Source organism: Rhinatrema bivittatum, chromosome 2 (assembly GCF_901001135.1).
Source record: "Rhinatrema bivittatum chromosome 2, aRhiBiv1.1, whole genome shotgun sequence".
Classification (NCBI taxonomy): domain Eukaryota; kingdom Metazoa; phylum Chordata; class Amphibia; order Gymnophiona; family Rhinatrematidae; genus Rhinatrema; species Rhinatrema bivittatum.
Window position 1 is genome coordinate 797,796,963 of NC_042616.1, and position 144,179 is coordinate 797,941,141.

Consider the following 144,179-nt stretch of genomic DNA (forward strand, 5'->3'; position numbering starts at 1 on the left):
GTGTATTTGTGTGAGAGAGAGGAAGCATGTGAGAATGAGAGCCTGGGTGTGTGTGTGTGTGTGTGAGGAGAGACAGCATGTGAAAATGAGAGCCTGAATGTGTGTGTGTGAGAGAGAGAGACAGCATGTGAAAATGAGAGCCTGAATGTGTGTGTGTGTGAGAGAGAGACAGCATATGAGAATGAGAGCCTGAGTGTGTGTGTGAGAGAGAGTGACAGCATGTGAGAATGAGAGCCTGAGTGTGTGTGTGTGAGAGAGAGACAGCATATGAGAATGAGAGCTTGAGTGTGTGTGTGTGTGAAAGGGAGACAGCATGTGAAAATGAGAGTCTGAGTGTGTGTGTGTGTGTGAGAGGGAGACAGCATGTGAGAATAAGAGCCTGAGTGTGTGTGAGAGAGACAGCATGTGAGAATGAGAGCCTGAGTGTGTGTGTGTGTGTGAGAGAAACAGCATATGAGAATGAGAGTTGAGTGTGTGTGTGTGAGAGAGACAGCATGTGAGAATGAGAACGAGTGTGTGTTTGAGGTTAGAAGAGAAGAAGGCAGGTGGATAGAGAAGAAACAGAAAAATAGAGACTCTGTAAAAGGAATTGGCAAAAAGACCAAGAAAGGGAAGATGAAAAAAAAAATAGCCTGTGACCAACCGATTTGAAAACTAAGGGGTGGATTTATCAAAATGTGGTAAGTACCGCATGCGATAGCAAAAGGGGTGTGTTTTATGCTAATACAAGTCGTTAAGCCCGTTAAAACGGGCTACATTACATTTTGATTTCAGTCCATTTTCTAACACAGCACCCTTCTACACTTTTCTCCCTCTCTCCCCCTTCCCCTTCGTTCACTCCTCCCCTTTCCTCCACTCAGTCTTACTCACCCTCTGTCTCCCACTGCCTTCTTCCCCTCACTCTCACCTCCCTCCCCTTCCCTCAGTCACTCCCACCTCTCTCCCCTTCCCTCAGTCACTCCCCACCCTCTCTCAATCCCATCCCCTCCCCCTCAGCCCTCCTCCACTCCCTTTTTCTCTGCTCCACAACTTCTTACCTTTCCACTTACTCACATCCCTGTCTCTCACCTCTCCCTCATTCTCCCTCTCCCCCTTCCACTTACTCACATCCCTGTCTCTCACCTCTCCCTCATTCTCCCTCTCCCCCTTCCACTTACATCCCTGACTCTCACCTCTCCCTCATTCTCCCTCTCCCCTCCCTCTTCCCCACCCCCTCCCACACACTCACCCACTCCTCCCTCCCTCTCACTCACCCCACTCCTCCCTCCCTCTCACTCAGTCCCTCCCCCCCAGTCCCTCCCCCTCACTCAGTCCCTCCCTCTCACTCAGTCACTCCCTCCCACTCTCTCTCTCCGTCCCTCCCACTCCCTCCCTCCCTCCCTCCCACTCAGTCCGTCCCTCCCTCTCTCTCTCTCCTCCCTCCCTCGCTACTGGCTGCTGCCACCCGCCGCTACCGCCGCCGCCTGTCGCCGCCCGCTGCCGCTACCGCTGCCGCCCGCCGCCATGTTTTTTTTTTCCTGACGCTGCCTAAGACCGACGTGCTCGCCCGCACATGCGCAGCAGAGCTGCTCTCTACTGCGCATTTGTGGCACGTCGGTCAAGCGTCGTTTATCTAGTTAGATAGCATTTATCACAATTTGCGCTAATTACCTGTGTGAAGAGCTAAGTTAGCACAAATTGCGATACCATTTTCAGATTCTGTGATAAGTGCCACACCTGTTGTATTTCCTTCATTCAACCACCAGGGGACCATTGTTAATGGCCCTAGACACACCGGGGGGGGGGGGAAGAGAGAGAGAAAGAGAGAGAGAGACTGGCCATAATGTCATGGCCCATAGGTAGGTATTTTTTTATCCCTATGGTAGGCCCACCTAGTAACTCGAGGTGGGGTTTAGGTAAGAGTGTAGGGGTTAGGGGCCACTTTGACATTCTACGTGACACCTACGAACAGAACAGTGGTCTCATGAAGATTTGATGACCTTTGGAGTGAAGAAACTCACTCCAAGATGAGATTTGGGCAAATTTCTCTCAACCTAGCTTGAGGGACTCTCTACCTGGGTAACATCAAGCTAGGTTGAGAGAACCTTGCCCAAATCTCATCTTGGAGTGAATTTCCTCACTCCGAAGGCCAGCAAATCTTCACAAGAGACCACTGTTCTGTTCGTAGGTGTCATGTAGAATGTCAAAGTGGCCCCTAACCCCCTACAGCCTACACTCTTACCTAAACCCCACCTCGAGTTATTAGGTGGGCCTGCCATAGGGATACAAATACCTACCTATGGGCCATGACATTATGGCCAGTCTCTCTCTCTCTCTCTCTCTCTCTGTGCACCAATTCACCTGAAATAGGACCTACAGGAGACATCACAAATAAAATTGGTGTTACAGCTGTGCAATAGCTCTTCACAGACAGGCCCACCCCTAACTCCTCCTATTTTCTGAATTTGCATCACACCATACGATAACGGAGCTTTTTCGCATGCGAAAACCCCTTATCGCATTTTGATAAATGACCCCCTAAGATCAGACAGCATAGGTAAAGAAAAACATTTTTTTTTAATTTTTAGTGATTGGCATATGTTATCTTTGGGAATGTGCAAGAGTAACACTTTCTGTGTGCCAGTCTCACAATATATAAAATCAGCATGGAGGAACTAGAAGCTCCGCAAATTTTTAATACCGTGGGGCCTGCACGGAGGAGGCAGCAGAATGGGCTTCAGTGCCAGTAGCAGTGATCGGTGCCTCCCCAATAGCCATGCAGCAGCAGTGCCAGCAGCAGCAGAGGAATGAGAGAGGATTTGAGGTTGCTGGCAAATGAAAGAGAGGGGGTCTGCCTTCCTTGTGTGCACGTGTATGAATGGGAGGGTGTGTGTGTGTGTATATGGGTGCTGCAGGTGGATTCCAAACTTCCAGCAGCTGAAATGAAGATGAGAACATGACTCTGCTGGTAGATCCCAACCAAAGAAAAGCTGGAGACACCTGCAGGTTTGTCTGAGAGGGAGATTATGTCTGTATGAGCTTGTATGTGTGTGTGTAAATAAGAAAGAGAGGAGAAAGTTTGTACATCCCTCTTCCACTAATCCATGACAATCTTGAGGTGACTGGAAACAAAGTTTCCAGGTATAGAGAGCATGACTTTTTAAAATCCTTTTTAGTTTTATTTTTCAGGTGTTATTTGCTGTTTCTGCTGCTTTGAAATATTTTATTGGTGTTTGGGACATTAAAAAAAAACTTGTAATGAGTTTTTAATTATTTGATCTTTTATTCATCATTTTTAAAAAATAGTATTAGCATATTTTTAGTATTATGTTTATGTATTTATTTTATTTCTTGATTTTATTGTTTGATGTTTGAGGAATGGTGATGGTTCTGTTTTCTCATTGTTGCACTACATACAGAGTCTGGCTTCTTGTGGTTTCCTGTTCAGTTTTATGTCTGCGCGTTTGTATTTCTACTTTACGGTTGCTCTATTCTGTATTTGGTGAGGGTCTGTTTATGCTCTGCATGTGTGACTGAGGTGAGGCATTCTCCTAATAGGAAGTGTATTAGTGTTTTAGGGCTTTCAGAGGGTCAAGCCCATACCCAACAAACAATACCATTAAGCCTAATACCATATGGGTTCCAAGTGACTTTTTTTTGCAGGGATTTCTGGTTGGCATCACAGCAGTGCATGTAAATATAATGTAAGTGATATTTTTACCTCAGAATACTGTAGTTTGATATTTTTCATGTAAAATATAAAAGCAGGGGTGTTGTGCAAGGCTATAAGGTTTGCCTAGGGCATCTAATAGCCTTGCACCAGCCATGGATTTGGGGAGGGGGGGGTGGTGTCAGTTTTTAAAGTTTGTATCACTGAAGAGAAAGTTGAGGTTTTGTTTTTTTTGTGGGCCTGGGACAGAAAATGAATGAAAGGGGTGTGTGTGTGTGTGTGTGTAGCACAGTAATTGTTCGCACAGGGCAGCAAAAAAGCTAGCACTGGCCCTGTGGACAGACAGATTTTCTTTTCTTTTGTTAAAGGTTATCCATGTCCCTTCAAATATCTCTTGTTTTTCCCATCTGTATTTTCAAATGAATGATCAGACTGAACCACCAGACCCCAGTTTTCATCAGCAGAACCACCTGGTCACATACTTTCTGTGGTGTGCAGTGCTTCAGCTGAATATATGAAAAGCAATAGCTGAAATGCGATTATGACACCTTTGCCACGGAGGTTTTTTTTAATGTATTTATTTCAGGATTATATCCTTCTCTGAACTAGGGCACTATGTAATAATTTGTTCTATTGTGGCAACACAAAAGTTAAACTTTATGTAAACTCAACCTCTTTTTGCCAAGCCAGATCATAATCTCGAAAAAAGACAGAGATAGGATAGAAGTGATCTAGAGAAAGGCAACCAGAATAGTGTGGGATCTTCGCCAAAAGCCATCTGAGTTGAGATTGGAGGACCTGAACATTTATACCCCGGAGAAGAAGAGAGACAGGGGAGATATGATACAGATTTCTAAATACGTTAAAAGGTATTAATGATGCACAAAAATCAAACCTTTGCAATTGGAAAGAAAGCTGTAGAACTAGGGGTCATGATAATGAAACTCGAAGAGGTTGAAGTCAAGGAAAGATCTCTTCATGGAAAGACTGGTGAGTGCATGGAATGCCCTACTCGAAGAGGGAGTGAAGACAAGAACGGAAATGGGATTGAAAAGGACACGGAATAAACACTGGGGACCCCTAGTGGTTAAAGGATGGAAATGACGAAAAGGGGGTAACCTGTATTATTAACAGGTATTAACTGCAGTTTCTATCTTTAACAGAAGGCATGGGTGTAACCTGCACGAAGAGGCAGTTACTAAAAAAAAAAAAAAAAAAGAGATCTTGCTCGGTAGACTGAATAGACCACCTGGTACTTCTGCTGCCAGCATTCACTATATTACTGTGCTCATCATAGGAAATACTTCAGTCCTGCATAACACACGAAGCACAGAATACGACAACAGATAAAGCCCATCTAGTTGTGTGTGTAACAGCTTAAACACACTGCATACTTACAAGCAGATTTCCCTATCTGGTTGCAGTTATTTTAAAATGTTAATCTTATGCATTAGGAGTTCAAAGCTGAAGAAAGCCCTAGGATGCATTATATCAGCATTTCATATGCTTGGGGATATAAAAGAGAGTTATCTTGATGAATAAGTGATACTCCAGGACGTGGTCCAACTACTTGAATTTCACAGACTGATCTGACATACTGATGTTCTCCACAGGATATTGCAAATATTTCCATCTGAGTTTTAATAGAATCATGTCTCATTTTTCGGAGTTCCGTTGATGCCTTGCATTTTGATTGACTTGGAATTGAAGTTGCAGGCTAGGAGGCAGCAATATGGAAAGTCATTTTAATGAATTCATTTTAAATATTAAAAGAAAGCGAGATGCTCTCATTCACAGGGCATTCTTAGAACAGTGTTCAGGAAGTGGAGATTTCACGGTCAGTGATGGGGGCCTTCAGGATGAAGTGACAGAATCTTAATCTATATACTGAAGGATTTTAAACCACAGTGGCTGTGTCCTCTATAGAAGCCATCTCTCTGTCTATGTCAAAGGGAGCACTACCTATATGAGTGGATGAAGGACATTCATTGAATGTGATATGCTTTATGCATAAATGATAACTGGCCCTGGATATGTTGCACAGGAATAAAAAATGACTGGATAATATTGGAGAATGAAAAGATTTCAGGTTATTATTATTAAACGTATTAATGGCCTTCCAACACATCTCAAAGTGATTTACAATATAAGTTTAAAATTATAATTTAAAATGAGCGATATAAAAATAACACGGCAATGATTTAAAAAAATCACAATTAATAATATTCATAAAATACAGCTCCTGATATTAGCAATTAAAAAATACCCACTTAATCTGAGATCAAATTACGTGAAAGCTTGAGAAAATAACCAGGTTTCCAACTTTTTGAAAAGACAAAAGATCATCAATTGATCTCAACTCTGGTGGCAAAGAATTGCACATTTTTGGAGCAACCATCAAATATATCTTGACTGATGTCTCTCCAGCTTGATCTCGTTAATAGTTGGAATCATAAGGAGATCAAGTTAGGAAGAGCGAATCAGTCTTTTTGATACATACAGAACCTCTCAACTTTACTTAAAAGATAAGGTGATACCTGATTATGGACAGTCTTAAAAAGCAACACCAAATGGATGTGATATAAAATCGGAAGTCAATTAAGGTCTTGAAGCACTGGTGTAACATGATAACTCATTTTAAAGCCCTTAGTCTAGCCACTGTATTGTGAATCAGCTGCAGCTAGGCTCATAACTTTTTTGGAAACCCAAGTGTGGTGGAAATCCTGGTGTCCCTACCCAGCTACTGGGGCAAAGGCAGAGGGCTAGACAGAGACTGAGAAAACCTAGGCATCTGATACAATCCTGCGGTACTAGATGTCCCAGGTTCCCCTTTGCTAGGGCAGGTGTTATGCCTGTAGGTCACAGACGGCTGCGACCTCTCATGCTCAGCTCTTTTTCCCCACTCCATCTAGTCTAGGAAGAATGGCCGTGTTTGCCAGCTCACGCCGACCTCTCCGGTGTTACCAGCACAGCGTGGGTGCTGCCGGTCGCCATCTTGGACCTGGAGTTACCTAAGGCGCGCGTGCAAGGGCCTTATTTGAATACATCATAGCGGGAACCTCAGGGGAGTCCCCACCTGATGACGTCAACCCATTAACGTATTTAATCAAACCAGCCCTTGCCTTCATCGAGTTAGCAAGGAGTTCCGTCTTGCTGTACTCTGCTCATTCAAGGACTTCCTGTTCCTGTTTCAGCTTTGGCAATTGGACACTCTGAGTACCCGCTCCTCAGGGGCTCCCCAGCATTCCCGGCTATCTGGTCCTCGGAGGGCCTTCCTGCCTGTCTGCTGCTGGATCTGCTTCTCAGATCTTACCCTGCTTCAGGAACCATCCCTTGTGAGTACCTCTACAGACATCTTCATTTCTGTACTACACTGAAGACCCTACAAGTCCTACCCCGATCCTCGGGTTACTACCACCTTTCTTCGGTAAGAACATTTCATCTTTCCTGCTCTACAGTATTCCTGCTCATCATCTGCACAGAATCACTTCCAGGTTTGGCATCACTATCTATCACTATCACTATCATCACTATCACTAATGAACACTCAATGATCATTTCTTGTTTTGTTTTTAAAAGATTTATTAATCGCTTAACACAATTGGCCTAAGTGATGTACATAATTACACACACAAAATTAAATTAAAAGTTTCACAGAAACTAAACAGAACACAAATTTAAACCAACAAATATTTTAAACAGTAAAATCATCGAAAATAAGGTCAACAAACAAATCAATGTCACAATTATATATGAAGTCAGATGGCATTAGCTTCATTGCAGTACATCTCAAATATACTATTAAGAAAAAATTCTTAATCAGTTAGATCACATTAACTTCATTACATTATGTCTGAAAAACACGGGTGAGAAGAAAATCTTTGTAAGATGTTTTAAATTTCTTAAGATCATCCAGGGATCTTAAATCCAGAGGAATCAAATTCCATTGGGAGGGCGCCACAACTGAGAAAGAAGTCTCTCTAGTACAGAACAAGCGAGCTTGACGAATAGAAGGAACTTCAAGAAAGTTCAACTGTGAAGATCTCAGACATCTAGCTGGTTTGTGAATTCTCAAAAGAGCATTAAACCAATAAGGAGAATCACTCATACGAAGTTTAAAGACAATCAATCCTATTTTAAACAAAATCCTTTCAGAAACTGGTAACCAGTTAAGATTGCATAAAACTGGTGATATCCTATCATAACGTTTTAGGTTAGAAACCATCCTAGCAGCGGAATTCAATAATAACTGAATTGGCTGAATGCAGCATTTCGGTAACCCAATATACAGTCCATTGCAATAATCAATGTGTGGAAAAATGATCGCTCGAACCACTGTCAAGAAATCTTTTTCATGAAGCAAGTGGCGTAAACCAACCAGTAATCGTAGTTTGAAAAAACCAGTTTTAATTAACGTTCTAATTTGGGGTTTAAAAGATAAGGTAGAGTCTAACAAAAAACCCAGACTCTTGATTGGGTTAATAAGAGAAAATGACATGTTATCAATTGTCAAAGAGTTCTGAATTGGAATAGTTAATGATCGATGGACTAGCAGCATTGTAGTCTTGTTAGTATTAAGCAATAACTTATTATGTTTCTTTTGCTGAAATGCCAGTTTCCTGTACCTGTATTTCTCTGATCCAATAACACTCACCCACTTATTCTTTCCCTCGCTACTAAAGTCTTACAGGATCGGACTCTTACCCCCCTTTTATTAAGATTACCATTAACTATGGAATATGATTATCATTAGTTTAATTGTTAGATATACTTAATATTTGTACTTAATGTTGTTCTTAATTTATTGTTAATAGATTTATTATGTACACATTATTTCTTTTTGACTGTAAAGCTTGTTGCTGGTTTATTGTTTACTGTAAACCGAGGTGATGTTATTAACGTGCCGCGGTATATAAAAAACTTCGAAATAAATAAATAAATAAATAAATAAATACCTACATCAACTGTACAGACTTCCTTGGCGACCCCACTTTGCGGGTCAATAACGGATCTGTATCCTGAGGTGCCACTCTCGCCAGAGGAGATCCATGGCGTACCCCGCTCCAAGGGCCACTACAGGATCTTTTCCATTGTGTCTCATTCTGGGTAATTCCCATTGCCCAGGACTGTACTTCCACATTGCTAATACTGTGGACATTACTTTCTTCTTCCATACAAAAAAGTCTCCTTCTTTAGCATGTGCCACGCCACTGAGACAACGCCTGCTGATGGTGAGGTTCATAGGGCTCCTCCCTGTGGGCGGAGACATTGCTCATCTCAGCCCAGGGGGTTCACATTCTTCCCTGAATATAACAGCAGGGAGATGTGAAGGTGGGAGGGGTCAAGTCCAAAGGCTCTGGGTTCCTAGGGAACCAGCGGGGAAGGGGCGAGTGTGACCTAGATTGGGAAGTAGCTGAATTGAGGGGGGAGGGGGATTACGGGGAGGAAACAGAACCAGAACCAATGAAAGTACAAGAGAAGGAGTCTTCCAGTGGGACAGGCAGGGAGGAGGAGGTGACCAGGGATTTTCCTGGGGGAAATGAGGAACTAATGGATAGGTCAGAGTAGACTACAGGGAGGTAGGACCAACAGGTTTTTTTTCTCCAAGAGTTGTTGAGTCTGAGGTTTGGAGACCGCCCTTGGAAGGGGTTTCTGAGGGTGGTGGGGGAGGTGGAAACCCCAAAAGTTTCAAACTGCGAAAAAAAAAAAAAGGGTGGTGTTGTCAGATACTGAGCTGAATGTTAAACGCCTGCTGACTTTTTCCCAGGGTCTGCAATCAAAGGTTGGTGCTGGGGAAACCTTTGTGTGTGTGTGTGTGTGTGTGTGTGTGGGGGGGGGGGGGTTGTCACTCTTTCTTTCCCTCTGGTGGAAGGGACTGAATTACCAGGGAATGGACTAAAGTATTCAAAATTGCTTCTGCGCATGCTTTACACATACAACCAGCAGGGTAATTTTCAAAAGGCCTATCTACACGTGTAAAACTGTGTGTTATGTGCAGATATGCTTTAAAAAAATGTCTTCCTGGTATTGTAAACTCTCTGCAGACAGATACCTGAACGCCATCTGCTTGGAAGTGGAAGACCGGTCAGGAAAGTTGGAGTATAAATCAGAAATGAAATGAAATTAAAATGCTAAGCCATACCTCTGAAGAACCCTGACTAGGCCAGCTGAGGGAAATGCCCTGATTGGATGCTGACTGTAAGTCCGACCGTTGCAAGGGCCTTTCTGTGGCACAAACAGCATCCTGGGAGTTCCTTCTGAGACTTTGCCTGTTTTCTCAGACTCTTGGTCCTAAGCCTTATGCTTGGAATTCTTATCTGGTAGTCTCCTGGTCACTTATATGCTTTGGACTTTGGCCTTAGATTATGTACATTTTGTCCGGACATCTTGCATGGGAACTCCACGGATTTCCAGCTATCACCTACAACAGTGGTTCTCAACCCAGTTCTCGGGACATATTTTCTAGCCACTTTTGTTTTCCACATATTCACAGTGAATAAGCATGAGATGGATTTGCATGCATTGCTTTCCAAATGTATCTCATGCATATTCATTGTGTACATCCTGAAATCTTAACTTTTTAGTTGTGTTCAAGGACTGTGTTGAAAACCCCTGACCTGTGTTTTGTCTTCAGGCTTTATCCTGAATAACTAAGGCTCCACCCTGAACAGGAAATGTCGGAGGACTTAACGGGTCTGGAACCTCACTATCGAGCCGATTCAGTAAAGTCCGCGGGAGAGCGGACGGACGCCCACTCTCCTGGCGCGCGCACAGGCCACTTGCCTGTGCGCGCGATTCAGTATTTAAATGAGGCCCGGCGGTAGAAACGGGCAAAAGGAGGCACTAGGAACACTAGCGCATCCCTAATGCCTCCTTTTAGCCCGGAGTGGCGGCTGTCAGCGGGTTTGACAGCCGACACTCAATTTTGCCGGCTTCAGTTCTCAAGCCCGCTGACAGCCACGGGCTCAGAAACCGGACGCCGGCAAAATTGAGCTTCCGGTTTTCGGCCTGACAGCCGCCGGCCCATTTTAAATTTTTTTTTCTTTTTTGTTTTACTTTTTTTACCCTTCGGGACCTCCGACTTAATATCGCCATGATATTAAGTCGGAGGGTGCACAGAAAAGCACAGGGTACCCACACCCCTGTGCAGCCTTCTCTGCACAGGGGTGTGCATTGATAAAACGTTTGTTTTCCACCCTTTTTTGTTTTTTTTTTGTGTTGTCTTAGGTTTTATTTTACTTTAAATGTTTTTTTTTAGTTCACACTATTTTGATTTAGTGCTCACTATTTGAGTTATATTTGTGCACACTAAGGAGGGCATTTTTAAAATGCACAAGCGCACGTCCATGTGCGCGTGGTTCCAGGCGCACGCACATGGACGTGGCTATTTTATAACATGCGTGCATCGACGTGCTCATGTTATAAAATAGGATTCCCGCGCACACATGTGCGCCGGCTTTTAATATCCGCCTGCGCATGTGCTGGTGGGTAGCCTTCTCTGCGCGGCGGGGGGCGGGGGGTGTGTGTGTGTGTGATTTTTTTAATTATGCGCAGCGACGGAATAAAGGCTTCCCCAGTTCCCTCCCAGTCCACGCCAATTAAAAAGTGGACTGGGAGGGAACTGCCCTACCCCTTACCCTATCCTTTCTCCCTCTTCCCCTCTCCTCCCCAATCCCTAAACTAACCTACCTACCATTCACTGAGGATGGCAGGAAATGGAGAAAATGAGAACCCTGGATGGAGGGGGGAGTCTAGGAAGATAATGTAGACAGGGAAAAGGAATGGAGGAGATAGTGCAGGAGAAAAAGTAGGAGAGACGGGGAAGAAGAAGAAAAAAAAAGCAAGAGAAAAGAACAGAAAAGGTTTTAAAATATCTGCTGCTGAAGAAAAGAGTTGAAGACGGAAAAGAGAGAACTGAAACAGGAAAGGTGGGAGGACAGAGAGAAACAGAAAAGGGGATTAGAGACAAGGGAAGAGAATGAGAAAAGAGAGATGCTGAGCCAGAAAATCAAGCCAGAAACACCAGAGGATGGAAACTATTTATCTGATAAAGAATATTTAGTTAAGAAGAAATTAATTTCCAGGGTGGAGGGAGAAAGAGGAGGAAGAGAAAGTCCTCTCTGTGAAAACCTGTTCCCCTCCCACCCCGCTGTGCTAATCTCAGGAAGGGCAGAACTCAAAGCTTCTTATCCAGGCTTTCGCACCCACCTGCAGCTGGTGTTAAAGAAACAGATATTATTTCCTGTGCGATGTAACCCTTAGAATTTCATAGTTTTGATAAATATCACCTGGATGGGAGAGGGAGTAATAATCAAAGCATTTCACACCAGGTAAATGAGGATTTATTCACATAAAATTGCCTTTTAATGGTTACCCTCCTCCCCTCAAGCGTGGCTAAAAATCTGAGTGTTGCTCCCATGCAGGTGTAACATATGCGAGGGGACTCTGGACCCATGTGGTGTGCACTAGGGATGTGCATTCGGATTGACCGCATATGGAAAACGCAACTCAAATTTTTTTTTTTACTTAAAAAAAAGATGGGGCGTATACGAGCAGATTTCCGACATAAATGAACATAGATATGTCGGATACGGCGAATCGCCATGCGCGCGCTTTCTCGCCGCCATTACCTGCGACTCGAGCTCGGAGCCCCGGATTACCTGAAAATGGCGGCGCCCCTGCGGTAACCATGCCAACCTGTCTGACCCTGTCCTGTGAGTTTCAGTGACTCACAGGAAAGGGTGGGACAGGTCGGCATGGATACCGGAACGCAGCGAATCTGCGTTCACCTTTTCAGAGAAGCACTGAATGCAGCGAATCGCGCTGTCATTCCGTGCTTCTCTGAGGATTTCCTGACGAGCCAGCAGCACTATAAAAGCAGCAGCAGCACGAGGACTGACGGACATTTTCAGCGATTCAGTGGGGAGGTGGGATCGGGATCGTGCAGGGTGGGCTTAGGCAGGCTGAGGCAGAGAAGATAGCAGAACCCGATTTGATAGACAACACAGAACAGAACCAGATTTGATAGACAACACAGAACAGATTCTTTGTTAGGGAAAAAAAAAAAAGAACATTCTTATTGAGTGAGTCTGTACATTTTATCCTGGGCAGTGCCAGGCAGGGCTGGCAGTACTCTGCCTCATATTTGCTATTTTTAAACAGACTTAAAATCATTCTCCTTGAGTGGTTCAGTGCTGGCTGGGCAGCAGTTCCAGGGCTGGGAGTACTCTGCCTCATATCTACTTTAGTTCTATGTGCACTGCAGTGCACACAGACAGACACATTCCGTGCATTGCCAGGCAGACAGTGAGGCAGTGGGCATTGTAAACAGAGTGAACATTGCCCTTCAGCAAGTCTGTTACATTTGCTATTTTTAAACAGACTTAAAAGCATTCTCCTTGAGTGGTTCAGTGCTGGGTGGGCACTGGGCAGCAGTTCCAAGGCTGGGAATACCCTGCCTCATATCTACTTTAGTTCTATGTGCACTGCAGTGCACACAGACAGACACATTCCGTGCATTGCCAGGCAGACAGTGAGGCAGTGGGCATTGTAAACAGAGTGAACATTGCCCTTCAGCGAGTCTGTTACATTTGCTATTTTTAAACAGACTTAAAAGCATTCTCCTTGAGTGGTTCAGTGCTGGGTGGGCACTGGGCAGCAGTTCCAGGGCTGGGAATACCCTGCCTCATATATACTTTAGTTCTATGTGCACTGCAGTGCACACAGACAGACACATTCCGTGCATTGCCAGGCAGGCAGTGAGGCAGTGGGCATTGTAAACAGAGTGAACATTGCCCTTCAGCGAGTCTGTTACATTTGCTATTTTTAAACAGACTTAAAAGCATTCTCCTTGAGTGGTTCAGTGCTGGCTGGGCAGCAGTTCCAGGGCTGGGAGTACTCTGCCTCATATCTACTGAAAAGGAAGCTTGTTCTCTGTGCACTCACTGCACACACACAGACACATTCCGTGCATTGCCAGGCAGGCAGTGAGGCAGTGGGCATTGTAAACAGAGTGAACACATTCTCCTTCAGTGGTTCAGTGCTGGGTGGGCAGCAGTTCCAGTGCTGGGAGTACCCTGCCTCATATCTACTTTAGTTCTATGTGCACTGCAGTGCACACAGACAGACACATTCCGTGCATTGCCAGGCAGGCAGTGAGGCAGTGGGCATTGTAAACAGAGTGAACATTGCCCTTCAGCGAGTCTGTTACATTTGCTATTTTTAAACAGACTTAAAAGCATTCTCCTTGAGTGGTTCAGTGCTGGGTGGGCAGTGCCAGGGCTGGCACTGGCAGTACTCTGCCTCATATCTACTGAAAAGGAAGCTTGTTCTCTGTGCACTCACTGCACACACACAGACACATTCCGTGCATTGCCAGGCAGGCAGTGAGGCAGTGGGCATTGTAAACAGAGTGAACATTGCCCTTCAGCGAGTCTGTTACATTTGCTATTTTTAAACAGACTTAAAAGCATTCTCCTTGAGTGGTTCAGTGCTGGCTGGGCAGCAGTTCCAGGGCTGGGAGTACCCTGCCTCATATCTACTGAAAAGGAAGCTTGTTCTCTGTGCACTCACTGCACACACACAGACAGACACATTCCGTGCATTGCCAGGCAGGCAGTGAGGCAGTGGGCATTGTAAACAGAGTGAACATTGCCCTTCAGCGAGTCTGTTACATTTGCTATTTTTAAACAGACTTAAAAGCATTCTCCTTGAGTGGTTCAGTGCTGGGTGGGCAGCAGTTCCAGGGCTGGGAGTACCCTGCCTCATATCTACTGAAAAGGAAGCTTGTTCTCTGTGCACTCACTGCACACAAACAGACAGACACATTCCGTGCATTGCCAGGCAGGCAGTGAGGCAGTGGGCATTGTAAACAGAGTGAACATTGCCCTTCAGCGAGTCTGTTACATTTGCTATTTTTAAACAGACTTAACCGCATTGTCCTTGAGTGGTTCAGTGCTGGGTGGGCAGCAGTTCCAGGGCTGGGAGTACCCTGCCTCATATCTACTGAAAAGGAAGCTTGTTCTCTGTGCACTCACTGCACACACACAGACAGACACATTCCGTGCATTGCCAGGCAGGCAGTGAGGCAGTGGGCATTGTAAACAGAGTGAACATTGCCCTTCAGCGAGTCTGTTACATTTGCTATTTTTAAACAGACTTAACCGCATTCTCCTTGAGTGGTTCAGTGCTGGGTGGGCAGCAGTTCCAGGGCTGGGAGTACCCTGCCTCATATCTACTGAAAAGGAAGCTTGTTCTCTGTGCACTCACTGCACACACACAGACAGACACATTCCGTGCATTGCCAGGCAGGCAGTGAGGCAGTGGGCATTGTAAACAGAGTGAACATTGCCCTTCAGCGAGTCTGTTACATTTGCTATTTTTAAACAGACTTAACCGCATTGTCCTTGAGTGGTTCAGTGCTGGGTGGGCAGCAGTTCCAGGGCTGGGAGTACCCTGCCTCATATCTACTGAAAAGGAAGCTTGTTCTCTGTGCACTCACTGCACACACACAGACAGACACATTCCGTGCATTGCCAGGCAGGCAGTGCGGCAGTGGGCATTGTAAACAGAGTGAACATTGCCCTTCAGCGAGTCTGTTACATTTGCTATTTTTAAACAGACTTAACCGCATTGTCCTTGAGTGGTTCAGTGCTGGGTGGGCAGCAGTTCCAGGGCTGGGAGTACCCTGCCTCATATCTACTGAAAAGGAAGCTTGTTCTCTGTGCACTCACTGCACACACACAGACAGACACATTCCGTGCATTGCCAGGCAGGCAGTGAGGCAGTGGGCATTGTAAACAGAGTGAACATTGGCCTTCAGCGAGTCTGTTCAATCTGCTATTTTTAAACAGACTTAACCGCATTGTCCTTGACTTGGTCCGTTCATTTTGTTATTTTAAACAGACTGAGCATTCTTCTTGAGTGGGTCTGTTAATTTAGTTATTTTAAACTGACCGAACATTATTATTGTGGGACAGTGGGCAGTGTTACCACTAGTACTCATTGACATTAAATCCATAATGTCAGGGAAAGGGAGATGCAAGCGACTTAGTGGGAATGGCAGCGGAGGCACCGCAAAAGACACCAGCGCAACACCACCAGTACAGGTAAAAAGGCAACTGTCGCAATCAAACGTCTTTGTAGGGGATGGCAGTTCCATGGCAAAAAAAAAGAAATCAGACCATGAAACTTTGCAATCGCCAGCACCTGTTTCTGGCACTGTAGTTTTGGAGGAGAGTGAAGAGGAGGCAGAGTCTAGCCAGACAAAAGTTACACACCCAAGAGCAGCCAGGGGACAGAAGTGTCCTGCAAAACTTTGCGGTGACAAGGTAGCGCTGGCACTGTTAGCTTCTGATTCAGAAGAAGAATCTTCTTGGATGGGATTCTCATCAGAAACGGAAGATGTTATACCTGAGCAATCTTCGGTAGAATTGTCAGTTAGTCCTGTTTTAGCCTCCACCTCCAGAAATCTGCGGCAGGGGAGACATTCCACTGATATCGAGGAGGAGGAAGAGCTGTCAGAAGGGAGACAGAGGGTGACTGTTGCCCCCGCTGGCATTGCTTCGCCGGGTGCAGTGGGTGCACCACCCACACCCAGTAGTACCTCAACTCCAGTGCCACCATCCACCCCCAGGGCGGGAAAGAGAGGAGGATCACAAAAGAAATCTGCGATCTGGGCACATTTTAAAGTGACAGAAGACCCGCGTTATGCTCGGTGTAATTACTGTGCCAGGGATATTAGCAGAGGCAAGCAACTGGGACATCTGTCAAATTTTGGCATGGAGTATCATGTTAAGAGGCAACACCCAACAAGATTACTGCCATCTGGGGATGGTAGCATTTTCCGTCAGGGGACCCCTTCCCCTTCCAACCAGGGTGCAGTGGTAGGAAAGCAGCAGAGTCAGCCCACGCCCTCATACCCTTCTAGCAGTCAGGCGGCAGGCCAGAAACCCACTGACATGTGGGAGAAGCGACAATGCACCATGGAGGAAATGGGGTGGAGTGCGGTAACGCTATCCCGGGGTAGGAGGCAGGCAGCCGCAAAAGTAGTAACCAGGAGCATTGGGGAAATGATTGCCCTTGATGACCAGCCCCTGCAGTTAGTTGAGAATGTGGGTTTCAAACGTTTCTTGAAGGTCGTACTTCCAAATTACAAAGTCCCCTCCAGAACCACATTTAGTAGAAAGGTCATCCCCAGCCTGTACAAGCACTGTGTCAGTCGCGTGCAAGCACTGCTAGGTAAGGCAGACGGAAGAGTGCATTTCACCTGCGATATCTGGACCGCCATGAATGCTGCACACTCTTACCTCTCTCTGACAGCACACTGGTGGGACATGGCAGAGGCAGGGGCAGCCAGCAGCTCTATTACTGAACAAGCATCAGGGTGGAGGTGGGCTTTACTGAACACCCACCTGACGGACCATGCCCATACCGCTGCCAATATTCTAGCATGCATCAGAAAGATGCTGGCGAGCTGGAAAGTACACCAGCGAGACAGTAAAACGCGGGCAGGCTTTTTTGTCACAGACAACGGTGCAAACATGGTTAAGGCAATAAGCGATGGGCGGTTTAAGAACATCCGATGTTTTGCACACACTCTGCATCTGGTAGTGAAGTCAGGTTTGGGCTTGGAGTCCAAGGACAAGGAGACTGAATACCTGCGTAGGTTAATACAGAAGTGCAGGAACATAGCAGCACACTTCCACAGAAGTGTCAGGGCGGGGCAGGTTCTCCGAGAAAATCAGACTGCTTTGGATATGCCCGAGAAGCGTCTCATTCAAGACGTTCCCACCCGGTGGAATTCCACCTTTATGATGCTGGAGAGGTTATTGGAGCTGCAGACACCCCTTCATGAACTTTCTGGTACAATAGACATAGGTGTACAGAATCCCCTAGGGCATCACGATTGGTTAGTCATGAGTCAGCTGGTAAAAATCCTGCAGCCCTTCAAGGACGTCACGGAGGAGCTGAGTTCCAGAAGTTCCACCTTGGCTGACATCATCCCTATAGTGAAATTCCTGGATGACCATTTGGAAGGCATTAAACGGCAAGAGGGAATGACTGCTGAGGTGCTGCAGTGTGTGGACGTTTTGCAGCAGCAGGTGAAAGACAGATTAAGGCCTTTAACAGAGGACAGCACATACATGCTCGCCTCTGTCTGTGATCCCCGTGTGAAAGGTAAAATCGCCCTACAGACCAATTGTCTGTCATTTGTGAAGGAGCTGTTGTTAGCACAGGTCCGTGAACAGGAGCACCATAGGCGGAGACAGATTAGGCTTGAAGCACAGGTGGAAACAGCAGGCACGTCACAGAGTTGTGCTGCTGCTATCCCTGGCAGGAGAAGGACTGTGTCAGTGACAGATACTATTACTAGTGCCTCCACCTCAACGTCAGAACGCCCAAGGCATGTTGGCCATAAAGATACATCAGTAGTGCAACAGGCGAGAGAGAAAGTAACTGGATTGAGTGACTCTCAGCCCTCCCAAGCACAGGAGGAGACAGCAGCAGAGCTGTCAGTGAAACGGTATCTCTCAGAGCCGATAGAGAATACGCAGACAGATCCGCTGGCATATTGGGCACACAAGTCCACTGTCTGGCCACACCTAGCCAAAGTGGCTGAAGGATATCTGTCATGTCCACCAACAAGTGTGCCCAGTGAACGTGTTTTTTCAATGACAGGGGATATCATGAGCCCTCACCGCTCAAGGCTTTCACCGGTCTTGATGGAAATGCTAGTGTTTTTGAAAGTAAACCTGCCAGTGCTTGGCTTTCCCGATTTTCCTTGTGAATGGCAAGATGAATAAAAGCTATTGAAAGGAGCCTTGCAGCAGTTCCAATTGCCTCCTATGCTCAAGATAATGTAAGCAGTAAGCACTGCAGCACATGTTCTTGACATGAATCGCTGTGTCTGACCGGCATCTACTGTGCAGCCCTAGTGTTCCCACAAGTGTTTTAACTCCGTTGCTGTTCCTGCCTGTACCTCCAGGCCTTGTGTCCCTAGCTGGGCAGTTCCATTTTGTTATTTTAAACAGACTGAGCATTGTCCTTCAGAGTGGGTCTGTTGATATTGCTATTTTAAACAGACTGAGCATTGACCTTCAGAGTGGGTCCGTTAATTTTCTTATTTTAAACAGACTGAGCTTTCTTCTTCAAGGCCGAAGTGGAGAAGGGTTCCATGTGAACAGCAGTTCAACATGGGTCAGCCGGTCCTAACAGATAGGCGAGCGCCGTTCGGAAGGGACGGGCGATGGCCTCCGTCGTCCTCGGCCGATCGAAAGGGAGTCGGGTTCAGATCCACGAACCCGGAGTGGTGGAGAATCGGCGCTGGGCTCTTCCCTCTTCACTCGCCGTTACTGAGGGAATCCTGGTCAGTTTCTTTTCCTATGCGACTTGTGTCCCTAGCTGGGATTGACCTCTGTCCTCCAATGATGTGCCTGTTCCTCCAGGCCTTGTGTTCCCACAAGTGTTTTAACTCCGTTGCTGTTCCTGCCTGTACCTCCAGCCATTGTGTTTCTACTGGTGTTTTAACTCCATTGCTGTGCCTGCCTGTCCCTCCAGGCCTTGTGTCCCTAGCCGGGATTGACCTCTGTCCACCAATGATGTGCCTGTTCCTCCAGGCCTTGTGTTCCCACAAGTGTTTTAACTCCGTTGCTGTTCCTGCCTGTACCTCCAGCCATTGTGTTTCTACTGGTGTTTTAACTCCATTGCTGTGCCTGCCTGTCCCTCCAGGCCTTGTGTCCCTAGCCGGGATTGACCTCTGTCCACCAATGATGTGCCTGTTCCTCCAGGCCTTGTGTCCCTAGCTGGGCAGTTCCATTTTGTTATTTTAAACAGACTGAGCATTGTCCTTCAGAGTGGGTCTGTTGATATTGCTATTTTAAACAGACTGAGCATTGACCTTCAGAGTGGGTCCGTTAATTGTGTTCTTTTAAACAGACTGAGCATAGTCCTTGAGTGGGTCCGTTAATTTTGTTCTTTTAAACAGACTGAGCATTGACCTTCAGAGTGGGTCCGTTAATTTTCTTATTTTAAACAGACTGAGCATATTCCTTGAGTGGGTCCGTTAATTTTGTTCTTTTAAACAGACTGAGCATTCTTCTTCAAGGCCGAAGTGGAGAAGGGTTCCATGTGAACAGCAGTTCAACATGGGTCAGCCGGTCCTAACAGATAGGCGAGCGCCGTTCGGAAGGGACGGGCGATGGCCTCCGTCGTCCTCGGCCGATCGAAAGGGAGTCGGGTTCAGATCCCCGAACCCGGAGTGGCGGAGATTCGGCGCTGGGCTCTTCCCTCTTCACTCGCCGTTACTGAGGGAATCCTGGTTAGTTTCTTTTCCTACGCTGCTTGTGTCCCTAGCTGGGATTGACATCTGTCCTCAAATGATGTGCCTGTTCATCCAGACCTTGTGTTCCCACGCGTATTCTTATTTCTGAGAGATTTTCCGATTCCTTTGTCATCAGCTAAAGTGCATAAGATGCGTTGATGAATAGTTTTGAAGATGACACATATGGCTTTATAGATGATACGGAAGTGGACGGGTAGCCAATGTAACTCTTTCAGAATGGGAGATATGTGGTCTCTCTTTCTTGCGCGTTAGTAATCGGGCTGCTGAATTTTGAACCATCTGTAGTGGTTTGGAATAGGATGAGGGCAGACCTAGCAATAGGGAACTGCAGTAGTCTAATTTCGCAAAAATGACTGCTTGGATGATCGTTCTGAAGTCTTGAGCATGGAAAAGAGGTCTTATCCTCTTCCGAACCTGGAGTTTATAGAAGCAGTCTTTGGTTGTTTTGTTGATATGTGCCTTGAAGTTTAGCCGGTTGTCTATTATCACTCCTAAGTCTGTAACTTGTGTGGTAGGTAGGTTGGTGGGAAGAGTAGTGTTGGAGATATTGTTTTCAGGAGAGATGAGTAGGATTTCTGTCTTGGATGAGTTTAAGATGAGGTGTAGGTTGTTTACTACTTGTTTGATTTTCTGGTGGCATGTTTCCCAGTAGTCAAGAGTTTTAGAGTATGTGTCTTTGATATGGATGATGATTTCAATATCATCTGCGTAAAGGAAGTACTTTAGATTGAGGTCGGTAAGAAGTTGGCAGAGAGGAAGAAGATAGATATTAAATAGGGTCGGAGATAATCAAGAACCTTGAGGGACTCCTAAGAGTCAAATCTTGAGGATTCCTTGTTTTGGAGTTTAACTTTGTAACCTCTGTTATCGAGAAACGTTTTGAACCAGGATCGGACGGTGCCGCTGATTCCTATGGACGAAAGCTGGTTTAGGAGGATGGCGTGGTTGACCGTGTCGAACGCTGCGGAAAGGTCTAACAAGATCAATAGGAAAGAGTTTCCTTTGTCGAGGCCCATTAAGATATAATATTATATCTTACAGTTGTGGTTTGGATCATATTCTTTAGGTCAAGACGGTTGTCTATAATTACTCCCAGGTCTCTCACATGGTTGTGGGTGAGAAGGTGTTTGTGATGGATCTGAGATGGGAGGTTTTCTTGCTTGTAGGAAATGAAGAGGAGTTTAGTTTTAGAGGCATTGAGGACCAGGTTTAGACTGTTGAGGAGATTAGTGGTGGCTTCGGCTTGTAAGCTGTTGTTCCAAAGTGCGATGGCTTTCTTAATAGATTCTGTTATGGGAATAAGAATCTGAACATCGTCTGCATAGATGTAGTGAATGAGGTTAAGACTACTTAACAGTTGGCAAAGGGGAAGGAGGAAACGGCGGGGGTAACGGCAAAGCTGCTGCCAGGGGGGGCTATAACACGCGCCGCCGGAGCGGCGGGCCACCTGCCCCCCCTGGGCCTTCCCAGCCGACACGGAGCCGGTTGCGGCGCTCCGCCGCGGAGGAAATGCGCCCTGCGGCCGTCCGGGAGGCGTTCCCCGCCCCCCCCGCGAAAGGGGTGGGGGATGCGCCGAAAGCCCCCCCGGTCCCACCGAACCCGCCGCCGGGTTGAATCCTCCAGGCGGACTGCACGCACCCCACCCGTTTACCTCTTAACGGTTTCCCGCCCTTTTGAACTCGCTCTTGAAAGTTGTTTTCAACTTTCCCTTACGTACTTATTGATTTTACTGCTTTACTTTATTTTTTTTATTCCTGGACGGGGCCGGGGCCGTCCGGGAGGCGTTCCCCGCCCCCCCGCGAAAGGGGTGGGGGATGCGCTGAAACCACCCCCGGTCCCACCGAACCCGCCGGGTTGAATCCTCCAGGCGGACTGCACGCACCCCACCCGTTTACCTCTTAACGGTTTCCCGCCCTTTTGAACTCGCTCTTGAAAGTTGTTTTCAACTTTCCCTTACGTACTTATTGATTTTATATATTTACTTTATTTTTTTATTCCTGGACGGGGCCGGGGCCGCGGACTGCACGCACCTCACCCGTTTAACTCTTAACGGTTTCCCGCCCTTTTGAACTCGCTCTTGAAAGTTGTTTTCAACTTTCCCTTACGTACTTATTGATTTTATATATTTACTTTATTTTTTTATTCCTGGACGGGGCCGGGGCCGCGGACTGCACGCACCTCACCCGTTTAACTCTTAACGGTTTCCCGCCCTTTTGAACTCGCTCTTGAAAGTTGTTTTCAACTTTCCCTTACGTACTTATTGATTTTATATATTTACTTTATTTTTTTATTCCTGGACGGGGCCGGGGCCGCGGACTGCACGCACCTCACCCGTTTAACTCTTAACGGTTTCCCGCCCTTTTGAACTCGCTCTTGAAAGTTGTTTTCAACTTTCCCTTACGTACTTATTGATTTTACTGCTTTACTTTATTTTTTTTATTCCTGGACGGGGCCGGGGCCGTCTGGGAGGCGTTCCCCGCCCCCCCGCGAAAGGGGTGGGGGATGCGCCGAAACCACCCCCGGTCCCACCGAACCCGCCGCCGGGTTCAATCCTCCAGGCGGACTGCACGCACCTCACCCGTTTAACTCTTAACGGTTTCCCGCCCTTTTGAACTCGCTCTTGAAAGTTGTTTTCAACTTTCCCTTACGTACTTATTGATTTTACTGCTTTACTTTATTTTTTTATTCCTGGACGGGGCCGGGGCCGTCTGGGAGGCGTTCCCCGCCCCCCCGCGAAAGGGGTGGGGGATGCGCCGAAACCACCCCCGGTCCCACCGAACCCGCCGCCGGGTTCAATCCTCCAGGCGGACTGCACGCACCTCACCCGTTTAACTCTTAACGGTTTCCCGCCCTTTTGAACTCGCTCTTGAAAGTTGTTTTCAACTTTCCCTTACGTACTTATTGATTTTATTGATTTACTTTATTTATTTATACCGGCATTGCATCCGCTGTAGGCTTCCCTGGTCGGTCTTGTGCATTTGAATAAACGGAGAGGAATTTGTAGGTCGATAATGGTGTGTTGGTGAATGATTTTTTATATCAAGGTGATGGATTTGTAAATGACTCTGAACTGAATTGGTAACCAGTGGAGGTCTTTTAGGACTGGGGAAATGTGGCCTCCTTTCCTAGTGTTTGTTAGTAGACGGGCTGCTGCGTTTTCAACCATTTGGAGTGGTTTCGTGTATGAGGAAGGGAGTCCAAGTAATGTAGAGTTGCAGTAGTAGAAAATGAGGGCTTGGAGGATGGTTCTGAAGTGTTTGGCGTGGAAGAGTGGTCTTATCCTTTTTTAAACTTGCAGTTTATAGAAGCAGTCTTTGGTGGTTTTATTGGGGGGCCACTACCGGCCTAACACCGTCCGCCGGCTGATCCTCCATCAGAAGGACTTGGGCCCCCGAGCGGCGCTGGGGAGCCGGTCTTCCGTATGCCACATTTCCCGCGCCCGCCGGACAGGCGGGGATTCGGCGCTGGGCTCTTCCCTCTTCACTCGCCGTTACTGAGGGAATCCTGGTTAGTTTCTTTTCCTCCACAGCTTGTGTCCCTAGGTGGACCCTGCGGGTCGGTACGGCAAGAGCGGTATTCAAACAGCAAGCAATGGGGTATGAAAATACAGACCCCTGTGTACTTACTTGGTATAGGTTTTGCTAGGAGTAAGAATTTGTTGAGGATAATGTCAGTTTCTTAATAAGATCTCATGCTTTGACTGTTGAGGAGATTAGTGATGGCTTGTAAGCTGTTGTTCCAAAGTGCGATGGCTTTGTTAATAGATTCTGTTATGGGAATAAGAATCTGAACATCGTCTGCATAGATGTAGTGAATGAGGTTGACTACTTAACAGTTGGCAAAGGGGAAGGAGGAAACGGCGGGGGGAAACGGCGAAGCTGCTGCCGGGGGGGGGTGGGGGGGGCAATAACACGCGCCGGAAATGGTATTTAACCTTAGATGGAGTTTACCACCCACTTTGGCCTGCATTCCCAAACAAACAGACTACGAGAAAACCCGGTCCCGGAGCGCCGGGGGCCGCTACCGGCCTAACACCGTCCGCGGGCTGAGGCTTGATGAGAAGGACTTGGGGCCCCGAGCGGCGCCAGAGAGGCGATCTTCCGTACGCCACATTTCCCGCGCCCGCCGGACGAGCAAGGATTCGGCGCTGGGCTCTTCCCTCTTCACTCGCCGTTACGGAGGGAATCCTGGTTAGTTTCTTTTCCTCCGCGGCTTGTGTCCATAGGTGGGATTGACCTCTGTCCTAGAATGATGTGCCTCTTCATCCAGGCCTAGTGTTCCTACTGGTGTTTTAAGTCCATTGCTGTGCCTGCCTGTTCATCCAGACCTTGTGTTCCCACACGTATTATTATTTCTGAGAGATCTTCCAATTCCTTTGTCATTTTCTGAAGTGCATAAGTAGGGTAGCTAAATGAGGAGAATATTGGAGGGGCGAAGTTCCATATTGAAAGCTGAGTAGCTTTACTTATCTAGTGAAAGTTTGAAGGATCAGGGAAGGCTTGTAAGAATAGCCAAGTTTGTTAATAGATTCTGTTATGGGAATAAGAATCTGAACATCGTCTGCATAGATGTAGTGAATGAGGTTAAGACAAGTTAACAGTTGCCAAAGGGGAAGGAGGAAACGCCGGGAGGGGGGGCTATAACACGCGCCGCTGGAGCAGCGGGCCACCTGCCCCCCCTGGGCCTTCCCAGCCGAACCGTAGCCGGTCGCGGCACACCGCCGCAGAGGAAATGCGCCCTGCGGGGGCCGGGGCCGTCCGGGAGGCGTTCCCCGCCCCTCCCCCACCCCCCGCGAAAGGGGTGGGGGTGGGGGATCCGCCGAAACCCCGGTCCGACCGAACCCGCCGGGTTGAATCCTGCGGGCGGACTGCACGGACCCCACCCATTTACCTCTTTACAATTTCACGCCCTCTTGAACTCCCTCTTCAAAGTTGTTTTCAACTTTCCCTTGCGGTACTTACTTATTTATTTTATTTATTTAAGGTTTTTTTATACCGGCATTCATGAAATCGTTCACATGATGTCGCTTTACAGAAAACAGGGGTGCAAAGAAAACAACCTATAACATAAATACACGTGGTGAAGAGATGCAGTTACAATTAACTGGGGCTATGAACTGGGAGTGTAAGAAATAAAGAGGGATAGAGGAGGTTAATTATATACATGTGTAGAATATAAAAATATACAAGAGTACATTACAAATATGGCGTCCAATATATACAGCTTCTGAGCTGAGAATTTATTGATGGTGTGTGTTAGGTGCAGTTCGGGAAGGCTTGCCTGAAAAGCCATGTCTTGAGTCTTTTCCGAAAGGTTAGGAGGCAAGGTTCATTTCTGAGATCTGGGGGGATGGAGTTCCATAACGGTGGACCTGCTGTGGAAAGGGCTCAATCTCTAAAGGTGCTGTGATAAGTGGTTTTGGAGGGTGGAACAAGGAGGCATCCTCTGTAGGCTTCCCTGGTCGGTCTTGTGCATTTGTATAAACGGAGAGGAATTTGTAGGTCGATTATGGTGTGTTGGTGAAAGATTTTGTATATCAAGGTGATGGATTTGTAAATGACTCTGAACTGAATTGGTAACCAGTGGAGGTCTTTTAGGACTGGGGAAATGTGGTCTCTTTTCCTAGTGTTTGTTAGTAGACGGGCTGCTGCGTTTTGAACCATTTGGAGTGGTTTTGTGTATGAGGAAGGGAGTCCAAGAAATGTAGAGTTGCAGTAGTCTAATTTGGAGAAAATGAGGGCTTGGAGGATCCTGGTTAGTGTCTTTTCCTCCGCGGCTTGTGTCCCTAGCTGTGATTGAACTCTGTCCTCGAATGATGTGCCTCTTCATCCAGGCCTTGTGTCCCTAGCTGGGATCGACCTCTGTGCTCGACTGCTGCGCCTCTTCATCCCGGCCTTGTGTTCCCACAGGTGTTTTAACTCAGTTACTGTACCCATTCTTCCGGGCCTTGTGTTCCCACAGGTGTTTTAACTCAGTGGCGGTGCCTGTTCATCCAGGCCTTGTGTTCCCACAGGTGTTTTAACTCAGTGGCTGTGCCTGTTCATCCAGGCCTTGTGTTCCCACAAGTGTTTTAACCTGGTTGCTGTGCCTGTTCATGCAGGCCTTGTGTCCCTAGCTGGAATTGACCTCTGTCCTCGAATGATGTACCTGTTCATCCAGGCCTTGTGTTCCCACACGTATTCTTATTTGTGAGAGATCCTAGGCTCCAATTCGTTTGTCATCAGCTGAAGTGCGTAAGTACAGTCTGAATTCACTAGACGCCAATGGAATTCACTAGACGCCAACGATATTCACTGGACGCCAATGTAAACACCGGGTACACACAACTCTAGGGGTGGACCCGTTCCAGGGAGTCCTTCCCTGAACAAGCATGAGGGTGGAGGTGGGCTTTACTGCACACCCACCTGACGGACCATGCCCATACCGCTGCCAATATTCTAGCATGCATCAGAAAGATGCTGGCGAGCTACCAGTGTTTTAACCTAGTTCCTGTGCCTGTTCATGCAGGCCTTGTGTCCCTAGCTGGGATTGACCTCTGTCCTCGAATGAAGTGCCTGTTCATCCAGGCCTTGTGTTCCTACTGCTGTTTTAACTCCATTGCTGTGCCTGCCTGTTCATCCAGACCTTGTATTCCCACACGTATTCTTATTTCTGAGAGATCCTCCAATTCCTTTGTCATCTGCTGAAGTGCGTAAGTACCGTCTGAATTCACTAGACGCCAACGGAATTCACTAGACGCCAACGATATTCACTGGACGCCAATGTAAACACCGGGTACACACAACTCTAGGGGTGGACCCTTTCCAGGGAGTACTTCCCTGCACAAAGGAAAGGGAACTCTCTCCTGGGCCAATTGATAAGAAAACCACAATTCTGCAGCCAAAAATAGGCTGGAAATCCTTCCCCCATTGACTTTAATGGGCGACATATGTACATATACCCAACTCATTAGATTTTTTTTATGTCCATATTGGCCGCAAGTGGGACCCACTTTCGGACATAAGAAATATGAACATAAAATTTTGCTCTGCACATCCCTAGTGTGCACTGGGCCTCATTCTTAAAGGGGACACGCGTGAGAGTTTTCCCTTTGCAGCCCTAGGGGGATGAATGCTCCCACGATAGCAAGCTCTGCCCTTTTAATTTCTTGGATGTCTTATCGTTATGTTTCTCGCTGTAGTCTGCCTTATTAGAAAGTCAATATTTGTATTAAAACCTCCTTTGCCTTATTATTTCCATATTACACTATCTTCTGGGGAAAAAAAAATCTCTGTGGTAAACTTGATTTATGTATTTCCAGACATCTGATATTCTTCCTTTTTCCAATCTAGCCTCAAAGGGATTACAATTAAATAAATGGATGGCTAACAGGAATAGAAGAAATATAAATGCTTTGGGCAAATCCTTTTGGGAGGATCGGAGTTCTCTGCTGGGGGTGTAGGAAGTGAGAATATACAGGTCCATGCCTCGAGCACAGAGGCCCGTGACTAACCTGGGGCCAGGCAGAGTTTCACTGGGTCCCCCTTTCCCAACGCCACATGGAAATTAAGGCAGGCCTCCCTCACCACCTCCCTCGGTCCTCCAGTGCGCCGTTGCGATCCCGGCCTGCTGGAGATGTCATCGGGAGCACCGACTGCCACCGATGACACGGGCAGTGAGGGGGATGCCAAGTGCGGGCTGATGATGGTGCGGGCCTTTAAATTCAGGGCCCAGTCTTTCCTTCCCAAACAGACCTGGCCTTCGTTCTCCATGCCTTCTGAACCCGACTGTCCTCTTCTCATCGGTGCGCATCATAAAGGAGGACGCGCAAGCCAGGGCCCCGGGATCCAGATCCGGGACTAGATACCAATGGGTCCTCTCAGGGAGTGTAGAAGGAGGGGCCAGAGGCAGTCGGTGGAGGAAGGCATCACCGCGTCACCTGTGGCAGTCCTATCTTGTAGGAGACAGGAGTCGACGTGGAAGTTAGGAGAAGTGCCAGGTCCCATAAACATCTCCCTGTCCCAGTACATGGGCACAGAATATTGCCAGCAGCGGAACCTCCCCGGGGGCGCCGTTGACTTCAGCTTCACAGGACAGTCCCCCCCTTGAGCAGTGTACAGCCGCACGCATTGCCATCCTGTCACAACGCATGATTCAGCTCGGATTTTTTGCAGATAGCAGGCAGCCTTTCCAGCATCGGTTATTCTTCATCCTCACAGCACATTTCAGATGAGTGGCAGCATCGGGCACACGGCGTGGACCAGATGCAGTGGCTTATCATGAAACAGTGCCCAAGAAGCTCCGGGACATTGGTTTGCTTACTAAGGCAGTGGATCTTCAGAGCCAGTGACACAGCAGCAGGAAGGTGGGTTGACGCAAGGATACCCACACCTCAGTGCCAGCTGGGGACCTGATCCTCAGCGGCAGGTGGACTCAAAAGTTGGGCGGGCGGCACATTATGCATGATTGGGCAGATGTGCAATGTGACGGCATGTACAAGCCTGATAGATATTGGTTACAACATATTCAACAATACACTGCAGGAGGCCTGGGGGGGGGGGGGGGGGGCGGAGTGTCTATTTTGGGGTGCCAGCCCCTGAGAAGGTTTAGTGTGGGCCAAGAAGCAAGGAAACCCCTGCCTTACGCCTATAGTGGGCATATGGCAGGGGTTTCCGATGGCAAGCTCTGATGGATGGTGCGAGTGCTTAAACATGGTAACGGGCTAGCTGTCAGCTGCCATTCGAACACCTTTGCGGTGAATGGAGAGGTGTGTTTACACTTGGACGGGTGGCTCACTTGCTTGGTAGCAAGGTGGGGTGCCAGTAGAGGGTTTCCGATGGCAAGATGGTCACCAGCGGTCCTCCTTTCATGCTGAAAAAGCTTTTAATTTGGTTCATTGGCACTTTCTATTTAAGACACTACATTGTATGTCATTTGGCCCTTCCTTTGTGACCTGGTTAATGAACTTGTATGATCATCCTTTCGCCTGAGTTAAGGCAAATGGGAGTTATGGTGACTCTTTTGAGAAACAAAGGGGGACCAGACAAGGGTGCCCGTTATCTCCCTTATTGTTTGCTTTATTCTTAGAACCCTTTACCACGACAAAAAGGGAATCTCTGGGAATCTTGGGAGTGAAGAAAACTGCTTTAAGTTGGCTATCTGCTTTCTTGAAGTCTGCTTTCTTGAAGTCTGACCCAGCAACCTACAGACCCATCTCCAACCCATTCATAGCCACACTCATTCATAGCCAGGATCCTCGAAAAAATAGTCAACAACCAACTCTCAGACTACCTGGAAAACCATAACATCCTACTACCAGCACAACATGGCTTCAGGAAACTATTCAGCACTGAAACACTCCTTCTCACCCTTACCAATACCATCCTTAGATGACTTGACCATGGCCAATCCTACCTCTTGATACTCCTCGACATCTCCTCCGCATTCAACACCATCAATCACAAAACATTACTAAACAGACTCAAAGAAATAGGACTCTGCAACACCACCATCAAATGGTTCAAATCATACCTTACAGACAGAACATTCAAAATAAAAATAAATACAACAGAATCCTCCCAGATACCACTCCCACATGGCGTCCCGCAAGGATCATCCCTCTCATCCACCTTATTCAACCTAAATCTCCTCCCCCTCTGCAAGTTCCTCTCTGAATCAGACCACACATACCAGGGGTGTGCATTCGTTTCCTACGTATTGGTAATCCGCAACATATAGGGCCATATTCGTTGTATTTGTGGGGAAGTGAAATGTATCGCAATTCCCCACGAATACAACGAATCTTCGCCGAATTATTCGGCCGTCTAAAGGAGCAAATTTAAACAAACCCCTCACCCTCCTGACCCCTCCAAGACTTACCAAAACTCCCTGGTGGTCCAGCGAGGGGTCCAGGAGCCATCTCCTGCACTCATGCCCTCGGCTGCCGGTATTCAAAATGGTGCCGATAGCCTTTGACCTTACTATGTCACAGGGGCTACCGGTGCCATTGGTCAGCCCCTATCACATGGTAGGAGCAATGGATGGCCAGCGCCATCTTGTGCTCCTACCATGTGACAAGGGCTGACCAATGGCACCGGTAGCCCCTGTGACATAGTAAGGGCAAAGGCTATTGATGCCATTTTGAATACTGGCAGCTGACAGCCCGAGTGCAGGAGGTTGCTCCAGGTCCCCCGCTGGACCACCAGTGACATTTGGAAAGTACTGGGGGATCCTCCTGACCCCCACAAGACTTGCCAAAAGTCCCTGGTGGTCCAGCGGGGGTCCGGGAGCGTCCTCCTGCACTCGGGCCGTCGGCTGCCAGTATTCAAAATGGCACTGATAGCCTTTTCCCTCACTCTGTCTCAGGGGCTATCGGGATCCTATCCCCGCGACAGTGAAGAGGAGAACCCATGCCTGGCGCGCCATCACGGCACACGTGGGGAAGCGGTCCTGCAACCAAATAGCTGACCGATCTTCCTGTTTGGGGGGAGCAGAAGCGCCGCGCACAGCTTCCACTTCCTCCCCCCAAAGCACGAAGATCAGCTGGCCTCTCCTGCTGCCACCGGCCTCCTGCGTACGGCCGACCGATCTTCCTGTTTGGGGGGGGGAGGAGAGCGGAAGCGCCACGCACAGCTTCTGCTTCCTCCCCCCAGAGCAGGAAGATCAGCTGGCCTCTCCTGCTGCCACCGGCCTCCTGCGTATGGCTGACCGATCTTCCTGTTTGGGGGGGGGGGGAGGAGAGCAGAAGCGCCGCGCACAGCTTCTGCTTCCTCCCCCCAGAGCAGGAAGATCAGCTGGCCTCTCCTGCTGCCACCGGCCTCCTGCGTATGGCCGACCGATCTTCCTGTTTGGGGGGAGGGGGAGGAGAGCGGAAGCGCCGTGCACAGCTTCCGCTACCCCCCCCAGCAGGAAGATCGGTCGGCCGTATGGCCCGAAGATAGCAGGAGGCCGGTGGCAGCAGGAGAGGCCAGCTGATCTTCCTGCTCTGGGGGGAGGAAGCGGAAACTGTGCACTGGCTTGAATGTGTATGTGTGGATGAGAATGGGAGCCTTGGTGTGTGTGTGGGTGAAAATCGGAGCCTGGGTGTGTATGGGAGTGAGAATGGAGTCTTGAATGTGTGTGGGTAAGAATGGAAGCTTGAATATGTGGGTAAGGATGGAAGCTTGAATGTGTGTATATATGGGTGAGAATGAGAGCCTGGATTTGTGTGTGTGGGTGAGAATGGGAGCCTGGGTTTGTGTGTGTGGGTGAGAATGGAAGCTTGAATATGTGGGTAAGAATGGGTGCTTAAATGTGTGTATGTGTGGGTGAGAATGGGACCTTAAATGTGTGTTTGTGTGGGTGAGAATGGGAGCTTGTATGTGTGGGTGAGAATGGATGGGTTTGTGTGTGTGGATGAGAATGGGTGCCTGGATGTGTGTCTGTGTGTGCATAAGAATATAAGCCTGGGGAGGGGTAAGAAAGTGAGAACTTGTATGTATGTCTGCAGAGAATGTGAGCTCGGGGTGGGGGAGAGCATACGAGAGTGAGAGCTTGAGTGTGTGAGGGAGTCTGCGAGAGAAAGCATGTATGTATATATGTGTGTGTGTGGAAGGGAAGAAGACAGTAGTAGAAAAGACACTGAAGAGGAATTAGGAAATGCGCGACAAGGGAAAAAATGGGAAAAAGAGACCAGGACCAACTGATTAGAAAAATACAAAGATCAGACAACAAAGGTAAAAAAAAAAAAATATATATATATATATAGAGAGAGAGAGAGAGAGAGATGTTAGCAATATAAATATCACAAACCTCAACCCGTTCACCAATGTATTCCAGCGTACCTTACTTGTGCACACACAAACACGAAACAATCGTATCACTGGTCAAAGATTCATATAAATCAATCTAGCCAAGTATCTGTAGGCCCCTCACTCTGAGGGTCTGTCAAAGCATACAGACTCCTAAATAGGTATGGGGCCACCTTGCTTTAATTATAAATCATTTTTGAACTTTTTTCGAAAATTTTTGCCTTTTTTCTAAAATGTCAAGCAGATTAGACAACGATCAACCTTCATTCACCGCTTTTTATAGCATGGGGATTTCAAAAAGATATGAGAGGAACCGTCAATACTCATCATTTGAAACAGAAGGGCAACTGACAGGGCCCGGTGATTTAGGATAAACCTGAGAATGATTAACACTTGGAAGACTAAGGACTCTGGTGACAATACCCGGCTACGTCATAAGCGGACGTGACAGAGGACTCTGAGTTGCATGCCAGACCCTTTCTCTAATTTTGAGATGAGGATTGAGTAGAACTAACGCCCGTTGTGCTATACAAATAACTGCTCTGTTGAGCCATAACATTAAGAATTGTGAATATGTGGTGTGATTGAATGGGAATACTCTTTGAGGATCGTATAGATGGATAAGGCATTGTGGACGTGAAGGGAAACTGCTTGTGCTGACGTAAGTTCCGGTCCAGGCTATAAGAGCCTCACTTTCAGCGGGATGCCATTCAAATATAAGGGCGGCGGGACGCGGCCGCTGTAAACATTAAGACACTTTAAAAGACGCCGAGAAATGATAAGAAGAAAATGAAGAAGGCAGATCGCGATTTTGAAGCTGGGCAAATCATCCTCTAACAGATACAGAAGGAGATCCCCTTGAGGCAGAACTTCGGGTTCGAAACACGCGCGTGTCGGGGAGAGGGAGACCAACCAAAATATGGGAACAGATGAGTATTGACGGTTCCTCTCGTATCTTTTTGAAATCCCCATGCTATAAAAAGCGGTGAATGAAGGTTGATCGTTGTCTAATCTGCTTGACATTTTAGAAAAAAGGCAAAAATTTTCGAAAAAAGTTCAAAAATGATTTATAATTAAAGCAAGGTGGCCCCATACCTATTTAGGAGTCTGTATGCTTTGACAGACCCTCAGAGTGAGGGGCCTACAGATACTTGGCTAGGTTGATTTATATGAATCTTTGACCAGTGATACGATTGTTTCGTGTTTGTGTGAGCAATATAAATATGTCATCTTTGGGAATGTGCCTTCTTATATTTTTGTATTTTGCTCTTTCTTACGGATTCCACTGTTCAGACATTTTAGTTTCTCAGGCTTTCTATTTTGGCTTTATCTGCATGTTTCTGTTTCTAATTTATAGTCTCTTATTTCTATATTAGGTAAGGGTCAGTCTCAGTTTTGCCTGTGTGTGACGGAAATGCAGTATTTCTAGCATATAGTTTCTCTGTAGTAGTAGTCCAGCTTGTTCTGTTATTCTAGTACGTGATGTATTAATGTTCTAGGGCCTGGTGTAGTATTTGCATTGTTGCTTTTTCATAAGGTTGCTGTTTGAATCCTGAGAGTCAGTGCTGTGACTGTATGGCAAGGTTCCAGATGCCTCTTTCTTTGCAAGAGTTTGTTACTTCACAAAATAGCAGTGGAGGGTTATTTTTTGCTGAGATGACACCAGAATTTGAATTTTTTTTTTCATGTTACTTGTAATGTGAATTGCCCTAGCTCTGCGCCGCACCTGTTCTGATGACTAATTATATTTTATTGTATTTATGAAGATTTCTGGGTTTCTGCAAAGATGGCTCTTTCTCCAAGCCTTCCCTGAACCACCAGACAATCACTAGCTGGCCTTCTTTCTTACCCAGCCTGTCACTCCGTTTCTCAAAGAAAAAAAATAAATGGACTCTTAGACTTCAGATTAAACACCGTTCTTAAGTTTGTAACTTGTACTCTACGGTAAAATTACTTTACTGGCCTTTTCTTCTTTCCAGCTTGTTGCAAGCTTCCAAGTTCCCGCCCCCTGTTGATTGTAACTTTGACTTATTCCTGCTTTGGTTATCTTTCGTTTACGTGAATTTGTTACTCTAGTTTTTTCCCTCTGTTAAACTGTAAACCGATCCGATATGGTAATCTACTATGAAGGTCGGTATATAAAATTGTTAAATAAATAAATAAATAAATGGTTCATGAAAGAATACATTAATTTTTGTTTTATTATATGATTGGATTTGATTGCTTTCTATACTTGAAATAATTGAAGTAAATTATTTTAAAGTTTCATACATGACACATAATGGCTGTTGCAAACTACTTAGAAAGCCATTCTAGGGTGCAGTATATGGCATTATTTATCAGTAAGAAAACAACTAGTAGACCTGCATGCCTTGTGCCCACCCATGTTAACCTTGTGCCCACCCAAAAAATCAATTCTGGCTACGCCACTGCTCTCACATCTGTCACTCTCCCTCAACCAAAACAAGACCGAAATCCTACACATAACAAACAACCACACCACACTCCTCCCCATCAACCCCACACCTAACTACTTGGGGACTCATCTAATACATGCTGCAAAAAACCTTGGAGTAACAATCAACCACGAACTAAACCTCAAGCAACACATTTCCACACTGATCAGACGGATTCTATAAACTACAAATCCTGAAAAAACTCAAACCCCTCCTTCTCGCTCAAGACTATTGAACCGTCCTCCAAACGCTACTCTTTTTTAAGCTCAACTATTGCAACACACTCCTCCTCGGCCTCCCCGCTTCCACCCTCAGACCCCTGCAGGTACTACAAAATGCCGCCACCAGATCCATCACAAACAACAAAAAATGCGACTACATCACCCCATCCTCAAAGACCTGCACTGGCTACCCATCATCCTTAGAATCCAATACAAAACCCTAACCCCCATACACAAAAAAATGATTAACTATAAGATGGACTGGTTAAACACAGCACTACTCTCCTACACTCAACAAAGAAGCCTCCGATCCACTGACTCTGGGCTCCTCACCGTTCCCACCTCCAAAGCAGTACACAGTTCCTCAATCAGAAAACGCGCCATATCAGTAGCCGGCCCCACTCTAAGGAACTCCCTTCCACCCCATCTCAGAATGGAACCCTCGACTCAAACCTTCAAAAAACACCTCAAAACATGGCTATTCCCGAAAGCCTTCCCACCAGAAACGTAGCCCGCCCCCTCGCCCAGGCCCCACCCATTGCCTGTAAGTGAATCCCCAACTTTCCAAGCTGCGCCTCTCACAACAGCCCCATTCCATAAACGTTTCTCCCATCTAAGCCTTGTTCCTGACACGCAAGCCACCCAATTTCCTTGACACACGTGTAATATTTAGTTCCCTGTTAACTGTACTATATGTTCCAAATTACACTGTAAATAGTTAAATGTTTCCAAATCATATTATATAATGTTATCCGTTCGAAGTTATACTGTAAAAATAAGCAGCCCATGCCTTATTTACTGTTCAGTTTATATGTGAACCGATGTGATATCTCGATCGAATGTCGGTATACAAAAACCAAATAAATACATTTATCCAACTACTCCAGGTGGCTTATTCTTGTTTTGGGGTCTCAACCAAGATAGCCTAGATGCAAGTACCCAGGTTATGTATATATAATGGCAATACAACGATGTTGCAATGGCAGAAGAAACCATGCTTAATTTTAAGAGACAGAAGTACCTGATTCAGTAACAAGTCGTTCCAACTTCACTGAAAATAGCAGCAGAGAGACCGATATTGAAAAAAAATCTAATTTAGATCCATTGAAGCTGGAAAATTATCGCCCAGTGTCTCAGTTAGCATATTTGTCAAAGCCTAATGAACAGGTAGCATTGGGCCTGTTCCAAAGGTTTTTTGAAGAAAGTTATCCCCTAGCCGTTGGGGTTTAGGAAATTCCACTGTACTGAAACAGCACTGAGGTCTGTTCCAGATAATCCAGAGAGGTATTTAGATCGGGGGGGGGGGGGGGGGATTCATTACTAGTGCTTTTGGATTTAAGTGCAACTTTCAGGACAGCTGACTTATGCTATTTCGTTAGGATTCTTTGAGATCTACAAGAGTGGGGGACATGGAGCTGGCTTGGTTTCGATCCCTTTTAGTGGCTTGGTACCGACTTGTGTCTGTGGAGGAAAAGATATGTTAGCTCTACCTATTAACAACTGGGGTTCCTCAGCATGCCTTGCTTTCCCCCTCCTTGTTTAATATCCATCTCGAGCCATTCTCCACCATTACTTCAGCATTTGGTATTTCTTATCATATATTTCCAGATGATAGCCAACTATACATTCCAGCAGCTGAGGCCATTAGGGAATTATTTGCAAGGAATGGACGATTTTGAAGCTGGAGACTCAGAAGGCAGAGATCTTATGGATTTGTGGTACCATTTGTGACTTGCCTCAACCAGCTGTCCACTGGGGCCTGAAAACATTCCAAGCAGAGCTTAGGTGAGATTAGGTGCGGAGTAGGGTTCAGGTTTAACCCTGGATTGTCAGGTTGCTGGACCGGTCACGGCAGGTTTTTAACAACTGCGGTAGTTAAGACAAAGCTCATAGTTACACAAACTGGATCTTGCTATTCTTATGTTGTATCTCTACTGCTGAATTTCCCTGAATTTGTAGCTGCTGGGGGGTAGTATAGATAGTTTGGAACGGGTACAGAATGTTGCAGTGAGGCAATTGGTTGCAGTGGGTCCTAGAGAGCGTGTTTGTCACTTTCCTAGGAAGTTGCATTGTTCAGTTTCATGGTACCCCTATTGTGAGTGGGTTTCTTGCACCTAAATGCTTTTGAAAATCAGGACCCTCTAATTCTAGCCATGTTGATCTAATGGCTGATTACATAGGATGGGAAAAACCCTTTAGTACATCTGGCCCTAACTGCAATATCAACTCTTATTTGTGACTGTCTGTAACTACTCCTATTGCAAATATGATTGTTGGTAACTACTGTTCCTCTTAACATGACCTCTTTTGACCATTTTTATTATTCTGCTTTTCGGTGCTTCAAAGTGGATTATATTCAGATACTGTAGATATTTCCCAATTCCCAGAGGGCTTACAGCCTCTCCGTTTGCAGCAATTTTTTTAGGGGGGGGAGGGGGTCAGCAGCCCTTTAAGTCGATGGCAGCCCCGTGAGGTCGTGGCTGACATTGTGTTAAAGGGCCGCTCGCCATGTTCTTTTGTGCCACGGTGTTTGGCTGCGACACAAAAGAGCACGCCATACAGCCGGGATGCTTTTTGTGGGGAGGGGCCCCACTATCGTGATGACAGCCCCCCTCCTCGATAAAGGGACCCTTCCTGCGATAAAATATAATGACTTAATGCATCAAGGGGTAAATTTGTACCTGAGGCAACAGAGAGTAAAGAAATTTGCCCAAGGTCATAAGGAGCAGCAATGTGATTTGAACCCTGGATTTACTGGTTCATAGCCTATCCTGCTACTCTAACCACTACGCTATTCTTTACAGGTGATGCACTAAATGCTATCTCTATGCATGCAGTAACAGAAAGTCTGCATTCAGCCAAATGAAATGAACCTGTAAAAACAGCTCGGCATTGTTACTAGGTGATGTGAATGGATCTCGTTTACTTCAGCAGTAATACTGCTGAAAATCAATTTCAGCTCTGGATAATTCAATTATACTGAGCTGCTTCAAAGAGTCCTGAAAATAGCCTCATATTAAGAATTATGCCCTAAATTCATACAATTTTTTTTATGTACATGTGGTAATATTTTAGTGTGCATTCTAAAACGCCTCTTTACTGGTGATGCACTAATTTCTTTAGCTTGCTTGCTAAAATCTGGCACCTATAGTCCATACATGCAATTAGCATACATGCAGTAACAGAAAGTGTGCTGTCAATGATACATTTCCATCTGATCCTTATATACTATGTAGACGCTACTCAATATAACATTCATATGCTAAGCTAAGCATAAGCCGTCCTCTTTTCCTCATGACTCTGTCTTTTTGCCTGAAATCTGTTTAAAAGCTGTTCGCCATGAACCAAGATGGCTGCCTAGATCTTGCGCTCCCTGACCGCCCGCCTCAAACAAGTTCCACAAAGTGATGGATTCAGTTCTAAGAGCAGCTAACTTTTCCACTATCGATAGCCAGAAACTGACCCATCACCACGATGGGATTTAAATAGGTTTGTCTCGAAGGAGGGGTGGGGGAGGTTGAGTGTATGGGAGGAGAATTTATGTTTTATTTGTGCTATGAAAAATAGGCCGCTGCCTTTTCTTTTTGGTCTGGGAATGGAAAATATGTTGTAGAAGGCTTTGGGGAGCTGGTTCAGTAGTACCTCGAAAAAAGCCTCGAAATAAATAAATAAATAAATACAGTGTCAGTACAGTGAGGCTGTGGCAATTATTAATGTGAACCCCTTTCTGCCCTTTTTAGGGGATTGCCTTCTAAGCACTGGAGAACCCTGGATTTGCCCAACCAGGGTGGAAAAAAAATGTTTTTCGGGGTCTTGTGGCACAGGAGAGGCCAAACTGGGCAAAGGTAACCTTTAAAATAAACACACACTGTCCACACAAACGTTGATGCTCCAAAAGAAAAAAAGTTTACTTGTGAACCTAACCTGTTTCAGCAGTAAAAAAAACAAAGAAGTACAATTTTAGACCCGCGAGTGTGTGCACGTGTCCACACATTTGCCGGCGAGCACATGGCCGGCAAATGTGTACGCACATATATGTATGCACGCGTGTTATAAAATCGGCTATCCACATGTACATGCGTGCACAATTTTATATTGAGGCGTGCATGTGAGCGGGAATGCCATTTCGACCCCGTACGTGGGGAGAATTTTATTAGGTTCGCGCAGCAACGCAATTGTTCTTTTTCCCAGTTCGCTTCCTTTTTGCCCCAGTAAAGAAGAGGACTTCCTAAATCCCCTAGCTAACCTGCCTCCCTTTCAACCTATTATCCCCGACCCTTAAAACCCTGCTAACTAGTGAATTTGTTTGTTTTTTTTTGTTACACGACTTAAATGTCGTCCATAGTAGAAGTAAAGTTATGTGGTAGGGGATCCTGATGTACACTTGTGCATATAAATACTTAAGCGCTGGATTCATGCTACAGACCCGGCCTGCCCATGTTCCACCCAGGCCACGCCCACTCCCCACCCCTTTTGGTGAGAAAAATATTTATGCCTGTACTGGGAGATAAACGCGTACCTGTTCTGGTTTTACTCTTCAGAAAATAAGACTTAATACTCTCCATGGACGATGCAATAACATGAGCAGCGGCTAGGACATGGTTAACAAGTGGTTGGGCGTTTTGGACATGCGTCCATAACTGCCGATGCAATACAGGGATTAGCGCATCCAAGATGCTCATCCAAATCACCACAAAGCTAATAGCACTAATCACATGTACATGTACGTGAGGCTACTAGCTAATCCCTGCGATACAAACAATTTCCCACGCTGCCAATACGTCATTGCAATGTGGCAAATTGTATGCCAGCATGAGGCTGGCGTAAAGGTTTGCCTTGCTCAAGGGTACATTGAAAAAAAGAAAAATCCTGCTTTATTTGATTCCTCTTACTTAGTATCACTACAATACTATTAGGAGGAATCAAATAAAGCAGATTTAGTTTAAAAAAAAAGAATTTTTTGAAAAAAAAAATTCTGGACATCCAATAGAAGCACACAAGATACACGGTCCAGGCCGTGTATCTTATGTGTGTCTATGCCAGTAGTGGGAGAAAACAGATGCTCATAGACTTACATTTCTTAAATTTATATACCAGTAATTTTAAAGTCTTTTAATTTGCAATGTACAACAGTTGATTGACATGGGAGCACTGGGAGGAGAGGATCACCTTGCTGGTGGCTGAAAGGAATCGGTAAGTTTTGCTTGAGAAATTTTTTTAAAAGTACTGGGGAGAAGTAAACTATTGGGGTATATTATTTAGTGTGTTTCTGCTTTTAATAGTCAATAAGGCAGCTAATAAACAGAGGTTAGTATGTTTATTTTTAAATAGTCAGTCGGTAAGGCAGCTAATAAGCAGACGTTAGTGTGTTTGTATTTCCCAACCCACCCACCCCTAGCTCATCCTTTAATTTATAGGCAGGTGCCACTTTCACACTAAAAAAAAAAAAAAAGCCTTTTAACTTCACTTTATGAATTCCTCACACCTTATTGAGAATTTGATCATTCTCCTGTAGGCCACTACCAGACATATAGTGAATACACAAATACATTTAAAGGACATTAATTAGACACATTTTACCCAGGGCAAGTCTTGCCTCACAAATCTGCTTCACTTTTTTGAAGGAGTTAATAAACATGTGGATAAAGGTGAACCGGTAGATATAGTATACTTGGATTTTCAGAAGGCGTTTGACAAAGTTCCTCATGAGAGGCTTCTAGGAAAAGTAAAAAGTCATGGGATAGGTGGCGATGTCCTTTCGTGGATTGCAAACTGGCTAAAAGACAGGAAACAGAGAGTAGGATTAAATGGGCAATTTTCTCAGTGGAAGGGAGTGGACAGTGGAGTGCCTCAGGGATCTGTATTGGGACCCTTACTGTTCAATATATTTATAAATGATCTGGAAAGAAATACGACGAGTGAGATAATCAAATTTGCAGATGACACAAAATTGTGCAGAGTAGTTAAATCACAAGCAGATTGTGATAAATTGCAGGAAGACCTTGTGAGACTGGAAAATTGGGCATCCAAATGGCAGATGAAATTTAATGTGGATAAGTGCAAGGTGATGCATATAGGGAAAAAATAACCCATGCTATAATTACACGATGTTGGGTTCCATATTAGGTGCTACAACCCAAGAAAGAGATCTAGGTGTCATAGTGGATAACACATTGAAATCGTCGGTTCAGTGTGCTGCGGCAGTCAAAAAAGCAAACAGAATGTTGGGAATTATTAGAAAAGGAATGATGAATAAAACGGAAAATGTCATAATGCCTCTGTATCGCTCCATGGTGAGACCGCACCTTGAATACTGTGTACAATTCTGGTCGCCGCATCTCAAAAAAGATATAATTGCGATGGAGAAGGTACAGAGAAGGGCTACCAAAATGATAAGGGGAATGGAACAACTCCCCTATGAGGAAAGACTAAAGAGGTTAGGACTTTTCAGCTTGGAGAAGAGACGACTGAGAGGGGATATGATAGAGGTGTTTAAAATCATGAGAGGTCTAGAACGGGTAGATGTGAATTGGTTATTTACTCTTTCGGATAGTAGAAGGACTAGGGGACACTCCATGAAGTTAGCATGGGGCACATTTAAAACTAATCGGAGAAAGTTCTTTTTTACTCAACGCACAATTAAACTCTGGAATTTGTTGCCAGAGAATGTGGTTCGTGCAGTTAGTATAGCTGTGTTTAAAAAAGGATTGGATAAGTTCTTGGAGGAGAAGTCCATTACCTGCTATTAAGTTCACTTAGAGAATAGCCACTGCCATTAGCAATGGTTACATGGAATAGACTTAGTTTTTGGGTACTTGCCAGGTTCTTATGGCCTGGATTGGCCACTGTTGGAAACAGGATGCTGGGCTTGATGGACCCTTGGCCTGACCCAGTATGGCATTTTCTTATGTTCTTATGTTCTTACTCCCATAGCCACCTAAAACTTAACTAGGAACTGAACAAATTTGAGATTAAGACAGCAGAATAGCAGCAAGAGGGGGGGGGGGGGGCTTCCCAGTCTTTTGCATCAAGTGTCATATGTATGATTTTTTACCCACCAGTGACCATGTGCATCCAATGCAAAGAGCTCCTGTCTCTCAGAAAATGAGTCTGATCTCTGGAGGATAGAGTGGCAGACCTGGGGGAGCTGAGGCAGACAGAGAGGTATATAGATGAGACCTTCAGGGACATAGTAGCCAAGTCCCAACTTCAGACTGGCAGCCCTGGTGCTGCCTTGGAAGAAGAAGGTCTCATGATCGGAGAGCATCAACCTGGTGCAGCAGGAAAGGATCCTGTAGCAAGGACCTGCTCTCCAGGTGGTGCACTGTCCTTTCACACTGAGGATGTGTCTCCAAGGCCTACTGCCTGGGAGGGAAGGGTTAGGTCAGCCGTCATAGTTGGTGATTAGATTATTAGGAATGTAGACAGCCGGGTGGCTGGTGAGCGTGAGGATCACCTGGTAACATGCCTACCTGGTGTGAAGGTGGCAGACCTCACACGTCACCTAGATAGGATTTTAGACAGTGCTGGGAAGGAGTCTGCTGTTGTGGTACATGTGGGCACTAATGACATAGGAAAATGTGGGAGGGAGGTTCTGGAAGCCAAATTTAGGCTCTTAGGTAGAAAGCTGAAATCCAGAACCTCCAGGGTGGCATTCTCTGAAATGCTCCCTGTTTCACACGTAGGTCCCCAGAGGCAGACAGAGCTCCGGAGTCTCAATGCGTGGATGAGACGATGGTGCAAGGAAGAGGGATTCAGTTTTGTAAGGTATTGGGGAACCTTTTGGGGAAGGGGGAGTCTCTTCCGAAGGGATGGGCTCCACCTTAACCAGGGTGGAACCAGACTGCTGGCGCTAACCTTTAAAAAGGAGATAGAGCAGCTTTTAAACTAGAACAAAGGGGAAAGCCGACAGTCGCTCAGCAGCACATGGTTCAGAGGGAGGTATCTTCAAAGGATACTAATGATGCATTAGAATTAGGGCATCCCGACAGTAAGGTTCCAATAATAAGAAAAGTAGTCCAAGTGCCTATAATTAAAAACTCACCTGAGCTAAAAAAAATTCCAATTTATCCCTATCAATTAAAAAGCAAAATGAAAATACAAACAAAAAACACACTTTGAAATGTTTGTATGCTAATGCCAGAAGTCTAAGACGTAAGATGGGAGAATCAGAATGTATAGCAGTGAATGATGACATAGACTTAATTGGCATCTCAGAGACATGGTGGAAGGAGGATAAGCAATGGGACAGTGCTATACCGGGGTACAACTTATATCGCAATGACAGAGAGGAGCACCCAGGAAGCGGTGTAGCACTTTATGTCCAGGATGGCATAGAATCTAACAGGATAAAGATCCTCCATGAGACTAAATACAAAATTGAATCTTTATGGGTAGAAATCCCTTGTGTGTCAGGGAAGACTACAGTGATAGGGGTATACTACCGTCCACCTGGTCAAGATGGTGAGATGGACAGTGAAATGCTAAGAGAAATTAGGGAAGCTAACCAAATTGGTAGTGCGGTATTAATGGGAGATTTCAATTACCCAATATTAACTGGGTAAATGTATCATCAGGACATGCTAGAGAGATAAAGTTCCTGGATGGAATAAATGATAGCTTTATGGAGCAATTGGTTCAGGAACCGACGAGAGAGGGAGCAATTTTAGATCTAATTCTCAGTGGAGCACAGGATTTGGTGAGAGAGGTAACGGTGGTGGGGCCACTTGGCAATAGTATGATCAAATTTGAATTAATGACTGGAAGGGGGACAGTAAGCAAATCCACGGCTCTCGTGCTAAAATTTCAAAAGGGAAACTTTGATAAAATGAGAAAAATAGTTAGAAATATACTGAAAGGAGCAGCTACAAAGGTAAAAAGTGTGCAAGAGATGTAGTCATTGTTAAAAAATACCATCCTAGATGCACAGTCCAAATGTATTCCACATATTAAGAAAGGTGGAAAGAAGGCAAAACGATTACTGGCATGGTTAAGATTGTTTCTCTTTTCCTTGTGAGGAGTTTAAATTTATTGTAAAACCACTCTGTTTTTGGGATTTCTTATAAATTTATGTTATGTGATTTATTGGAAAAATTTATAAATAAATAATTTAAAAAAAAAAAGGGGAGGTGAAAGAAGCTATTTTAGCCAAAGATCTTCATTCAAAAATTGGAAGAAGGATCCAACAGAAGAAAATAAGTTAATGCATAAGCATTGGCAAGTTAAATGTAAAACATTGATAAGACAGGCTAAGAGAGAATTTGAAAAGAAGTTGGCCGTAGAGGCAAAAACTCACAGTAAAACCTTTTTAAAATATATCCAAATCTGAAATCCTGCAAGGGAGTCAGTTGCACCATTAGATAATCGAGGGGTTAAAGAGGCTCTTAGAGAAGATAAGGCCATCGTGGAAAGCTTAAACAATTTCTTTGCTTCAGTGTCGGTGTTTACTGAAGAGGATGTTGGGGAGATACCTCTTCCAGAGAAGGTTTTCATGGGTAATGATTCAGAAGGACTGAACCAAATCACAGTAAACCTAGAAGATGTGGTAGGCCTGATTGACAAACTGAAGAGTAGTAAATCACCTGGACCGGATGGTATACACCCCAGAGTTCTGAAGGAACTAAAAAATGAAATTTCAGACCTATTAGTAAAAATTTGTAACTTATCACTAAAATCAGCCATTGTACCTGAAGACCGGAGGGTGGCTAATGTAACCCCCAATATTTAAAAAGGGCTCCAGGGACGATCTGGGAAACTGCAGACCGGTTAGCCTGACTTCAGTGCCAGGAAAAATAGTGGAAAGTGTTCTAAACATCAAAATCACAGAACATATAGAAAGACATGGTTTAATGGAACAAAGTCAGCATGGCTTTACCCAAGGCAAGTCTTGCCTCACAAATCTGCTTCACTTTTTTGAAGGAGTTAATAAACATGTGGATAAAGGTGAACCAGTAGATGTAGTATACTTGGATTTTCAGAAGGCGTTTGACAAAGTTCCTCATGAGAGGCTTCTAGGAAAAGTAAAAAGTCATGGGATAGGTGGCGATGTCCTTTCGTGGATTATAACCTGACTAAAAGACAGGAAACAGAGAGTAGGATTGTTACGCTCCTGCCCACGGACCCCATCCCGCGAGCAGGCTCTCCACCTACCACGATGCTGGCCCGATGCTAAAGAATCTTCTCTTGTGGCCTAGGCCGCCCTGGACTGGGCCACCACCGCAAAATTGTTCAGAGTAGTTAAATCACAAGCAGATTGTGATAAATTGCAGGAAGACCTCGTGAGACTGGAAAATTGGGCATCCAAATGGCAGATGAAATTTAATGTGGATAAGTGCAAGGTGATGCATATAGGGAAAAATAACCCATGCTATAATTACACGATGTTGGGTTCCACATTAGGTGCTACAACCCAAGAAAGAGATCTAGGTGTCATAGTGGATAACACATTGAAATCATCGGCTCAGTGTGCTGCGGCAGTCAAAAAAGCAAACAGAATGTTAGGAATTATTAGGAAGGGAAGGGTGAATAAAACGGAAAATGTCATAATGCCTCTCTATTGCTCCATGGTGAGACCGCACCTTGAATACTGTGTACAATTCTGGTCGCCGCATCTCAAAAAAGATATAGTTGCGATGGAGAAGGTACAGAGAAGGGCTACCAAAATGATAAAGGGATTGGAGCAGCTTCCCTATGAGGAAAGACTAAAGAGGTTAGGACTGTTCAGCCTGGAGAAGAGGCAGCTGAGGGGGGATAGGATAGAGGTGTTTAAAATCATGAGAGGTCTAGTATGGGTAAATGTGTATTGGTTATTTACTCTTTCGGATAATAGAAGGAATAGGGGGCACTCCATGAAGTTAGCATGGGGCACATTTAAAACAAATCGGAGAAAGTTCTTTTTCACTCAACGCACAATTAATCTCTGGAATTTGTTGCCAGAGGGTGTGGTTAGTGCAGTTAGTGTAGCTGGGTTTAAAAAGTTTTGGATAAGTTCTTGGAGGAGAAGTCCATTAACTGCTGTTAATCAACTTGACATAGGGGCAGATCTTAAAACATACGCGCGGGCGTAGATTTGTTCGTGCAACCTCCCACAGATCTTTCTCTCCCTTCTATGCCCCCATCTTCATTCCTTCCCCTCTGATCTCCTCCCTTCCCCCATATTCAATCCTTCTCCTTGATTTAGGTCACTCAAGACATTGAAATAAAAGAATTCCCCCGCCCCAACCCCCCCCAAAAAAGTTGGCAATCGCCCCCCCCCTCACCCAGTCTCATGATCAAAGTTTATCCCTGACAAACCCATGACATCCTCCTTCTGGGCCAGATGTTCAGCAGCAGCCCGAACTTCCTTCCCTCATGCCAGGTAAAAATGTTGACCCTGACTTACCCACTTTGCTTCCACCCAAGCTCCCTTCCCAGAGATGACACCTTTCTCCTCTCCCAGCTGCTCAATCTTATGAAAATAAATTCCCTCCTCCCCCCAAAACCTCCATCCCTTTTTCCACCCGCATGATGTAAACTAAGGGAGCCTCCTGAGAATCCCAAACCCTTAGCCCCCCAAAGCTCCCAGGGTTAGCCCAGCATCCAGCATTGCTCTGAATGCCAACTTTCAGAACGCCAAATATATGTACTGAGTGCCCACATCCATGCTGCATTTCTCACTCCCGCTTTTTCAATAACTGTTTCTGTTTCAGGTTTTTTTGGCTGTGCCCAATAATTTAATGACTTTCTGTCTATCCTGATTGGTGTTCATTCGGTCTGTAGGCCGCTCTGAGCTAGATGAATGGGTGAAGGCTGTCCCCGGTTTATTGCGCGTGAAGAGCAATGATCCAGCCTGGCACATACGCAAGGGGGGCCCAACAAATTATTTTCCTTTTAATCATATTCTTTTTAATCTAAATGTCAGGTAGGAAATTAAAACCAGGCTGAAATGGAATGTATTACCAGCATTTTATTAGATCACAAACAATTTAATAGCCAGATAGAGAAGGTCATTTTATTGTCCGACCAACTTATCTCATAAATTAGGCATCAGGATTCCAGAAAGGCATTTTTAACCAAATAGAATTAACTGGTTTGATGAAGGGCTTTGTCCATGAAAAGCAGATAAGGGAAATGAAAGAACCAGCTCTTTAATAAAATTATTGTCCAGAAATATGTGAATGGACAAGGAATAGCTAAAGCTCTTTTCATGTATTTCTCCAATAAACAGTAAGCAAGTGTCAAAGTAACAATGCGCACACCAGCCTGCTAAATTATTGCAAAATTCGAGTCCAACAAACAAAAGAAGAAAACATGATAGAAATAAGCCAGGGAGCCCCTGATAACCTGATAGGATGAAAGGTTGCAGAGCAAAGGGCATATGATCACTGAAGGAAAGAAACAGCAGGGTCCTTGCATGGATGAGTCAGATCTGGCACATGAAGATGTACAAGATGGTCACCCATGGATCCCAGGCAAATAACAGGAAAAACAACATGCTCGTAAGCAAATGCACAACGTATGGGCCCACAGTATATGAGGAAGAAGCTTGCATTGCACTGGTGTACATTTCTAGTGGCTGCATTTGTCCTAAAGGAGGCTGGAGTCGTGGCATAGGCTGAAGTACCTTTTGGCGGCTATTTTTTCAGTAAGTGTGTAAGGGTTCCTGTACTTTCAAAGAGAAAGCAGTTTTCTTTTGAAAATTCACTTAAACCTACTTGAATGCAAAACTACCTTGCCTCTTCTACATCTGGAAAAATGTATTAGCGCATGTTTGCACTTAATTCCTCTGACCCAAACATCCCCATCCCTTGCTCTGAAGGATATAGTTTTTGCACTGAGAGATTTAGCCGACTAGCTCCTTAGTTAGCTGGTTAGATTCCTTTTATATCTACAGAAAGTTGTGGGGGCAGGCTGGGAGGAATTCCTACAATTAAAGTCCTCAGGAGGTGTTGTCCATTAGAAACTGGAATTAGCATAAAAGACAATAAGAAAAACTTGGTGGTCGGAGGTGTTGGAATTTCTGTGAACAAGGTAATAAGGCAACACCTCATGTGGACTGGGAGCAGAAGCTGTTTCAGGCTCACATAATGAGTCATTAATCCAATGTTTTGGTGCAGTCCATTATTTCTTAATTTAAAAGATGAACGTACTTCATTTCTCATGTCCCTCTTTCCTGTGTGTTTTTAAAATTCTCTATAAGAGCTAACACAGATAACCTGGAGACTGAGGGGTTTATATTCAGCTGCTGTGCAGCTCACCTAGTTAGTCGGATAAAATGAACTGGCTAACGTAGCCTGTATATTCAGCAGTGCAGGTTGCCACTGTTATGGCCACCGGCTGCGGCAGGCCGCATCCGGGGCCACCCTCCTGTCCGCGGAGTCAGCCTACCCCCGGGACTCCTACTGTCATGGCCGCCAGCCACGGCAGTCCGCGACCAGGGCCAACTGAATTTGTAACCTATCATTAAAATCATCCATTGTACCTGTGACCTGTTTGGCTTGGCTAATTGCTTCTAACACACCTTTTCAGTGGCTTAAATGAGGAGAAGATTTGGTTAGGAGACATGTGAGTACTCTTAAGTCCTTAGAAACTAGACTGTGACCTTGAAAATTGCGAGGTCACATTCTAATACAGGTGAAGGCATGACACCATATGATTCCCTGTCTTGCCTACACACAGTCAGAACAGTATCCTTGTCTAGCCTCCCTGAGAAGCTCACATAATCAACATGACACCACAAGGGCCTCACAGCCTAGGTAGCTGGAGCAGAGTTCATCTGTGTATGGCTGGAGCAGGGTTCATCTGTGTATGGCTGCACCTAAGCACAAGCACATATGCTGGCTTGATAAGACCTGTGAGCATTGTGGGAATGACATGGATGTTGGCAATTGAATGATACAGTTAAATGTGAGAAAGATATTTTTTTCTAGCAACCTGTAGTTTTAGAATGTACATTCACATTTCTGAGTTATCTGGGTTTGATCTGAATTCTTTTTTTAAATAATTATTTCTTTATTAAGTTTTTAAATTTCCATCAAGAACCAACTTGACTCTGAATAAATGTATACAATATTAAATCAGAATACAATCCTCTTACAATAAAATGACATATCAGCACAAATAAAGTATATGCTTAAACATTTTAAGTCCACAATAAGAGGTTCCAAGTTTAAATTTTCCAAAGTTTTTCACTAAAGAAATAAAAAGAAATAGAGAAACAGTAGAAACATTTGGGGTCTTAACATATTCAAGAGGGAGGACAATCTCAAACTTATTAGGATATCCAAGGAGAGAACATACATCAGATGTTGTGTCCCATGCCCGTGGACGGCCACGGGCGAGGCCCCCTACCCCAACGACTCGCCATGGCAACTCATGATCTATTCCCCTGGGCCAGTGCCCTTCACCCCGGGGCCAGTCCGCAGTCTGGCCGCCGGGTAGGGAGCCATCTCTGCTCCTCCCTCGCGGCGTTCTGATGGCTTTCTTCCGCAGAGGAAATTCAAGATGGCCACCACCATCTTTAGGCGCGAGGCCGCGCCCCCTTGCTTGATTTAAAGGGACCTGATCCCTTTAACGATACTCACCTGCTTCCAATGATCCAGGGTAGAGGAAGTATTTAAGGAGGCTTCCTCTGCTCATTCCTTGACTTGGCAAAATCCTATGTTGGTCAGGTCTGCTTGCTTCAGTGAGTTCCAGTGTCTTGTCTCCTGGTTCCTGTTTTGTCTCGGTGTTCCTGGTTCCTGACTTTGGATCGGCTAGCGGTGATTCCTGGTATTGACTTCGGATTGGCTAGCGGTGATTATTGGTATTGATTTCAGACTGGCAAGCGGTGATCCCTCGGTGTGTGACTTCGGACTGGTAAGCGACGACCCTCTGGCACTTGACCTCGGACTCCTTCCTGACCATCGTCTGCAAGGGCCCATCTAAGTCCCAGCGGCCCGGGTCCCTACGGGCTCCTTCTGGGAGAACCGCGGGCTTCCAGGGGTGAAGCTCCAGTCAGCCCTTGCACCGAATGTCCATTTCCTTGACCTCTCAAAGGTCCACCTAAGTCCCAGCGGTGCGGGTCCCTACAGGCTCCTCCTGGTGGGACCACAGAAGAAGATACAGCTCCTCTTCTAGTCTCTTCATCTGCCTGCAGTCGCCTTCATCTCCAGTGCCGAGGGTCAGCTGCTCTCCTCTTCTGTTCTGCCTCGCCACCCGACGAAAGAACCTACGGATCCTCCGCAAGGTATACCATCCTCTCGTCGGCCCAAGGGTCCACAAGCCTGAGCATAACAGATTGCCAAGTCGATGGACCCGGCGGAGGCAACCATCCACCAGGCCATTCCTGGAATGGCCCAGCGCATGGTGGAGCAGCAAAATACCCTGGACGCCCTTGTCTCTGCTGTGGAAAGCCTGAACCAGCGACTCGAGGCATTAGGGGCCAGGAACTCCACGCTGCAACCTCCGTCCATAGCTCAAGGAGGCTTCCCTACTCAGTGATGCGCCGTCCAGGCCTTCATGGGCGACGTTGGACATGGAGTTCCCCCCCAACTCCCGGCACCCTCTCGATATGCCAGAGATGCGAAGTTGTGTCGGGGATTCTTTAGTCAGTGCCAGGTCCATTTTTCCATGCTGCCTGCGCAGTTCCCCAGCGACCTGGTTAAAACCGGTTACATAATGTCCTTGCTCGATGGGAAGCCCCTGATCTAGGCCTCTCATTTCTGGGAAAGAAGAGACCTGGTGTTTGAAAACTTGCATCAGGTTCTAGCCGCTTTCAGACAGATATTTGATGAGCCGGTCCGTAAACCCACTGCCGTTTCAGAATTGCTTCGGTTGCGACAAGGGACTCGGACAGTGGCCGAATATGCAACAGAATTCCGCACCCTAGCCACAGAGCTAAATTGGAGAGAAGATTGCCTCCACGGGATCTTCTTGGAAGGGCTATCCTCACGCCTGCAAAACGAACTAGCTGCGAAGGAACTGCCGGATGACCTCACCAGCGTGATAGAATTAGCCAACCGAATGGACCAACGTATGCGGTTTTGCCTTCCCGAGGTAAAGGCAGAAAGAAGGCCCTCGCCCTCCCCTAGGAGCGCTTCAAGAGTCCTGTGAGCACCCGCCGAGGAACCCATGGAGTTGGGTCGTGGGAGAGTCTCTTCACAGGAGCGCCAACGGCGAATGAGGAAGGGACTCTGTTTTTACTGCGGCACAGCGGGCCATCAGATTGCCGTTTGCCCGACGCGGTCGGGCAACTCTCGGGCCTAGGACCTGAAGGAGGTCTCTTCCTGGGCTGTACCTCTCCTGCACCTCCACTAATGCTGCCAGTGGCGTTAACCGCGGCGGATGGGGAGTTCCACACACTGGCCCTGGTGGACTCCGGCGCCGGCGGTAATTTTGTCATGAAAGGCCTGGTGGAACACTTAAGGATTCCTCAAATTCCACTGTCTTGCCCCTTGGTCATCTTCTCAATCCAAGGGAAGCCTCTACCGGAACGGGTGACACACACCACTATTCCTATCCAGCTGAGGGCTGGGATCCTGCATCAAGAGCAGATGTCGTTCTATGTCCTGGAGTACTCCATCCATCCAATCATCCTAGGTCTTCCCTGATTCCAGGAGCATGAGCCCCAGTTCGATTGGAAGACCTTGAAGCTGGCTCGTTGGGGGCTGAATTGCCATGGCAATTGCCTCCAATCTGTGGTTCCGGTATCCTGCCCCATAGCTTCCACCAGTCTTCCAGGTCTACCAGCTCCTTATGCCTCATACGCGGATGTGTTCTCGAAACAAAAGGCCAAAATACTTCCACCGCATCGATCCTTCGATTGTGCCATCAATCTTCTCCCAGGGACGGAGCCTCCTTGAGGGCGTACCTATGGCCTCTCCCCGGCCGAGATGCAGGCCATGAAAGAATATATTGAGGAAAACCTGGAGAGAGTATTCATCTGGAAATCTAAGTCCCCCGCAGGGGCTGGGTTCTTCTTCGTCACAAAGAAGGATGGAAGTCTGCACCCTTGCATTGACTACAGGGGCCTGAATGCTATAACAGTCAAGGACCGTTATCCTTTGCCCCTCATCTCCGAGCTCTTCGAGCACCTGCAAGGAGCACAGATCTTCTCCAAGTTAGATCTCAGAGGAGCTTACAACTTGATCTGTATCAAGGAGGGCGATGAGTGGAAGTCAGCCTTCAATACCCAGACGGCCACTACGAGTATTTAGTAATGCCTTTTGGGCTCTGTAATGCCCCCGCGGTGTTCCAGAACACCATGAATGAGATACTCCGTAACCTCCTGTATCAGTGCGTGGTCGTTTACTTGGACAATATACTAACATTTTCAGATACCCTAACCGCTCACCGCCAACACGTCATCCAAGTGTTACAGCGCCTCAGAGAGCACAAGTTATATAAAAACTAATGGTTTAACTGTTCCTCATATAATCATGCGATAATTGTAAAGCCTGTTGCTAAATTTCTGTTATCTGTAAACCGATGAGATGTTCCCAACGTTCGTCGGTATATAAAAGCCATTAAATAAATAAATAAATAAAGTTATATGCGAAGCTTGAAAAGTGCCTTTTTGAACAGGAGTCCCTTCCCTTCCTGGGATACATTGTGTCGAGAGAGGGTTTTCGTATGGATCCCCAGAAGCTGAAAGCCATTCGGGAATGGCCACAGCTGTCAGGACTAAAGGCACTCCAGAGGTTTCTGGGTTTCGCAAACTACTATCAGTCCTTTATCCCGCACTATGCGTCCATCGTTGCCCCGATGACAGCCCTGACCCGAAAAGGCGCGGACCCTAAGAAGTGGCCTCCTGGAGCAGAGGCTGCCTTCCGTCGCCTCAAGGAGGCGTTTCTGTTACAGCCATGCCTTTGGCATCCGGATCCGCAGTGACCGTTTGTCATCGAAGAGGACACGTCCTCAGAAGGCATAGGCACCGTTCTGAGCCAAACCTCCGAAAGTCATAAGCTACGTCCGTGTGCCTTCCTCTCATGCCAGTTCTCCCCGGCAGAATAGAACTACGCCATAGGGGATAAGGAACTCTTGGCGATAATGGTAGCCTTAGAAGAGTGGCATCCATGGCTAGAGGGGGCACAACACCAGTTTACGGTCTACACAGACCATAAAAACCTGCAGCGGGCACAACGACTCAATCCACGGCAGGCACGTTGGGCCCTATTCTTCACCAGGTTCAACTTCGTCCTTCGTTACAGACCCGCCGGGAAGAATATCAAGGCAGACGCCCTATCACATGTCTTTGAGTCTACAGAAGGTACTGAGGAACCACGGTTCATCATTGAGCCATCTGGCATCCTCCTGTCCACTACCACGTCCATCCCTCCTGGGAAAACCCTGGTTCCGCCTCACTTGCGGAAACAGGTCCTGGCCTGGGCTCACGACTCCCACTGTTCTGGGCACCCTGGACAATCCCGCACCTTACAAACCCTGTGCCGATATTATTGGTGGCCTAAAGTCAATAAGGATGTCTGGGCTTACGTGGAGTCCTGCTCTACCTGCCTTGGTGCCTGCACTTTCTTCTTCAACCTGGTGGAATTGCATACTGACAGCAAACACCTAGTGAGTACTCTAACTCTCAGTCTATCTCATCCACAGTACTACCTTGCTGGGAAACCTGCTTTGGAACCTCCCAATACCAACGGGGTGAGAAGGGCTCCCTCTGCTGAGGTCCCCGAGACTGCAACTATCAGACTGCCTCACTACTGCCACCTCTGGTGACACTCTTCAAGCTGTTTAATAAAGAACTAACTGTGTTTGTGCGTTCTGAGTCTAGCCTAGTACTGTGGCTCATCAGGGGGCTCCTCCCCATGGGTGTGGTCATCTGCCACATTACCCAAGGATCCACCCAAACACCGCTCATTCATAACACTTTCTTCCAAACGTTACATAGAATGCCCGGACTAATGGTGGAATAATTTCTTGCTTTACTTTCAAAATTTCCATTGTATTTGTTAAACATACCTCTGGGTAAAATATGTGGTACTCTTGAGAAATTCACCAGGATGAGATTCCTGCCTTTCAGAACATTCTCCATAGTCTCCATTTTATTCAATAAAGTCATATTATCTTTAATCAAGAGATCATACTTAGTCTTATATGAATTCACTGATACCTTTATTTTGGAAGTTTGCTGATTTAATATCTTGGCTATATTTTCCAATATTTTTAATCAGGCTTCATGGTCTTCCAATTTTACAGCTACTGGTTCTAATTGTTTAATATTCAAGTTTCCCAGACCTTCAATAGCCTCTTAAAGCGATTTAAGTGTTATTTGAAGTGGTTTTACCAAAGTAAATTTAGGACTTATCTTTTGAGGTGTTGAAGAGCTGCCAGGTGTGCTCAACCTGAATTCCCCTACGTCTGGGCTGCCGGTGACCTCTACATGCCTCCCAGGCACAGCGTCCATGCTGTCTCCTCCCGGGAACAATCTCCCTGCCTGGTTTCTTTCTCCGTCTGAGACTTCGGCAGTCGGCATAACCAGGTTCTCATCCAGGTCTCTCAGCGTGGCTGGGTTTGTTGGCGACTCTACTTCTGATGTTTGAGCTCCACGAAGAATGTGGGCATCCATTGGGCCAGTCCGAGGTATCTCCAGGAGAACCCCAGGGTGAGCTTTCTCCCTAGCCCGCCTTTTCCTGGCAGAATGGGGCGTTTAGAACGAAAATATTCCAGGAAATCTCCGAGGTAAAATCTCCACAGCTTCCGATGCTACTGTGATGGCGCCATCTTGGAACCGTCCGCTTGATCTGAATTCTAGAGCTGGTGGCCTCCATGTTCCCGGCCCTGCTGGAGTCCCAGCAGACCAATGCCAATATGTCACCCTCATGTGAAGGAAATAGACAGGGATCAGCTAGTGTCAATTCAATTCCCTCAAAATTAGCTAGCTGTGAAATGCACCACAGATCAATTCCGATTAATTACTGTTAATAACCACCTTTATTTAAACTACTAAATAATGAAATATTTTTCTCATTTTTCTTATTTTTATTTGTTTTGAAGAGACATGGACCTCAGCACTGGTAAAACAGGTTAATTAACCAAGTTTTTTATGAACCAGTAAACTCAATCACGGGTCTCAATTTAGTCTCTTTTTTTCTTTTTTTAGATTAAAATATGTTTTGTAATTCTTGAAGGAAATAATCTTTCATTCTTCATATAAAGCGTTGTGAATAGTACCACATGGCAATGCTCGATACTGGTTAAAGTTCATTTGTAATTTGCATTGCTTCTGCAGAGATACATTTGAAAACCGCTGACCAGCTTGTAGTTCATTGCCGCGGCAAAAATTGTTTAACTGCTGACTTGCGTACTATTCTGAAATTTTCAGAATTAATTTGTTGGTTTGAAGCCCATATCAATAAGATTTTTACCACAACATAGATGAGACTGATTCTTTAAATCTCTATCTTGGAAAATGAAATTGTTGCACTTATCTTTAAGACTTGTAGCTGTTTCTTTTCAAGCCTAAAGCGAGTCTGTGCCAATTGTCCCCGCCAACGTTAACGTTTCGCAATAACGCTTCCTCAGGGCGAGTTCTATAAATCAAAGAATGTTAAATCATGAATTCATTAATACAAGTTTTAAACCATTTTCTCTTCAATATTTTACTCACGAAACAAGCTGTGATTAAATGCCTACGGGCTTCTTACTGCCGATTAACATGGCTCTGCTTGTTTTATACTACTTCCAAGTTTTGAATAGTGACCAATCAGATTCCACGTTTCTGACGTATTTTTGCGTGTCGACGTGACTACGTTCTCAATTTATTGCTTTGCCATTCGGCATCTGACGTCAGAATTTAAAAGGAAAATGATCCTAATTTATTTTGACATTTGAACATCAATTTTAAACGATCTAAGATTGAGATGTATAATGAACATTCAATGAATTTTATCTCATCAAACTATTCCACTCTATTTTACTGTTTAATCCCTTAGGCTCTTCTGAATTCAACTTAAAAATCCACTCCTGTTCTCTTGTATATAAGATTTTTTCTCTATCACCACCTCTAATGTCTGTAGTAATATGATCAATAGCGAACCACCGCAGTTCTTGTAAACCATGATTTTTCAATAAACAATGTTCAACAATTGGTGCTGTTATTCTTTTATTTCTCAAACAGCTTTTGTGTTCGCTTATGCGTGTACTCAGGTTTCTACTTGTTTGTCCCACGTATAGTTTTTTACACGGACACAAAATTATGTAAATGATGACATTTGTCTGGCAAGTTGTAAAATGATGTAACTTGAAAGTATACCCCATCTGGTCACATTTATATTCTTTCAGTTCCAAAGTTTGACTGCAAATTTTGCAGTGTCCACATCTGTAATGACCTTTCAAAACTGAACCATCTAATGTAGTAGAGCTGGCACTTTTCTCTTTTAATACAGAGGGACATAAGATTTCTTTGAAATTTTTGCCTCTTGAAAAGGCCGCTCTAAATTCAAGATTTTCTAATCCAGGTATTAATTGGATGAGATGCCAGTATTTACGCATGTTCTGAATGATCTTCTTAGACATTGGAGAATATTTTGTTACACATGTTACCATATTGACATCTTCTTCCTTGAAAGTTGGATTTAACAAAGCTTCTCTATCATAAAAAAGTGCTCTTTTGAATCCATTAGTAATACTTCTTTTTGGGTACCCCCTTGTCTTCAGTTCTTTACCTAATTGTGTCACCTGATTTTTATAAATGGCTGTATCTGAACAATTCCGCCTGTACTTCGGCACACTGTGTTGACAGGCCTACATGAACACTATGTAGAAACATGGCTGTTTTACACTCACAATCATTCAGAAAACCTTAGGGCAGCCACAAGTATTTGTTGTTCTCTTTACTTGGAGTACTCTTTTTCTAGCACTGTCAATTGCAGCATTGTAAAGATGAAGGCTAAATAGGCCTATGTAGTTTCTTTATGCACGGACCCAGCCAGAGGAAGCCTGAGTGAAATAAAGATTCTCAAGAGGAGAGCTGATGCAAACACTCTGCTCAACTCTCTTACATGGAAGGGGAAGAGTTAGCTGAGTGCTAACAGGCAAAGTGGCATTGTATGAGGCTTTGGCGAAGCTGGCTACCACTCAGCATGGTGTCCTGGGCTTCTCAGGGGGGACATGGGGAATCCTGGAGTAGGTCCTGAAGTATGTCTATTGGTAGACCATGGCTTAGGGAGAGATTATGGAATACATAGCAGAGCTGGGTGGTGCCTACATTAAAACTCCCTCTGTTTTCTAGAAAGAGCAAAATCTACTTCTCAGAAATCGAAGGTGCGTTCTATGACACAGCGAGTTGAACATAACGCCTCATTGTACCTCATTTCTGCTGGCGTGTTGGAAATTACATCAGGGGTGAGAAGCTAGGTCCGGCAACCATATCCCGAACCTCCTGAGTAAAACCACAGAATGGCTGAATCTTTCAATCCACGGTGACTTGGAGATATCAATGGCAAGACACAGCATGTAATAAAACAGTCTAAGGTTACCTCAGTGTTAGCATGGCCCTTCAAATACTATTTCCCCACACAAAGTCCATGGCACTTTTGGCAGTGACACTATATGAACATTTTAGGCTTTGCTTATTTTGTGTTACCCATTCCAGAATGGCTAACTGCCTCTGAGGTTCCTGTGTGCCTGTCACTCAAAGAGAAGAAAAAAATACCAGTTTCTAGCACTCATCAAACCCTGGAGCTGTACATCACAGCTGCCACACATGTCCAACCTTCAACCTCATAGTCAGCGGTGGATTCCCGAAGAAGACCGACCCGGGGATTCGCCGCCCAGGCCGGCCCAGGAGATATCACGTGGTCTGACGAGCGCGGCTCTGTCACGGCCGTGCTCGGCAGACCACGTGACTAGTGCGACCGGCCCACCGGGGGATGCCCAATCCCCCGATAGGCCAATCCGCCCCTGCTCATATAGTATGATAGTGCAAGTCTCTGGCTGCTTGCTGTAGGTCATCCCCAGATACGCGTTGGTGTGACCTGACACACTGCAGATGGTAGTCCAAATCATGGGCATGTCGCAGCTTTTGTTTTACCTGCGGGCTGGTCAGGACAAACTGTGGCTGACATCCTGGCTGACCGATTTCTTACTGGCTCTCCTCAATTTGGCAGTCACAGCAAGGGGGGGGGGTACTAAAAGAATGTGAGGAAACCAACACATTTCTACTGCTGGAAATGTGAGGCTTGGAAAGGACATATTTATTCAGTGAAGCCTTAGAAAGTGTGAAGTGGCTGCCCACTCAAAAAACTTTGTAGCAAGTGAAGAGCTGCCACAGGCCTCTCCAGCATGGAGAGAGAAAGCCAGGCTCTGGGGCTCTGGCATGTACACCTAACAGTAGCAGGCATTTGTCTTTAAAACAGTGCTGTAATCTCCCCCACAGCCGGTTGATGGAAACACAGAGCCAGAGAGTAAATAAAGAAGCACGTGTCTTACCTATGAGCCGACCGTCACCGTAGAGGAAGTCCCAAAATTCTTCAAAGAGGCCCGATTGCCTAAGTATAAAAGAACTGTGTGCGGCTCCAGGGTGCCTGGCCACAAGATCGAGGATGCGTGGCCATGCATCACAGACCACTTGCACCTTGATGAGGAACTTTCTGCTGCGGAAGATCTCCTCACTGCTATGTGATGGGATGATGGCTGTGTGAGGGCAGTCGATAGCTCTCACTACATTGGGAAAGGGTGCAAAGGCACAAAAGCCTCTCTTGAAATCCATCAAGTCCTGCCTGTTCTAAGGGAATGTTAGGTAGCACTTAATGCGGTGGATAACTACTTCTATGTTCTGGCCCAGACAGTATGAAAAAGTGCTCGAGGCCATGCCCCCGATGACCCACACTGCAGTTTGGAAGGATCTGGATGCCAGGAAATGCAGGGTGGCCAATAGTTTGGTGAGGCCCGGAATAGTGTGAGACTGTTCCATGACCAGCTCTAGAGTGCCTCTTATTTCCTCATATACTTCCAGAACAGCCCGATTGCTGAGGCGATACCTTCTTAACATATATTCCTCTGGCATGCCCAGCAAAGATGTTCTTGGAGGAAAGATGCACTCCCTATATTTCCTTCACCGTAGCTGCCTGCATGGCAAGCGCTGTCATGGACCCTGATGCTCTCCCTTTAGGCCAGTGGCTCACGCTTCATTGCAGGGACTTCCCTAGGAAGGGTGGAAATGTCCCTTGCCTGTTCTGGTAGATGTTGTTGTGCTTCTTCTTCCTCTTCTTCTTGGCTTTGGTGATCCTCCTCAAGCATCCAGTATCCCCTCACAAGTATGCTTGCCACAAACATAATGGGTCTAGGAAGGCAGGCCAGGTAGAGCAGGTGTCTTACTATTAGGCCTCATTTTATCGCACACGATAATAGCTTTGAGCCGCGCTAAAGGCCACGCATTTGCGCTAAAAACATTTTTTGCCCATACCGCAAAAAACAACCAAAAACATGTAGTTATTTTTGTCGTTAAAGCTTGCGTTATTGTGTGCTAATTTAATGCATTCGGCGGTAGGAGATCTACTTAATATAGAATTTGCATACACATTTGTGTTGTGATTTTCATCAAATTCGATAAGGCCCGAACATGAATTGAAAAATGACCCTATAAGTAAGTTAGGTAACTTTAGAACCCTTTCCCCTAAAAAATGCCTGTTGGGTCATGCACCCGGCCCCTAATACCCTCTTAAATGTAAAAAAATAATGTTCCAGAGTCTGCGTTTGCCCCTCCCACCACCACTCCCATCCCCGGTTATAGCACTATTATCCTAAATTGTAGCCACCAGACCCTCCCACCCCCACAGCCCACAGTCTGAACTTGCATCGCAGCATCCCCCCCTCCTCCCACCCCTTCCAGACTCTCCTCCCATCCCCCCAAAACCTAAAACTTCCCTGCCAAGAGCAGAGTCTGAAGGTACCCGCTCTCGGTGATCCAGCTCAGCGTCTGGCAGTCAGCTGTGCTGGAAGCGTAAACGACACACAGTTAACACCATTCATGCTTGAAGAAATCTGATAAGGAAGTTATCCGGCTACAGAAGGCCACATAACTAAAAAAATCTAACCCGCTATATTCAAACATAGCCAGTTAGGTTCTTTAGTTATTTGGCTATTGATAGCCGGATAACTTTAGGCAAGTATATTCAGGGGGATGTTTGTACTGCTGAATATTGGGGACCAGTTACCCAGCTAACTCTAGCTGGATAACTTGTCCACCAAATGGCTTAATGAACATTGATCTCTAAGTTTCCTTACCTCCGCCAGGGAGGTTTTGTTTTGGATTCCACCCCAAGTGAAATGAAACTGCAAGGGATGCATACTAAAGCATTTTGGGGTAGATTTTAAAAGGTTGTGCGCGCGCTACCTGGCACGCGCACATGTACACCCGATTTTATAACTTGCACGCCAGGCAGACACGCGCAGGTTATAAAATCAGGGGTCGGCGCGCGCAGCCTTCCCCGTTCCCTTCCTTCCCTTCCCACCCCTTCCCCAACCTTCCCACCCCCAGCCCTATTCTAACCCCCCCCCCCCCCCAAATTTTTGTTTTACCTTTTGCGCCTGCCAACTGCTGGCATGCGATCCCCGGCACAGCAGCAAATGGACTGCCCCTCCCCACCCCTGTTTGCAAGCCCTGGGACTTACAAGCGTCCCGGGGCTTTATGCGCGCCGCCGGGCCTTTTTAAATAGGCCCGGCATGCCTAAGGCCAGTTACGCACTTAAATCCTCTGGATTTAAGCGCGCAACCTTTTTAAAATCCGGCCCTGTATGCTTGGAATTCTCTGTCATGTAAAATTCATTTGAGAATAGACTTATGTGATTTTTAGGAAACAGTTTTTAAAGCTTGCCTGCCTGCATCTGTGGTTAACTAGTTTGACTTAAAAATTGTGATGCTTTTTTGTTCTTACGATACGATTTTCAACCAGGAGTTTAATGCTAATTTTAATACAATATGTTAGTTTATAGTTTTTATGTAATATTATGGTTGCCATTCTTCATTTACTCATGTTTAATTGGTTTCATATTTATTATTGAGTTTGTATATTGTGGTTATTTAATCTTTTTTTATTTGATGTTCTATTTTTGTTCTACTTGTAGTGTTATATAAAGGTATTGTAGTTTTATATTTTTTATTGTTACTCCATCTTGCACAATTTTTTTTGGAAAGGTCGTCCTATCAATTGAACTAAAAACTAAATAAGTCCTTGTTTTCTTACTTCATTTTGCTATGAATCTCTAGGTGGAAGTATGTCATCTTGAATTGATGTTTAGCTCAACAGTAAGAACAGGTGAATGTTTTATTGCTATCTAGTAAATCAGGGTGGTTGTTTTATTTGCTTGGCCATTCCTCAGACAGTATGTTGGATGTAGATTGACAACTATATTGTGAGCAAAATTGTATTTTATTTTATTTTATTGTGTCATTAAATAGCACTGTAGACATATGCAATGAATCTCTTTCTTTAAGAGCTTGTATTTCGTGTGAGTGCTATTTTTATAGCATTTTTAACATATAAAATATTTAGAAAAAATGACCAAGAACATCTAGCAGATTTTGTGACACTGAACTGAGTTTTCAATGGTGTTGGATTAAGAATGGGATCGCATGTGCTCATTTACATTCACCAGATGCTCCTCTGACTCCACATCCCAGCTTCCTCCTTCTGCATATTTTGGCACCTGTCCCCCACCTGAAGGTATACAAATCTGTCTCATGCATATTCATTATGGAAATCCTGAAAACCCGACTGGCTAGGTATGCCCTCAGGGCAAGGGTGGGAAACACTGATTTATGCATAGATTTAGGGTAAGGTTGCCAACTGGTTCCATTTTTTTGGCAGGGTACATTGATTCAGTCCCAATTTTACCCCACTGCTTGTATGAACTTGTAGTTCTGGTTTCCCTATTGATTTCCCGAAGAAAAGCAAGCCTATACGTCCATGTATACAATGGTGGTAAAACCAGAAATGGATTGACTGTCCTGAAAATCTGGAGCTGACTGGCAAAACTCTAATAGATGGCGCAATGTGTTTGATGATTCCACCAGTTGATTTAGAAATATAACAAAAAGTTAGCAATGCAGTTTGAGGATGCAAAGTCATGATTAGATGTAACTTTTCCCACTGTGTGTTTTCCTATGTTATACTTAGTGCCAGATTTTACGTGGACTAGAAACACACAAACCTGACAGCAAAAAAGAAACAGTGAGGTCCATCTAGAGTAGGCCGGTTAGTGGACAAGATAGCCGGATAACTTCTCCCATATATTCAGCAGGAGACACATCTCACTGAATATACCAGCTTAAAGGTATCTGGCTCCATATAGCCAGATAACTAAAAACCTAATCAGCCATGTTTGAAAATAGCCATACACTGTATCCTAACCCCAAGCCCACCCCATAAACCTTTTTAAATCGTAGAGATTTGCACCTGTTTTGGAAGCCGGGCATCCATCCTGATGTTACTCTTAAAAGGAACTCAGCCTATCTCTACCCCCCCCCCCCTATCCACTCACTAGGAAAAATCGTGCCCCCCCCCCCCCCCCCCCACAGCCCCATCCCCCTGGCCCTCTACAGCCCCGCCAATACTTTTTTTCTTCATTGCCGGGAGCAAGGGGCTCCCCCCACACTAGGGACATGCATTTGTTCAAGAAGAATGTGTTTTGTGGAGCAAAAATGCTGATTTGAATCAGCAATGCCTCCAAAAAAGAAATCCCATTTTGGTTTGCATTCATTTCCTGAAGTTTGTGAGCACAATATGTTTTTAGGGGCATAGAAAGTGCGCGGAGTGCAAAAATGCTTCCCGCATTTTGTTTTATATCCACCACTTGCTAGTTTCATGGAATGTCCCCTAGTCCTAGTGTTATTTGAAAGGGTAAATAACCGTTTCCTTATTACCCATTACACCCCACTCATGATTTTATTACTCTCAATCATATCCCTTCTCAGTCGTGTTAAGTAGGCCGGCCACGGAGCCTGCGATCTGCTTTTCTCACCCGGCATTGCGCCACCTTGCCAGGAGCAGGCCCTGGCTTCCCGACGATGTGGAGGGGGGTGCCCCAGTGGTGGTCTCCTTTTCGCAGCCCTGCTTGCTGCTGGCAGGCCTGGGAACACGGCAAAGACGCCGTCGCCGTCTGCCCCTCATATCCGGTCCCCCTAGGCACGCGCGCGCGCCTCTCTAGCTCTTTTAAAGGGCCCACAGCAGGCTAGGGCTGCCGGCCCTCCCCGATGATGTCATTGTCCTGGGACAATTTAAGGCAAGCTCCGACAGTCAGAGCTTGCCTTGGCAACAGGTCTCCACGTTTGTCGTGTGCTTAGTTGCTACTCCTTCGTTCCTGTTCCTGCTCCTGTGCTTGTTCATTCCAGTCCTTCGTTCCTGTTTCCAGTTCCTGAGTTCCAGTAACTGTTATCTGTTCCCGATTACCTTGGATGGATTCCTGGCTTTGATCCTCGCTTGTTCCTGACCACGTCTTGGACGGATTCCTGGCTTTGACCCTCGCTTGTTCCTGACTGCGCCTTGGACGGATTCTCTGGTTCTGACCCTTGCTTGCATCTGACCTTGTCTTCAGCCACCTGCCCTGACGTCAACTTGAATCTGACTTTGTCTTCAACCTCCCTCCGTCAGACCCTGCCTCTCCGTTGCTTCCTGGCATCTTGCCTTGGATACTCTTCTCGAGGATCAACCATGCGGAGGCCCGCCTAAGGCCAGTCATCCTGATACCCAAGGGCTCAACCTGCAGGGAACGAGGGCTGGTATTGACAGTCGACCTCCGCTTCTCATTCAGCTCCGCCTCCTGATGATGGGGACCCATGAGGGCTCCCCCCCCACGAGTAGCGCCAGCTCCACCTCGGGCCAAGGATCCACCTCCTGCAACAGTCGTCTCTTTTCCAAGCTAAAATGCCCTAATCTGTTTAACCCTTTTCCATACGGGAGCTTTTCCATCCCCTTTATCATTTTTGTCGCCCTTCTCTGTACCTTTTCTATGTCATTATGTCTTTTTTGAGATGGGGGTGACCAGAATTGCACACAATACTAGATTTATATGAGGGCTTTACGATATTCCAGGTTTTATTCTCTATTCCTTTCTAAATAATTCCTATCATTCCATTTGCCTTTCTGATTGCCTCCACACATTTAAGCCAAAGATTTCAAGGCACTGTCCACATGGACTCCGAGATTCCTTTCCTGAAACCCAGCATCGCGTCCCTGTAATTGGGTTCATTTTTCTCTGTGTGCTTCACTTTGCATTTTTGCCACAATGAGCTGCATGCACACCAGTCGCGTGGTCAGAGGATGTGGCCCAGGTATTCATCCACTTCTTTATGCCCCTCCTGTTCCTGCTAGTGTGTGTGTGTGTGTGTGTGTGTGGGGGGGGGGGGTACCATAGGCCCTCCTGGGCCAGGACCATCTTAGAACATAACATATCGATTGCCATACTGGGTCAGACCGAGCGTCCATCAAGCCTAGCAGCATCCTGCAGTGGCCAATCCAGGTCACAAGTACTTGGCAGGAACCCAAACTGACCAGGGTCCATTTCCCTGGCCAGGAAAAATGTGTCTTCTGTCTCTGAGGTGCCATTTTACTGAATGTCATAGATAGGATGGCGTCTAATCAGTGGGGCCACAACATATATTTATTAACTTAACTAGTTAAATCCTATTGAGCCGGTTAAATATACAGTTATTTTCAAACATAGCCAATTAAATGTCACATTATCTGGGTATCTGTTACTTTAAAATATAACAGTTATCCCGAGATGACCAGCTAACTATATTCAAATATTCAGATAACACAGTTTAAGCAGTTAATCTTCTGTGCATTTATACCTGGATAAGTTCAAGATGATTTAAAAATGAACACACGTTTTGGTCTTTCTGTTTTAAGCAGTTATATCGTTGCTTGCCAGGTTACACTGGATACTAGCCTATCGGACTCCTCAGCTCAAAGCAATGGGTTACTTTAGAAGGGGGTGAGATGAGATAATATGCCACATGATGGAAAGTTTAATTGTCTTTCCCAGAAGGAATCACCAGGACCGGTGTTTGTAAAAGATTTCTACAGCTAAGAAACTCTCTTGCATGAGGCTGCACCTAGTCAAGGCTCTGGATGAGATGCAGAATTATAGCGAACAGGAAATAGGGACCGAAGCTGACATTTTCCAGGTTCATCTTTCATAAACTAGGCCTGTGATTTTCTTCCCTTTGGGATGCCTTCAGACAGACACACACAAAGGGTTGAACTGGCTCGGGTTTGAAACTTGTGAGTTAACAGCAATCACATCAAAGCTTCAATCATAGTCTTATACTTATTTTAGACTGCTTAAGAAAAATCTGTCCAAGTGGTTACTTTATGTGTGGATTTGGAGAAGAAAAAAAAACCCCAACCCTCCACAAACTCGTTGTGAAAGCATGAAATCTGATTGCATTCTTGAGGCCGTAAGAATCAAAAGAGCAGCAAAATATATGGACTCCCCCTCCCCCTGGAAGGAAAACTTCTGATAGCATCCATGATTAAGCAACTGGGCAGGTCCCTTGAGAAAGCGTGAATCCATGTAAAACGCCGTTAGGGGAAAATGTCTTTTGGTCTCTCCTTGTCGTCTGCCAATTGCAGGGTCTTTTCTGCTCCGTTTATTGAGCATCCGGCTTTCTGTGCAGGACGTTCACACATACCGGCAGACACTGGCTCTCTCCTCTGGATTACAAAAAGGATTTGAAATTGGTTTAGGAGCTGACAGTGTTAACCTTATCAAACTTTTATCTCTCTTGAGCAAGATATTTTAAATAACTTCAAGTTTACGATTACGCACTTGTTCTGACTGTAAAAAAAAAAAAAAAAAGTGACATTAATAGTAGACTAAACCCATTAAAACTCATTAAATATTTAAAGAAGCCAGACACTTCAAAGGTCCTATATCACATTGGTGTACTTCTGGTATTTTTGAAGACGGGCTATTTCCCTAACTTTATAAACGCGTTAACACTTTAGCCACATTGATTTTTCTGCAGCCAATAGTTACAAAAGCCTTGATGGTTTTAGAACAGATGTTAAATCAGGAAAGAAGAAATACGTGTCAGATAAAAGATGCATGCACATTCCTTTTGAGCCTCCCCACCTCCAGCATCATTTGATAACCTCCCCCCGTTTTTGAAGTACAGAGCACACCTCTAGCTTCCTAAGCCCCTGCAAAGCTCAAAGGCCTATGGTGTAGGCTCACAACATTTTAATTGTTTCCACCTTCTCAATGCTGTTGACTGTGGTGTCCAGAGTGCTGAAAAGATCTCAGGGTTCTCCAAAGCATACTGTTAACCACCCCCACTGATCGGGTACATTCAAGTCATTTGAGAAGATGACCCTCTGGGTCGTTTTCCTGTTTGTTGGCTATCAGTTCTTTCCTTTCCAAATGGTACGGGACCCTTGGATTGGTGACCCCTTTGCATGCATTGGAATTTTTTCTTCCAATATAGCAAAGTTGCCTAACCCTTGACTACTCTTCCTTTTTTCTAAATGGCTGATAATAGATTTTAACCCAGAGAAAGAGTATATAACTACATTGAAAGCATGACAAAATATCCTAGGAGGTTGATAGTCAAAAGATCAAGGTGCCCAGCTTAAAGGGTTAGGTGCCTAGATCTGCCTAAGTGAAAATTACACACACACACCCCCACTCCAAGCATTTAAATTTAGGAATGTATTTTTCACTAATTTTTGATGCTTCTAAAGTGGGCTTGGCCAGGGGCAGATCAGATTGAGGAAAGAAATTTATTTACCTAGTGCTGATTCTCAGGACTAGGCTGGCCAAATCTAGGCTTTGCCAAAAGTTTGGAAGGTTATCAACTCAATGCAAAATGAAATGGAGGGGGCCCATGGAAACAAACCCCTCCCCCCCCACCTGCCCAATTCAAAATGAACTCATGGGGCTGACAGCCCCGCAGAAAACCCCACTCTGCCTCCAGATGCACAATTAACCTGCGGAGCTGACATTCCTATGATAAGCCTCTTCCCATCTGCCTGATTATAAACAAACTGGCCAATCCCACCCTTACCTATTTAAAACTAAGACGGAACCGATAGCTCCTCTGACCCCACCTCTCCCCATCATCCTAGAAGCCCCCCACCCCCCCAAAAAAAAAGATCTCCCCAAATGGAAATAGGAGGAAGCGTCAGACTTACTTTCTCCCGGATCTGCACCCAGCCTTGCTCTGACAATGAATGTAATTGTCAGAGAAGAGCTGGATGTGGAGCTAGGAGGAGGTAAGAATGAGTCCTCAACCTGGTTCCACTCAGGAAATATTTTTTTTGGGGGGGAGGGAGCTTCTGGGCAGGAGGGGAGTTCAGTGGGGCTGTCATCTCGAGCAGAAGCGGACATAGCCAGCTACCGCTGATTTTCAGCACCAGCCAGCTAGGTTTAGACATTCAAAAGCTGAATGCTCTAATTCTAGGTGGCCAAGGTTTATCTGCTTAGATTTAGGATGAGTTTTGATTGAAAACTTAGGTCGTTAGAGCTGGTTAAAAATCAGCTTAACTTAGGTGGCCAAATTTTAACCAGTTGAGTTAGGCTCTCAGGCTTTTAAAAAACTGATAGCTTTTAAAATACTTATTTATGTATTTATTTTATTTGTATATTGTCGGTCTAATAATCAGGGTGGTTCACAAAAATACATAAATAATTAAAACCATACAATGTACGCAAACTTAAAACAGACAATTGCTCAATATTACACTCCCCTTGATCTTAAGGACTTACGAATATATATATACAAAGTTTTCCCCTCCTATCTGCTAGATTGCATCAATAAAGGATTATATCAAATTATTATAGTACATGATTTAAAATCTGTAATTGCATTTTTACAGGTGCAATTACATTATTAGTTATATATCATTACTTTGGTACTAAATTTGCGCTATCAATTTTTTAATGTGCACCTGCAAAAAATGTTAGCAAGTGCGTAGGAGAGCTCTTTGTGGAAATATTCTAGATTTCTATTGTGCCCTCAACTAAATTGTAGTTTTTATAGTGAACACGTGCAATGAGGAGATGATTTTTCTAAAAGTTTTACATGCATAAATAAGCTTTTGAAAAATGCAGCTTTTACACCCACAACTCCTTTGAAATTTCATTGGATATTCGAATGGTGTTACGCATGTAAATGAGCTTTTGAAAATTGCTACAATATATGCCTGCTTTTATGTGCATATCTCCTTTGAAAATTACCTCCTTAAAGGTGAACTTTAAAAAGCATTAATTAGGGGATTCCCGAAGAAGTTAGGCTCGCGCACGCTGAGCAGATTTTAGAAGCGGCTGAGGTGCACACGTATCTCCCGCAAGGCGCACATCACGAAAGCTTTCAAAAAGCGGTAGGGCGTGGCCGTGATCTGCTAGCGAGGATACTGAACTGGGCTCACAAAACTCCAGTAATGCGGGCGTTTAAACAGCAAACAGCAGTGGAATACCAAGGTCACAAGCTTCTTCTATTCAACGACTTCTCGGCTAACATGACAGCACAACGGAAAACTATGTCGCCGGCCTGCACGGAATTGCATAAGCGAGGCATCAAGTTTGGCCTGCTGTACCCGGCCAAGCTACGTGTCTTCCACGATAATAAAGTTCTTTTCTTCACCGCCAAAGAAGATCTGGAGCTGCCACGTGCGGGCGGAGAGTGACAGGCTCTCGCCGGATGATGGTGCCTGCCCCGCCATCCCTGCTGGACTGCTCTCAAATTGTTGGTTTGAGTTGCCACTGTTTTGTTGCTCTCCTTTGTCTGTTGGGACGAGGATGTTACCTCATACCTACACGTTGGCGTCATGCTCTGGCGGGGACTTGGGATTATGTCCAGAGTTTTGGGCCTCTCGGGATCTGGGATGTAATTGCTTACCTGTGACTAAGCTGTTTTGAAAGGTTGCACATTAAATGTCTTGCTGCCCTTGCGGGGGGGGGGGGGGTTGGGGGGGTAGGGAGGGCCTAGAGGAGAGCCCTCTCCATCTCACTCACATGGTGGGAGGAGGGGGTGGCTCTGAGCCTCTTGGGGTGAGTGAAAGTGGTGTGGGCAGTGTGTGAGTGTGTATGGATATGGCTGGGGAGCGTGAATGGGGATTGTTGTGTTCGGGGGGTTCTAGGATGTGATGGGGGTAGGGGGGTGGGGGTGGGGAAGCAATTGCTGAGACCAGGGATTTGGGGATATTGTGACTATGAGACTGGATGCTTGCAGCTTAGGCTGGGAAGCTGCAAGGTTGTTTACTGTGTGGGTTCCGACCCCCTCCCTGGTGGGTTGGGTTCCTATTGCTGAGTGCTGACAAATGGAATGGCAAAGGTTAAAATAACTACATTGAACGTAGATGGAATTCACTCCCCCATTAAGAGGAAAAGATTGTTAGCACAATTTAACCGTACGCACTCCCAAGTGGTTTTTCTCCAGGAAACCCACTTGTGTGATACTGAACATCAGAAGCTCAAACAAGGGTGGGTGGTGGGTGGGCCAATGTCTATCCTCCTCTTATACAGCCCGCAAAAGGGCGTGGCGTTGCTTTTCCACAAACATTTGCCACTCCACATTACCAGAACTTGTCATGACAAGGACAGCCGGGGTCCTTTACCAGCAGAAGGTGGTGTTCTGTAATGTGTACGCTCCCAACACCTACTCACAAGAATTTTTTTCACATTTGGTGGGCCTGCTGGTGGACTTTTCCGATCATGTCTTAGTGATGGGAGGCGATTTCAAAGTGGTGGCCAATAAACAGGTGGATTGCAAACCACCTAAACCTGTTGCCGTTAGTGACCAGCACCAGGGGGTACATTTTTTTGTGCTCTGAGTTGCAGCTCCTGGATGTGTGGTGAGTCCTCCATCCGGGAGAGCTGGACTATACTTTTTTTTTCCAGCCCCCACCAGACCTATTCACGCCTAGATTATCTCTTGATCTCGGACAGGTGGTTCTCCAGGGTGGAGGGGTCGAATATTGGGGTAACCTCTTTATCCGATCACGCCCCTGTTTCGGCCCTTCTGACCTGCGTGTGAGGCCCGAGACCCACGTTTTCATGGCGCATATGACCGGACCTATACTTAAGCCAGGATTTCCATCACCATTTGCAGCGCTGATGGAAGGAATACATGACGCTTAACACTACATAGGACATCTCGGTGGCTACGCTGTGGGAGGCCAGGAAGGCGGTTATGCGGGGGGAAATTATCGCCTATGTCGCTAAGCTGAATAGGCAGCAAAATGCAAACATCTTGCACCTTACAAAGGTGCTCAAGGAGGCCCAGCAGCGACACGTGGTTGATATGACCCTGGAAACTAAGGGCCAGGCTAACCAGGCACAGGAAACCCTCAATAATCTTCTCCACCAACGGGCATCTAAATCCCTTCGGTACTACCAGTATCAGTTGTATAAATATGGGAACCGCGCCAGCAAACTATTGGCTAATTTAGTGTGACCCCGGGACCATGGGAGGGCAGTTGTAGGTATTCGAGATCGACATGGGATCCACCGGACCGCCCACGGGAACATTTCTGACCAGTTTTTTTTAACACTATCAGCAGCTATATGTGGAGAAATCACAGGATCGGGAGGTCAAGGAGGCTCTATTTTGGCACGTTGCATGGCCGTGAATATCACCGGAGCAGTTGCAGGCTCTTAATGCCCCTATCAGTGAACAGGAAGTCTATGCAGCTATACAGAAACTTAAGCTGCGGGGCAGGACGACTTGGCCTCTGAATTTTATAGAATTCTGAAATTTTCTTTACAGTCCCTCCTTCACAACTTCTATAATGAAATGCTGGATCTCGGTTCGCTAGCTGCTGCCTTAAATCATTCGGTCATTGTGGTCCTCCCGAAGCCGGGCAAAGACCCGCTGGAAGTTGGGCCAATTTCTCTTCTAAATGTAGACATTAAGCTCTTAGCGGCTATTCTGGCTTGCCACCTGAGTGGCCTTCACCCTCTTCTCATTCATGGGGACCAAACGGGATTTGTGCAGGGTCGCCAGGGAGTACGTAACGTAAGACGCTTGGTCGCGTCTCTCAGTTATCCCTCAGGGGAAGAGGCAGCGATACTCAGTTTAGACGCGGAAAAGGCGTTTGACTCCCTGTTGTGGGAGTACTTATTTTGGGCACTGCAACAGTATGGAATCTCAGAGGCGTTTTTGCAGTGGCTTGGGGGGGGGGGGTGGATTATGGCTTGCCAGATTTTCAGCTTTATAATGCCGCCTGCCAATTTATTTATTTATTTATTTTTAGTTTTTATAAACCGACGTTCCTGTATAAAATACATATCACACCGGTGTACAGTGAAATAAAACTGTCGCCACGTGGGCGGCTTACATTATAACAAATAACATTTTAAATAACATTATAAATAAATTTAACATTTTAACGGATAACATAAAGATTAGAGTAGATTAGAGGAGATTAGAGGAGATTACAGTAAACAATCGGGGTTGATTAAGATTCAATGATGAGCTTTTCAAGAACTTATGGACAACAAGTGGGTCTGGTCAAAGGCTAAACTGATATAGTATTAGCTCATCCTGCTCTTAGTTCTCCGGGAAAGCTTGTGTGAAGAACCAAGTCTTTAGTTTCTTTTTGAATGTATTGTGGCAGGATTCAAGGCGAAGGTCTGGAGGGAGTGAATTCCAGAGTGTGGGGCCCGCTGTGGATATTGCGCGTTTCCTTAGTGAGGTTTTTGCCGGCTGGGTGATTAGCAGGTTCTTGTATGCGCTTCTGGTTGGTTTCTTGGAAGTGTGTAGTTGGAGTTGGTAAGTTAAGTTGAGAGGCGCGATGTTGTGAAGGGCTTTGTGTATCATCATAATGGTTTTAAAGTGAATCCTGTATTTAATCGGTAGCCAATGGAGCTGCTGAAGGATGGGGGTGATATGTTCCCTTTTTTTAGTGTTTGAGAGAATTCTGGCCATGGCGCTTCGTGGGGGAGTGGCTCACTGACACGTATCGCTATTGCGAACCGGGCTTGTTACGTTGTATGACTACTCCCTGATCTCCCATAAATCTTCTACAGATGAACGAGAGAGCGCGGCGAGTGCTGCTTTTCCCCAGAGTGTTGTTACACCCCTGCATTCGCGCTTGGTGATGATTACGCTTGCAGGGAGGTCAGGCGGGGATAACCTTGATGTTGATGCCATTTTTGGGGAATGTGGGGTTCGAGCCCAGGAGGGATTGTAGTGCCCTATTCCAGTTGTGGGCCCACAAGGGAGTGATGTATGCTTTCCAATGTTATGTCCATGATACATATGCCCTGCTAGACTTTGCTACTGTGGCTGCTAATTATCAACTCCCTAACAAGCATTTCTTTGCCTATTTACAAGCAAGACATCATTTGACCTCGTTCCAGTGGATGCAAGAGGCCCGGCTGGCAGAGTCAACATTTGCTACCAAAGTGTTTGACACAGCTCTCCTTATCAACACTATGTCTGGATGGGTCCAGCTGGAACGGGCCTTGTGAGCGGAGAGCCGACTGGATCGCCTGGCGGCCAAATGGTCTACAGAGCTCGCCATGCCCCTTACGGCAAAATACATGGAGCAGTGTTTTACAGCAGTCCCAAAAAGCAAGAAAGTAGGTGATCTAGAAAAGCCGTCAGGATAACAAAAGAGGTAGATGCCAAGGTCTTTTTCAATTCTTTATTGAAGTGGAGACGTGTTTAAAAAGTATAGCCCGACTCTGGCTGAGTTTCATTGTTCACATAACGGCTGCCTCAGGGGCTTAGATATGTACGTCTGGACTCAGGATTACTGAGCAAGCAAGTATGCTTATGCATCAGACAAATCTGTGCATTTGTAATCCGCAGTTGCTTTAAATCTTATCTCTTATAAAAGTAAATCCTAATCATGTGGATTCAATTCTTCTATGAGCACCTTATGCTTTCATTACAGATCTGGGTCTCCACTCTAGGTAGTGTTTTACAGCGGTTCACAGGCAGATCCCAGATATCGGTCTTCGGGACGTACAGTTTAAAATCTTGCATTGAATATATTGTACTGATATCTGTCGTTTCCAGTTGGGGTGTACGGACTCTCCTCTTTGTATAAAGTGCAGGCAGGGCCGGTGGAAGCACTAGGCGAACTAGGCCTGGGCCTAGGGCGCCGAGTATTAGGGGGAGCCGTGAGCAGTGGTATCCCGAGGGGAGCCAATGCCCCCGAGCGCAGGGAGGCCCATGCAGCCGCCAGTGGACCTCATCCCACTGGCGGCTGAGCAGTGACACGCATATAGCAGGCAGATCGGCAGGGCTGTGATGGAGCTCACATCACCACGGCCTGAAGAAAAGGATCGCGTTTAAATGCACTGATGCTCCTCCTCCTTCCTGCCTACGCGGCCCCAGAAGTAAACGTTGCCGGAGCCGCGCAGGCAGGAAGGAGGAGGAGCATCAGCATATGCAGAAGAGGAGCAGCGCTTATGGGCCGCCGCGAATCCCAAGTTGCAGCGGCCCGTGAAGAGGAAGAAGCCCGGTAGCAGGGCCGCTGTAGCCCAAGAAGATCAGGGCCGCTGCAGAGCCCATCCTGTGTCGACCCGCGAAGAGGAGGTCCAGAGGTGAGAGAGAGGCTGAGGGTCTGTAGAGGGTGTGTGCGTGCGTGTATGAGATGAGTTGAGAGATTGTGTGTGAGAGTGAGTTGAGAGACTGTGTGGGAGTGAGGACCTGAATGTTTGCAGAGACAGCATGTGAGAGCCTCTGTGTGTGTGAGAGAGACAGCATGTGACAGTGAGAGCCTGTGCTTGAGCAAGACAGCATGTGGGAGTAAGAGAGAGCCTGTGTGTGTGTGAGACTCAGACAGCATGTGCCAGTGAGTGACTGTGTGTATGAATGATTGTATGAGAGAGAGCATGTGACAGTGAGAGCCTGTGTGTGTGTGTGAGAGAGAAATGCATATGAGAATGAGAACCTGACTGTGTGTTTGAGGGAAGAAGATGGAGAGAAAAGAAATAGAAAAAAGGACAATATAAAAGGAATTGGCAAAAAAAATAAGAAAGGGAAGGTGGAAAAAAAAAGCCTGTGACCAACTGATTAGAAAACTAAGATCAGACAGCAAAGGTAAAAAAATAAATAAATTACTTTTTAATGATTACACATGTAATCTTTGAGAATGTGCAAGAATAGCACTTTCTCTATGGAGATCTCACAATGTACGAGATCAGCATGGAGAAAGTGGAAGCCCACGGGGCCTGCACAGAGGAGGCAGCAGAATGGGCTTCAGTGTCAGTAGCAGCAATCGACGCCTCCCCAATAGCCATGTGGCAGCAGTGACAGTGGCAGCAGAGGAATGAGAGAGGTTCCGAGGTCACTGGCAAAAGAAAGAGAGGGGGATCTGCCTTTAGTGTGTGCATGTGTATGAATGGAACTCTGCCTGGGGGTGTATGTGTGTGAATGCATGGGTGCCTGCCTGGGGGTGGTCTGTGTGTGTGAGAATGAATGTGTGCATGCCTGGGGGATGGGGAGGGAGTGGTGTGAAAATGAATGGGAGCCTGCCTGTGGGTCAGTGTGTGTGTGTGTGAGGGAGCCAGAGAGTGTGAGAGCATGAGTGTGTATGAGAAAATCCAAGGGAGTAAGAGTTTGTGTGGGGGAGGTGTGTGGAGGGGGAGAGAGTGTCTTAGAGCCTGAGAGTGTGTCAGTGTCAGTGAGAGCGAGAGGTTATGGTGGATATAAGAGCATGAATGTGTATATATGTGACAGTGTATGTGTGAGAGAGAATGGACATGTGAGTATGTGTGAGAGAGAGAGGATAACCTTCTAATCCTCGACAATATCAGGGTGACTGGAAATCAAGAGCTCCCACAGAAGGGGACAGCAGGGGCTTTTAAAAATCTTTATTAGTTTTAATTATTGGATGTTATTTGATATATGTATTGTTTTGAAATATTTTATTGGTGTTTGGGAAATTGTAAAAAATGTATATGATTTTAATTAATAGAAATTCTATTTATCAGTAGTTTTAAAATATTCTTTTATTATGGTTTTACTATTATAACTGATGCTTTATGTTTCTTGGTTTTATTTTGTTTTATGAGGAATGGTGGTTCTGTTTTTCTATTGTTAATACACGGAGTCTGGCTTCTTGGAGTTTCCATTTCAGTTTTTGTCTAATTTGTGCTCCTTCATTTTGTATTCTGTATTTGGTGAGGGTCTGTCTCTGCCCTGTATGTGTGACCGTGATGAGAGACTGGCCAGCTTTTTAAAATTTTAAAATTACGCAGAAGACCCTTTGGACTTTTTTTTTTAAACCAGTTTTAAAGCAGGATCCATGCTATAGAGGTGGGTGTGATGAAGAAATGTCATTTTGGCTCCACCCCCCCCCCCCCAAAAAAAATTCTTCTGTCTAGAGATGCCACTGATTTTCTGTGACCTTAAGCATTAGTACAAGAAGGATTAAGGGGGGGATGCTGGAAAGGCACACAAATGCATTAGCCCCCGGGCGCCGGAGACCCTTGGCGCGCCACTGGGTGCGAACCATATGGGACCACAAACGGCGACAAAGAGGAGTGATGATTTGGCGAGCCGCGAGCAGTGCCCAACCTGCTCACGACCCAGAAAACCACACAGTTGGTGGGTGTGATCGAGAACGATGTAGGAGATGGGGCCGAGACCGGGGGGGGAGCGCAATGGAGAAGGCTCGCCCAGGGCGCCTAATCCCCTTGCACCGGCCCTGAGTGCAGGATCAATGAGGGCACGCTTATGCACCACCTTTTTCACTGCCTGATCCTGACCGATTTTTGGAGATCGATAGCGGATGTCATCTTACTGTTGTCCCACTGCCTGACACTGGACAATTTCTGCTGTCTAGTCCGCAGGCCTGCTCCGCTGAGATCTCTCGCTCAGAAGACAAATTCGGCAGAGTGGCCGTCCTTTTGGCGTGCCGCATCATCCTCTCGGATTGGGCGGCCCCGGATTCGTCACCGTCTGTTCTGGCCTGGGCTCAACGACTGGCCTCGTTTCTTCAACTTGAACGCCTGGACTTTGTACTGGGCAAACGGAAGCCCGACAAACAGTAGCAGGCCTGCTGGAAGGCCTGTGTCCTCTTGCTGCCGGCAGCTGTTCAAGATGGGCTCCGTGCCGGTGGATATGAGTCTGATTGGCGTAATCCCGGGTCTCAGTAGGGGGTGGGTAGGGGGGGGGATGGAGCGGTGTGTGGGGGTATGAATGGAGTGAGGTGCGCGTGGGGATGAGTGGGTTGAGAGTGTCGAAGTATGGTGAGGAAGAGTTGGTGGGGGAAAATGACAAAATAAGATGGGATGGAGACATGATGGAAGTTTTGGTTGTTGTTGTTGTTTTGCACAATTGTGCGCTGTACTGGTTTCTAAGTATACTGATTGTGCCTGCTGCAGTGCGGGAGTTATTGCCTGTTCATGTTTTATCCCAATAAAAATTATTTTGCCAAAAAAAAAAAGAATATGTTTCTGATATTTTTATCTATCATCAAAGTAAATCATGAGGATGTGATTCAATAATAAAAAATATCTGATATTAATAAGATGTGCTCTCCCACTTTGACCTTTCTTGTTTAATATTTCCCTATTTCTGATCATGCTAACCTACAAAGACAGAGTAAAACTGTCAGTCACTCAAAGTATAAACTACTACAAAGTTAATTCAAGCAAGATCACAATGAGATTTCACAGAATATGTTAGGTTTTAAAATTTATTTATTTATTTATTTGTAGAGTTTTATATACCATTATTCGGTAGAGCCATCATAATGGTTTACAAAATATGCAATTAGCATACAATCAAATGGAGTTAACAGGGTAGTTGGGTACAGTAGAGTATTGTGAACAGTAAACATTTTTTCTTAGTAGTTGAATAACAGAATAGTGAGGAGAACATTTTCAATGAACTTAATGAATCAAATGTTGGACTATGCCAGAAGATGACTAGTGGGTCATAGACCTGAATGGGAATCATAAACAAATAAAACTAAAATTTTTGTTTACATTTATGGGTACCCTCCAGTTGTTTTAGGGGTCCAGGAATGAAACAAAATAGTTCTCATATGCTGCATTTTACCCATGCATTTCAAATGAGTGTACATCCCTAATAAATGATATAGGATTTGAATATTGAGGATAGTAATGAGTATTATGGCTCTGTGGTTATTCCACTATGCTTTAATTGCATCCCCTTGTCTTTTTTGTCCTGCATTTGTTAAACATTAGATTGTTACAGTCAACTACCATAGACCCAAAAAATAAATAAATGCTGGGGAGATAGAGTTGGACTGGGGGATGGGATTGTTTTTTTTCCTCTTGGAGCTAGACACTTGAGCTTTTCTGTCAGCATTCATACTTCTTGGAATCTAGGTAGTGTTTTTTGGTTGTTTTTTTTGGAACATCTTCCTTCAGAATTAATGCATAATGAACATTATCAGACTATAAATGGAAGCTCTACAATGTTGGTTTACACCGACCTAATGAGAGCTACTGATGCAGAAAAGTGGATGACAGTGCTCGAGAGCTCAGAGGCTTATGTTTGAAACCAGCGCATATCTGGAGACGGAACTTCATGAAAGACTGTTATGATAACGTTGTTTATTATAATGGTTCCTTGTCATGTGGAAAATACACTAAAAGCCATTAAAGAATAAAGCCAGGATGCCTTCGTCTACGATACGTTGCACACAAATGCATCCCGAGGGAGAGAAAAGGCTTCTTGCTGCTTAAGGGCTTGGGAGGCTGCTGTTACCGGCAACAGCAACATTACCAGCCCGGCCTACGTGTGCATACCTGACATGAAACTCCAAGATGGGGGGAGTTCAAATAAATTATCTCATTACCATAAAAGTGGTAATAAAGTTAAACCAGAGAAAGGAAATCATCCCATTGCTCGAGCAGCGTTTAAAAAGAGAGAGAGAGAGAAGTTTCAGTAGCCTGAACATTGCCCAGACTGTAGCTACGGGCAGCCACCGAATTACTGAGCACCTTGTCTGAAGCACAAGGTAATTATCATCGATTTTATGTTTCAATTATCCTAGGCTCATTTGCTCACATGTGCCTTTAAGATAAATAGCACCTTAATCCCACATTTTTTGTTTTTGCTTCCCTTTGCTGCCTGTAACAAGATTTTCTTTTTAAGATGTTTGCTTCTCTAGACAAGAATCCTTTAGGCTTTTTTTTATTTGGGTAGTAGCAAAGAGAGGCAAAGTGCCAACTGCAGGTGTCTCGTTTTAGTTTGCAGAACTTAGCTCTAACTGCAGAGCATCATAAAGCCATGTTGCTTTAATAATTACACGTGTTTTATAGTGTACGAAAAAGTCTATAGGTTTGGACATGTCCAGTCAATGATCATGTTTGTGCTACTTTCTCTTTCAATGCACTTGAACCAATGTTTGTAAAACAAAACGGTTCAGGAAATGGGAAACCACACTGAGACCCTTCTAACATCTGTTTTAATAGTTTGCTTAGGCTAATGCATATGCTGCTCCTCCTAACCCTCACTGCCGCTCAAGGGTACTTACCACCTTTCTGATATCACAATGTAGCCTGGAACCCTGCCCGTGCCATATGCTGCACTATTTGAGGATCAATAAAAATATCAAAGCACAATAAGAGTATGAATCATGACCCACTTTGTGTTACAATGGAAGCATGTACTTCTCCAGCTTGTTTTAAATAGTGTAAGTTTCGATTTGCTTCATCTTATGCCCGTACAATCCCAAATACTAGAAAAAAGCAAATTTATTTCTATTCTTCTATTTAGTTCAAATCTTGCTTCTCCCGCTGACATTCTTTGTGACTTTGGGCAAGTCACTTAATCTCCCATTGCCTCAGGTATTCACTATGAGATGAATTTTCAAAGGAGTTACAAATGTAAATGTTACATACTTATAGAGCAATTTTCAAGATGCATTTACCCACGTTAAGAGCTCTTAACATGGGTAAAACCTAATGACAATTCAATGACATACATTGTAGCCAATTTCAAAAGCTGTTATGCCTGTTGGTCACAGACGGCTGCGACCGCGATTACTCACAGCTTGTTCTGCTTTCTTACCCTCCCCGGGTTTCCTCGCTGCACGGGCCTCGCTGCATCGCAGCATTCCGCGGGCCTCCTCGCGGAGGTATGGACGCCATTACTTCCGGCTCTGATGTTGGGTCCTCCTAGGTGCACGTGCGTCACAAGTCCCGCCTTTGAAGCCACTGTGGCGGGAACCTCGGTGGTGTCCCCTGTCAATGATGTCATCGGACTCCAGTATTTAAGCTCCTGCTTTGCCCCCAGCAAGCCGACTTGGCAACAAGTTCCGTACGAGTCCTATGCCTGCCTTGTTCCTGAGACGTCGTCCTTGCTTGTATCGCAGACCCTGTCTGGCACCGGCTCCTCGGGGGTCAGTGTGCACTCTACGGGGACCTGTTTCCTGGCCTACCCTGCTCCTCGGGCTGGCCCCACGCCTCTTGGGTTCCATCTGGCTTCCTGCTCTACCTCGGCTCTCCTTGGGAACTACTGCAGCGACTTGTGAGTTCTCAGCCGGTCTTCCCCGCTCCTTGGGGTTGCACCATATCTTTCAAAGACTGTTCGCGCCTTCCCACTCCTCAGGCCGTGCTCACCTACTCCAAGACTACCCTGAGCTTCCCCGCTCCTCGGGGCTTGCTCCTTGTGATTCTTCAATCCACAGCTGTCCCGCTCCAAGGGCCTGTTTCTTCATTACTCAGCCAGAACCCTCCGATCTCCAGGTACCTGTCTACGTGAGCTACTGGACTTGGGCTCGGGTTCTCCGCCCCGGGAGGTTCGCCTACACTCTCCCTCTATGCCCACTGCACTATGGCTCTGCCCCTCGGGCTGCACCATTGGAGAATAATCTGCTTGGCTGTTCAGGCGCCCATCATCCCGTGATCTGCCTGGCGCCCTCTCTCTTCAGCTTCTCCAAGTGCCATCTACAGACTGCTGCCCTACGGGGGTCATCTCCTGGTCTCTGGGGCTCTCCCCTTGACTGTGCACAGAGCTTCCCTACACTCAAGCACCTCGCCTCCTGACGGTGCGGACCCGTGGGGCTCCTCCCCACAGGTTGTATCAACTTGCACCTTGGGCCAAGGGTCCACATACACACTAATCACAACAAAAGCCCACTTACACAGGTAAAGTGCATATACATGTAAAACCTTTAAACATGTAAAGCTTTTGAAAATCAGACCCTTGGATTGTAACCTCTTCGGGGCAAGGACTTTTCACATCTGAATATTTATCACTATTATACAGTGATACATACGTCCAGTAGCACTATAAAATAGATATTACTTTATTGAAGATCGTAGTGCATTCTTTTTTAATTTGTTTCCCTTTCTTAATATTTTATTGATATGTTGATTAAACAGCAATCACTCACTGTAATTGTATGAGCTATGCCCACAAAAGGTGAAGGTGTGAGTGGAGGGAGTTGTTATTAATGGTCTTAGAACAGCATGCTGTAAACGTTCGTTCTTACAGGCCCTATAAAAGAACTGATATTTACAGCGTGTCGTTCACGCTCCTGAAGAAGATCCGCCTTTGAAACAGATCTATGGTTAAAAATTGGAAACCCTCGGTCTTGTCATGTGGGGTCCTTCTCACAAATTTGTCGTCCATGAGTGTTTCCAAACTTTTCATATAATTGGGTGTGTGAAATTTAGGGTCCTCGCATATTCCTGGAGTCAACGGTGTTGGCAGGGAGAGAGTGAGTTCTAATAACGGATTTCTAACATACTGTGATCCTTGCTGGGCCATGAACTAAATGATGTTTTCTTTAAATCCATGGGGTATGCATTGGGGGTTAAGACACTAATGTGCACGAATCAGAGGAGAAACCCTGCAGGCGATCACTTATTTATTTATTTATACGACTTTTTATTCTGCTGTTGCGCAAATCTCAGACAAACAAGAACTTAATATTAAGCATCGCTAGCAATTAAGGAGCAAAAGCTGACCAGAAGCCTGAAAGGTAAGAGGGGGAAGGGAATCACAACAGTCAGGGTAAAGAAATAAGACTTTAGCAGCTTCCTAAAATGAAGCAGTCAAAAAAGCAAATAGAATGTTAGGAATTATTAGGAAGGGAATGGTTAATAGAACGGAAAATGTCATAATGCCTCTGTATCGCTCCATGGTGAGACCGCAACTTGCATGCTGTGTACAATTCTGGTCGCCGCCGCTCAAAAAAGATATAGTTGCGATGGAGAAGGTACAGAGATGGGCAACCAAAATGATAAAGGGGATGGAACTGCTGCCCTATGAGGAAAGGCTGAAGAGATTAGGGCTGTTCAGCGTGGAGAAGAGACGGCTGAGGGGGGATATGATAGAGGTCTTTAAGATCATGAGAGGTCTTGAACGAGTAGATGTGACTCGGTTATTTACACTTTCGAATAATAGAAGGACTAGGGGGCATTCCATGAAGTTAGCAAGTGGCACATTTAAGACTAATTGGAGAAAATTCTTTTTCACTCAACGCACAATAAAGCTCTGGAATTTGTTGCCAGAGGATGTGGTTAGTGCAGTTAGTGTAGCCGGGTTCAAAAAAGGTTTGGATAAGTTCTTGGAAGAGAAGTCCATTAATGGCTATTAATCAATTATACTTAGGGAATAGCCACTGCTATTAATTGCATCAGTAGCATGGGATCTTCTTAGTGTTTGGGTAATTGCCAGGTTCTTGTGGCCTGGTTTTGGCCTCTGTTGGAGGCGGGATGCTGGGCTTGATGGACCCTTGGTCTGACCCAGCATGGCAATTTCTTATGTTCTGCTCTGACCTCAGGGTAACAAATAGCCTGACCAGCCAGACACTAAGGATGCTAGGACATAGGAGCCTGGACTTCTATGCCCTCCACCCTCTCTTGTATGCATACTCAGTTTTTCCTTTACTTAATGTTAGTTATATTTAATTAGGTTAAAAACCATTTTAGAACACCGTCACATTAATGAAATTGGCTTTTTTTTTTAAATTGGAACATCTGTTCCATTGGTTTTTTTCTTTCTTCTTGGTGGCTAAGGAAGCTTTCTGCGATTTCATTGACGTCCAGCTGGCAAAGAGAGTCCAATTCAATTGAAATTAATGTCAAGTGATTCAGTCTCATCTGATCCATGTTTGACCTGGGCTTAATTTCTTAATCAGAGTCAGTTTGGAAAATGAGCATTCCCCTTCGGCATTAGCTGTTGGCACTATCGAAAATTTCACTATATCAATGTCTGCACTGGGCAACTCAAACTGCAGACTGTCGTCTTAAAATGAGGACTACATTATTTGCAGATTTCTTTCCCTTATTTCTTGGAAACTCACTAAAATTGAACCAATTCATCTGCAAACTTATTCTGAAAATCCACGTGTTTTTTTATTTTGTATTTTAACAGCAGAAGTATGAATCTCTGATGCAGAGAGTAGTTTGAAATGAGTCTGCAGGCCAAATGCTGGCACGTACGTCTTGATATGGTAAATATGCCAACATTGGAATCCTGACTAAACAAACTTGTCTTCATAACTGGCTCTAATTAAAAATAAGCTCAGGTCAAACATGAATCAGATGATAATGAATTACTTGATGCTAATGTAGAGAACTATTGGTTTCCCTCACTAACATGTACATTCTGCCTGGGGAGCTTCAGCATAGAACCAGGCAGTGAGAGTTGGAGTTTTCCTTCCCCATGTAGGAACTGTGGATGGTGGGTCCTAGCTGTTTATCATCCTCAAGCACCATCTATCCTCGTGGATTTTGAGTTAGACTTTCACGCAGACAAGAACTCTCTGCCTCCCACTGTATAATGATTTATTATTTGATGGAAAGGGGTTGGGATTTTCCCGGTGAGGGTCAGCCTCCATCTGACCTGATTCTTCTTGTTTTACTCTTTTAAGACAATTTTTGAGAGCTCGCCTTTCCACAGAGGATTGGGGCGTCCCTATGTAAGGCTGTATCAAGGGGTAGGAAAGACCTGCGGTGTGCTACTACTCCACCAGCGTGCAAACCTGACAGGGACCCGAGGCAGAGAAGTTTCAGCTTTAACTTGACTGCTTTTTGGGACTATCTCCTCATTTGGGATAGAAAGACATTTTTTCCACCCTTCCTTTCTCTTGTTATGATTTTCCCCTTTTTGGAATTTAAGGCTATTTTTTGCCTCTCTGGATCTTGAGTGCCCTTGGCACCAGGGACTCTGAATCCATTCTACTAGAAAAGAGGTATCTTTCATTCTGAAGATTGGAGCAGTATTTGGAAGAACTAAATTTCTACCTTTCGCAGAGGAAAGAAAAACAATGCAGGTATTTTTGAAGCATTGCTGTTAGGGACTCTAGCGGGGGCTCTTGCTTGAGAGATGAGTGCCCACAGGTGCTTCCAGAGAGATAAAGTAACTAAGAAAACTTCAGGAAAGGTTTGAAAACTGGGACTTATGTTCTAATACAATATTGGGACTTTATTCTAACCACTCCACAGTAGTAACTTATTTAATTTCTAGTTTATTTTATCTAGTAACTTTAAAGGGCAATTTTTTCCGAATTTCTTAATGTTTTTAATATCATTTTATAGTTTGCGATGTTTTATTTTTAACTGATTTATTAACGTTATTTATTAGTTTATTTAATTTATCTTGTTTAATGGACAAAGAATAATTGTTTGTCCTTTTTACATTGTAAACCGATGTGAAGTTAAACACAAATGTTCGGTATATAAAAAAATGTTAAATAAATGAATAAATAAATAGGGAAAGAACAAATATAAACAATTGGGAATTGGAAAAGGAGGATTTGACTCTATCAAATCTGAATAACTGGAGTAACTTGAGTAACTGGGAAGAGAAAGTGATCAAGTGTTAAGAAGTGTGCTTCCAAAGGAATTAATAGACTTTGCTAGAAGAGTGAGGTCAGAAATTTATTAATATTTCTGCTGTCTTATTTCGTGTCTTTAAATGCTGAATTAAGAGCTGCATATATTCTTCAGTCATCAAGTCGACTATCTGTAAGAACATAAGAACATAAGAAATTGCCATGCTGGGTCAGACCAAAGATCCATCAAGCCCAGCATCCTGTTTCCAACAGAGGCCAAACCAGACCACAATCTGGCAATTACCCAAACAGCAAGAAGATCCCATGCTACTGATGCAATTAATAGCAGTGGCTATTCCCCAAGTAAACTTAATTAATAGGAGTTAATGGGCTTCTCCTCCAAAAACTTATCCAAACCTATTTAAACCCAGCTCTACTAACTGCACTAACCACATCCTCTGGCAACAAATTCCAGAGCATAATTGTGTGTTGAGCGAAAAAGAATTTCCTCCAATTAATCTTAAATGTGCCACTTGCTAACTTCATGGAATACCCCTATTCCTTCTATTATCCGAAAGTGTAAATAACCGATTCACATCTAGTCATTCAAGACCTCTCATGATTTTAAAGACCTATATCATATCCCACCTCAGCCGTCTCTTCTCCAAGCTGAACAGCCCTAACCTCTTCAGCCTTTCCTCATAGGGGAATTGTAAAGAAATTGGAAACCACATTGCTTCTCAGTGTGCTTTTTGGATGTCAAAGACTGTGAAGGATGGAAAGGGGCTTGTACAAGGAGTACTGCAAAAGGGCCTTGGAACTACTCTTGCTCCTCCACAGGGAACTCTGGAACCCAGAGTTAAATTGCTACCCGCGGAGGAACTGAGAGATCTGTATGCAGAAAAGGGTCCATCTCTCTTTTCTGTGTGCCCCTGGGTGCCAGTAATAGAATCCCACTCGAGGGTTACACAAATTTCAAATGAATGGGGATTTCTTCACAAACTGGGTATCAGGGACATCATTAATGACTTTTTAGCCATGAGGAGCAGAAAGAAACTGATGGAATGAACAACATTCTAAGAAGAGAGACCATGTTAATTAAAGTGACAATAAAGCACAATTGATACAAAGGTCTAGAACAAAGGATCATAATTTAGCATTCTAAGGGGGAAGACCCAGGAACAATTTCAGGAAATTTTTTTTTTCATGGAAAGCGTGGTAGATACATGGAACACCCTTTCAAAACAGGTACGGCCAAAACTGTAACGGACATCCAGTGGACAAGGGATGAATACAGGGGATCCTCCATTGAAAAGAGTGAGCATATAATGGAAGCAATTCCACAGGCACAGGGTAGCTGGGATGGTACTGGGAGGCTATTCCTCTCTAGAGACCGAGTCAGCACAACAAATTAATTAAATAAATAAATAACGTTGATGGTGGCAGGATTACCGTCTGAAAGCAGAGGTTTCAGCCCCAGAAGGACACAGTGGGCAAGAAGAAGTTAAACTGCATCCATGAGCAGTCCTTCTTGTTCTCGGCCAGCAAGCAAGCTGTAGAGAGGAGGTGGGAAGAGCATTTAGGTTTAGCACCAGATGGGTTATGTGTGCACTGGATGAGAACACTGAGTTCTGAATGAGATGGCCCAAATTAACACCACCATTAGGGAACAATTTCAAATTGATTTCCATGGAAAAAAGGAGGTGTTTATGCATGGAAAAGACCTCTTTGAATATTACATCCATCCCTCCAGTGATGAAAAGGGGTGGCACCAGGGCAGGATTACTAAAGTAGACTCAGGGATTACATTTTGAAACCCCCCACAAGTGCTTTCCCTCACATTCTTTGCACCTGCAAATTGCGCAGGATAAGGAATCCCCACAGCACCAGCTGGCCAGCGAGTTTCTTTATTTCCCTCCCCATGTGCGAAGTGATAACTGGCTGCACCCCCCCCCCCCTCCAAATCTCATTCTGATTCATCCAAGAGACAATGACCTAGTGGCCTGCAAGCACATTGTAAGAATTAGGAAAGTCTTGGATAGCAGATTTATTCCCTGGGCCATGATCATCTGTCACATATCGTGTCAGGGAGGATAAAGAGCAATGAATTGCGCATGAAAGAGATAGAGTCAAGAAGAAAATTGGTAAACTTGTAACATAATAACATAAAAAATGATACAAGACAAAGATCAAATGACCCTTTAAACTGCCCAGTTATTCCTGTCCATATTGCCAAGGATATATCCCAACTGCAAGCCCAGAGAATAACACGAAAGATACTGCTTGTTATCCGAAACAGTTTTTAGCATCTTTCTCCATTTTACTCCAACTTCCTGGGTAAAGAAAGATCTTTCTAGTTCACACCCAGTGCCCCTATTCTCTCATGTCCAACCACAAAGTCCCACAATAATCCAAATAATCACCAACACCAGCGTGGCTATTTTCTACGCGTCCAACATCTCAGGTCTCTGTGGCAATTTTGGATGGTACCCTGCTTAGCAACAACTTACTTCAACTCAGTCAACACAAGCTGCATGGACTCTGCCAGGCTGACCTGTTTACTGCATTTGCGCTAGGACTTCTAGCAATTACTGGGCACTTGCAGCCTACCAGACAAATACAATTGCATCCTGCCACACTGACCTGCTCCTGAGAAAGTGGTCCCCATGTCATGGTATAATGGGAGTAACTCCAAAAAGAAGCCTCCAGAAGCTAGTGTGTCTCCCTGTTAATGGAATCCTGCTCCTTGGACACGATAATTCTGGTCAACAAAGAATATTAGAGATGTGCTTCGTTTTTTTCTGCCGGGTCGTTTTTTGACTCGGATACCTCGTGGTAAATTTCGGGTTTTCTCGTTCGTTTTTTTTGAAAAACGAAACGAGGAAACCCGAAACCGGGCCAAAAAACGAAACGGCAAAGGAAGCTTAAAGAAAGCCCACCCCAAGCATTTAAAATCAGTTTTCTACATAAAATACAAAGTTTACAAACTACCCCCCCCCATCCCGATCCCTCCCCAAGACTTACTAAGTACATCCCTGGTGATCCAGCAGGGTCCCGGGTTCCATTTGCCCTCCGTGCCCGTGCTACTTGCAAGCCGTGCTCTTTAAAATCATAAAATGGTGCCGAATAGCCTCTGAACTACCATGTCACAGGGGCTACCGGCGCCATTGGTCAGCCCCTGTCACATGGCCATCGGCGCCATCTTGTGCTCCTGTCATGTGACTGGAGCTGACCAATGGCGCCGAAAGCCTCTGTGACATAGTATGGGCAAAGGCTATCGGCGCCATTTTGATTACTGGCAGCCGACAACAAAATCGCTTTCGGACCCCCGCTGGACCCCCAGGGATTATTGGCAAGCCTTGGGGAGGTCAAGAGCCCCCTCCTGACCCCCTCCCAAGGCTTGCCAATAATCCCTGGGGATCCAGCGGGGGTCCGAAAGCGATTTTGTTGTCGGCTGCCAGTAATCAAAATGGCGCCGATAGCCTTTGCCCATACTATGTCACAGAGGCTTTCGGCGCCATTAGTCAGCTCCAGTCACATGACAGGAGCACAAGATGGCGCCGATGGCCATGTGACAGGGGCTGACCAATGGCGCCGGTAGCCCCTGTGACATGGTAGTTCAGAGGCTATTCGGCACCATTTTATGATTTTAAAGAGCACGGCTTGCAAGTAGCACACGGGCACGGAGGGCAAATGGAACCCGGGACCCCGCTGGATCACCAGGGATATACTTAGTAAGTCTTGGGGAGGGATCAGGATCAGGGGGGGGGTGTTGTATTATAGTTTATTTAAATGTTTGGGGTGGGTTTTAATTAAAAAAAAAAAAGTGTCCCTCTCCCCATGCAAACCCGAAAAACGAAATTTCCCCGAAAGTCGGGGAAAATTCTTTTCGGGTTTCGGGGCCTCCGAAACCACAACGAGTTAGGAAATTTTGTTGAATTTCCTAACTCGGGCGAAAAACGAAGCACATCTCTAAAGGATATGATGACAAGTTACCATGGAGGTTAGAAACGTATATATTTTATGATTTTTCTTTCATCTTGTCCTCAGAAGATTCAGAATGCCAAGATGAAATGGTTTACGCTGGGATCTGGTAGAACAAGACATGTGACTATAAGTCACCCACTCTCCCCAAGTGGACAGCATCCTGAATACCTACCCTCACTCCCACAGAGAATTCAGACATCCAAGATTCATATTCCCAGGAATAACTGAATTACAGGCAGCTCTGGCAGAAAAAGACCTGTGATGAAGAGACACCTACTCGCTCAACTGTTACCCTTACTTAATGCTTTTTCTGCTTTGGAAAATGAAGAAGCCCCAGCAATAGAACATGAAGAGATATCTGAAAGGGAAGTAGTCACCCAATGCACCCAGAAATCCTTCAACATAGTCAAATGTCATAAAAGAAAGCTGCTTTTTCTGGGATACTCTGTCATCAGAGGAACCGATTTGGGAACTCAATTTGATGGGGACACAATGGTTAAATGCATTCCAGTATGCTCACTTAAAAGAAATGCAAAGCAGATGGTCAGTGCAATTGTAAAAGAAAGTAAGAAAGCTAATATCAATGTTATCATCCATCTGGGAACCAATGACCTCACTATAAACAGTGTACAGGAAGATTTCCAAAATCTAGGGGAGAAGATTAGACACGTGCCAAAGACTATCTTTTCAGAAGAACTATCAGTTCATGGAAAGGAAAGGAAAGGTTATACCATATAGATAATTTCAATCTCTAGTTCAAAACCCGGTGTAAGGAAAATGGTTTTGGATATATTGGAGGCTGGGGCCATGTATGGAGAAAATTCTTATTCACTCAACCCACAATTAAGCTCTGGAATTTGTTGCCAGAGGATGTGGTTAGTGCAGTTAGCATAGCTGGGTTCAAAAAAGGTTTGGATAAATTCTTGGAGAAGTCCATTAACTGCTATTAATCAAGCTGAATTAAGGAATAGCCACTGCTATTAATTGCATCAGTAGCAAGGGATCTTCTTAGTGTTTGGGTACTTGCCAGGTTCTTGTGGCCTGGTTTTGGCCTCTGTTGGAAACAGGAAGCTGGGCTTGATGGACCCTTGGTCTGACCAGGCATAGCAATTTATTATGTTCTTAAGGAGCTATTACAAAGGCAACACATTTATATGTTAGGAAAGTAAAGAAGAGTAAGAGGAAAAAGAAATTGATCTCTAAGGAGCTGGCTGAAAAAAATTAAGGAAAAAAGAACTGCATTTGAGAAGCATGAAGGATCTAAAAAAAAAAGGAACACAAGGAAGAATAACTGTTAAAAATGAGGCAAAGAAAGGAATCAGGAAGCTAAAAGTCAAGCAGAAGAAAGTATTGGCAAAAAGGTAAAGAGGGACGACAAAACATTTTTCAGATATATCAGAGAATGAAGGGAGGCCCGAAATGCTCATAGTCTGAGCAATAAAATCCCAGACCTGCAGGCCCTAATGGTAAAGGCGGAATTGAACATTATTGCTGTTACGGAGACATGGTTCAATGAATCTCATGATTTGGATGTGGCCATTAGGGATGGGAATAGTTTTTCTAATGAATTGAAATATTGTACGATATTTCTAAATTCATTAATATATCGGGTAAAAAAAGAAACGATCACTTCTCTCCCCGAATTTTCATAAAAATCGTTTTTCGGGTTAGTGCGTGCTAACTCATGTTAGTATGCACTAACAAAAAAACGTTTATTTTTGTTATTTTTTTCTATTTTTTTCTATTTTTGTTAGTGCACGCTAACCCGACAACCGATTTTTCATGAAAAAAAAAACAGGGATCCGCGGAAAAATGAGATTTTCCCGCGGCCAGATGAACCCGAAAGTAGGAACGATCAGTCAGCCGATTCACATCCCTAGTGACTATCCCGGGCTATAACTTGTTAAGAAAGGACAGAGAGGACATAAAAGAAGGAGGAGTAGCTCTATATGTCAAAATCAATATCCAAGCAACTGAATCGCAAGGGATGTGTGGTAAAGAAGAAGCATTATTGACTGTCCTAAAAAGAGAAGATGGTTCTTCCATGTATACTGGTGTGATCTATAGGCCTGTAACTTAAACAGATGAACTGGACAGAAACCTGATCGAGGACATCCAAAAGTTGGGAAAGAAGGGAGAAGTGTTATTGTTTGAGATTGTAATCTTCCAGAAGTGGTTTGGAGTATTCCTTCTCCAGAATCTACAAAAAGTAGAGAGATAGTGGATGCCCTTCAAAGTGCTCTGCTCAGACAAATGGTAATGGAACCCATGAGGGAAGGTGTGATCCTTGATCGAGTGCTCACTAATGGAGATAATGTCTTTGATGTTCAGGTAGTGGCTCTCTTGAGCAGTAGTGATCATCAGATGGTGTGGTTCGATATCAAAAATAGAATACATAGAAGGCACACAAAGACCCAAGTTTCAAATTTCACAAATACAGACTTTGTCAAAATGGGGATGTACCTGGAGGAAGAACTGTAAGACTGGGAGAGAATGGGTGAGATGGAACAACAGTGGGACAAATTAACAGTCAACATGGATTTACCCAAGGGAAGTCTTGCCTAACAAATCTGCTTCATTTTTTTGAAGGGGTTAATAAACATGTGGATAAAGGTGAACTGGATTTTCAGAAGGCGATGACAAAGTCCCTCATGAAAGGCTTCTAAGAAAACTAAAAAGTCATGGGATAGGAGGAGATGTCTTTTCATGGATTGCAAACTGGTTAAAAGACAAGAAACAGAGTAGGATTAAGTGGTCAATTTTCTCAGTGGAAAAGGGTAAACAGTGGAGTGCCTCAGGGATCTGTACTTGGACTGGTGCTTTTAAATATATTTATAAATGATCTGGAAAGGAATATGATGAGTGAGGTTATCAAATTTGCAGATGATATAAAATTATTCAGAGAAGTTAAATCACAAGCGGATTGTGATACATTACAGGAGGACCTTGCAAGACTGGAAGATTGGGCATCCAAATGGCAGATGAAATTTAATGTGGACAAGTGCAAGGTGTTGCATAAAGGGAAAAATAACCCTTACTGTAGTTACACAATGTTAGGTTCCGTATTAGGAGCTACCACACAGGAAAAAGATCTAGGCATCATAGTGGATAACACTTTAAAATTGTCGGCTCAATGTGCTGCAGCAGTCAAAAAAGCAATGTTAGGAATTATTAGGAAGGGAAGGGTTAATAAAACAGAAAATGTCATAATACCTCTGTATCGCTCCACGGTGAGACCGCACCTTGAATACTGTGTACAATTCTGGTCGCCGCATCTCAAAAAAGATATAGTTGCGATGGAGAAGGTACAGAGAAGGGCAACCAAAATGATAAAGGGGATGGAACAGCTTCCCTATGAGGAAAGGCTGAAGAGGTTAGGGCTGTTCAGCTTGGAGAAGAGACAGCTGAGGGGGGATATGATAGAGTATAGCTTTCCAAACTTTTCATGTTGGTGACACACTTTTTAGACAAACATAATTTTGTGACACAGTAATTCAGTCTACTAGCAAACAAGAGGTTAAAGGTTAAACGAACGAAATGTATTTCAACAATTTATGTATGTTTCCTTAAATATATACATAAATAAAATGTTTCACGACACCACCTATCTGGTGAAAACCTTTCTTTTATATTAAAAATATATAATATTCCAAGATTAATGTTATTGTTATAATTTATGTGCAACAATAATAAAACAAAGGTATTGTATGTGTTATTCAATTTACCTCTTTAATGAGATATATGAGCTTGATGGGATGAACACAGCTTTTGAATATTTGGTGTTAATAAAAAAGTCCAAAGGGTCTTCTGCGTAATTTTAAAAAGCTGGCCAGTTTCACACTATCAAATTATTTGATAGCCTCATTCAACTAATTCTATATGGCTATGAGAGTGAAGTCTGGAATATATAGGTAGGGACAGAATGTCAATATAAATCCTGCACCTCCAGTTCTGTAACTCTGTGCATCCACTGAAATTCCACCAAACAATGGAGCTTGGATGTTTCCCTTACAGCTCATCATACTAAAAGATATTTTCAAATTCTGGTGTCACCTCACAGTACCAGCAGCACAAACAGCTTCCACTGCCAGACACATAGGGCCGGATTTTAAATGCCCTGCACGCGTAAATCTGGCCGGATTTACGCGCACAGGGCCCTTGCGTGCCGGCGTGCCTATTTTGTATAGGCCGCTGGTGCGCGCAGAGCCCTGGGACGCGTGTAAGTCCCGGGGCTTTGTAAAAGGGGCGTGTCGGGGGCATGTCGGGGGGGGGTGTCCTAAATGACGCAGCGTTTTGGGGGCATGACGCGGCATTTCGGGGGCAGGCCCGGGGGCGTGGTGCCGGCCCCGGGGCGTGGTCGAGGCCTCCGGACCAGCTCCCGCGTCGGGTGATGGCGCGCCAGCAGCTTGCTGGCACGCGCAGATTTGCATCTGCTTTTAGCAGGCGTAAATCGTGCAACAAAGGTAAGGGGGGGTTTAGATAGGGCCGGGGGGGTGGGTTAGGTAGCGGAAGGGAGGGGAAGGTGGGGGGAGGGCGAAGGAAAATTCCCTCCAAGGCCGCTCCGAAATCGGAGCGGCCTCGCAGGGAACAGGCAGCGCGAGCAGGTTGCACAAATGTGCACCCCCTTGCGAGCAACGACCCCGGATTTTATAAGATATGCACGGCTACGCGCGTATCTTATAAAATCCAGCGTACTTTTGTTCGTGCATGGTGCCAGGAAAAACAGAACCACCATTCCTCATAAAACAAATAAAATCAAGAAACATAAAGCATCAGTTATAATAATAAAACCATACTAATAAAAGAATATTTTAAAACTACTGATAAATAGAATTTCTATTAAGTAAAATCATATACATTTTTTACAATTTCCCAAACACCAATAAAATATTTCAAAACAGCACATATATCAAATAACATCCAATAATTAAAAATAATAAGGATTTTAAAAAGCCCCTGCTATCCATACGTGGGAGCTCTTGATTTCCAGTCACCCTGATATTGTCGAGGATTAGGAGATTATCCTCTCTCTCTCACACATACTCACATGTCCATTCTCTCTCACACATACACTGTCACATACATACACATTCATGCTCTTATACCCACCATAACCTCTCGCTCTGACAGACACTGACACATTCTCAGGCTCTAAGACACTCTCTCCCCCTCCACACCCACACACACACACACACACACACACACACACAAACTCTTACTCCCCTGGATTTTCTCATACACACTCATGCTCTCACTCTCTCTGGCTCCCTCACAAACTCACAAACACACACATAGGCAAGCTCCCAATCATTCTCACACAAACACACACAGCCAGGTAAGCTCCCAGTCATTCTCACGCACTGAAACTGACCCCCAGGCAGGCTCCCAATCATTTTCACACCACTCCCTTTTCATCCCCCAGGCATGCACACATTCATTCTCACAAACACAGACCCCCCAGGAAGGCACCAATTCATTCTCACACACACATATACCACACATAGGCAGGCACCTATTCTCACACATACACCCCCAGGAAGACTCCCATTCATACACATGCACACACTAAAGGCAGACCCCCTCTCTTTCTTTTGCCAGCAACCTCGGAGCCTCTCTCATTCCACTGATGCCACATGGCTATTGGGGAGGCGCTGATTGCTGCTACTGGCACTGAAGCCCATTCTGCTGCCTTCTCTGTGCAGGCCCTGTGGGCTTCCACTTCCTCCATGCTGATCTTGTACATTGTGAGATCTGCATAGAGAAAGTGCTACTCTTGCACATTACCAAAGATTACATGTGCCAATCAATAAAAAGTAATTTATATTTTTTTACCTTTGCTGTCTGATCTTAGTTTTCTAATCAGTTGGTCACAGGTTTTTTTGTTCCACCTTCCCTTTCTTATTTTTTTGCCAATTCCTTTTATATTGTCTTTTTTTCTATTTCTTTTCTCTCCATCTATCTTCTTCCCTCAAACACATAGTCAGGTTCTCATTCTCACATGCTTTCTCTCTCTCTCTCTCACACACACACACACACACACACACACACACACACACACATGCTCTCACTCTCACATGCTCTCTCTCATACAGTCATTCATATACACATTCTCTCTCTTGCACATGCTGTCTGACTCTCACACACAGGCTCTCTCTCACTCCCACATGCTGTCTTGCTCAAGCATAGGCTCTCACTGTCACATGCTCTCTCTCATACAATCATTCATACACAATCTCTCACTGGCACATGCTGTCTGACTCTCACACACACAGGCTCTCTCTCATTCCCACATGCTGTCTTGCTCAAGCACAGGCTCTCACTGTCACATGCTCTCTCTCATACAATCATTCATACACAGTCTCTCACTGGCACATGCTGTCTGACTCTCACACACACAGGCTTTCTCTCACTCCCACAGGCTGTCTTGCTCAAGCACAGGCTCTCACTGTCACATGCTCTCTCTCATACAATCATTCATACACAGGCTCACACTGTCACATGCTGTCTCTCTCACACACACAGAGGCTCTCACATGCTGTCTCTGAAAACATTCAGGTCCTCACTCCCACACAGTCTCTCAAATCATCTCATACACACACACACACACACACACACACACACTTCAGGTCCTCAGCCTCTCTCTCACCTCTGGGCCTCCTCTTCACGGGTCGCCGCAGGATGGGCTCTGCAGTGGCCCTGATCTTCTTGGCCCTCCTCCTCTTCTCAGGCCGCTGCGACGAGAGTCGCGGTGGCCTGTAAGCACTACTCCTCTGCACGCGTCTGATGCTCCTCCTCCTTTCTGCCCGTGCAGCTCCGACAATGTTTTCTTCCGGGTCCACGCGGGCAGGAAGGAGGAGAAGCACCTGCATTGGACGCAACCTTTTTCTTTGGGCTGCCGATCTTCCTGCCACAGCACAGCTGTAGCTCTCAGCCGCCAGTGGGACGAGGTCCACCGGCGGCCGCATTGGTTCCCCCTGACCTACCACTTGCTCTGCCCCCTCACGTGCACCGGGCTTGCGCGACACACCATGCAGGTTACCCGCATGCCTTCTGATAAGGATAGTAACTGCCTCTCCATGCAGGTTTATCCCATGTGTCTGTTAAGGGTAGTAACTGCCTCTCCATGCAGGTTTATCCCATGTGTCTGTTAAGGGTAGTAACTGCCACTCCATGCAGCTTACCCCATGCCTTCTGTTAAGGGTAATAACTGCTGCTTTATACAGTTAACCCCATGTTTCTATTAAGGTAGTAACTGCTGCTCCATTCAATTTCCCACATATTTCTGTTGAGTAGTAACTGGCACTGCCGCTCTCTTCAGATTATCCCCAAGTATCTGCTAAGGGTAGTAACTGCTGCTCCATGCTTGTTACCCCTTGCCTTATGTTAAGATAGTAATATTTTACAAACAAAACAAGCAACTGTCTAGCCCATAACAAATTAACGCTAGGAACATTTTTACGGGGTGAGCAGCAGCCTTCCTGAAAATTCAGACAATGCTGCTTGAACGGTGCTTTCCTTTGGGACTTGGCTGTAGAAGCAGCCCTGAGCTTTATCCCTACTGACAGTGTATCAGTACCTCAGACTGTAAAAGCCAGGGCCCAGCGTTGTCTGGCGTCAGAATCCAATACCCCTTCCCCTCCCCCCTCCCGCCCCATCAAAGTGGGGAGCGATGTTGCAATTGTGTCAAAAGCATCAAGGCTAATTGGTTAAGGTTAATAACCCTCCATGCCTTCTTTTAAAGGTAGAAACTGCCGCTCCGTGCACGTCATCCCCATGCACCCTTTCCTTCATTACAAGCCTTTAGGGATCCGCAGTGTTTATCCCATGCCCTTTTGAATTTGTTCATTGTTTTCATCCTCACCACCTCTTCCGGAAGGGCATTCCAGGCATCCACCACCCTCTCCATGAAAAAAATATGTCCTTATATTGGTTCTGAGGCATCCTCCTTGGAGTTTCATTTCGTGACCCCTGGTTTTGCTGTTTCCTTTCCAACGGAAAAAGGTTTGACACTCGTACATCATTAAAACCTTGCAGGTCTCTGAAGGTCTGTGTCATATCTCCCCTGCTCCTCCTCATGTCCAGGGTTACACATTGAGATCCTTCAGCCTCTCCTCATACGTTTTTTCGAGACAGACCCCACACCAATTTTGCTCGCCCTTCTCTGGACTGCCTCCATCCTGTCCCTATCCTTCTTGAGATTCGGTCTCAAGAACTGAGCCCAGTACTCCAGGTGAGGCCTCACCAAGGACCTGTACAAGGGCATCACCACCTCCTTTTTCTTACTGGTTATTCCTCTCTCTATGCAGCCCAGCATTCTTCCAGGCTGAGAAGGCAGCTAATATAATCTTTTTAGCTCAGGGTGATGAATAAAAACAACAGACTTTTGTGAGGGGGTTAACCCTTTGTGGACTATTCATGGGTAGCACAGAGGGTGGTTTGACCTCCCGCATACCCTGTCTATCTGTTTTTGCATTCATACAGAATATACTTTGACTACCACCAAAAGCTCTCAAATATCCCCTTTTCAGACAGTATTTGAAAAAAAAAACCAAAACATGAATAACAAGAGCTACGGTATTTATCCTCCGGAGTCCAAACCCAGTTGGAGGATTTCAATATAGACCCTTGAAAGAAAGAAGATAATATGAAGTGTAGTGTGGGGGGGATGAGGGATGGTGTTTGAAGTAGTCTAGAATTTAATAACTTCTTCACTCTAGCACGACCTGCCATACACTAATAAAATTACTGATCATGCACAATCAAGGACAATGTTGCGCCATTCCGTCTAGCAGCCTGAGCTATTTCACCTTTTTTTTTTTTTGGCATTAACTTAATCAGCTGCACCTGAACAGGTAAAACTTCTTCAGCTTTATTGCAAACGTGGGTGCTCCTAATTAAATGGGAATGCATCAAATTGCCCTGGAAACGTTTGCCGCAGTTGAATGAGTCAAGGTCTGACTAAGCTGTAATTATCCTCAGAGGTACCGTCAAACAGCGGCTGCTTAAATTAATGGCGCTCATCGCCGTTTTTCTAAATGGTTTGGGTCTTGATTCATTTTTTCCTATTTGATTTTTTTTTTTTTTTAGGTGGAATATCCGACCATAACCTCTTCCCCCAAATTCCTCTGCACCTCAGGCTCATCAATAACAATGCAGATACTTCTGTTAGCTTTCAAACTTGGGACTGACTGGAGAGAAGGGCTGAGTAAGGAAATCAAACATAGTTTCCTGAGACACTAATACTGGGATCATCATCGAGTATATATACTCTATGGGGCAGATCTTAAAACATACGCGCAGGCATAGATTTGTTCGCGCAACCCGGCGCGAAGAAATCTACGCCCGATTTTATAACATGCGCGCGCCTCAGTGCGCGCATGTTATAAAATCCAGGGTCGGCGCGCGCAAGGGGGTGCACACATGTCACCTTGCGCGCGCCGAGCCCAAGGGGAGCCCTGATGGCTTTCTCCGTTCCCTTCAAGGCCGCTCCGAAACTTTTTACGGCCTCCCCCCCCGGCTTCCCCTCCCTTCCCCTACCTAACCTACCCCCCACCCATAATTAAATCCCCCCTACCTTTATCGAAAAAGGCGGGCGTAACTTGCACGCGCGCGGGCAGCCATTCCCCAGCCCAGAGGCTGCTTCGGAGGCCTCGGCCTTGCCCCCGGAACGCCCCCGAATGCCATGACACCCCCGACATGCCCCCGATACGCCCCCGACATGCCACCCGAGCAAAGCACCGGGACTTACACACGTCCCAGGGCTTTGCGCACGCCGGCAGCCTATGCAACATAGGTGCACCAGTGCGCAAGTCCCCTGTGCGCGTAAATCCGGCTGTATTTATTTATTTATTTGGGATTTTTATATACCGAGATTCTCGATACAAATATCAAATCAGGTCGGTTTCCATAGAACAAAACTGTCGCGGTTAAGGCGTTACATTAAACAGAGTTTCTGAACATAAGAACATAAATATTAAATAGACAACAATAACTCGTCAAAATAACGTGAATAAATGTAGGGAATAGCTAAAAATAGAGGGTAGGCTAAGTAGGGATATACAGGTAACAGAGAACAATGTTGATGGGCATAAACATGAGTAATGCATGGGCTAAAGAACAATGCATCAACAAAGGAGTCTTTACACGCGCAGGGCTTTTAAAATTTACCCTATATATATATGTGTGTGTGTGTGTGTGTGTGTGTGTGTGCATGTACGTATATAGCTGACAAGTTATCTAGCTAAATGGCAAGGATTTTAATTTTGAGCCACATATCCAGCGAGATATTAACCAGATAAACCATTATCCAACTAAAATATAGCCAGATTACAAAACAATAGGCAATCCAGGGGCATTCTGGGGTAACCAAAGTTATCCGGCTAAAAGGGTCATTTATCAAAATGTGTTAGGATGTTATCGTGGGCATTAGGGCCCTGACACTCGCGATAATGCTGTAGCGCACATGAAAAACACTACATCGGGAAATGCATATGCAAATTTAAAATTTGTATTTGAGTGGGAGGAGTTAATGGAAATGCACTTTTTTTCTGTGTGTTACCAGCCGAAACATTTTTTTATTTCAAATGCTGGTTTCGGGGGGGGGGGGGGGGGGGGGGGGGGGGGGGGAAGAGGCGAGGAAGGGAGAGAGAGAGAGGGGGCCTCTGTGGAGGGTCACTTATAAGAGAACATTTTATACCACTGTAAGAGGGGGCATTATGAATTCGCAGTGAGGTTTGTGGGGTGGGGTGGCTTCTGGAGGCAGTTGTTTTTTTTTTTTTACACACTCATACGAACAAACAGCACAGTTGCCATCAGTGAAGATCTGATGTGATTTGGAGTGATGAAAGGTAAAAGAAGATTAGATATGTACCATGTTCTCGCTACCCAGTTTGATGCAACAGTACAATAGTTGCATGTTTATGTTTTATGTTTATGATGCACCCCTGTTCTATGTGAACCAGCATGATGGGACTGCGTTCTCGAATGCCGGTATATAAAAACCCAAAATAAATAAATAAAAATAAAAATGTCAGAGAGAATGTATGTGTGTCTGTGTCAGAGAGAGTGAGACACACACACCCTTACACACTTAGTCTGTGAGAGTGAGAGTGTGTGTTTGGATATCTTTGTCCCTGACACACACACACACACACACACACACACACACACACACTCACACTTTCAGTGTGCTAATAAAGTTTCTGCAATCTAAAAAATCTGTTTGTGACTGAGAGTGTGTGTCTGACACTGGCTGGCAGTGTCATTACTTGCAACTGGTTCAAGAGCCAGACCAGGAATCCAGAATATATCTCTGTAAGAGATATAAGCAGATGTGTAAGGGGTCCAACCAATTTACATGGATGGAACGGGGGCTACAACTCTGCTCACCTATGGTCTAGAAATTGTTTAACTTCTTAGTTATTTAGGAAGGATGAAATTTATTTTGGAGATATTTTGGCTCAATTCTGCTGGGTTTCAGGGTTGGCTTAGTGTGCTTTCGGGAGCTGTTGATACATGTGCTGCAGAGAAAGTGCATGAGGGCATCAGATACCTCATGGGCCAGTTTTGAAAAAATCCCCCAGGCCAATATTTTTCTGCAATCTGCCCCTATAGCTTATACTTCCAGTCTAGCTCCGGCCACATGGTGCTGGATAACTTTAAACCTAACTGGTGATATTCAAAAGATAGCCGGTTAGGTTTAAAGTTATTCAGCTTTAAATGGGGATATTTAGAAGGATGTTACCCCACTGAATATCTGGGACAAGTATATGTATATGGATATTTTAATTACATCTAAAAATATATATAGTTTTTCAGTAGAAAGTACAGAGAAGAATGACCAAAATGATAAAGGGGATAGAACGGCTCCCCAGTGTGGAAAGGCTAAAGAGGTTAGGGCTGAGGGGCATAAGATAGAGGTCTATAAAATCATGAGACGACTGAGGGGGATAAGATAGAGGTCTATAAAATCATGAAAGTTCTTGAATGGGTAATTGTGACTTGGTTATTTATACTTTCAGAAAATAGAAAGACTAGGGGGTACTCCATGAAGTTAGGAAGCAGCACACTTAAAACAAATTGGAGAAAATTGTTTTTCACTCAATGCACAATTAAGCTCTAGAATTCATTGCCGGAGGATGTGGTTAGGGAAGGTAGTATAGCTGGGTTTAAAAAAGGTTTGGATAAGCTCCTGGAAGAGAAGTCCATAAAAACTGCTATTAACCAAGTTGACTTAGAGAATAGTGTAATGTAAAGCGCACTCTACGCACTCTACGCTTATAGCCAGGGACACAAGAACACTTAGACTCAGTAGAAAGTATAATTTCTTTTTATTAATCAGTATAAGTATTCTCGGGAGATGCTGGGTACTGGATGCCGTTTGTCTGACAAACTGACCAGCATCTCATCATATACAGGAAGTGACCCTTCTTTTATATATAGCATTCAATACTGGAAAAAGATAGAAGGTTCTAGAGATTTGTGTGACTGCCCAAAGGATCATTTACATAAGTTGTAATGTCAACTGCATGATAACATCATCCCTGACTATCCCTGATTAGTTTACCCAAGACTTGTAGCCCATTTACCAAGGCTGTCGAGATAGTTCTTTGTTCTGTTAAAATCTTACTGGTCAAGACAATCAACACGTCTGTAGCTGTGTTGATGATTACAAACTCCTGAGAATAGTGCCTAAAGCTCCCCTGTGGTTTCTTCTTTGTGACTCTATGAATAGACATCACCTGTCTGGTGCCAGCTTGCCTGCCTCTACAGATATCCAAGGACATTCTGTAAGTCATGCTCAGAAAGTCACTCAGAGTCCATTCAGCCTAGGCAGGCTAAAGAAAAGCAGAGGCTTCTGGGGATTTCCTTCTCCATGTTGGTTTTCTGTTCAGGCATGGCTATAAGCATAGAGTGTGCTTTACATTACAATAGCCACTGCTATTATTGGCATTAGTAGCATGGGATTTATTTAGTGTTTGGGTACTTGCCATGTACTTGTTAACTGAAAACAGGATGCTGGGCTTGATGGACTCTCGGTCTGACTCAGTATGGCATATCGTATGTTCCTATGTGCTTATCAGGGCTTAAATGGAAGCCTTGGCAATTGGCACTACAGATCATAAGTTTCAAACTCGTGTTAATTCAAACCCTTTTTGTGTCTGTTACCATGTACCCAATATATATGAATGCACTTTTCTATGCAAAAGAATGTATTTTGAGATTTCTGCCTTCTCTTTGCAAATTCCACATTCTCTCTTTATCTCACGTATTCCCTCTTTAGTTTTTTTGCCTCTTCCGTGCGTAACTAAAGAAGGATTTTTCTTCTCCTTTTATTGACTGGGAACATTTTCTTCTCTGTTGGAACCTTTACCCTTCCAGTTGCTCTTGCCGCCTTCATTCATTTTTCCTGGCATTTTCTCCCTGTTCTCCCCCACCTTTTGCTTTTCTTGGTATTTTTTTTAACGCTAACCTTTTTATTCTTAGCATCCCCTACTGCTTTTCCTCCTCCTCTTTCACAATTTCCTTCTCCTCTACCACCGATTCTCACACCCACCTCCACCTCTTCTCAGTCCTGCGCTTCCTCCTTCTCCTCTCCTCCCCGCTCGCACCATCACACCCAGGCATCCACTTTCACGCTGTTGCAGCATAAACAGCAAGCGACTGTGAAAGACACAAGACATTCATTTTTAAATATTGCTTAAGAAGGAGCGTTTTCTTTGGCTATTTTGCAGTTCTCACTTGGTTAAAACACTGCGCAGTATTTATTTTTATTTATTTAACATTTTTTCTATACCGACATTCGCACGAGACATCACATCGGTTTCCAGACAACAGCAAATTCAGCCAACAGGGCTTTACATTGTAACTGATATTTAACTGGGGGGGAGGAGGGGGAAGGGGCAGGGCAGTAACTTGGAGCTAATGAGTATGCTGGGAACAGGGGAGGGGAGTACGGGGGTTAATTTACAAAAAGCAGGAGTAATGTACATGCTATATACAATCTATTATGTACGTTCTATATACAAGACGAGGGAGTGGGGGGAGGGTAGGTTAAGGAGGGAAGAGGAAGGATGGGGGTGGGGGGGAGGAAAGAGTCTGGGTGTAAGGTAGAGTGGATTAGAAGGGGGGTGTGGGGGAGGGGGAAAGGAACTGGGATGGCAGATTAAGAGTAGGCATGCGTGAAAAGCCATGTTTTAAGTTTCTGTCTAAATTTCTTTGGACAGATTTAAAGGCGTAGACTGGTGGGCATAGAGTTCCATAGCTTGGGACCAGCTAAGGAGATGGAGCGTTGTTTGGTGGAAGCGAGGTGGGATAGTTTGGGTGTAGGGGTAGGTATTGTTGCAAGGTATGGTGATCTGGTTGGCCTTGATGTCGTACGAAGGTGTAGGGTGTCAGAGAACCACTGCATGTTTGGGTTGTGGATGGCTTTGTGTATGAGAGTTAGGGTCTTGAAGATGATTCTTGAAGATATGGGGAGCCAATGTAGTTGTTTCAGAATGGGCGTGATGTGATCGTTTCTGCGTGTGCCTGTTAGTATGTGCGCGGCTGCGATTAGAAGAAGTTGTAAGGGGGTTGTGGTATTTTTGGGAAGGCCTAGTAGTATGGCGTTTGCGTAATCTATTTTGGATAGGATGAGAGCCTGAAGCACAGTTCTGAAGTCGCTAGGATGCAGGAGTGGTTTTAGTTTTTTGAGTGTGTGTAGTTTGAAGTAGCATTCTTTAAGGGTGGTGTTGATGAATTTTTGCAGGTTGAATTGGGAGTCAAGAATTACACCAAGGTCTCTTACGTGTTGAACGAAGTCTGGGAGGAGGTGCAGAGAGCTGATATTGGTGGGTGAGGGATTGAGTTGTTGGGGGGCGATGATCATTAGTTCCGTTTTATTAGTGTTTAGTGCTAGGTTGAGTTGAGTGAGAAGGCTGTTGATGGAGGGAGAGGGCACTTCCCCATTTTAGGAGGGCATTGGGTAGAGAGTCTGTGATGGGAATGAGGACTTGTACATCGTCGGCGTAAACAAAATGTGGGAGACCATAGTTTCAGAAGGAGGTGGCAGAGGGGTAGGAGGTATATGTTAAATAGGGTTGAAGATAGGGAGGAGCCTTGGGGAACTCCGCACGTGATATTGATGGGTTTGGATTCATGCTTTCCGATTTTGACTTTGAAGTGTCTGTCATTGATGAAGGATTTGAACCATAGGAGGGGGATTCCTGAGATTCCAATTTCGGTTAGCCTGTCGATTAGTATGGAGTGATTGATGGTATCGAAGGCTGCTGATATGTCTAGTAGGGCTAAGATGTATGTGTGACCCCATGTCTAGTCCTCTGATGATGTAGTCCGAGAGTGACGTCAGGAGGGTTTCTGTACTAAATTGTTTGCGAAAGCCATGCTGTGAAGATAGGAGGATTTGATGCTGGTCTAAATAATTGGATAATTGTGTGTTAGCAGTTCTTTCTAGGACCTTCGCAATAAACGGGAGATTGGAAATGGGGCGAAAGTTAGTTGGGTCTGTAGGATCTAGTTTGGGCTTTTTTAGAATGGGTTTTACAATGGCTAGTTTTAGTTGGTTGGGAACGTTGCCGGAGGCCAGGGATGTGTTAATGAGGTCAGATAGGGGTTGTGCGATGCAATCTGGTATAGATAAAAGTGCTTTGGTGGGTATTGAGTCTGAGGGGTGGGAGGAGGGTTTCATTTTACTTAGTATAGATCTGATTTCAGAAGTGGATGTGGTTTCGAAGGCATCCATTTGATGATTGGGGGCTTTCAGAGAGGTTTTGGTAGGTGAGGGAGGGGTGGTGAAGCGTGAGGTGATGTTAGCTATTTTGTTATGGAAGTATTTTGCGAGCTCGTTGCATTTGTCGTCGTTTTCTTCGTCTAGAGTGGAGTTAGGTGCCGTTTTTGTTAAGCTTGTGACGAAGGAGAATAGGGCTTTAGGATTGAACTGATAATTGTGTATTCTGGTAGCGTAGAAGTCTCGTTTAGTATTGAGCGTGTTTGATCTGTATGTGTGTAGCATGGATTTATATTTGTTGAGATTGGAGGTGGATGGGTCTTTGCGCCATGTTTTTTCTAGGCTTCTCAATTTGTGCTTTAGTAGCTTTAGTTCAGGAGTGTACCAGGGTTGTCTAGATTTAGCATCGGCGGGGATTTCTTTTGTTATTAGGGGGCATAGCTTGTTGGCTGTGTCGCTAGTGATGTGGCTCCATGAGGTGACTGCGGCTTCAGAGTCCTTGAGGTCCAATTTTTTGAGGTTATCTGTAAGTGTGTCTATGAGTTCTTCTCTGGGACATGCTTTTCTTTTTGTATTTAAAGATTTTATTGTCAATCAATGCAGCAAATAATATAACACAGTAGGATACAAAAAACATGAAGCATTAACCAGAACAAGAAGTACACCGGAATAGTAACCGCAATCTGCTAGATACAACAGTACTGAACCAAGATTGACCAATTTATCAATTATACAATCATCCCATCCCAGTCTTCCCTCCCCCCACCCCCCTGTGCACAACTGGGAACCGGTAACCATCAGGAAAATGTGTACTTGAAAGCCCGAAAGAGGAGAAAGAGAAGTCTGAGTGGGATAAAGAAAAAGAAGAGAGGTATGGGAGGGTGGACGGGGGGAGTGCAGATAAGGAAAAAGAGCTCGCCAGCCCTCCAGAGTGAAAGGCCCTGGGTAGAAAGTATGTATGGTTAATAAGCCGACATGAAGATATAGCCAAGATGCCTAGAAAGGCTACCAAACTCCAGAACAATAACAGCAATTGCGGCGTCTTTCAATTAAGTGGCAGAGTTTTGTAGTGCAAGCCACTTGGTGTAAGAGCCCCATATCCTGTTAAACGCTACCAGCTGATCCCTGTGTACTGCTGTAAGTCTACTGAGTTGATAATATGTATGTAGTCGATATTGAATTTTAGCCAATCTGGGAGCGTTAACCCCTTTCCAATGGGAGGCTATCTCTGACCGTGCTGCAATAAAAACTTGTAACAAGAATTTTTGTGTGTCTTTATTATGGGCAGGTAAAGGTAAACCTAAGAGCGCGTGCCGGGATTCAGCTTGAACCGGAGTCGCAACAACCAACGATAGCCATCCCAAAACCTCCTGCCATACTAATGCCACTTTGGGACATTCCCACCAAACATGATAGTAGGTACCAACGTGGCCGCAGTCCCGCCAACAGAGGTTAGAAAATGTGGGCCGAAATTTATGGAGTCGTTCCGGCGTATAATGCCACCGGTAAAGTAATTTATAACAGTTTTCCTGTAAACTGGCCGAGACAGAGCATTTATGGGCAAGGGAGTAAATAGAATCCCATTCTTGGTCCTCTAGCTGACACTGGAAGTCTAGTTCCCACAATGTGCGATGGCGCGGGGTCTCCCTTGACAGCCCATTGAGTAGACCGTAGATCTTAGAAATAACACCTCGGATAGTAGAAGCAAATTTGCAATAGGTTTCAAACAGTGTGCCTGTCAGTTTCAAAGTACCCCCCCGTGCCCCGCGCTTGACAAAATGATATAATTTAGCATAATGCAAAAAGTCCCCTCCACCCACTGAGTAACGTTCACTTAATTGTCCAAGTGGCATCAGGGAGCCCTGGTCCAGCACATGTATCAATCTGGTAATGCCCACTGACGCCCACCGTTTCACAGTCACAGACTTGTCCTGAATGGGGTATACAGTGTTGGTATAAAGATGCGTCATTATAGAGTACCGTTCCGGCCCAATCAATTTAGCCTTCCATGGAAACCATACCTTAAGTGTGGTGCGAAGTGCGAATGGCAGGTACGTGACAGGTCCCCCAGTCTGAGGTGGTTGCCACGGAAGAGCCGACAGGGGCATCTTCCCTACCAGCGCTTGTTCGAGGAGCACCCATTGCGGTATATCAGTCGTGCGGTGAATGGCCACCAGGGCTCGAAGCTGCGCAGCCAGATAGTACCACAGCAAGTTAGGTAATTGAACTCCCCCTTGAGGTTTAGTCCTATATAGAGTCGTTCTAGCCACCCGGGGGGGACGTTTGCACCAGATGTAACTACATAGCATTTGCTGCCATTTCTTTAGGATGGTGGACGGTAGGGAAATGGGTATCGTGGTGAAAAAATATAAAAATCTGGGCAGTATGTTCATCTTGATTATGGCAAGTCGGCCCAACCACGAATGCATCTGATGCTGCCACTTACATAAATCCGTACAGATAGTGCGGACCAGGGGATCATAATTTAACGTATAGAGTTGACTAGTGGTGGAGCCTAATCGAACCCCCAAATATTTAAGGGAAGAGGTAGCCCACTTGAAGGGAAATTGACGCCCCAATAGTTGCACCTCAGTAGACGGCAGGGTGAGGTTAAGGATTTCCGATTTGTCAAAATTAACTTTCATACCTGACACAGAGGTAAACCTCATCAATTCTGACATGACCTGCTGCAGTGAGGATGCCGGCTCCGTCAGAGTGAACATCACATCATCGGCGAATAGGGATATTTTAAAATGATGGTCCCCTCTCCGAACACCCACGATCCCCTGTGTGTGTCGAATAGTCGTAGTGAAAGGCTCAAGGAACAGGGCAAACAGCAAGGGAGACAACGGGCACCCCTGTCTGGTTCCCCTCTGAATCTCAAACGGTTCACCATAGCTCCCATTGACCTTAACGCGAGCTAAGGGTTGGCTATACAACTTTTCCAGCCAGGTCACAAAAGAGGTGCCAAAAGACATTTTGTGCAGCGTCTGGAAAAGGAACGGCCAGTGAACCAGGTCAAAAGCCTTCTCTGCATCTAGTGAGAGAAGGACAGCTGGCACCCCCTCAGCATGCACCAAGTCAATAATGTCAATTAGCCTTCGAACATTGTCCGCCGCCAACCGTCCAGGGACAAAACCCACTTGGTCATTGTGTACTAAATTGGGCAGAACTCCATTAAGTCGAGCGGCCAGGACCCTAGCTAGAATTTTAAGGTCTATGTTAATTAAGGAGATGGGCCGAAAAGAACTACATTTTGTGGGGTCACGGCCTGGCTTTGGCAACACCGTAATACCAGCGGTGTTTGCGTCCCGTCCGAGAGTCGACCCCTGTAATAGAGAATTAAACGAGTCTGTCAAAGGTCCCGCTAGGAGGTGAGAGAATTTGCGGTAGTACGTTCCTGTGTAGCCATCAAGTCCCGGAGCCTTGCCAGGCTTTAAGCATTGAATGGCAAGGAGTACCTCTGCAGTCTCAATAGGCTTATCGAGGAATACCCTCTGGGAGTCAGTCAGGGCGGGTAAAGTCACGGAGTTCAAATAATCGGTAATGGCACCATCAGATACCGCGCCATCAGCCGAGTATAGCTGTGTATAGAAATTTGTGAAAGTGTGCCGTATACCCTCCGAGGTAGTGGTAGCTGATCCGTCTGGGGTAACTATCTTGGCAACAGTCGCCTGCGCCCTCACGGCCCGTAATTTGTGTGCTAGATATCGACCTGCTTTGTTACCGCCCTCAAAGAATTTTTGTCTTAACAAAAGCATATGATGGCTAATAACCTCATCATCCAGGGACCGAAGTAAACTCTTAATCTGTAGTATTTGATGATAAACAGATTTCGAGGAGGTGGCGCTATGCTGCTGGGTCAAGACTCTCAATTTAGCCAATAAAGCTAGTCTGGTAGCCTCCCGGGTCTTGTTGCAGTGTGCTGCCCGTGAAATGAAAAGTCCCCGCATGATGGACTTGGAGCATTCCCATACCGTTAAAGGATTCACATCCTCAGTCTGGTTCTCTTGAAAAAAGAGTGTCAATTGTGACTCTATTTGGGTGACAAAATCCCGATCCTTAAGTAAGCCCTCATTAAGCCTCCATGGCCGATATCCAGAGGGAGTGTCCTGTAGTGTAACTTCTATCCAAATGGGGGCGTGATCGGACCAAGTAATATGGTCGATCTCCGCTTTCTGGACCCTATTTTGCAATTGAGTGGAGACAAATAAGTAATCAATCCTAGAATATGTACCATGGGGGTGAGAATAGAAGGAGTATGATCTAGAGTGAGGGTACCTCCGCCTCCAAATGTCTAAAACACACCATTTATCTAGAAAAGTGTGCCACTTAGTCCGGAAGCTTTGGGCGCCACCAGAGCCAGTGCTATTATCCAGAGAGGGTGATAAAGTGGCGTTAAAATCGCCACCAATTACTAAGTCCCCTTCTAGATGCTGTAGCAGGACTTCATCAATTTGTTTCAAAAAGGTTACTTGATCTGTATTTGGAAAGTAAACATTAAGTAAGGATATTATGCTTTTACCCACCCTAATTTTCAGAAAAAGATATCTGCCCGTCGGATCCACCAGACGAAATAGTTCCTCATGAACACAGGCAGCCGAGAATAAAATGCCCACCCCCGCATATTTCTGCTCTTTAGAGCTGGCAGCCCAATAACCGGTGGGGAAATGAGGGAAGGCCAAAAGCCGCTCATGGTGGCGCCGTACATGCGTCTCCTGAATGAACGCTATTCCCGCCTTTTGACGGTGAGCAGCAAACGTTTCCTCGGGGTATTTAGCCCCTTCACATTAATTGATAAAATCTTAGTAGCCATCTCATACAGTAATTACATTCCTCACCCATACATAAGAAAAGAGGTCCCCCTCCCTTGAAATAGAGCTCCCTAAGTGCGAAACTCCCCAAACCCCCTTTCCCATTTTCAAAATACTCAGAGAAAAATTTACAGTTCCCAGAGTGTTCCCCAACAATACAACTGTATCCCTCCAACCCTCCTTGGGACACATAAAATGGAGGCCGTGTACTCCCGACTAACAGCGACCACCAGCCTATAACGCCCCTCCCCCCCCCCCCCGCCCCCGCCAAGTGTGTAAGCCAAAACATGTAAACCTGATAACTGCCTGTAACTGTGGCAATAGACATATAATAATAACCAGAAACCCAGCTCAAAGTGCCTCATGGCATCCCTCGCGCCCTACCATATGGTCAGAAAATGGCAAGACCCTGCAACGGCAGAAAGATATCCAGGGCAGCTCTTAATCAGCCAACCAAGTTAGGAAGTCCGCCATGCAAAAAGAGTCAACCTTGATCCTGCTGAGGAGAACGACGAGCATCAGACTGCCTCCGAAGTCTCTTCCCCCCCCTTTTCTGCCCGCTGCCATCTTGGGGCCGAGTCCAACCGCTCCGGCTGAGGCGCCATCTTAGGTGCTTGGAATGACACAGGGATTTGCGCTTTCGTGAAGGCTTCCAATGCCTCCACTTTGTTTTTAACCTTGTAAGTCACCCCCTGGGCTTGGAAAAGTAACCCAAAGGGGAAAGTCCAGCGATATTTTATATTCTTATCTCGTAGAGCGGATGTCACTTCTCGCAGCTCATACCTCTTCTGTAACGTAACAGGAGCCAAATCTTGAAAGACAGTGATACGTAGGTTGTTCCAAGTAATCTCCTTCAGCAAGCGGGAGGCAGTGTAGACCCTCTCCTTGAGGTGGAAGTTGTGAAAGCAAATTACCAAGTCCCTCGGTTGCTGGTCCCTGCGCTGCCCCAGGGCTCTGTGTGCGCGATCCAGGAGTATTTCTGAAGCGGTGGGTAAGGCATCACCAGCGCTGCCCGGACGTTCGGATAGTATGTGAAGACAGATTTGTTGAGCCACCACCGTTGCGTCCGCATGTTCAGGGGTGTCCGGGACCCCCCTGATACGCAGGTTATTTCTCCTACTCCTATTTTCTAGATCTTCGATTTTCTCCTGAAGCACTGTGAGTTCTGCACTGTGCTGGAGCCCTCGGGAGTGCAAAGTGTTCAGGGCTTCCCCATGCGAGTCTACCCTGCTTTCAATTTCGTCTGCCCGGTTCCCTAAGGCTGCCAGGCCCTCCTTTACCTCCGCCACCGAGTCCATGATCTCCCTTTTGTGCTGCTTCATGTCGCCTCGCAGATCAATAAACCACTGCCTCGCCTCTTCGCGTGTGAGGGGAGTGCCTGCTGGGGTAGCTTGTTTGTCTGGACATGTTTCGGTGGGCGCCATGACAGCTTCCCCAGGTCCTGCAGCGTGGTCCTCATCGGATCCGCCATCTTGGTCAGGATCAGGAGGTTGCTTGCCATAAGAAAATTGCCGTAAATCGGCTGTTCGCTTTTTCGTGGCCATCGGGTCGGGTGTATCAGCTGTGGAAGGCACTGCCGGGTAATTTTATGAAAAGTTTGCCGCGATCGCGCTGGTTTCGGCGGGGTGGGGGCCTCCGAGGGAGCGGAGCTCTGCAGCTATGCGACCGCTTTCATCGGCTGCTCAACAGCGCCCTCGGCTGCTCAACAGCGCCCCTCGGCTGCTCAACAGCGCCCTCGGCTGCTCAACAGCGCCCCCGGGACATGCTTTTCTAAATTGTATGGTAGTTTTGTTGTTGGGGCGTTGTGGGAGGTTTTTTAAGGAGAAGGTTGCTTTGATGAGATAGTGGTCGGACCAGGGTACTGGCGTGTAAGTTGGAGGGTTAGGAAGGAGGAGGGAGTTCGTGAAAATAAGGTCTAGTGAATGTCCAGCTTTGTGTGTGGGTTTGGAAATGATTTGATGTAGATCCATTGCTAGGAGGGAGGTTAATAGGGATTCGCAACTGTGTGAGAGTGGATGGGAGTCAATGTGGAGGTTAAAGTCTCCGAGTACTATGGCGGGTATATCATTGGTTATGTTTGATGCTATGCATTCAATGATGGGTGATAAGTCAGAGTCTAAGATGCCAGGAGGAGTATATATAAGGCATATTTGTAGGTGAGGTGATTTAAAGAGGCCGACTTCATATTTGGGTGGAAGGTTGACTGGGTATTGTTTTAGCATGAGGTGTTTTTTTGCGACTAGAAGGAGGCCTCCGCCTCTTTTTTTAGGTCTGGGGATGGAAAAAATGTCATATTCTAGGCTTGGGAGTTGGTTAATTAGTACCGTGTCAGTGTTCTTTAGCCAGGTCTCAGTTACCGCACAGAAGTCCGGCTTTTCATCAAGGAGGAGGTCGTTTAGTATAAGGGTTTTCTTGGTTAAGGACTGAGAGTTGATCAGTAGCATAGTGAGAGTTGTGAGGCCTAGGAATTGTGTGAGTGGTGTGAGCATGATTGGGATGAGTGTGCTAGGTTGCGAATGTGCTGGGGGGTGGTGGTGGAGTGAGTGTCTGTGACGGTTATATATGAGTTTGCGTATGGGGAATGAGGCCATTTGGAGTGGGTGGTCTGGGTATATGGGGTAACAGGGTATGTAGAGGCGGAAGGGGTGGGGAATTGCAGGGGTAGGTAAAGAGCGAGAAAATATAGTTGCTCAAAGAGATACAAAGGGAACACAAAGGGGCACACTAAGGGGCAAGCCCCTTTGTCGCGCCCCTTAGGCGCGAGACGCCTGGCGCGATACGCCTTGGAGAGCGGTATCAGTTTTATGGGCTTGTTTAGCAGGAAGTGAGTTCAGCCTTGTAGGCGGGTTCGCTGGCGTCGGTCTGTGGCGTGCTCGGGCAGGAGAGGTGCGCCTGCCGTGGAGGTGGTAGGAGGGGACGAGGCTGCCATCTGCGGTGCGGCCTGCTCCGGACCCCGATGGGTCTCGCGCCGACGCGCGGGAGCTGCGGGCCGGTGAAGAGCCGTAACAGGAGAGCGAAGGCAGCAAAATGGACGGAGCGGCGGTAAGAGCCTTACTTTAAAAGGGCTCGAGATGCCCTCCCCCGATGACGTCGATCTGGTGCGCCTGCCGTGGAGGTGAGAGGAGGGGACGAGGCTGCCGTCTGCGGTGCGGCCTGCTCCGGACCCCGATGGGTCTCGCGCCGACGCGCGGGAGCTGCGGGCCGGTGAAGAGCCGGAACAGGAGAGCGAAGGCAGCAAAATGGACGGAGCGGCGGTAAGAGCCTTACTTTAAAAGGGCTCGAGATGCCCTCCCCCGATGACGTCGATCTGGTGCGCCTGCCGTGGAGGTGGGAGGAGGGGACGAGGCTGCCGTCTGCAGTGCGGCCTGCTTCGGACCCCGATGGGTCTCGCGCCGACGCGCGGGAGCTGCGGGCCGGTGAAGAGCTGGAACAGGAGAGCGAAGGCAGCAAAAAAAGTAAAAAAAAGTAAAAAAGTATTTATTGGTACCATGTGATTTCATTTCTTAAACTTTTTCCTCACTCTGTTTACCAAAGGCAACTCTGGACGAGGTACAGCAGATTGCAATAATGCAAAACCATATGTATTTATTTATTTATTTTTAATTTTTTATATACCGACATTCTCGTATAATATACAAATCATACCGGTTTACATTAAAACAGGAGATGCAGGGAAAAAAGTTACCTTTGTCAAATACATTTAACATTAATAACAATGAAAATTGTAAATTGATAACAAGGGATAACAACTACGGTATGAAAAAAGAGAAAGGTAAACAAAAGTGGAAGAAACATAGAAGCTCTTACTATCTATTCCCAACACCATCTCCAAAGCATTAGCAAACATCATAAACTGCTCTTTAACTCAAGGAAAGGTCCCAGAACAACTGAAAATAGCCATTCTGAAACCATTACTAAAAAAACCCAACTTGCCTACTACAGACCCTGCCAACTTCCGCCCAATAGCCAACCTACCCCTAATCTCAAGAGTAATGGAGAGATTCGTCAATAAGCAACTGGCCGATTACCTGGAGGAGAACAATATACTCTCCCCCTTTCAGTTGGATTCAGGAAATCACAAAACACAGAAGCTCTACTAACATCACTATCTGACACCATCCTCCTGAACCTAGAAAAAAAACAATCGTACCTCCTCGCTCTTCTCGACTTATCCGCCGCATTCGACACGGTAAATCATGACATCCTCCTCGAGCGGCTATCAGATATAGGAATCCAAGGAGAAGCTCATAGTTGGTTTCAATCATTCCTAGAAAATAGATCCTACAAAGTCAAGATAAATAACATAGAATCACCTCCTATCAAATCAAGCAGAGGAGTACCTCAAGGTTCATCGCTCTCCCCTACCCTATTTAACATTTACCTGCTTCCACTCTGCCACCTACTCTCCAGTCTCAAGCTAAAGCACTATATTTTCGCTGATGACATTCAGATAATTCTTCCCATCACAGAATCACTCCAAAAAACCTGGGCTCATTGGAACAACTGCTTACTATCCATCAATTCCCTGCTATCCAGCCTCAACCTTATACTCAACAAAAATAAAACAGAAATCCTCATCATCTCTCCTGACGAAAACCACACACTCTTCAACATCCAAAGCTCAACACAATCCACAATACCACCCTTAAACCACTCACCTTCAGTCAGAGACTTAGGGGTGCGCATCGACGATCAATTCAACCTTAAATCTTTCATTCACAACACAACCAAAGAATGTTACTTCAAACTCCAAGTGTTAAAAAAATCTGAAACCACTCCTTCACTTCAACGACTTCCGCTTAGTAGTCCAGTCCATAATTCTGTCCAAGTTAGACTACTGCAATTCTCTTCTGCTAGGTCTTCCGTTTTCGTCCATAAAACCCTTACAGATGGTACAAAACGCTGCAGCGAGGCTACTCACCAACACCAACAAAAGAGCCCACATCACTCCAATTCTGCTCTACCTCCACTGGCTTCCCATAAAAGCTAGAATCACCTTCAAGACATTATCAATGATCCACAAGGATATTATGGGACGCGCTCACCTAAATCTTACCTCGCAACTCCGCCTTCACACATCAAAAAGACCCATCAGATATAATTATAAAGGTTCTTTATATGCTCCCCCGATTAAAACTTCGCTAGCAAAACGAGCACTCTCCACTGCTGGGCCCTCCCTATGGAACTCATTACCGCCAGATCTTCGTCTTGAACCTGCCATCTTACCTTCAAGAAAAACCTCAAAACGTGGCTCTTCCGACAAGCCTATTCGGAATCGCAGAAACAATTCGACACAGGTCAAAGAGCAAAATAGCACAATATAAAGTCCACTACCGACTTTATACACTTAGGACCTTCAGGACCTTTTCTGGACAGTCCACCCACCTGCTATGAAAAACCATCTCTTGAAGCATCAGCTTTCTAGCTCATGCTCTTCCCATAGTTATTTTATTTTATATATCTTTTTTACGTTTAATATTTTATATTTATTGATCTACGTTCTTTTGTTCAATAATTTGTTGATTGTTTAATGTTATGCTGCACGTTCTCTGTTCAATACTTTGTCTATTGTTTAATGTACTCCCTTTACCTTTACCATGTTTAATGTAACGCCTTACCAGCGACAGTTTTGTTATATGGAAACTGACTTGATTTGATATGTATATCGAGAATGTCGGTATATAAAAACCCTAAATAAATAAATAAATAAGTTAAAAAGAAAAAAACGAAAAAAGGTAACACCAAGGGTTGCACGAAGGGTGTTACGTCTGTCCAGTGCATGATAAAAATAAGCACACCGCATTTTTGCGTATCTTTGACTTTGTGCCTGGTGCGATATTAGCCACATTTGGTCTCCTGATAAATTTGGTAAGTGGCCCAGAATAACTCACCAGATTGCTGCCCTTCAGTACATCCACCCCTAAGTTCAACAGGCAAACAAAACAATATTCTTATGTCATTATCAATGGGGCCCATTTTGTCAAAGATCCCACTGGGCTAATAATTGATCTTGTCTTCCACTGTGAATCTTTGAATCGTAATATATGATTCATAGGCACTGTCTGCTCCTGTGCTTCTTAACGGCAGACATAGCCTCCTCTGTCTCATCATGTATTCAATGATATTTACATTTGTCATGTATAATAGATTTCAGTCCACTTAATGAGCAATTATTGACTTTGGAAATATCTAAGAAGATTAGTTGGGTCCAAGGGAGTTGAGGCTCAGTGCACCACAGAGATAAATGTATTAATTACAAATGCTATATAGTAAACTATTTCTAACCTTTAATTTACTGATGGTGCCTTTTTAATTCTGCCTTTGTTACATTTAACCATATAGGCAGTAATTCTCTAAATTGCACTAATATTAATGTGCTCAAAGACATGTGTTTTTGCATGCATTAATGACCATAGTAATCAATATTAATTTAGCACAGGAGGATACTTGAACCAAATTTATAGATCACAGCTGAATATTTAATATAAATAACTTATATTGAGTTTTATAAAGATCAAACACTGACCTTTGTACAATGTACGTAAAAATACAAAAACTGGTAAATGAACATACAATAATTCTGCTTAGTAGTGTAAGAAACCATATTTAAATGATAGAAGTAGGGAGACAGTGAGCTCATTCGCTTATAATATTCTAATTCATGAGCTCTGTGCAAAAAAAAAGGAGCAAAATTTTGCACTGGCAATTTGCCCCCCCCCCCCTAAAAATATGCTCCATGTATATATGGGTGGAAGGCATTGCTAGCCACTCACACTCATTCTCTCCCATCTAGCCGTCACCTCAAAATTTATGACATTATTATTCATAGCTGCAATATTTTTATTCCTAATTTTCTTCTAAAAGAGACTTAGAAAAACAAAGGGATCTATTATGCAATTCAGGATTACGTGGAAAATCTTAAAGACACAGGCTAATATCCTAGCCAATCACACAAGTAAAGAAAAGTAAATATAATTCAAGATCTCTGGTTGATAAAAGGGGAAGATTAAAAATGCAGAAAGAAATATATATGAAATTCCCCCATTCAGTGGCACAACATCACCCTCCCCTCAATGTAACATATCTGACACTTTTCAAAAGCACTCCCAACTGACGAAAACATCACCAGAACATCTCTGAGCCACCCATCTAACCAGACAAAATAAAAGTGGATCTCCTGAAATCCCTTAAACATCAGTGAATCTCCTCTGATTTGGTGCTGCTGGAGGGTGATTGACTCAGGATGGACATGACTGGGGCAAGGTCAGGTCAGTGCCATTTTGAAAAATGGCACTGACTGGGCAGGGTGACCCCAACAAGGGACCAGAGTCAGATATTTAAGGTTCAAGGCACGCATGTTATAAAATACGGCTCCCGTGTGACCATTTGCGCCGGATTTTTATGTCGGCGTGCACACGTGTGGGAGGGTAGCCTCCTCCATTCACAGGGGAGGGGGGCAGAATTTTAGAAGAATACGTGTGGTGATGCCATCGGGACTAGACCGGTTCCCTCCCAGTCCGCTTCAATTAAGGAACGGACTGGGAGGGAACTTCCCCAGCCCTTCCCTTCCTATCTTATCCCCTCTGCTCTCCGACTCCTAAACCTACCCTAGTTATCCCCAAATTATTTCATCTTATACTTACTGCTCCTCCAGGGCAGAAGTAAGCGCCATGTGCTGGCCAGCTGCTGGCGCGCGCTTTCCGGGGTCAGCGTCTAATAGCGCTGTCCCAGCCCTGCCCATGCCCCGCCCAGCCCCACCCAGACCCCACCCCCAGCCCGGCCCTTTCTTCAGGCCCATCACTTCTGTGTGTATCGGGGGTTACACGTGCGGCTGGGCCCTTTCGAAAATGCGTGTGGCCCGCACAGGGCTCGGCCACGTGCATACCCCCCCCCCCCCTCGAATTTTACATGTGCAGGGTTTTTAAAATTCAGGCTTTAATGTTTATTTTGGTCTTGTTTGTTTGCCAAACCCAAATATGTATTTTTTAAAAAGATGAAATGGGACTCCCTGTCCCCCCCCCCCCCCTCCCCTATTGCTGCCTCAGGTCCCAAGGCTTCCCCCGTCCCTGGCCAACAAGTCAGGACCTCCCTGGCCCCCACTCTCCTCCCAGCCTAATGCCGATAAGGTGGGGCCAGGGTCTTCCTGGCTGGGCTGAGCCAGGCCCTTACAAATCCCCTAGTCCCTGAAAATAAGCTGTAGCTAGGACCTCTCCAGACCCCGCTTATCCCTCCCATGGGTGTCTTTAGCAGATTATGGGGGCAGGAGCAATTCCAAGTTGCTCCTGCTCCGCCAGCACCGTGAGTGATCCTTTGGCTGCCGGATAACAAAACCAGGCTGGACTCTGGTGATTCTCTCATAAACATTTATTGATTACAGACAGAAAAATCAAATAGAAACAGTCCTGCTTACTTTAATAGTTTCAAAGCATCGTTCACAGTGCTCTTCAAACTCTTCTCTAGGCTGCCCTCTCTCCTCTGGGGCCTCTTTTCCCCCTCCCAGGCCAGGCTAGTTATTTCCTCTCCTTAGGGAATCGCCCCTGGACCCTGATTCCTGCTGCTATAGGGCTTAAGATAGACTGGACCAGATCTCTGGAGCTGGGCCTCTTTCTAAAAAAAAAAAAAAAAAAAAAAATACCAGCCAGTCCTGAGATCAGTGCCACTATTTTATGTATTTAAAATGTCTCGGGGGTGGCCAGTATCTTTTTTAAAAGGGATGCTGGCAGAACAGAAGCAACTAAGCATCACTTATACGCACTTCTTTAGTGATGACCTTCATGGAAGGGATAAGGGGGCCATAGAGGCCCCTGACCTCTGTTTATTTATGGGGGTCAGTGGAGCCTGGCAAGGCCTGAGGAGGCCCCAGCTGGGTTTGGCTTATGCCAGTGGGTAGGCTGTAGCCCCAGCTTATAGATAATGCGGTGTGGAGGGCCCGAGAAAGTTCCAGCTTATTGGCAGGAGATGGGAAGAGCCCTGAGACCTGAGGTAAAGGTGAGGGAGGGGCAGGGAGGCCACCTTTATTTTTTTTTGGGGGGGGGGGGGGGTGGAAATGAACCAAAAATATACAATTTTTGGAACAATTTTGGCTAACTCTATTTTCAGGTTCAAAATTCAGAATAAACCTAAAATAGACTTTTTTTATTCTGAAAAGCCATTTGTTTTTAGATGAATGCACATCCATAATGTGTCGTTTTCTGCTAGCAGCATTTATGGAAGAGTTTGTTAGGTAAGGTAGGTTCAAGCATAGTTCATGTTCGAAGGCCTATACAGTTTTGCCACAGTGGCAGCTGTGACCCAAACAGCACTACAAGGCTGCATTGGGCTTCCAAGAAGGCTGAGGTAATCTTCATTAAGTGACCCAACCCAATGAGCATGGACTATGGCTTCACAAGTTTTCATTGCAGTTTGAAGTAGTAGAACATTTGGTAATAAAAACACAGACGGGGGTAAGGATATGTACATAGAAAACATTTTGTTTGATTTATTCATTTCTCCTTTTGTGGGGCAGATTTTTTTTTGGTCTGTTCATTTGTTTCAGTAGTTTATGAGCATATATGGTATTTTATGCACATAAAATGTGATTTTATTTATTTTTGTATTTTATTTCATATTCTGCTTTTCAGATGCTTCAAAGTGGAAAACATTCAGGTAATTGTTACATTTCTTATGCAAGAAAAATTGTATGCACATTGGGCCGGATTTTAAGATTTACGCGCAGGCATAGATTTGTGCGCGCAACCCGGCGCGCGCGCAGATTATAAAATCCAGGGTTGGCGCGCGCAAGGGGGTGCACACTTGTGCACCTCGTATGCGCCGAGCCGCGCAGCCTTCCTCCGTGCCCTCTGAGGCTGTTCCGAAATCACTCCGGGCAGGTGTAGGTTGCGTGCGCCGGCCAACAGCCGACCCATGATCCCAGGCACAGCCGCAAATGGCCGCTGTGCCTGGAGGCACTGGCCCCGCCCCACCCCGCCCCCGGACGGCCCTACCCTCTCCCCGCCCCCTTTTTCAAGCCCCGGGACATCCCCGCGTCCCAGGGCTTGCACACATCACCGGGCCTATTCAAAATAGGCTCGTGCGCGTAACCACCTGGATTTACACGCGTAGGCTTTGAAAATCTGCCCTATAGCGTGTATGCATATATATATATATATATATATACTATTTTGGAAACCTTGAGAATATGCACATCCTAGTAGTGTGATGTGTTAATATGAACAAGGGAAAAAGGAAGTGGTTTTAGTGGCATTCCAGGGTGAGAGTCAGAAATACGCGTGCGGGTTGTTATTTTATAAGCAGTATATGCGTATATAATACCAAACTTTTCTGTACACATTTACACATGTTAATTGGCTCATGGAATTGAAATCAAACCTGTTCTTTTCAATGGGAGGAGGGGGAGATCAGAGTGAAAAGCTGGAGAGTCTAGGTGAACTAGTCATCCTGACCTGCCATCTGACCAATAATTCATAATAAACACATTTAATATTACATATGCAAGATAAATTAGCAAAGTAGCACAGTAAAGGGGCATGGGTCCAAAGCAAAATTCGTTCTGTGCTTCAGACCTTGCCTTTTACTGTGCTATATCTATGAAAAGAAAACTTTTTAGACATTTTGAATAACTTGTAAAATCAATCACTATCTGAAGGCCATGTTCCTGTTATATTTTAAAGGGCTATTGTCCAACCGGTCCCTAAAAAGGAAATCTTCATATGATATGGATTCCCCTTCTCATTATCGCCCGATAACGAGAAGGGGTAACATTTTAGAAAAAATAGTCCATTATACATTTGAAAATTTTCTGAAGGAAAACAATATACTAGGGATGTGAATCGTTTTTTGACGATTTAAAATATCGTCCAATATATTTTAAATCGTCAAAAATCGTTAGAGGCAATATTTAATAGGAATTCCCTCGATTTATCATCAAAAATTGTAAATCAGGGGGAGGGCGGGAAAACCGGCACATTAAAACATCCCTAAAACCCACCCCGACCCTTTAAAATAAATCCCCCACCCTCCCGAACCCCCCCAAAATGTCTTAAATTACCTGGGGTCCAGTGGGGGGGGGTCCCGTTGTGATCTTCCACTCTTGGGCGTCGGGCCACGGGTGCGTTGATAGAAAATGGCGCTGGCGCTACCTTTGCCCTGCACTCGAAAATGGCCATATTGCCGTACAGCAAAATGGCGCCGGCCATACGGCAACACGATTCGAGTGCAGGAGGTCGTTCCCGGACCCCCGCTGGACTTTTGGCAAGTCTTGTGGGGGTCAGGAGGCCCCCCCAAGCTGGCCAAAAGTCCCTGGGGGTCCAGCGGGGGTCCGGGAGCGATCTCCTACGCTCATGACATCGGGGAACAGGAACCAAAATGGTGCAGGCGCTACCTTTGCCCTGTCATATGACAGGGCAAAGGTAGCGCCGGCGCCATTTTCTATCAATGCACCCGTGGCCCGACGCCCGAGAGTGGAAGATCACAACGGGACCCCCCCCACTGGACCCCAGGTAATTTAAGACATTTTGGGGGGGTTCGGGAGGGTGGGGGATTTATTTTAAAGGGTCGGGTGGGTTTTAGGGATGTGTGCCGGTTTTCCCGCCCTCCCCCGATTTACGATTTACACGATATTTAAAAAAACAAAACCGCGACGATCCGATTCCCTCCCCCCCCAGCCGAAATCGATCGTTAAGACGATCGATCACACGATACACATCTCTACAATATACTTCGCCCAAATCAGTGTGTTTTTTTTTTAAACACAACACTGAAACATTGCTGGCTTTGGTTGCGCATTACTTGCTGAGCGAATTTGATGAAGACAGGGCAGTAATTGGAGTTTATCTTGAGACGTCATCTGCTTTTGTTACTGTCTCCCATTATATAGCGTTTGAAGGGGTTAGGAGTCAGAGGGATAGTGCTTCGATCGTTTGAGTCATATAGCGGGAATGCCATGTTGTGGTTGGTGATCTCCCTTCATCATGGTTTACAGTTCCTACAGGGATCAGTAATGGCGGCTGCTCTATACAAGATATATATATGCTTCCACTATGTCAGGTATTAGACCTGCATTCTATTATGTTTAGAGTGTATGCAGACAATATACAGATGTATTTTCCTGTTACTGACTCATTGCAACCTTAAGTTTGGTAGCAGTTAGTCTTAACATCATAAGTATTTGGATGTGTGAAAATCATTTAAATCGAATGTTGACAAAACGGAGCTCATATGTTTTCCTAAAGATCTGTAATTTCTGCAAGACCAATATGTTCATTCTTTTATGATTTTGAGCAAAAATGCGTCTTTCAAACCTGTAGTACGAAATTTGGGATCTCTTTTTGATGCCCAGCTGTCATTTCGGCCACAAATTCAACCAGAATTACGGACAGGCTTTTATAAATTATGTTTATTTCACCATTTATGATTTGTATTAGATAAAGATTATTTTTCCACTCTAATACAATCTTTTCTGATCAGTGTCATTGATTATTGTAATGTTCTGTTTGTCGGCCTCCCTACTTCTACAGGTCATCTGCTTCAACTATTGCAGAATTCTGCTGCCCGATTGATTTCGGGAGTTCACAGATAAGACAATGTTTCAACATTACTAAATAATCTTTATTGACCACCTATTAGTATTGCATTTAAAGTGATGATGTTAGGTTTTAAAGATTTGAAGTCTGATGGTCCTACCTTTCAGCACTTTTAAAATGATGTATTCCAGCTTGGAATTTGTGATCCCAAGGCAAGCAGCTATTACAAGTACCTATTCTTAAGCAGGCAAAGTTAATGGAAATCTGGAAATGGGCTTTCTTTGTGGCTGGTCCACTTTTGTGGAACACCCTCCCAGATGAACTAAGGAATATTAATAATATTTTAATGTTCCATAAGTAAATGAAAACATTTTTATTTGTGCAACATTAATTAATTTTTGATGATATAGTGTTTTATGTTTTATTGTTTTTTTTTAATTTTGTTTGTATTATAATATATTTGTGTATATTTTGTTGTAATCCGCTTAGCATCTATTTCCATATAGGAAGAATGTGAATTATTTTAATAAATAAATAAAAATAAGTCTAAACTTACACGAGTGAGTTGGCATATCTACGAGCAAAAGTATCTTTTAAAATGGCAACTTACATGCTTAAACATTGGCCCTGCCCTGGAATGTCTTTCAACCACTTGATTTTTAATGTGTGTATATGTGTGCGCAAAAAAAAAAAATACGTGGGTACGTTTGATGTTTATAAAATAGTATGTATGTGAGTAGATAGATGCTACTTATGCACATATACTTATACTTATATGCATATACATATATGCATATACATATACTATATATGCATATATGTATATGCATATACATATATGCATATACATATACTTATATGCACATATACATATACAAGTCTTAACTTAACTTGTGTTTAATTTATCTATGATGTGTTATGATATATGATATGTTCACCTTAGTTAATATTGTCTGTAAAGCTTGTTGCTAATTATTGTTTATTGTAAACCGAGGTGATGTTATTAACGTGCCGCGGTATATAAAAAAATCACTAAATAAATAAATAAATACTAATTTTTACAGATGTAATGCTTTGAAAATTCACCCCATCTTGATAGAAAAAGACCATTACAGCCTATACAGACTGCAAACACACACCAAATAGTCAACTTTATGCTCCCTACAACTCCCCCAGAGTTCCTCTATGTTTATCCCATGCCTTCTTGAATTCAGATACTCTCCTTGCCTCCATCACCTCTTTATTTCATCAAGCTTTTGAGTGCAGATTTTTCTAGAGAGTTTAGATTTATGCTGTTTCTTGACTTTCTGTGTTTACTTGTTTTATTATTTTAACTTACTTTCGGGCCGATTCAGTAAAGTCTGCGGGAGAGCGGACGAACGCCTGCTCTCCCAGCGCGCTCACAGGCCACTCGCTGTGCGAGCGATTCAGTATTTAAATTAGGTCCGGCGGTAGAAACGGGCAAAAGGAGGCACTAGGGACACTAGCGCATCCCTAGTGCCTCCTTTTGGCCCGGAGCGGCAGCTGTCAGCGGGTTTGACAGCCGATGCTCAATTTTGCCGGCGTCGGTTCTCAAGCCCGCTGACAGCCACGGGCTCGGAAACCGGACGCCGGCAAAATTGAGCATCCGGTTTTTGACCCGACAGCCGCCGGCCAACTTCAAATTTTTTTTACTTTTTTTACCCTTCGGGACCTCCGACTTATTCTCGCCATGATATTAAGTCAGAGGGTGCACAGAAAAGGAGTTTTTACTGCTTTTCTGTGCACTTTCCCGGTGCCCTGAATCGCACGCGAATACCTAATAGGGCCATCAACATGCATTTGCATGTTGAGGGCGCTATTAGGTTCAGCGGGTTGGACGCGCGTTTTCCGCCCCTTACTGAATAAGGGGTAATGGAAAACGCGCGTCCAGTGGCAGGTTAACAGTGCGCTCCATTGGAGTGCACTGTACTGTATCGGCCTGTTTATATGTTATTGCTATGAGACTCCCAAAGTTGTGAATGGGAAGCATATAAATGACAAAATAAATAAACAAATAATCGGGAGGCTGTTCTATGCATTCACTGCTCTCTCTGTATTTTCTTAGATTACTTCTGAGTTTAATCTCTTACACCCTCATCCCATGATTCCTCATTCTAGAGCCTCCTTTTCTTTGAAATAAGCCCACCTCCTCTGCATAGGAACCTTGGAGGTATTTAAATGTCACCATCACATCTCTCTTTTCCCGCCTTTTCTCTAGGATATACATTGGCCATTTTAGTAGGCACCCTTTGGAATGACTCCAAAAAGTTTATATCCTTTTGAAGGTGCGGTCTCAGAATTGTACACAGTATTCCAAGTGAGGTTTTATCAGGGACAGACAGGGTCAATATCACCTCCGTTTTTTCTGCTGACCATTCTTTTCCCTATGCAGTCAAGCATCTTCTTGGTTTTGTCATCACCCACCTTATCCATCTGTTTGCCCTCCAGATCTCATCAAATAAATATCACCCCGACATCTCACTTTACTTCTGTATTTCTACCACGGTTTTCTGCCCCTTGAATGAAATTAATTGCCCTTATTCAAACTTTTTTAATTCATTTGAATTGAATGCACATCCCTACTGCATACCAGTTCTTCACCTCAAGGGAAATCAGAGTTGAGGTGTAGGGTCTAGTGGCTGTCGTAATTTGCGGCCAGCTATCATCTTGTGGTTGAGTTTCACATAAGAATATAAGAAATTGCCATGCTGGGTCAGACCAAGGGTCCATCAAGCCCAGCATCCTGTTTCCAACAGAGGCCAAACCAGGCCACAAGAACCTGGCAATTACCCAAACACTAAGAAGATCCCATGCTACTGATGCAATTTGCTTGAGTTTTCCACCTTTGATGTCTCAATAAGCATTTTATCGATGTAGTCCTCAATCTCTCAGATGCTTCTTAGTCTTGCCACCTCCTCTCTGAATTTTGCCAACTATTTCCTGAGGCAGTCAATCTGCAGACATCTTTCACACTGAACCGATGGATCAGGATATTTGTCTGGACAGCAGTAGAAATAATAACGATGGTGACAGTTTTGATGATATGTTATCTCCCTTCCATTTTTCAGCCTTTGGGAGCTTCAGGGAGACCAACTTTGCAGCAGTGATGACACTGGAGGGCAAAGGCCTTCTCCCCACTCCTCACTCACCAGCAGCTGAGCAGGAATATCAGGGGCTCGAACAGAGGGTGCTCCCTCCCCCTCCCCCTGGAAAGGAAGTGCAAGCTGCTGGAACTGTTGCCAGGTGAGCAATCTACCCACTGACCTCCTATGCACTACCCCCCCCCCCCCACCTCCAGGCAGACCAACTTTGTGGATGAAATGACATCGAAGGACAAAGGCCTTCTTGGTATTCTCACCACTCACCGACAGCCAAGTGGGAACATCAGGGGCTTGGACCGAGGGTGCTCCCTCCCCCTCCCCCCTGGAAAGGAAGTGCAAGCTACTGGAGCTGGCACCAGGTAAGTGATCTGTCCACCATACTCCCACCTTCTACCTGACCACCTCCAGGGAGACCAAGTTTGCCGCGATGACGACTCTGGAGGTGCCCGCACCAAGAGGCACATGACCTTGGTGTGCACGAAGGAGAACAACAAAGGAGCATGCCCCTTTGGGCACCCCTTCATGCACACCTGAACTGAGGCCTGCAGATGCTCTGCTCTTCTACCCTGACAACACAAGAAAAATGGAGCAGGAACATCTCACAACAACTAAGATAGAACAAGGTTCTCATAAAAACTGTAGGAGGTCACCTAAAATCAAACAGCATAGAAGCCTCTACCTAATCTACCCTAGGAGAAACAACAACTCCTCAGCAGCTCACTCCTACCTAATGTTCTCACTGCTGCTTCTAAATGCACAGTCTATTGCAAAAAAAATTCCACTAATAAATGATTTACTTGAAGAATTAAATCCAGCCATCTTCTGCATTGCTGAAACCTGGCTGAACAATAATGATAACGTATTCTTAAATCAAATTGAACATTCCAATTATGATAGCTTTCACTTCCCTAGGCCTAAGCATAGAGGCAGGGGATTTCTAATTATCAGTAAAAACGAGCTCAAACTTATTCCATACAAGTTAGATGTTAACCCTCCTTATGAAGGTTACTACCTTACTACCCCAAATCAAAAAAAATCCTTACTACCCCAAATCAAAAAAAGCCTGATACTTCACTTTCAATGCATATACAGCATAGTTCTCTGATTCAACGGTAGGGGAGAAGAAAAACTGATACTTCACACATCCAGCAGAGCTCTCTGCTTCAACGGCAGGGGAGAAGAAAAGAGGGTTCGCACTCACAAAGCGGGGAGTAGCTGGCTTGTTACGGCGGTTACTACCCCAAACCAAATGTGCCTGATACTTCACTTTCGATGCACATCCAGCATGGCTCTCTGCTTCAACAGCATGGGAGAAGACTGATACTTCACGCATATCCAGCATAGCTCCCTGCTTCAACGGCAGGGGAGAAGAAAAACAACCAATAAGGGCTGTATAACATAGTCTGGGTAAAACAAATAAGCATGGGTGTAGCTTGCTTATTGCGGCGGCTACTACCCCTAACGAATCAAGCTAGATATTTCACTTGGATGCAGCTCCATCACTGCTCTCTACATTAAAGGTGGGGGTGGAAGGGAAATAGAACCAAGAGCTAAGAGAAACAGATAAGTATGAGAGAAAAAATGTGTGAAGCTTGCTGGGCAGACTGGATGGGCCATTTGGTCTTCTTCTGCCGTCATTTCTATGTTTCTATGTTTCTATGAAGTGGCAATACTTAAATCACCATAATTAAACATTGGTACAGTCTACTGTCCCTCTGGAATACTTCAAAAAGACTGTTCACCTCTTATTGAAGCATTCACCAAAGCATTTGCTTCACCTGAATCTACTCTCATAGTAGGTGACCTTATTATACATGTTGATAGAACAACCAAATCCTCTGCATGTGAAATCTTCTTAGGAACTATGGAAGCAATGGGATGGTCACAATTTATAACTGAACCTATACATAAAGCTGGACATACTCCAGATCTTATATTTGCCAATCACAACAATTGCAGGATAAATACCTCTCACACAATTCTTCCTTGGTCTGACCACCAATTACTAAAAGCTGACAACATCCTCAACACAACAATACAAAACCCAAACATCAACCAGACATTCATTTTCAGAAAAAAATCTACTCACTGACACTATAAAAGATAAACTACTCAACCTCAAATTTCCCAATGCCTCTGCATCATTTGACACATGGGATATTATGGTTAATGAAAAAGTGGACAACCTAAGCCCAATCCAAACAAAATTAATACAACCTGACCAACATTCCTTTAATCAAAAGAAACCTTGGTACAATGAAGAACTAAGGCATGCAAAACAATTAGGGGCGGATTTTAAATGCCCTGCGAGCGTAAATCCGGCTGGATTTACGCACGCAGGGCCCTCGCGCGCCGGCGCACCTATATTGCATAGGCCGCCGGCGCGCACAGAGCCCCGGGATGCGCGTAAGTCCCGGGGCTTCGTAAAAGGGGCGGGGAGGGGGCGTGTCGGGGGCGTTCCCGAAACGACGCGGCGTTTTGGGGGCGTGCTGCGGCATTTCAGGGGCGGGCCCAGGGGCATGGAGCCAGCCCGGGGGCGTGGTCGAGGCCTCCGGACCAGCCCCCGGGTCGGGTGATGGCGCGCCAGCAGGCTGCTGGCGCGCGCAGATTTACATCTGCTTTTAGCAGGCTTAAATCTGCCAACAAAGGTAAGGGGGGGTTAGATAGGGAGGGGAAGGTGGGGGGAGTGCGAAGGAAAGTTCCTTCCGAGGCCGCTCCGAAATTGGAGCGGCCTCGGAGGGAACAGGCAGTGCGCGCTGGGCTTGGCACGCTCAGGTTGCACCTCCCCCCCCCCCCAGCCAAAATCACACACCTCTCATCCACTAAAGATCGAGCCTTCTCAGCAGCAGCACCAACCATCTGGAACAACATGCCACCAGACCTTAGACAAGAACCTTGCACGCAGACATTCAGAAAGAAACTCAAGACATGGCTATTTCTGCAAGCCTTCCCCGATCTATGACATACCCTACTGCTACAACTAGGTATAGGATACCATGTATAGTTGATTATATTCAGTCCTGAGTACAAGTGTCTATTATAGCCTTATGTATATATCTTTATATTATTTATTTCTGAGACTAAATATTACCTATTTCTATGTTAGCCATTACTCTGGCTTTTCCTCCTCCCAGTTCAAGTGCCCCTGTTTATTGTAACTTTCACTCTCTTTTTCTCTCCTAGCCTATTGTTCACGTTGTTGTTAATGTTATTGCACCACTGTTTATTGTAAACCGATACGATATGATTGGTATCATGAGTGTCAGTATAAAAAAGCCCTAAATAAATAAATAAATAAAATAAATAAATGTGCACCCCTTGCACGCGCCGACCCCGGATTTTATAAGATACGCGCGGCTACGCACGTATCTTATAAAATCCAGCGTACTTTTGTTCGCGCCTGGTGCGCGAACAAAAGTACGCGATCGCACACATTTTTAAAATCTACCCCTTAATGAGAAGATTTGAGGAACTTTGGTGGAAAACCAGTCTCCAGAATCACTTGGAAAATACAGATCACTACTTCTCAAAACTGGGCTTCTATCAAAAAAGCAAAGAAAGAATACTATGCTAAATAGATTCATGGAGTGATTTTTAACTCTAAATTACTCTTAGATGTTAAACACCTAATCAAGAATGTATGCAATGACTACGCTAATCATTTGTCCAAAAAAATAACCAGACTAAAAAAATCCATTTTCAGCATATCTACCAACCAAAAAAACAAGAAGAAAATCATAAACCAGCTAAATGGACCACCTTCGACAGTATATCTAAATTACAAATCACGCAAATAATTTCTAAGCTAAAACCCACAAATCATCCTTTTGATCCCATCCCAACAAGCTCCTTAAAACTAATACACAACATGATCTCTCCAACAATCACATACTTAATCAATCAATCTCTAGTGGAAGGTCTAGTCCCAGACTGGGCAAAACAAGAAGTGATAAAACCTAACCTAAAAAATAAAACTATTGGTATTAACAATTGGGAAAATTATCGACCATTATCCAACCTGCCCTTCCTATCCAAAATTCTTGAAAATGCCATTTTATCACAACTAGAAGACTAGATGACCACCACATTCTACATCCAAACCAATTCAGATTCTGTTCACCAGCAGTCTTGAAATATGTTTTTTATTAGTATGATTTTATTATTTTGACTGATTTATATTTCCTGATTTTATTGTTTTATGAGGAATGATGATATTTGTTTTTCCATTGTTGCCCTGCATACAGAGTCTAGCTTTTTGCAATTTCCAATTCAGTTTTTGACTGCATATTTCTATGTTTACTTTATGGTCACTTTATTCTGTCTTTGGTGAATGTCTGTGTTCTAATGTGTGATGGAAGTGCTGTATTCTGCTATTGTGTAATTTCTATTTAGGGATCTATAACACCTGTCTTGTTCTGTTTTCTTAATAGGGAATATATTGTATTTTTAGGGCCTGGTGTAATATTTGAATTGCTGCATTTTCATGGGTAGGGTTCTTACTTTTTGAGTGCTGGATGTAGTGCAATTTTGGTAAGGGAGGATTACTATATTATAATTGTAATTCAGTTTATTCATGGCTTTCTTGAGGACTAAGCCCAAACCAAACACATTTTTACAATAGGCCTAATACTATATGGGTTCCACGTGTCTTTTTTGCAGTGTCGCATTATTGGCATCACAGCTGTTCCATGTAGCTGTAAGTGATATTTTTACATCAGAAGACTGTACTTTGAGTCCTTTTTCAGGTAAAATATGTTGTTGGTATGCATATTTTTTAATTGTGTGTGGTGAGAGCTTGGGGTGGGGCAGAGCAAGACTGTAAGGTTCACCAAGCACCTAATACTCTTGCATTGGCCATAGGAGAGTACGCCACGCATAGACTCTCACCATTCGTCCATCTGCCACTTACCCAGGGTGCAAATGCTGGGGAATGGTGGGATGTAGATGACAGGCTGAAGAAGTGTGGCAGGTACGCCAGCTTCTTAGAAATATCCCTGACACTCTTATCTGCCACACCTCTGGGAACTCTTGTCCCTGCCTGTGCACTTCCCCACCATTTAAAATAATCGAAAGGACCAGACTCCAAGGGGACACCACCTCCTTGCTACCTCAGTGATTTGACCCACACTGCACCGTGCCTCAGGGAGGGGGGAACGCCAGCTCTTCTCTCGCCTCAGGCAGCAGATTGCCTTGAGCCACCCCTGGTTGCACCTAAAGGGCTGCGTGGCCAAAAGATGCTTTTGCACTCGTGAGCTGTGTGGCAAGGAGGCTGTTGTGTCAGTGGAGCCACGCGGCTGAAGAAAGAAGGCTGATGTTCCTTGGAGAGAGAGAGAGAGTGAGTATGTGTAGTGTATGAGTAAATAGAATGTAAGACATAAGAACATAAGAACATGCCATACTGGGTCAGACCAAGGGTCCATCAAGCCCAGCATCCTGTTTCCAACAGTGGCCAATCCAGGCCATAAGAACCTGGCAAGTACCCATAAACTAAGTCTATTCCATGTTACCATTGCTAATGGCAGTGGCTATTCTCTAAGGGGCGGATTTTAAGAGCCCTGCTCGCCGGTGCGCCTATTTTACATAGGCCTACCGACGCGCGCAGAGCCCCGGGACTCGTGTAAGTCCCGGGGTTTTTCGAGGGGGGCGTGTCGGGGGCGTGTCGGGGGCAGGGCCGATCGGCGTGGCGTTTTCGGGGCGGGACGCGGCATTTCGGGGGCGGGCCCGGGGGCGTGGTTTCGGGCTGGGGCGGTCCGGGGGCGTGGCCGCGCCCTCCGGAACCGCCCTCAGGTCCAGTCTCGGTGCGCTAGAGGCCCGCTGGTGCGCGGGGATTTACTTCTCCCTCCGGGAGGCGTAAATCCCCTGACAAAGGTAAGGGGGGGGTCTAGATAGGGCCGGGGGGGGTGGGTTAGATAGAGGAAGGGAGAGGAAGGTGAGGGGAGGGCGAAAGCAAGTTCCCTCCGAGGCCGCTCCGATTTCGGAGCGGCCTCGGAGAGAATGGCGGCAGGCTGCGCGGCTCGGCGCGCGCCAGCTACACGAAATCGGCAGCCTTGCGCGCGCTGATCCAGGATTTTAGCGGATACGCGCGGCTACGCGTGTATCTACTAAAATCCAGCGTACTTTTGTTGGCGCCTGATGCGCCAACAAAAGTACGCTAAGTTGCGCTTTTTGAAAATCTACCCCTAAGTGAACTTAATAGCAGGTAATGGACTTCTCCTCCAAGAACTTATCCAATCCTTTTTTAAACACAGCTATACTAACTGCACTAACCACATCCTCTGGCAACAAATTCCAGAGTTTAATTGTGCGTTGAGTAAAAAAGAACTTTCTCTGATTAGTTTTAAATGTGCTCCATGCTAACTTCATGGAGTGCCCCCTAGTCTTTCTACTATCCGAAAGAATAAATAACCAATTCACATCTACCCGTTCTAGACCTCTCATGATTTTAAAGATCTCTATCATGTGTATGTATGTGTGAGAGGTGTTGCACAGGCCCAAGGAGCAGGTTTCTGTTATTGGTATGTTCCGGAGAGAGAGAGCAAGTGTTTGTGTGTGTGTGTGAGAGAAAGCATATGTGTGTGAGAGAGTATATGTGTGAGCAAATAGCATGTAAGAGAACATGTGGGTGAACATGTGTAGGAGCATTTGTGCATGTGAGCAAATGGCATGTAAGACTGCATGGTAATATGCAGGCCTGAGGAAGCCTCTGTTTGTATGTTCTGGGGAGAGAGACAGTGTGCATGAGAGAGAAAATGTGTGGGTGTGTCTGAGAGAGTATGTGTCTTTGTGGGTGTTAGTGTGTATGTGCCAATAACCTAGTTTCTGCAATCTAAAATCTGTTTGTGACTGAGAGTGTGTGTCTGACATTTGCTGGCAGTGTCATTACTTGCAACTGGTTCAAGAACCAGACCAGGAATCCAGAATATATCTCTGTAAGAGATATAAGCAGATGTGTAGGGGGCCCAACCAATTTGCATGGATGGAACAGGGGCTGCAACTCTGCTCACCCATGGTCTCTAGAAAGTGTTTAAATTCTTAGTTATTTAGGAAAGATGAAGTTTATTTTGGAGATATTTTGGCTCAATTCTGCTGGGTTCTAGGGTTGACTTAGGGCTGGATTTACTAATGCCGCAAGGCATAGTGAATCCGGCAGTAACGGGGCGAAACGGGGGGGGGGGGGGGGGCAGTCCTGCAATAGCCGGCAGCGATCGCATCTCTGCGGTGCGATCGCTGCTGGCGACGTGCCAAATAACTACGCCATAAAAGGAGTAGTTATTCGGCGCGAAACTGACAGCGATAAATGTGCTTACCTTTCAGTGTCAGCGCAGTGTTTGCAGCTTCAGCCCCGGTGCCGCTCCGACTCCTCCTCTTCCAGGACTGACGCCGCCCCGACTCCGCCCCCATCTTGGTATCGCACGCGATAAGGGATCGCGTGCGAAACGTCCCTTATCGCGTGCGATCCGTTTGGTAAATGACCCCCTAGGTGTGCTTTTGGAAGCTGTTGATACACGTGCTGCAGAGAAAGTGCATGAAGGCATCAGAATCCCCATGGGCCAGTTTTGAAAAAAAAATCCCCCGGGCCAATATTTTCCTGCCATCCACCCCTAGAAGTCAGATAATTAGACTGCAGAGTCACAGCCTCATTGCAGCCTAGGTATATTGGTTTCCTGTTAGACACAACAACAAAAAAAAAACCTATCTATCATTGTTTACCTATTTCACATTCAATTAAGCAAACTAAAACAAAACCTTTAGCATTAAGCAAGAACATACTGTTTCCACAAAATGTGTCTCCTAGCTTTGTACCTCCAGGAGAGAAAAAAAAATGTCTGTATGTGTATGTGCTAATTAGAATTGTTAGTACAGTTTTAATATACAAGAACATGAGAACCCAGGCCACGGTATTTCCTCAGAAATGCCTAGTTTCACAGTGGAAGGTGTCATGCCGCTATGATGAAGACTGCAACCACAGCTTGGGAATATTATATCCTAGAATAATCAGACAAAAAAAGAAAACAGCACCTCAAAGGGAAAATGCACACTTTGAGATGTTATTTTGCAAATCTGATCTACTGAAGAAACAAAGCAGACTTTACATGAAGCCATAGTCGGTGTTGTTTATATCCAAGCAGTGAATGATCAAAAAAGCCACAGGAAAAACGTTTGTTGTAGGGGGATCTGCAGAGGATTAGACAAGCTCCTCAACCAGTCGATGTAACGATTTCCCTATAAAAACACACATATGGTATGCCGTGAATTAAAGTGATTGTCCAAATGTCAATGCCTTTGGAAAGGGGTAAAAAATATTTGCTACTTTCCTTTTCAGGATGAAGACATTTCATCTCAATTCAGGAAGCAGATACTACTGCAGAGGTCTCAGACCAGATTATTTGTCCTCTTTGACCCCCTTGAATCAGGCCTGGCCCCTCACTTTTGCCAGGGTGATAAGTAGTGAATAATCGTTTTTATGGACTATCATTCATTCAGATACCTGTAGGTATGTGCTGAAATGTGAATTTGTGTGTTGTCTGCCTGAAAATAGGTGAGAGAAACCGCAATTTAAAATTTAAAAAAAGTCCTCCCTACACATACATTTACCCACCTATTTGACGGGCAATTTTCAAAAAGGCCATTTCCGCAGATAAAGCACTGGTTTGAAAATGATCCTCTCTGTGTTTATTTTAAAGAGTTAAAACCCAGACACTACCCACTTACACCTGTGGGTGAAGCATAGAAAAATAATGAATTGATAAAGACCCTCATTCAAGGATACGCTTTCACAGGAGAATTTTAAAAGCTCGGCGTGCCCCTAAACCAGGAGATATGGCTCACAAGTCGGGCCGTTGCACGGCGAGCAGAATGTAAAAGTTGCCCCTGTATGCACGCAAATAAAAAGTTCCCAAAAAAGGGGTGGGGCGAGGGCGGGGTCTGGGCAGGGCACGGGCGTTTCTGGATTTCGCAATGAAATTAGCGTGCAAATACCTACAGGCACAGCTGTAACTTTACTTCTGCTGTGGATGACGTGCACGTTATAAAATAAAGATAAATAGGCAGATCAGTGGAGTTTTAAGGGTCGGGACTAATAGGGGAGAAGGGAGGCTGTTAAACTAGGGGGATATAGAAGTCCTATTCCTTACCTGGGCAAACTGGGAACAAACTGGAAAAAGTGGTAATTGCGTTGGTGCACGTATCTATTAAAATCTCCCCTCTTGCACAGTAGCTGTGACATTCACGTGCACAGGCGTGCATCCACTTAAAATTGTGTGCACGTGTGCACGTTAGAATTCTATAACATGCGTGCATAGACGCGAGTATGTTATAAAAATTGCCACCTCCCTGGGGGCGGGCCAACGAACATGCACACATGTGCACCTGCGCGCCAGTTTAGAAGTTACTCTCTCACTGCACCTCTGTGCTTATTTCACAACCTCCATTCCCTCAAGAGAATATCACTTTGGGGGCCAGGAACACATTAGACAACCGGACGGAGGTGGGCAATCCAGGTAGGGAAGTGGGTATTAATGCAGAGGGTCCCTCCACCATTAGGGTGGTTTCCCTCTTCAGCCACCTTTTCTGGTAGCTTATCCTAATGGGAGATGGCAGGGAGCTAATTTAGCCCATCTTGACCAGCATCTCCAAAAAGTGTGCCTCCAGACACTGATGTTATTTTGAGCAGGGAAGGAGCCGGGGATGAGCTTCTGGGTTATTAACTTCGCTCATATGTGTGCTCCAAGGAGGCTCCAAAACCTTCATCCCTAATTCCTCCTCAATCAGGTTCATGTCAGCAGATTCTTTGGCTGAGTACATTAGGGGCCATTTTCCTTGTGGGCCATGCTCGGTGTGCTCATGATTCTTTTCTGGTCACAAATTACAGTTGCCTGTGATGGGAACACATAAATTGCAGTTATACACCACCTGCTTGTTGGAAGGGTGCCCATGGAATACGATAATTATTGCTAAAACTAAATGGGCACTCAAGGTTTGGATTTGTATAATTAATAAATTAATTAATGAAAGACTAAAAGCTCTTTTGGTTCACCATGCTCTTGAGGTGGGCCTTTCTTTTTCAGGATTTCACATTTTTTGTATTGGAAAAACCTTGTTTTAGTCTTCGAGAAAGTGATTTTGATGCTTTAGTACTGCGATTGGAACAATCTTGGATAGATCACTTAGGGACAGCTTTTCCCTAAGGGCTATACAGAGAAGTGGATTGGTCAGTTTTCAAATCACTATAATTTAACCCTTAATCTCTAAGCATTTGTTGTTCATTATCGGCTGATTCTGATTTTAGATTGGATGCTGAAAGAAGGGATGGGATTTCTAGGTTGTTTCAAAATGGTAGGGAAATGGAGTCGTCATTTTGGAATGCTAAGGAAGGATGGCATTCTTATGAGAGGTAGGAAACAGTGGTAGGAAATCCTTTATAAGTTTTTAAAATGTGTTATAGGGTAATGTTTTTTCATTTAAAATCTTCTTTTTCATCTTTTGCAGTTTTTCTCTGATGCAGACAGTAAACCTGTCAAAACATTGTGGTTTTGCGGCATACAGGAGTTGATGGCAATGGGCATTTGTGATATTTAAAGATAAGTCATAGCTTTTAAAATGTAAAAAATAAAGTTATTGCTTAAGAGTTTTCAGTAAATGTTAGGGATACAAGGTGGGAAATGAGTATGATTGTGTGCGCCTTCTATGATCACTCCTGGGGAGAATCTGCACTAGGGGTGTGCATTCGTTTTGAACTTAAATGTAAAACGCAACTTATTTTTTTTTTTTAACTTAAAAAAGTGATGAGGCGTAAACGATCGGATTTCCAACTTATTCAACATAGCTATGTTGAATACGTTGGAAATCGCGATTGTTGATCTAAATAAAAATTTAAACCCCTCACCCTCCTTAATCCCCCCCCCCCCCAAGACTTACCAAAACTCCCCAAGCTGGCCAAAAGTTCCGTGAGGGTCCGGGAGCGGACGCGCGGGGAATCACGTGACGTCCGCGTCACTCCGACGTGATTCCCCTCAGGTCCGAGAGCGGACCTGAGGGGAATCACATGACGCCGCGTCACTCCGATGTGGCGCCGACGTCACGTGATTCCCCTCGGGTTCGCTCTCGGACCCCTCGTAGGGCCCAAAAGGAACTTTTGGCCAGCTTGGGGGGGCCTCCTGAACCCCCCAAGCTGGCCAAAAATGCCTTTTGAGCCCAACGAGGGGTCCGGGAGCGGACCCGCGGGGAATCACGTGAAGCCGCGTCACTCCGACGTGACGCCGACCTCACGTGCTCCTTGCAAAGGAGTTCAGAAATGGCGTCCTGACCCCACTGGACCACCAGGGAGTTTTGGTAAGTCTTGGGGGGGGGGGGGGGATTAAGGCGGGTGAGGGGTTTAAATTTTTATTTGCACATATGGACATAGACTCAACTTATGGAATTCTCCATATGTCCATATTGACTGCAAATGACCCCCCCCTTTCAACTTATGGACTTATGAACTTAAACTTTTGGTCTGCACATCCCTAATCTGCACTATTGTATAGCACAGAATTTGCACAGATTCCTCTCCTGCACAGAATTTATGGTTTTTGTGCAGAATTTGGGAGAAAGATCCTATGGACCGTGAGCAGAGCCCATCCCACACACAGTGAAGATCAGCCAGCCCAGAAGCAGAGAAGGCCTAGCATGAAATGCAAGAAAGCTCATGAGTCTGTGTGAGAGAAGAAGTGTGCAAGCGAGGGTGCCTGTGTGTGTGTGAGAGACAGAGGATCTGTGTGAGGGAGTGTATATAGGAGGAGAGATTGTGAGGGATTGTGTATGTGAGTGAGAAACTGGGTTTCTGTATGTGTGAATGAGGGTGTGTGAGAGAGGGATTGTGTGTGTGTCTGTGTCAGTGAGGGAGGGTGCAAGTTTGTGTATGAGAGAGGGAGCCTATGTGAAGATGTGTGTGTGTGTATGTGGGGTGCAAGAGAATGGTAGTTGTGTGCAAGTAGGTATGTGAGAGACAGAGAGGTAGCCTGTGTGAGGGTGTGTATGCCAGAGACAAAGAGTCTATGAGGGGTGTGTATGTGAGAGATAGAGATAGAGCCTGTATAAAGGGGTTTAAGCCTATGTGAGGGGGTGTATGTGGGTGCAAGAGAGAGGGATTCTGTGTGAGATTGAGTGTGTGTGTGTGTGTATGTGTGCAAGAGAGAGAGGGAGCCTCTGTGAGGGGGTGTGTGTGTATGAGAGAGAGAAAGGAGAGAACTTATTGAGTGGTGTCTGTGTGAGAGAAATACAGAGCCTGTGTGAGAGATAGAGTGTGTATGTGTGTGTATGAGAGAGAGCCTGTATGAGAGTCAGTGTGTGTGTGTGAGAGAGAGAGAAGAAGCCTGTGTGAAGGTGTGTGTGTATATGAGAGAGAGGGAGGGAGCCTATGTGAGTGGTCTCTATGCGTGAGAGAAAAATGGAGCCTGTGTGAGGGGGTACATGTGTGTGTGCAAGAGAGAGGGAGCCTGTGTGAGTGTGTGTATGTGTGTGCAAGAGAGAGGGAGCCTGTGTGAGTGTGTGTGTGTGTGTGAGAGAGATACAAAGTGAGCCTGTGGAGGTTGTGTGTGTGTGTGTGTGTGTGAGAGAGATATAAAGAGGGAGCCTGTGTGAGAGTGTATGTGTGTAAGAGAGAGACGGAGCCTGTGTGAGAGAAGAAGCCTGTATTGTTTGTGAGTGTGAGAGAGAGAGAGGGAACCTTTGTGTGTGTGAGAGAAAAACAGAGAGAGCCTGTGTGAGGGATGTGTGTATATGTGTGTGTGTGTGAGAGAGAGAGAGTCTATGCCAGAGAGAGTCTGTGTGGGGGTGTGGTGTGCAAGAGAGAGGAGTATGTGTGAGCACAATAGAGAGAGCGAGCCTGTATGAGGGTGTGTGTATGAGAGGGACAGAGGGAGCTTTGTGAGGGGCTCTATGAGAGAGGGGTCGAAATTTAGGAGTGGAGGGCTGGGGGATGGAAATAAAATGTAAGGAGTTGAGCTTGGGGGGAAGGGGAGAGATAGTGGAGAGGGGAGGAGTTGGGGCCTCAGAGGGCAGAGTGAAAGAGGTCTGGCCAGGGGAGTAGGGAGAGAGGTGGAAGGGATACTCTTACAGTGTACTTCTAGTGGAATTTTGCTCAAAATACATTAAACTCTGCATCTTTCAGTAATAACTTTTCTGTATTACATTTTAAATTAACTGCTAAAAGACAATTATGAAAATTGTGTTATTTAACCAATATAGATTATGCATAATTTTAAATTTTTGTGCACAAAAGTTTACTTTTTGTGTGCAGAATTGCCCAGGAGTATATTCAGCTTAAAGCCCACTGTGTGACACAAGGCTGTATGGATTTGTAATCTAGCACTGTTAAAGCTCTGATACTACTCTTTTTTTAGATTCCTCTTTTGAAATAATTTATTCTCTGTGCTATGACCTTGGCTTTCCTTAGTGCCCCTTTCACTCCTTGATCATCTAAAGGTCCAGCTGACTCTTGCAGGCTTTGTGCTTCAAATGTACCTGAAAAAGTTTTATTATGAGTTTTTGCTTCCACAACATGCTTTTTTTCAATTGTCTCTTTGCCTTCCTTATCAGTGCTTTGCATCTAACTTGCCAGTGCTTTTGCTGTTTCCTATTATCTTCATTCAGATCCCTTTTCCATTTTCTAAAAGATGTTCTTTTGGCTAAAATAGCATCTCACCTTACCTTTTACCCACACCTTCACTTAACTTTTGGCCTTCCTTCCACCTTCATGCCTGGAATATATCTGATCTGGGCTTACAAGATGGTACTTTTAAATTGGGTGACCAATGATTTAAAAAGCCCTAGCACCTTCTAGATCTTTAATTACAAGCTTGTAGCCCCTAGTGGCACTATATGAGGTTACGCCAGAGTTTAAATATTTTTTATTTACCCTTATCTTTCTCAGCTGGATTTAATATATTTTACTTTTAAACAACATCCATGTCTGATTTAAACTCTTAACCTTTGCATTTGCTCCTTTCAGTTTTTTTTCCTAAGAATTTTTCTCATTTTAACATAATCACCCTTTTGGTAAGTTTAGTTTAATGCTTTCACATTGCAGTAGATTTCCTTAGTGTACTCCATCCAATTATCAAGTCAAATTTGATCATGTTGCGATCACTATTGCCAAGTGGCCCCCAAGTCCATTACCTCTCTTACAAATCCTGTGTTTCACTAAGGATTAGGTCTAAAATAGCCCCTCCCCCTCTTGTTGGTTCTTGTACTGGCTGCTCCGTGAAGCAGTCGGTTATTTCATCTAGAAACTTTACCTCCTTAGCGTGTCCTGTTCTGACATTTACCCAGTCAGACTGGGGTAATTAAAATCACTCATTATAACTGTGTCACAAAATTGTTAGTTTCCCTGGTTTCTGTTAGCATTTCATCATCTATCCGTTCATTCTGGCCAGGTGGATGTAATATATCCCCACTGCTATTCTATTTCCCTTTCTAACATGGAAATTCTAACCATAAAGATTCAACATTGCATTTTGTTTCCTGCAGAACATTTTTCCTATTTGACTCAATGCCTTCTTTAATATATAGCACCACTCCACCACCAATTTGAACCATCCTATCATTGCGATGATTCAAATACCCTGGTATCATAACATCCCACTGGTTATCCTCATTCCACCAGATCTCAGCGATGCCAATTATATCTAACCTTTCATTTCATGCTATTCATTCTAACTCTCCCATCTTATTTTTCAGACTAATAGCATTTGTATACAGACATTTCAAAGCATGTTTTAGGTTTATATTAACAATCTACTTTTCAGCTGATGGATAATTTGGAATCTTTCTGCTCTGCTCTTTACTTAAAAGGCACCTGGGCTACTTTCTCATTTATTGCAGCCTCTCTATCGGGATGCTTTAACTGCCCTGTTCTGTAGTATCATTCGAAGATACCATGCTGTTCTGAGTGACTGTTGGCTCGCCCCATCATCTAGTTTAAAAGCTGCACTATCTCCTTTTTAAAGGTTTGTGCCAGCAACCTTGTTCCACTCTGGTTAAGCTGGAGCACATCCTGTTGGAATAGGCTCCTCCTTCCCCAGAATGTTCCCCGGTTCCTAACAAACTTACAACCCTCTTCCCTGCACCATCATCTCATCCATGTGTAAATAGGGTGGTGCCGTAGTAAGCTGCCCTGAGTCCAAGGGTCCTGTCTGCTGGGCTGCTGGAGAGCTGTGGAGGGCTCACTGTTGTCTGGGGTCTGGGAAGCCCACGGAGTAATGGCCCGAGTTTGTTTTAAAAATATAGAAAGGACCTGATGCATGTTGGGGCCTAGAAAGGTCTGAGTTTCATGGCCGAAAGGATTTTTTTTTTTTTATTTTGGGAGGTCCGGGGAAGCTGCTGTAGTGGCTTCAGGTCGCAAAGTTTTGAATTTTTTTAATGGTTCGTGGAAGAGAGGCAGTGGGAGTCTGGCTGCAATGACTGTGGCTACAATTGAAACTGAAAGTGGCTGTTAGCTGCATCCTTGAGGCAGGGCTGGTGCAAGGCTATTAAGCACCCTAGGTGACCCTCCTGCCTTGTGTCCTCGCCTCCTGACGCTGGCCTCATTCACTGAGATGTCACTCGTGGCCACTGAGTGTCTGCTTCTCGTGGCCATGAGCAGGATAGGCATTGCTTGCAGCCAGCCGATTCTGTGCTTCTCTGAGCCACGGGCAGGATGGGTGTTACTCGCGGCCCACCGAGCCTCTACTCCTCTCGGCCATGAGCGAGATAGGCTCCACTCACAGCCCAACTTGACTGCTCTTCGTCACCCCCTATTGGTTGGCTCTCTAGGTGACTGCCTAATTCGTCTAATGGGACGTACCGACCCTGCCTTGAGGAGTGCCATGGAAGCCTGGGGCAGACAGCACAAGCAGAGGCAGACCATGGGTATCGGGAGCCAGACTGGGCAACTGGTGAGATTGCTATGCCTGCTCTAGGATTCCTGACGCTAAAGGTGGGGCCGCGGTTGTTTTTCTAAAAAACGAAAGGTGCGCCGTCGCAATGAATAAGGCATTATAGAGCAGCTCTGGGAAACACTGCCGTGCCAGGCATGTGAGAGAAATTCATGGCGCTGAAGTCTTGGACAAGCCCCGGTGCAATTCTGAGTGCAGGCTGGTCCTGCTGGTCCCGAGGCTAAGCCCATAGATACTTTTTAAGTAGGAAAAAAAAAAAAAGGAAATAAGCCAATTTAAAATGTAAACACCTAACAATTTTGCTGGACAGCCTGTGGGGAGGCTTCTACCTGAATTTCAAGTCCTGGGAAGCAGATTATTGTACCTTAAAACGCACTCAATTTAATAACATTAAACACTTGGCTGGTGGTGGCCACGTAAGAAGGATCAGGATAAAGCCATTTTTTTTGGCAAAAAAAAGTAATTATTGAACAGATATTTGTCACATTGCATGCAGAGCCCATCAAAGTTAATTAAAAGGAGACAGAATGCCTCAGGAGGGAGGGAAGGTTGTTCAGATCAGAGGAGGAGCTGAGGGCCCCTGGTTCTTTTGAGGAAAAATTAATACAATTTGGAAGTTTGCAAAATAAAGAGCTCCCAAGGGATTTTTGTGGAATTTGCCCACAGAAGGGTGTCCCTAGGTTAGGAGTGAGTGAATTTGGATACATTTTGTGTGTTTGAGTGGAATTTTTACTTCATTTGGGTGGATTTATGTACCGTATATTTTCATTTTGAATTTTTGATGCTGGCCATGGTTAAAAAGTAAGATCCGAGCACTGGAGAAGCAGGGAAATTGTAAGGATGGAAGCCAAAACCAAGGGGACACCATGGCGATGGAAAGTTTGCTGGAAGCCAAGTTGCTGAGGGGCCACTATAGCTGCACCTTGATTCAGACAAAGCACAATTGATTTTAGCTTCTTTTGCTGAATTATAGAAAATGTTAATATTGCCAAAAATATTTCTATCCCTTGTGTATGTAGGCTGATGGATTTAAACTGTAAAAAAAATGAAAGCAGTTCTGACTACTCTCATTACTGTAGTGACAAAGTGTAAATTCTGAACAACGTTGTGTTAATATGACCCATAAGTAGCTCTATAATAATGCAAATAAACTGAGGAGAAGTAAATGAAAGGAAGGAAATAAAGTGTGAGTGTAAATGGGTGTGATTGATAACCATCTCTGATAAGACACCTATTAGAAATCTGCATGGTGAGTCCTGGGGGCGTTGGGAGTGTGAGCTAGAGTTGGCGAGGGGGGGGGGGGGAGGTGTCAACTGATGGGGGGGGGGGCTGAATATTTTAATAAACAGAACGGGTTGGGGGCGGGTTCTTTTTTTTCAAAAATAAAAAACGATACGGGGTGGACCCGAGATGGCCCACCCCCGAAATGATAGTAAAACAGAACAACATTTTGGGGGGGCTGACACCAAGTGAAATTCCTGTCTACGCTAGCCAACTTCAGGCCACCAGCACCTAAAGCCTCTCTCAGCATCGGGTGTTCCAAACCAATGGTAGCTTTCTGCGCCGACAAGCTCCACCCCCATCTTCAGTTTAAAAGAAGAAAAGCTAAATGTGTATATATATAGACAGGAAAGAATAGGAACTTTTTAAAGAAAAACATCAAGAAGAGTACTTACCTTTAAATGAAGTTGATTTGCTGATTCTCACATTTGCTCTGAAAGACAAAAAATTATTACAAAGAATCAATTCTTAGAATTAAAGTGAAGGTAAGGAAAATACTTTAGAATAAAGTAAAAGAACATTTATTGAGAAAGGACTTATCTGACATTAATCTGTTCTTTGTAATAAAACCGGTTTCCCAGATTTTGACATATTATCTAGAAAGATAAAAAAGATTTAGCTGTGTTACCATTTTTCTTTAATAGAACCTACACTTTGTTGTTGTTAAATATCTTGAACTGCTATAGAATTTTTGTGACAATATTGTTGCAATCGCTTTAAGAGATTTAGCTACTGGTATTGCTACAAAACATCACTTGCTGCCAGCTTAGCAAGCTGTTGAATAAAACGTTATTTTTACTTAGAGACTTTTCCTTTAATTTTTTAATTCAGTGTAAATTCAGCTGCTATTATTTTTAACAACTAGTGAACTATTTTACTTAACGTCATTATTTGGAAACCCTATCGCCTGAAACACTAGACTAAAACTATTGGGGCAGATTTTAAAAGGTGCGAGCAGGCGTACATGTTCGTGCGCTACTCAGCGCGCACACATGTACACCCGATTTTATAACATGTGTGCACAGGCACAATTGTGCAATTTGCATGCGCCAAGCCACACTGCCTTCCCCCGTTCCCTCCCAGGCCGCTCCGATTTCGGAGCGGCCTGTGAAGGAACTTCCATTCCCCCTAACCTAAGCTTCCCACCCCTCCAAATTCTTATTGTACCTTTTGCGCCTGCCTGGAGGCAGGTGCAGGTTGCGCGCGCCGGCAGCCTGCCGGCAAGCAATCCTCCAACACAGCGGCAAATAACTGCTGTGTCGCAGGGCTCTGGCCACGCCCCTTTAGTAAAGCCCTGGGACTTACACGCATCCAGGGGCTTTACGCGTCGCCGGGTCTTTTGAAAATAGGCCCGGCGCGCGTAACCTTTTTAAAATCCGGCCCATTATCTACATGACTGTGCTAAAGAAGAGTTCCATTTCCAGATGGTCTGCACATACATTGCGATCCAGAAGCTCAGTTTTGGGGTCCTGCACGTGGAACAGGGAGCATTTCTAAGCATGCAATTCTGCAGGTTCTGGATTTCATTTTCCTACATAAATTCCTATAATTTAGCCTCCAGAACCTCCCGCCTCACCTTCCTCTATCATTGGTACCCATATGTATCATGACAGTTGGCTCCTCCCCAGCACTCTTTACAACCTTATCTATGTGATGCATGAGGTCTGCCACCTTCGCACCAGGCAGGCAAGCTAACAAGCAATCCTCACGCCCACCAGCCACCCAGCTATCTGCATTTCTAATGATGAAATCACCTACTATCATGGCCCTTCCCTCTTTGGCACATGGAGATACATCCTCAGTGCAAGAGAATAAGGCATCACCTGAGGGCATATCTAACTACAGGATCATTTTCTGCAACACCAAGGTGATGGTCTTCTGCCAGGTGACCTTGCACCTCTAAAGCAAAACAAGGGTTGCTTGACTGGAGTTGGAATCACTCTACTATGTCCCTGAAGGTCTTCTATATACCTCTCCATCTGTCTCAGCTTCCCCAGGTCTGCCATGCTGGCCTCCAGAGAGCGGACTCGTTCTCTGAGAGTCAGGAGCTCTTTGCACTGGATGCACACATAGAACACCTCACCAACAAATAGATAATCATGCATATGGCACTGCAAAAGACTGGATAGCCCCGAACTCGCTGCGGGTGGGAGCACTGCCTGCATCTTAATTTTAATAAGGTGCTAAAGTTTTAAAGCTGCTTATAGAGTAGGCATGTGTCTTAATTTAAGGAGTTTTAAATTGTTTGATTTCTTTTTAAATGTAGGATTTAATATTGATAAGTAAGTGACTTATGTTAGTTTGTGAGTGAGCAGCAAGAAGATTAGTCAATCGCTAAGATCAGTGTTAATTGTATCTTATTCAAGATCACAAAGGGGTCAATTTTAAAAGCGCTGCTCGCATAAAAATGCCCCGAATCATGCTTATATGGGCCGCGCATGAGCAACATAGATTTTAAAAAGCCGCGAAGTGTGCGCGTATATACCCCTGCATGCGTCAAAAATAAGAGAGCAAGAAAGGGGCAGCGTATGGCTGGAGCATGGGCGTTGCAGGGCGGGGCCAATGGTTACACACATAATCCATTTTTTATAATCGGAGACCGCGGCGCGCATCGGCCTGTTATCCGCGTAACTTTACTGCTGCTCCAGATGAGGAGCAAGTCTGTAGATCGCAAATTTTAGGGCTTACAGGACTGGGTGAGGGATCTGGGTCAACTGGGGGAGGGGGAGGGGACGGGGCGTGCAACATGAAGAACCAGAGGAGAGTTGAAGACCTCGATATTAACAGTGCAACTGGTGGACTAATTGGAAAAACCGGGCTGTCTCCCACGCAAGCGTGTTTTAAAATCCGCCTACATTTGCACGTAAAAGCCGGCAAAGTCCTAAGAAAGATGCACAAAGTGCGTTTTCTTGAGCAATCTCTTAAGATTAGGCACATATTTACGCGCAAGAGGCAAATTTTTTTTTTTAATTCTTTATTTAATTTTCTTCATTAATTATAACAAGTAAAATGTTTACATATATTACTAAATATATTCAATAATCAAAGTAATACAAACATTTACCCTTATAATCAATATATAGCAATATCTTAAGGAAAATTGTAAGCCATTGAAAAATCATAACAGAGCGATATGACCTAAGGAGAAATTGTTATCACACTGATGTGTGAGGTAACTAGAGATACAACAAATTCTATTTCTATTCGCTCTCAGACATTTTCTGCTCTTTGGGGGTGTGAGTCTAGGAACGTCTGCAAAGCCGCAACCTTGCAAGAGGTGTATTTTAAAGCATATGCGCAGTGTGCGCACCATTTAAAATTGCAGCACATCTCTGACTGCGCGATGACACACGCATGTATGGGTACGCATGCCCTCGTTTTAAAATGAACCTGTAATTGTTAACTATTTTGATGATTTTCCCTCTAACTGGAGGTGGGAGTGGGGAGGGCCTGAGTGGGTCAGTGGGAATCAAAACAGTGACTAGTTGTCTAGTAATTAGTACTCTCACCTTTTCAGATCGCGTGTGCAAACTCACAATCCAAATACACATACTCATTGTTATACTAGCTCACCAAATTAGCTCAAAGCCTTTTTATCTCTAAACTCTCACAATTCTTTAAAGTGGCAAATAAATACTAGCATTATGGAAGCTCAGAAAATTAGCTCAAAGCCTGTCATCTTTAAACTCTCACAATTCATAACAGTTGCAAACAAATGCTAATTTATGCCAGCTCA